The sequence below is a fragment of the Natrix helvetica genome (genome assembly GCF_964273705.1).
Source record: "Natrix helvetica genome assembly, chromosome: Z".
Classification (NCBI taxonomy): Eukaryota; Metazoa; Chordata; class Lepidosauria; order Squamata; family Natricidae; genus Natrix; species Natrix helvetica.
The window spans coordinates 117,257,800-117,379,695 of NC_138554.1; the positions used below are offsets into that span (position 1 = coordinate 117,257,800).

General features: G+C 39.5%; 2 protein-coding genes and 1 long non-coding RNA gene across 4 annotated transcripts; 2 read left to right on the forward strand and 1 right to left on the reverse strand.

Moving 5' to 3' along the window:
- The first annotated feature begins 4,264 nt into the window (after positions 1-4,264).
- Positions 4,265-49,902, forward strand: STEAP2 (STEAP2 metalloreductase). The gene is made up of 5 exons (XM_081932264.1): positions 4,265-4,925; positions 38,112-38,633; positions 39,497-40,024; positions 40,828-40,992; positions 43,006-49,902. Exons 2-5 carry the CDS (start codon positions 38,142-38,144, stop codon positions 43,288-43,290), a joined length of 1,470 nt encoding a protein of 489 aa, XP_081788390.1. The 5' UTR covers positions 4,265-4,925; positions 38,112-38,141; the 3' UTR covers positions 43,291-49,902.
- A 3,490-nt stretch (positions 49,903-53,392) lies between these two features.
- Positions 53,393-99,192, forward strand: CFAP69 (cilia and flagella associated protein 69). Of its 2 annotated transcripts, XM_081932262.1 has the most exons (23): positions 53,393-53,799; positions 56,652-56,714; positions 57,108-57,167; positions 61,175-61,287; positions 65,109-65,185; positions 65,916-66,014; positions 68,606-68,755; positions 68,873-69,050; positions 77,017-77,140; positions 78,488-78,536; positions 78,622-78,743; positions 79,784-80,000; positions 81,073-81,237; positions 85,463-85,575; positions 86,852-86,970; positions 88,906-88,987; positions 92,064-92,256; positions 93,454-93,591; positions 94,901-94,977; positions 95,675-95,872; positions 96,134-96,220; positions 96,650-96,754; positions 98,563-99,192. In XM_081932262.1, the coding sequence occupies exons 1-23, from the start codon at positions 53,677-53,679 to the stop codon at positions 98,737-98,739; spliced, it is 2,829 nt and encodes a 942-aa protein (XP_081788388.1). In that variant the 5' UTR covers positions 53,393-53,676; the 3' UTR covers positions 98,740-99,192. The 2 variants fall into 2 exon arrangements, with proteins under 2 accessions (XP_081788388.1, XP_081788389.1); XM_081932263.1 differs by lacking the exon at positions 95,675-95,872.
- A 6,831-nt stretch (positions 99,193-106,023) lies between these two features.
- On the reverse strand, positions 106,024-118,841 carry LOC309381352. Its single transcript, XR_014173543.1, has 3 exons — positions 118,756-118,841; positions 107,869-108,241; positions 106,024-106,478 (listed from the first exon to the last, which is right to left on the reverse strand). It is a non-coding gene; the product is annotated as an uncharacterized lncRNA (long non-coding RNA).
- Positions 118,842-121,896: the final 3,055 nt, after the last annotated feature.

The window sequence follows — 121,896 nt, forward strand, 5'->3', positions numbered from 1 at the left end:
TTAGGGCCCCACACACGAGGGTGGTCACACACTGGACCTTATCTTTGTCTCTGGCCAGTGGAGGAGTGATCTAGGAGTAGGGGATTTAGTCATTACACCCCTGTCATGGTCAGATCACTCACTTCTCCGGCTCGACTTCCCAGCCGCTACTCCCCATCGTGGGGAGGCGGAACCGGAATGTCCTAGATGGTTCCGTCCCAGACGCCTGATGGAACCTGATAGGTTCCAGACGGAGCTTGGGCCATTTCCTGTAGCCCTGACCCGCATCTGGATGGAGGACCTAGTGGCTGCATGGAACAGTGTGGCCGCCGGGGCCTTGGACCGGGTTGCGCCCTTGTAGCCTCTCTTGCGGCAGCGATCCACCCAGGCCCCTTGGTTCACCGAGGAGCTGAGGGTGATGAAGCGCCGCAAGAGACGCCTAGAGAGCAGATGGAGATCGTCACGCTCTGAATCTGACCGATCACAGGTGAGAGCCTATTTGCGGACTTACCTTGTGGATTTAAGAGTGGCCAAGCATCAGTATTGTGCCACTCTTATTGCATCTGCAGATAACCGCCCTGCCGCCCTGTTTAGGGTGACCCGCTCCCTCCTTCAACAGAGGCCGCGGGAAGCCCCTTTGCAGGGTAGAGCAGAGGAATTTGGGGAGTATCTGCAGGACAAAATCGCTCAGATTCGCAGCGAGTGGGTCCCCTCTAGTGGTCTAGGGGGGACGTCCGAGGTGGATCTTGAGGTTCCACTCTGGGAGGAGTTTGACTCTGTTACTTCCGACGATATGGACAGGTTGCGTGGGCGACTGCGAGCCACCACATGTTTATTGGACCCGTGTCCCTCCTGGCTTATACTGGCTTCCTGGGAGGTCACACGAGGCTGGCTCCAGGAGTTAGTCAATGCTTCTTTGAGAGAGGGGCTCTTGCCGACCATCCTGAAAGAGGCGGTGGTGAGGCCCCTACTCAAGAAGCCTTCCCTGGACCCAGCTATGTTAGCCAACTACTGTCCTGTCTCCAACCTTTGCTTCCTGGCGAAGGTTGTAGAGAGTGTGGTGGCACAATAGTTCCCACGCCACCTGGAGGAAATTGATTATCTGGACCCGCGCCAGTCCGGTTTCCAGCCGGGCCATAGCATGGAGACGGCTTTGGTCACGTTGGTAGATGATCTCTGGAGGGCCAGAGATGGGGGTTGCTCCTCCATCTTGGTCCTATTAGACCTCTCGGCGGCTTTTGATACCATCGACCATCCTATTGCACCGACTGGAGGGGCTGGGGGTGAAGGGCACCGTTCTGCGGTGGTTCTCCTCCTACCTCTCTGGCCAAGCGCAATTTGTGTTGGCAGGGGGACAGAGGTCGACCTTGAGGCCGCTCACTTGTGGGGTGCCGCAGGGGTCGGTCCTCTTGCCTCTCCTGTTCAACACATACATGAAGCCGCTGGGCGAGATCATCCGTGGGTTCGGGGTAGATTACCATCTGTACGCGGATGACACCCAGCTGTACATCTCTACCCCGAACCACCCCAACGATGCCGTCGAAGTGATGTCCCGGTGTCTGGAGGCCGTACGGATCTGGATGGGAAGTAACAGACTCAAGCTCAACCCGTCCAAGACGGAGTGGCTGTGGCTACCGGCACCCCGGTTCAACCAGTTGACTCCATCACTGGCCATTGGGGGCGAACATCTGGCCCCCGTGGATCGGGTACGCAATTTGGGCGTCCTCCTAGATGCCCGGCTGTCAATGGATGACCATGTGACAGCCGTGGCAAGGGGGGCGTTTCACCAGGTTCGCCTGGTGCGCCAATTGCGTCCCCTATTGGACCGGACTGCCCTCCGCACAGTCACCCATGGGCTTGTGACATCCCGGCTGGACTACTGTAATGCTCTCTACATGGGGCTCCCCTTGAGATGCACCCGAAGGCTGCAATTGGTTCAGAATGCGGCCGCGTGGGCAGTTTCGGGAGTCGCTAGGTACTCCCACGTAACACCTCTCCTGCGCGGGCTGCACTGGCTACCTGTGGCTTTTTGGGTGCGTTTCAAGGTGTTGATTATCATCTTTAAAGCGCTCCATGGCACAGGACCTAGGTATTTGCGGGATCGTATCCTGCCCCATACATCCCTTCGGCCGATCCGCTCACACAGAGAGGGACTTCTCCGGGTGCCGTCCACTAGGCTGTGCCAGCGGGCGACGCCCAGGGGAAGGGCCTTCTCTGTGATGGGCCCGACCCTCTGGAATGACCTTCCCCCTGATATCAGAACAACTACAGACCTCCGCTCCTTCTGTAAGAAGCTTAAAACCCACCTGTTCAATTCAGCCGGCCTGGCCTAATCCCAGTTTACCCACCTCAAGTCTGCATTTTTAAATTCTATGGGTTGGTTTTAGGCCGAGTTTTAATTTTTATCAATTTGTACAAGGTTCAAGGTTTAATTTGATTTTAAGGGTATTTATTATGTATATGGTTTTTTAATGTGGTTCCTGTACACCGCCCCGTGTCCCTTCGGGGAGAGGGGGCGGTCTAGAAATCAAATAAAATTGAAAATTGAAATTGCATACTAAAGTTATTTAACATGAGTTTGTAAGAAGCAACTAATTTGAAGAAAAGATAATCCTCATTTAGCAATCTCGATTGAGATTGGCAACTATGCCATTAAGAAAAGTGGTTGCTAAATGAAACCACAACTGTGCTTATAATCTTATTTTAGCTTTCCTTTGTTTACAGATTTCAAGGTCATAAATGTATTTATCCTAAAGTTACTTTTTCAAAACCCTTCTAAAAATGATCACTAAATGAGGACTACCTGTAATTATTATAATAGTAGAACTTGTAGCAGTAGCCTCAGTGCTAGTATGCGCTGAAAACCGTTCTCTCAGCTATTTAACAGTGGAACAAAAAGAGCTTTGACAACATTTCCACAAATGTCCTTTTGATCACTACACAACCTAGGGTCAAGGGTATTTACAAGACCAGTTACTACAGCTATATATGATCTCCTTTTATTAAACAAGCTCACCAAACATGAATTTTTACATATACAGGTGAAACTCAAAAAATTAGAATATCGTGCAAAAGTTCATTTATTTCAATAATGCAACTTAAAAGGTGAAACTAATATATGAGATAGACTCATTACATGCAAAGCAAGATAGTTCAAGCCGTGATTTGTCATAATTGTGATGATTATGGCTTACAGCTCAGGAAAACCCCAAATCCACAATCTCAGAAAATTAGAGTATTATATGCAATCAATAAAACAAGGATTGTACATAGAACAATATCGGACCTCTGAAAAGTATAAGCATGCATATGTACTCAGTACTTGGTTTGGGCCCCTTTTGCAGCAATTACTGCCTCAATGCGGCGTGGCATGGAAGCTATTAGCCTGTGGCATTGCTGAGGTGTTATGGAAGACCAGAGTGCTTCAATAGCAGCCTTCAGCTCTTCTGCATTGTTCGGTCTCATGTCTCTCATCTTTCTCTGGGGTTCAGGTCAGGCGAGTTTGCTGGCCAAACAAGCACAGTAATCCCACAGTCATTGAACCAGGTTTTGGTGCTTTTGGCAGTGTAGGCAGGTGCCATGTCCTGCTGGAAAATGAAGTCAGCATCCCCATAAAGCTTGTCTGCGGAAGGAAGCATGAAGTGCTCCAAAATCTCCTGGGAGACGGCTGCCTTGACCCTGGACTTAATGAAGCACAGTGGACCAACACCAGCAGATGACATGGCTCCCCAAATCAACACAAACTGTAGAAACTTCACACTGGACTTCAAGCATCTTGCAGTGTGTGCCTCTCCATTCTCTCTCCATACTTTGGATCCTTGGTTTCCAAATGAGATGCAGAAGTTGCTCTCATCAGAAAACACCTCAGCAGTGCCACAGGCTGAGAGCTTCCATTCCATGCCACTTTGAGGCAGTAATTGCTACAAAAGGGGCCCAAACCAAGTACTGAGTACATATGCATGCTTATACTTTTCAGAGGTCCGATATAGTCTATGTACAATCCTTGTTTTATTGATTGCATGTAATATTCTAATTTTCTGAGATTGTGGATTTGGGGTTTTCATGAGCTGTAAGCCATAATCATCACAATTATGACAAATCACGGCTTGAACTATCTTGCTTTGCATGTAATGAGTCTATCTCATATATTAATTTCACCTTTTAAGTTGCATCACTGAAATAAATGAACTTTTGCACAATATTCTAATTTTTCGAGTTTCATCTGTACATGCAAGCAATTTAATCTTTGGCATCACATTTGCAATGCCTGGGGGGAAGGCTGGTTAAAATGCTGAGTCATGATCATAGTCCAATAGCCCACAGGGGTACTTTGGGATTATTTTATACAGATAGGTAGGTAAATAGTCAGGGAGGTAAGATAGGATTACACAATATGTCTAAATGTTTGCTTTTATTCTGTAATTCGGCATCTAGGGACAGAAACACCCAGGACAGAAGAAAATAAAGCTCCTGGACTATTTGGGAGTTTTGTTTGTTTGTTTTTTCTGTTAACAGCAGCAAGCTAGAGTCTTCTCGGTCTTCCTGAGCGCGCAAGAGCAGAGCGCCTGTAGGGCCTGTTCAATGTCCCCCTCCGCACGCGCGCTTCCATCCTCGGGTTGAAGTCGCCCGCTGCAGTCCGCGCCGTCTTCCGTGGGTGAGACTGCACGGGCGTAAGCGGCGGCTGCTTTGCGCCCCCCTCCCCCAATTCTCCCCGGTTACCCATACTCCGCTGCCGTTTCCTCCCCCTCTCAGTGCCCTGCTCAAGGACGAAGCGGGCTGCCCACTCGGCCTCCGCTCGCCTGTGTCACCCGTCTCCCCTACGACAGAGTCGACGAAGCGACGAAAGAAGCGCGTCTTTTCCTCTTGGCTGGAAGCTGCCGCAGCAAGCTGAAGATTGGAGAGAGCAAAGAGAGAGCGGTGGGCAGCGGCGCGGGCGATGAAGTGAGGTGAGCAATAAAGAAAGAGCAACCAAAGATGAGATGTATTCATTAAGTAACATCACGCAGAGCCAAGAGGAAAAACAGCGGAGAAGCTGAGCCTCTCGCGGGTTTACCTACTCCCCCCGTGATTGTTCCCCCCCCCATAGTAGTCCCTTCTCAAAATAAGAGCAGAAGGCAGGGAAATCCTGGCCGTTGGAGGGGGGGAGCATAGGGAGCATAGAGAGAGCTAGCTTTGCTGGAGGTGAAGCATCGATTTCTATTTAACTTGGCCCAGTAGGGCTTTCAACTGGTGACAGGATGCAAAACGGCCCTGGAAAACAACATATAATGCCCCTCCCTCGCTCCCCCCACCCCCCAGAAATTCAGAAGGCTGAATGGTGCTATTTGACATGACATCTTCTTGCAAATAGTTCAGGGCAAAGCTGCAGAGCAAAAAGGGAAATTAATAAAGCAAGGTTTATATATGGCCTAATTATGTGGTTGCTGTGGGTTACAAGCTAATAAAATCGTGATTAGGTTTTATGTATTTATATTTCTTTTCAAGGCACAGTCAACAAAATGATAGCCCAAGGGTTAGTTGTTAAACTGCTGAGGTCAAAGAATGCACCACTGTGTCAAAAGTCTAAGTAGAAGAGAGAAAATCAATAGGACATGAGCTTTAGAGGCTCCCTGTTTGTTTCAGTCCTGAGTGCAGCACAGGAGCTCAGTATTGCAAAGATTATTGGAAGCTGAAACTGGAGAATTCTGATGGTCTACAGGCTTTTATGATCATTTAGAAATAAACTATGTACATTGGAAATTAAATATATTGGCATAGTCATCTTCCTTTGTTCACATCTTAATAACAAGTGATGGTCAGAGAGATATCTGCATAGATAGAATATAATGGATCTTCTCCCGCTCACCAATATTACAAATGAATTCTATAATTACTTCCTAATTAAAGCTTCTCGTTGAACTACCTGTTGTATCCACAATCCAAAATGCAGCTAAGCATCAACGTTCAACATGGGAACATAACTACAATGCACTTATAATATTTACACTGAGAGCAGAAATGTAAGTTTCCTTTGAGTTCAGCTTAATTCCTCGTAATGCATATAGCCATGCAGCATTCTTGGCAACAGTAGAGAATGCCGTTCCATTTTTCCAGGATAGTTTTTAAGTTCCCAACCATTTTTCCAGGATAGTTTTTAAGCTACAACCCTGATATTCCTTTGTGGTCTCTAATCCAAGTATTAACCTATTTCTGCTTGACTTTTGAGTTCTGATTAGATCACCCAATTTTACCATCTGCAGACTTAATAAATTAGCAACAAAAAAAGGTAAAACTTTTCCTGTCAGTCATGTCAGACTCTAAGGCAGGTGTCACCAACTTTTTGGACCTTCGGGATCATTAAATTCATAATTTTAAATCCCGTGGAACACTAATATGATTTTTTTTAAAAAAGATAAATAGTATTTAGTGCAATATAAAAAATGCAAATAATTTTCCTGCAAACCACCAAAATTTTCTCATGGTCCACCAGTGGTCCATGGACCTCTGGTTGGTGACTGCTGCTCTAAGCCACCTTGCTCATCTCCATTTCTTGCCAATGGAGCCGGTGTTTTCCAAAGACAATGTCCGTAGTCCAGTGGCCAGCATAGCTATATGCCAAAGGCACAAGGAACACTGTTATCTTCCCACTGAATTGGTATTTATCTACTCACATTTGTATGCTTTTGAATTGCTAGGTACTAATAAATTAGCACATTATCATAAAATGCACTTTATGTTAGGATGGTGGGATTAGTCAAAGTGAAAATGAAAACTTTACCCTGTGTGGTAATTAGTATAATTAAGTGGTCGTTTGTATGCAATCTATTAAAAATTGCCTTAATTTTGGTGCTTTAATTGTAATATGGTTTTTAGTTCTGCCAAAAAAATTACTTTTTCCTTTTTTTGATTTTCCTTGAGAACGTATCCTTCCTCCTTCCCTCCCTCCCTCCCTCCTTTTCAAGACTTGTTTCTTCGCCCATGTTATGTGCTATATATGTTATAACTCTGGTCAGCTAACAAAAATACCAATAACAAGCAAATAAAGACAAGAAAACCAACAATTGACATCCCCTAAACCTGGTACCCTTCATTGTGCATCAAGAAGGATTACAAACTGAACTCTATCCTCATCCTACCTTAATACTTGGGAAAAGAGCCAGTGGTGCCAGATACCAACAGGAGAAAAATGGGGAAATTTCCCACATTATATAAGAAACAGAAGTTTTAAGATCTTTAGAAACTAATACTTCATTGTTTAGATTTTTTAATACATCCTGCAGTGGAAAACCACTATCTCTTTGTCAGAAAGGGAGAAAGAAAAGATTTTGAATATGCAGTAATCAGTTACTGTTTGAGATTGTTAATTTGAAGGAAATGTATAGTAAACTCAAGGAGGGGTAGGTTTGCTTAAGAGATTTATTCTCCATGTATGTTAGAAACTGGGCTATTGTTATATAGACACATTCTTTTCTAATTTCTATTTTGCTTTTCTCTGCTCTTTTTTGTTTTTAGAAACTTTTGCCCAATAGCTGCTTTAGATAAGCACAGGTAGTCCTCAACTTAGGACCACCACTGAGACCAGAATTTATATTGCTAAGTGAGAAATTTGTTGTGTGGATTTTGTTCTATTTTACAACTTTCGTTGTCACATTTGTTACAACAGTCACTGCAGATGTTAAATTAGTAACACAGTTGTTAAGTGAATCTGGTTTCCCCATTGATTTTGCTTATCAGACGGTCCCAAAAGATGACTCCAGAACACTGCAACTGTCATAAATATGAATCAGTTGTCAAGTATCTGAATGTAAATCACGATGACCATGGCTGCAACAGTCATAAATGCGAGAAAATGGTCATAAGCAGAGGTGGTATTCTACTGGTATGGACCAGTTCACCTGAACTGGTAGCGGAAACCGTGGGTGGCTCCGCCCACCTGCTCCAGCTCTATGGCATCCCATTTAGGCCCCTTTTTTTCGCCAAAAGCGCATGTGCGCTCACATTTGAGAACTGGTAGGGAAGGTAAATGAATACCACCTCTGGTCATGTCATTTTTTCAGTGTCATTGTAACTTTGAATGGCCCCTAAGTGAACTATTGTAAATCAACGATTACCTGTATCAATACTTTAGGTGGATTAAAATAATATTTATATACTACACTTGACCTCTACATTGAGAACTAATCAATGGATGGATGTAATTGAAAGGGAAGAACAAACTGTAGGGAAGAAAGAAATTTCCAAATCAAATAAGCAGTGGCAGCATCTGGAAGACACCTCTTGAACTTTTAAATTGCAGTTGTCAGGAAAAGGATTCCCTTAGACTAGAAAATAGGGATATAATTGTAGGTAGTTCTTTTTAGCACCTACAATTTTGATTGGTAGTCCCATTGCTAAGCACTGTGGTTGCTAAGCAAAAAAAATCACATGGCTATGATGGACTTAAGATGTCACTTCCTATTCAGTCATTAAGCAAGTCACCACAGTAGTGAAGTGAAACATCATGTGACCACAACTTACTATTTTATTTCTGTGTTTTCTGTTAACTCTGCTTGTTGCAAGCTGGGGAAGGCACAAAAATGGCAATCACGTGAGCATGGGACATTACATGAGTATAGGGCAATAGTGTAAGAAAACCACGTTTTTACACTATTGTAACTTTGAAAATTTGCAAAACAAGGCCATTGGCCATTCCGACACTGCTTATCTTCAGTGGCTGCTTAAGGACGAACAGTCAGTAACAACAGCGTAGGTGGCTAGATTCTGCACAGCAGCAGCAGTGGGTTTTCGTCAGAAACCACCATAGCTATTTTATACAACAAATGTAACAAATCCATTGCACTGCTTATTCCTTTGCATTTTAGTATTAAACAGACTAAGGGCCTCACAGCTTAACCATGTATAATTACAGACTGGGTTTTATCTGTTATTTATTTTATTCTAGAATTTTTAATTGGATATTCACTGAGTGTTTTTATTTGTTCTAGTCTCTTTGTCTATAAACAAATAAAATCGTACATTGTTTAAAAAAAAATAGTCAATTGGTAAGAAAGGACTGTCTGTACGAAAATACATGATTCTTTTGCTTTGTTGACCTAGCTTATTTATATTTCATAGATGATCCAACAATTCAGACAACACATATTTTAATGGATTATAGCAAGCTACTTCATGTTCCTGGCATATATTCAAAAATTACAGGTGCTTATGCCAAACCGACTTCATTGTGAACTAAGGATTATCTTAAAACATTAATGATACAATCTTTTACACATCTGATTAAAAATGTATTGCAGTAGAAAAGATAATTGCCAGATTTGTAAACAAAAACTACATCTAGTGGTTTGATATTGGTATAGTAACGTACTGATGAAAGAGCTCAGTAAATTTCAGAATGAAAGTAGAAGGGTGTTTTGGGTAGTATGAGGGCAAGCAGTTAGCACCCATGCAACTCCGTAGATCAAATGTTATCTTTTCTCCAGAACTAAAATGCTTCTTCATTTTTTAGAATGATCCAAGCTCTGATCAATAGGCTCTAATTCATAAGTAGCAGTAGCTTATATTGTATGTGATTAAAAGAATTCTTGATAAATATGGACCTGCTGTTTTAAAAAATTTCAGAAATTCCAACTGGCGTTCAGTAATGCTGCTAGAACTTTAACAAGCAAACGGGTAGAGTGGCCCATTAATCATATGCCAGTTTATAAATAAAGTTAAAGGTGCTCATTTTAACATTTTAAAACTTTACATAGCTTAAAATGAAGAGCTGTTTTTTCCTCTTAGGGAAATAGTCATCCTTTAAAATGAACAGGTATTTCTTGTTATATATGCCATTGACCACAAAAGCATATTTGATACAAATATACAAAACAGGATTATGTTGTCATATATTCTATATATATAATTGATATATTATTGTTGATATATTTTGCTGTATTTTGTCATCCATTTTAACTTTTTTTGAAACTAAAAAGTGAAGTAAAATTTCACGATAATTATGCATTGTGTAGGACAATTTATCTGTTCACATAATCCAGCACTACAGTGCATGAAACTGTTAGATACTATAAAATGATTGTAAGCATATACATTTACAGAAGAATCCTATGGAGGAGTATGAATTCACCTCAAAATGTGTATATGCCTAAGATCTGGTTATATTTCTTTAATATTCCTGTGTTCTTTTATTCAGAAATAAATTATTTTCTAAGGACATTTGGATAGACTTCATGGGATCTTTGGATAGAAGTGATAACATTTGTTAGTCACATGTTCTCAGATACGTGGCAATGGATTTAGGAACACATTCACTGTCTTTTGTCTATCGTTGCTGAATGCCATCCCTGAGCTGGAATATGTTAGTCAGAACTGTTTTGAAGAGTATGTGTCTGTCTCCAGCAATGTTCTACTCATCTGAATTGCTGACCACAGAGTCTCTAAAGTTTACAAATCCAGCATTATACTCTGTTGAAATAGTTATTTTGTCACAAAGTTCAACTTGTCCAGCAGCATCTTCCATAGCCAGAACATTTTGAATAAACACCAAACATTCTAAACAGTTTGAGAATTTGTTTTGCTGTCTCATTTTTATCCTGTCATTTTTGAAGCGTTCTAAAGCCAGGCTCTTTTCTAATCTTTTATATGTTTATATATGGGCCCTGTCTTCATCTTCACTGTCTTATACCATTAGGTTAATTGATAATTTTCCTACAGTGTTACTTCACTGTTGAAAAGGCAATACTCATTTACCAACTATAACTGGTAAATTGCTTAACTCTGTTGTTAAACTCAACAGTTGCTAAACAAAATTCACATGATTGTGCCAGACTTAGGATGTCACTCTTGATTTTATCATTAAACAAACACAATAACAGAGTTGGAAAGGGCCTTGTAGGTCTTCTTGTCTAACCCCTGCTCAAGCAGGAAACCCAATACTATTTTAGACAAATGGTTGTCCAATATACAATAATACAATAGTAGAGTTGGAAGGGACCTTGGAGGCCTTCTAGTCCAACCCTCTGCCTAGGCAGGAAACCCTATACCGTTTCAGACAGATGGCTATCCAACATCTTCTTAAAGACTTCCAGTGTTGGGGCATTCACAACTTCTGGAGGCAAGCTGTTCCACTGATTAATTGTTCTAACTGTCAGGAAATTTCTCCTCAGTTCTAAGTTGCTTCTCTCCTTGATTAGTTTCCACCCATTGCTTCTTGTTCTACCCTCAGGTGCCTTGGAGAATAGTTTGACTCCCTCTTCTTTGTGGCAACCCCTGAGATATTGGAACACTGCTATCATGTCTCCCCTAGTTCTCTTAAGCTAGACATACCCAGTTCCTGCAACCGTTCTTCATATGTTTTAGTCTCCAGTCCCCTAATCATCTTTGTTGCTCTTCTCTGCATTCTTTCTAGAGTCTCCACATCTTTTTTACATCGTGGCGACCAGAACTGAATGCAGTATTCCAAGTGTGGCCTTACCAAGGCATTATAAAGTGGTATTAATGTCACCGTGAAAGACCGAAATTGGTGAATGTCGACATTCACCGGTGAATGTCGACACATACCAATTTCGGTCTTTCACGGTGACATATATATAACGAGTCAGCGTAACGCTTTACTTTTGCTTTTCAATTCGCAGTCCTGGAAACTACTCGTTCTAACCGCGCAGGATCGCAGGTTTTAATAAAAAAGAAGTCCGCGAATAGAAGACGCTTAAAAGGAAGCGAGGAGCCGAGGTATTAGGGTAAGGGGATTAGGGTAAGGGTGTCGAGAGGATAAGGGTATTTAGCAAATATTTCGGACATACACCAAGCGACTATGTGAATGTCGACATTCACCGGTGAATGTCGACATTCACCAGATTTCGGACTTTCACAGTAACATTAACACTTCACGTGATCTTGATTCTATATCTTCTTACAAACCTCCAGTGTTTGAGAATGTTCCAGTGTTCCAATGTTCGAGAATCCACAACTTTGGAGAATTGGTTGACTCTCTTTTCTTTGTGGCAGCCCCTTAGATATTGGAACACTGCTATCGTATTGCCCAAGGTGCTTCTTTTCTTTAAACTAGACACAACGAATTCCTGCAACTGTTCCTCATATGTTCTAGCCTTCAGTCCCTAATCATCTGTTGCTCTTAATACAATACAATACAATACAATACAATACAATAGTAGAGTTGGAAGGGACCTTGGAGGTCTTCTAGTCCAACCCCCTGCCTAGGCAGGAAACCCTATACCGTTTCAGACAAATAGCTATCCAACAACTTCTTAAAGACTTCCAGTGTTGGGGCATTCACAACTTCTGGAGGCAAGCTGTTCCACTGATTAATTGTTCTCACTGTCAGGAAATATCTCCTCAGTTCTAAGTTGCTTCTCTCCTTGATTAGTTTCCACCCATTGCTTCTTGTTCTACCCTCAGGTGCTTTGGAGAATAGTTTGACTCCCTCTTCTTTGTGGCAACCTCTGAGATATTGGAATAATGCTATCATGTCTCCCCTAGTCCTTCTTTCTCTTAAGCTAAACATACCCAGTTCCTGCAACCGTTCTTCATATGTTTTAGTCTCCAGTCCCCTAATCATCTTTGTTGCTCTTCTCTGCACTCTTTCTAGAGTCTCCACATCTTTTTTACATCGTGGCGACCAGAACTGAATGCAGTATTCCAAGTGTGGCCTTACCAAGGCATTATAAAGTGGTATTAACACTTCACGTGATCTTGATTCTATCCCTCTGTTGATGCAGCCTAGAACTGTGTTGGCTTTTTTGGCAGCTGCTGCACACTGCTGGCTCATATTTAAATGGTTGTCCACTAGGACTCCAAGATCCCTTTCACAGTTACTACTACTGAGTAAGGTATCACCTATACTGTACCTGTGCATTCCGTTTTTGTTGCCTAAATGTAGAACCTTACTCTTTTCACCATTGAATTTCATTTTATTAGATAGTGCCCAATGTTCAAGTTTGTCAAGATCCTTCTGTATCTTAAGCCTATCTTCTGGAGTGTTGGCTATTCCTGCCAGCTTGGTATCATCTGCAAATTTGATGAGTTCCCCATTTATTCCCTCATCCAAATCATTGATGAAGATGTTGAAGAGTACTGGGCCTAAAACAGAGCCTTGGGGTACTCCACTGCATACTTCCCTCCATGTAGATGCAGTTCCATTGAGAACTACACGTTGAGTGCGGTTGGTCAGCCAGTTACCAATCCATCTGGTGGTGATGCTGTCTAACCCACATTCTTCTACTTTATCTAGTAGTAGGTTATGGTCTACCTTATCAAAAGCCTTACTGAAGTCCAAGTAAACTATATCAACGGCATTCCTCTGGTCCACTAATTTTGTCACATTATCAAAGAATGCAATAAGATTAGTCTGGCATGATCTGTTTTTGACAAATCCATGTTGGCTTTTGGCTATTATTTTGTTTGCTTCTAGGTGTTCGCAAATTCGTTGCTTGATTATTTTTTCCAGAATCTTTCCTGGTATTGAGGTTAGGCTGATAGGTCTGTAGTTTCCTGGATCTAATTTTTTCCCGTTTTTGAAGATGGGAACCACATCAGCTCTTTTCCAGTCCTCTGGTAGTTCCCCGGTGTTCCAGGATCTCTGAAAGATATAATTCAGTGGTTCTGAGATCTCGTCTGCTAGTTCCTTCAGAACTCTGGGGTGTAATCCATCCGGTCCTGGTGATTTGAACTCGTCTAGGGTAGACAGGTGCTCACTTACCATTTTCTTCAGGATTAAATGAAGGATGCCATGTTTTTCTGGGGACTGCATCACATGTCCAAAATATTCTAACTTTCGCCTTTTAATGGCTTTGATGATTTCCCTTTGCTTTCTCAGGGGGCTTATCATCTCCTCATTTGTGATTTTGTCAACCCAGCTTATACGTAACAGCTATCTGTAAATCCACATTTCAAATGCTTCGAGTTTCTTCAAGTGGTTGTCTGTCAGAGACCAGCTCTCCACTCTGTAGAGCAGGATAGAAAAGATGTAACATCTGACAAGCCTGTTTTTCAGACTTCGGCTTATGCCGTGACTGCAGAAGACCTTTTTCATTTTGAAGAATGCTGTTCGAGCTTTCTCTATACTTCACTGATCATGTCCTAGCTTTCATGTAAATTAAAACCGAGGTATGTGATCCTTTCAACTTCTTCTAGTGGTATTCTTTCCAAATTTATCAGTAATAAGTTAATGGGTTGTTCTGACGACCATGATCTTGGTTTTTGAGGTGTTAAGCTTCAAGCCATATTTTTCAGATATTTCTGAGACTCTGTTGATGAGGAGCTGAAGGTCTTCATGCTTACTGGCAAGCAGAACTGTATCATCAGCATATCTTAAATAGTTGATCTGAACACCATTTACTTTGAGACCAGCATCAATGTTTTTCAGTGCTTCGTTGAAAATTGACTCAAAAATTGACTCAGAGTAGATATTAAACAATAGTGGAGACAGAATATAGCTTTGTCTGACCCCTCTTAGTATTTCTGCATCATTCTGAGTATTTTTGGCCTAGTCTCACATTTGCTACCTGATACCAATATAGGTTCTTTATGATTTGGATGTCTTTGTCATCTAGTCCCACTTGTTTCAAGGTTTGTAATAGTTTGCTGTGCCTTATTTTATCAAATGCTTTTTCAAAATCGATGAAGCACATGTAAACACTGTGATTGACATCTCTACAGCGCTGTACAAGAACTTGAATGTTGAATAGGGCATCTCGTGTACCAAGATTGTTTCTGAAACCAAATTGTGTGTTACTTAGACACTCCACAATTTTATTGTATATTTGTGTGAATTATTCTCAGGAATATTTTCAGGGCATGATTCATTAAGCTTATTGTTCTGTATTCGGTACACTTCTTTGCATTTATTTTTTGGAGTATTGTCACAAAGGTTGACTTCAGACATTTGGTATCTTTCCTGTTTCAGCAAGATTCTGCTTGCTGATCATTATTCTCCAGGAAGTAGTCAGACTTATTTGATCCAGGACTAACTAAAAGAATAAAGGCTTTCCTGTCAGTCATAACCGAGGGAACCAGCATTGCCAAAGACAATTTCCGTGGTCATATGGCCAGCATGGCTGTATGCCAAATCACTGTTATCTTTACACTGAAGTGATACCTATTAATTTATTTGCATTAATTTTGAATTGCTAGGTAGGCAGAAGCTGGGGCAAGTAATGGGAGCTCACACTGTTGCGCGGAGCGGGGGGGGTCTCAAATTTGGGTTGTCAGCTCTCCAGCTGACAAGCTCAGTGTCTTTAACTGCTGAGCCATCACACCTCTCCAAGACTATCATGTCTCCTTGAAATCCATTGGGTTCATAATAGCCACATTACAAATTCTTAGTTCAAAACTTTTGAATATGCAGTGTCCAGTTATCCAGTTACCACAACTCTATACAATTGAGAAGATCAAAAGTAAAAGCCTTTAAAAAGATAAGCTTTCTTTCAGAAGCCCGTCTTTCTGATGTGTTGAAGGCAACATTCTCCTTTATTGTCCCAGAGATATGGAATACAGATCCATAAGAATTGCCTTAGGCTCCTTCTTCTCACACTTTGTTGGAATCTGTGAAGATTTTTCCGTTTTGCCATGTTATTTTTTGTTAGACAATTTAAAATATTCTTGTCTAACTCTGTATTCCTTCTATAGAAGAGTTTCCATTATTTATGTCTTCTTAGACCCAAGGAAGCACATTGTTAGCTGTCATTTTTTTATTATCAGATTTATTGGACACAGTAGAATTCTGTTTGTTCTCAATAGAGTTGGAGATAGCATCCATACATGGGTTGACATTGTCCGCCTTCTGATTGGACTGAGTCTGATAAAAGTTAGTTAGGACATGCCCCTTGTTGCTAGCATTACCCAGCTTTTCGACTCAGTCCACTTCATGGACGGTCGTGTCATCGTGTATCTCCTGAGCACTTTGCTGATTTAATGAATTAGTTGAAGAATTAATTGACTTCTTTCCTTATACTGTGAGTGGGACTGGAATAGTATTCTGAGCTGTCAACTTGGGCTGGAGCGTGAGGGCTTAGGCTCATAGCTCGCCCTGTGGGCCCTCTGCCTCCCAGGCCCCTGACTAGGCGGGAGAGAGTGTAGCGCTCTTGAAAGGTCACTAACTGGACCTCGAATCCCTACTTATATCAGACAGCAAGGAAAGATTGCAGTGCTATTGTGGATCCCTTCAAAACCGAGAGGCAGAAAGTGAGGCCCTGAATCGGTCCAGGCCCTGAATTGAACCCTGCAGTGTTCTGTCCAGAGCCGCCATTTTCAAAATGGCGGATGCTGCAATTACTGTTCCAAATGCTGAGGGAATTGGGGCCCAAGAGCTTCTAATCACAGTGGAGGCTTCCACTTCGCAGGCTGCAGCAGATCCTAAGGAGCACAAAAAGTTTGAGAAAGACACTGCCCATGCCAAAGAAAAAAAATCCTCCAAGTCAGTCCCACCTGACAAGGGAGATGGTCTAACTCCTGAGGACAAATGTTCCAAGGCCTCAACTCGAAGGCATTCCTCATCTTCTTCAAAGGGGAATACCGTGCCCCAATCTAGCAGCAATATTTCTGTCCAGCCCTCTTCAGGTACATTGGAACAGACCCCTGGTCCTTTCAGCCCCCTGTTCCCAATAAATACCTCTGGGCTATGGGGTTATGGCTCTGATCTACAGGGGAATCTTTTGCAAAATGCCCAGTTTGGGATGGGGCAGCAAGTGTGCGGATGCTACATTCACTCCAACAGCTTCGGGCCTCCTCCCAGTACTACCCAGTTCTTCCCTGACCATGCCTGACATACAGGAAGCCATAGCTTCAGCCATTACCCAAGGCATAGCTGCAGAAGATTGGGTCTGCTACACCACCGGCTTCTGTGACTAACGTTGCCCAAGTACCTCCAGCAGCCTATTCTACATCATTGCCAGCCTCACCAGTGGCCCATTCTACATCACTGCCAGCCCCACCAGTGCCCCATTCTACATCACTGCCAGCCCCACCAGTGGCCTATTCGACGTCACTGCCAGCTCCACCAGTGGCCCATTCTACATCACTGCCAGCCCCACCAGTGGCCTATTCAACATCACTGCCAGCTCCACCAGTGGCCTATTTGACATCACTGCCAGCTCCACCAGTGGCCTATTCAACATCACTGCCAGCCCCACCAGTGGCCCATTTGACATCACTGCCAGCTCCACCGGTGATCTATTCTACATCACTGCCAGCTCCACCAGTGGTCCATTCTACATCACTGCCAGCTCCATCAATGCAGAGGCTCTTGTCATCAGCTAAATCCGAGCATAGCCAGTCCCCTGTCTCTGAAGATGGGGACATTAAGGATGCTGAGTTTTCTGGGGATGAGGAGGCAGCACCAGAAAAAGAAAAAGAAAACGATTTTTGGGTTTGTTCCAACCTGCCCACTTAAAGTCCTTGCTGACCAAGGCCAAAGAATCTGCTACCTTCACAGCCAAGAATTTTACAATGTGGCCACTGACCTGGGACAGCTCCTTCAAGTTCCGAAGTTCGACGCCCCAGTATCAGCCCTTCACTTAGCAACCAACATTCCGGGTTCCCAGGAGGAGGTCCTCAAGCCGGAGGACAAGAGGGCCGACCTCACGATGCAACATGTGCAACAAACGGCAGCTTGGGCGGTCCGAGCTTCCACGTCCGCATTGTTCTTCTCTCATTCCTGCCCTTTTTGGCTACAGCAGCTTCAACAATGTCTACCTGCGACCGACCTAAGGGCCCATCAAGACCTCAATAAAATAGTGGCTGCCGTCCAATTTACGGATGACCCCACACTTAATTCCACTTGCTTTGCCTCGAGAGCGATGATCGCTCAGTTGCCCCCCGTCATCTGCTTTGGCTCCGCCAGTGGCAGGCAGATATGAGGCATAAGTGGCAGCCAGCCTCCGTTCCTTATAAAGGGGGAGGTCCCTGTTTGGAGAGGCTCTACAGCCGCTTCTTATTGAGGACAAGGACAAGCGAAAAATCTTGCCATCCACTTCCAGAAAGGGGTCTTCACATCCTACTCCATATTCTAGGAGACAGCTCTTTCGGGCATAGGACTACGGTACCTCCTTTCGAGGCCATGATCATGGCTCCTATGGCTACAGGGCCCGGGGGATACCGCCAGAGGCAGCGCCAGCAGTCCTTTTGCTACCAGAGGGGCAGCCAGGCCAAGAAGACCTTTCAGAGGGCGGAGGTTGTAACTCCTGAAAACCATAGATCCCAAGGGGGCCCCATTCACATTGGGGGATGGTGGTTGCAGTACTTGCAAACCAATGGGATGCTACTACCCAGGACGAATGGGTACGAAGGACCATCAGATCTAGTCTAGCTCTAGAATTCCTCTCCGTTCCTCCGGGTTTCTTTATTCGTTGCCCGATGTCTATCAATCCGGACAGGCAATCTCTCATGAATTCGGCACTACAACATCTTCTGGACATCAGGGCAGTTCAACCAGTTCCGAATGATCAATTAACACAGGGCTTTTATTCTATTCTTTTCGTTATCCCTAATGCTTTGGGGGGCTGGAGAGCAATTCTTGACCTAAAACGCCTCAACCGGCATACAAAATACCGCCGATTTGAGAGGCACTCATTACAATCTATTCTGGCAGGGGTGAGGGAAGGGGACCTCTGGGCGTCAATTGATCTGATGGAGGCCTACCTTCATATCCGATTTTGCCCGATCACCAGAAATTCCTAAGATTCTGTTACAGGTGAACGACATTGCCAGTATACGGCCATGCCATTTGGCCTCTCTTCTGCCTCCCGGGCATTTACCAAAATATTGGCAGCATTGGCCACGCACCTCAGACTCTGGACAGTGTGTATCCAATGCTACCTTGATGATCTTCTATTATTATCCAGGTCCCTATCTGGAGCAAGGCGTGACCTTGCCCTCACGATAACTACCTTGGAGGCTCACGGTTTCTCTATCAATACGGCCAAGAGCCATCTAGACCAGTGGTTTCCAAAGTGGGCAGTACGCCCTTTGGGGGGGCGGTGGGATGACAGTGGGGCGCTAAGAGGCAAGGGGGGTGGCACGGGGTGCTAAGAGGCAAGGGAGGTGGCAGAGGAGTGCTGGAGGTGGCTCCCTCGCAGGGCGCAATTCTGCCTGGGGCTCTTTTGGCCACCAGTCAGCTGAGCATTTTCGGCAGGTAACGTCCCAAAGACTGGAAGGATTTTTCACTCGCTCAGGAGGCATACAAGCATGTCAGGCTGGGGGGAGGAGCAAAGGGGGTGGCCGAGAAAGAAGAGAAGAACCTTTTACCTGCATTTCTCCTCTGATACAACTCTGCGTGTGCTGTGCACGGAGAAGAGATGCGGGACTGAACGAGGCTGTCCTTGGGCCTGCATTTCAGAGATTGGGAATTGGCGCTGCATTACGCAGCGAGTCTGATGTCACTGCACAAGAGCGCTCACCTGCCTGCCTGGCTGCCTGTCTCGCGCTTTTATAAATGGCTTTACTTCTGACTCCCTTTCCGGGGCTCTGCTGCGAACTGCCTCCGTGAGGATTGCACCTGTGCAATGGAGCCAACCCCCCATCCCTCTTGCACCCGCTTCACACGGACGTGCCACTCTCGCCTGCCTCTACCCCTTCCACCTTAGAAATGCAACACAGTTAAACATGCAGCGGGGGGGGAGAGAGAGAGAGGCTACCCCCCCGCCTCCTCGCTCTATTCGTAGAGGTGGCCTTAAAAAACAAGGAGCTGGAGGAAGGGCACTTGGGGTAGTTTCTCAAACTTCCTATGTAGCTGGCATTTCTCTGCCATGAGCTGCAAAGTAATCTCATTGAAGGCTGAAATGTAGGGGAAATTGTGGAAAAGAGATAAGCATTTACAACATATACTGTTTAATCGTCATATATAGGAAAAAGCAAAGAAAAACAAAATTATGATAGAACAACGTCCCATATTAGAAGAAAATGCTGTTTAAATGTTCAAGTATGCCAAACAAGATGTTTTTATAACCAAATGGAGTCAAAACTAGTTTGTTTTAATAAAGTGCCCTTCCTATCTTGATATTTATGCACAGTGAGACCTTTGTCACAGGTAAACCTGGATAATAGCATCACTCTTATGTTGTGTGAGTATACATGAGCTGCATGGCTTATATTTTGCCATAGTATCATCTACAGCTCAATAAGTACTACTAGGCTAGGGTTTTGACCAGCTGCTGGGCACCAATATATTGAGGAATACGGAAAGACTGATCACGTGGAGCAGTCTAATGAGCATTTCTGAAATGGTCTTCTTCCTTATCTACCCCCACCCCACCCTGTTATTTTGAAAAAAACAAAAGGCAGCAGTGTGTGTGTGTGTGTGTGTGTGTGTGTGTGTGTGTGTGTGAATGATCAGGCATGTACTGTATTACACAGAATTTACGGAACAGTGAAGTAGTTACTAAATTTTACTGACTTTACTAAGTTACTACTTACTAAGGTTCTTGATAAATGACTATCAGACTTTGAAAACCTGGTATCACTGGATCACGTTCAACAATTTTGTTGAATTAACATTAACTAAAAAGGTTTTTAAATTGGATTTTGAATAAATGTGCAATTGTTACAGTTTTGAATTTTACTGTTACTCTCTTCCGTCCATCGTGCAAACCGCCCAGTCACATAACCCCAGCCACGCCCACAGAACTGGTAGTAAAAAAAATTGAATTCCACCACTGGATGGGGGGCACTGAGGATCAGTTTGTAGCACCAAGGAGGCGGTGGACTGAAAAAGTTTGAGAACCACTGTCGGCTATTAACATCGTGCCTTGGGCATGCCTCCACACTAGGGACCTTCAGTGGTTTTTCTTACCCTTCCAGAAGGCCCGCAGGAGTACGTCACTGCTGAAGGTCACTGTTCCGGTGGATGTCCTCCAATCTCTACGTTGGTGGAGATCAACAGCCATCACCAAGAGTTGCCACTTCAGGGAGGTCCACAAGATGATGGTCAACACGGACGCCAGGTTCTATGGTTGGAGGGCCATTTAGATATTGATGGCCCAGGGACAATGGGACCAGCTGGACACGACTCGCAACATAAACTGGTTAGAGCTCAGAGTCATTCCACCTGGCCCTCCAGAACTTCCTCTCAAGCATTGTGAGCCAGCATGTACTGGTCTTGACGGACAATGTAGCCACCACAGCCCACGTCAACTGTCAGGGGGGCACGAAATCCAAGGACCTCATGTCAGAAGCCATGGAACTGGGCCTCTCAGCAGAGAGGCACTTGGCTTCATTGACCGCGGAACACATCTCGGGGGTGGCGAATGTTCGAGCCGACTGGCTCAGCTGGGCCAAGGTGGACAATACAGAATGGTGCCTCCACCCTCGACTCTTCCGTCAAAACTCGGACTGCTTCGGACTGCTTGTTGCAGACCTTTTCGCCACCCCGGACAATGTGCATTTCCCACGCTTTTATGTGAGGTTCAGAACACAAGGGGCAGAGAGACGGATGCTTTCAGGTGTCGGCCCCTCAACTATTTTATGCATTCCTCCCGCTACCCTTGATTCTTTGGGTGTTGCGCAGGGTGATCACTGAACAGGCAGAGGTGATCCTGGTGGCCACACATTGGCCATGACGGCTGTGGTTCGTGGACCTACAGACCCTGTTGGTAGCCAGCCCCTGGAGGATTCCTCAGATTGCAGGTGCCCTCAGCCAGGGGTCACTGGAACATCCAGACCCTCAGTGGCTCCAGCTGACCGCCTGGCACTTGAGCAGCACTCTCTGGGGGAGAACAGTCTTTCCTCCAGGGTCATTGGCACTATCCAGGCTTCCAGAAGGCCATCCACAGTTCTCATATATGATGCCACTTAGCATATATTCTGCAAGTGGTACGACGACAAGACCATTTATGCCCCCACTGCATCTGTTCCCCAGGTGTTGGAGTTTCTCCAGATGGGCTGGAGAAAGGGCTATCACCCAACACTTTGAGAAGACAGGTAGCAGCTCTGGCTACAATTCTGACGTGGGGGGGGGAGGGACAACCCTTATCACACCACCCGGCCGAGAAAAGGTTTCTGAAAGGGACAGTCAGTCTGAGACAACTGGTGGTTCACCGCTACCCCACGTGGGATTGGCCATGGTTTTGTCTGCCTTTGAGCCCATTCGGTCAGTAGAACTACAGTTCCTCTCTTCGAAGGTGGCCTTCCTGGTGGCCATAACCTCTGCCAGGAGGATCTCAGAGATGCAGGGCCTGTTGGTAAGGGAGGATCTTTGCATCTTCCACATCGACAGGGTAGTGCTTTGATTAGATCTTTCCTTTACGCCAAAGATCTCATTGTGGTTCCATAGAGTGCAAGAGGTAGTTTTGCCCAACTCGCAGTAGTGGTGCATGCATACTCACTTAAATAGGCGGGGCGGTGTCGGACCCGTCCAGATCATCTCAGTTGAGGTGCAGCAACCGGCGAGGCAGGTCGTCCCTGTTGTAGCTCCTCCCCGGTGGGAGTGGAGCTCCAGGTGATGTCACCGGGGCCCACCCTTGCAGGCTGAATCAATATCCCAGGTAGGTCGAGAAGCGGCGGCATGGCGGATTGAGTTGGTGTGTGGTCAGGCTGCCGGAAGGCAGTTGCCGGGTAGGAAAAGCCTGATTGGAAGAAGGCCTGAGTTGGTAGGTGGTGCCTCAGTTGATCCACGTGGCACCATCATTCGCTGCCATCTGGCAATCCGACCCTATAAGAACAGGGGCCGGTTACTTTGGTGATGGTGGCAGGCACCCACCTTGGGTCTCCATGAAGCTCCTGGCATAAACCAGGTCCCCCTCCCCAAATTGGTGTGGCAGAACCTCCAGGTTGCAAGGCTGTGGGGTATTGTAATGCGAGTGCAACCTATCTAAACTGGTCTGCAGGCGCCGGCCCATAAGCAGCTCCGTGGGGCTCATATGAGATAGGGGTCATGGAGCGGAGTGCTGGCTGAGGAAGTAAGCCACCACCTTATCCGGCCAATGTCCTCGGTCCATTTATCCCAACGCCTCCTTGGCCGAGCGGACAGCACATTCTACCCAGCCATTGCAAGCATGGTGGTAGGGGGCAGTTGGGGCATGGCGGATTCCTAATCTGGTCAGAAATTCCTGGAAGGCTGTGGTGGTAAATTGGGGACCGTTGTTGGTCACAATGATGTCTGGCAAACCACGTGTGACGAACAGACACTGCAGCCCCTGGATGGTGGCCTTAGCGGTGGTGGACGCTATGTGGAGGAGTTCCACCCACCAACAATAGGCATCCACAACCATCAGGAAGGTCTGATTGTGGAAGGGGCCCAGGAAGTCCACGTAGACCCTCAACCAGGGTCCCCGAGGCAGCTCCCAGTTCCTAACAGGTGCTGCTGGAGGAGCCGGAAGAGGGACTCATGGCAGGGGGTGCATGTCAGGGGAAAAAACGCCCTGGGGAAATCTGAGATCAATGGATCGGGCTGATTCCCTTCCGCATATCTCTTTAGATATTAAGAAAATAAAAGTCTTTAAAAAGTATATTCTAATTAATAAACAAACTTTAATAATAAAATAATAAAAGTAAATAAAACAGAAAGTTAACTAAATTGTTACATTTTGATAATAAAAGCTCCGTCTGCCAAGTTCTGTTTGGCAGCCGAACAAAGAAGAAAGGAATGTGTGACGCATGCGCAATAAATCACTTTCAGATAAGAACTTTTATGACCTGCGCAATAACTCTTTCTTAGTTTAACTCTTGAGTGTCAGTTCAGGCCTAGCAAACTTTTTAACATCGTGACACCCCTTCTTTTGCTAGTCAGGGCTGACGTCATCAAATCATCAATTAAGGCACATCTTCTTTCGCAGATACTTGTGTTGATTTACGGCAAGTGGTTTGTTAAGCATGTCTGCGATCTGATCATGTGTAGAAACATATTGCAATTTAACAAAACCTTGCTTAACTAATTGCTTTGTGTTTTGATAACGAATGTCAATGTGTCTGGACCTAGAACCTGTAAAATGTGACTCAGAAATATAAACCACAGATACATTATCTTCCATCACGGTGATTGGTCGAATCGGACGTGTCCAGATATCTGTGATCAAAGCATCAAACCACGTTAGAGAATTACAAGCATCTGAAACACAAGCATATTCAGCTTCAGTAGATGAACATGAAACAAAACTCTGTTTTCTCACTTGCCAGTAAACAGGACAACCATTTAGGAACATCATGTAACCAGAAGTGCTTTTGCGTGACTTCTTGTCGCTCGCCCAGTCGGCGTCAGCAAAACAAATCAACTTTGGTTGATCAGTGTGTGTTGGTTCTAGCAATAACTTCATGTGCTTAGTGTGTTTCAGGTATTTCAACAACTTCTTAATGCATGACCAATGAAATTGTGTTGCTTTACCTACGTGTCGTGATAAAAGATTAACACTAAGTGCGATGTCAGGTCTGGTCCAGCTACTAATGTATAATAGTGAACCAATGACTGAACGATAAAGTGTTTGATCCTCGAACTCAGGACTTGGTTCATGTGTTAAGTTGTGAAAATCTGTTTGCATGGGTGTCTTTGTTGTGCTAGCATCTTTCATGTTGCAATGATGTAGAATGTGGTCAATTTTCTCTTCTTGTGAAAGACTAAACCCCTTCTGTGTCTTTTCAATTTGAACACCTAAATAAGTGCTAATGTCCTAAAGATTTTAGTGTGAAGTATCTCTGCAAACTTTTGGCAAAAATCTCACTCATTTTCTTATTTGGACCAATATAAACAATATCATCAACATAAACAAGAATTATCTCATATGCATTGTTAGATCTTTTTGTGAACACGCATTCATCAGTTTCGGACTTAATAAAGCCCATTGAATTTAGTTTGTCAGTAAGACATAAATACCACATTAAACCTGACTGTTTCAGACCATAAAGACTTTTGTTCAGGAACCAGGTATCCCCTTCTTGCTTTCGGAATCCTGGAGGGCTTCTCACGTAGATCTCTTCATCTAGGTCTGCATGTAGATAAGCTGTGTCCACATCAAATTGAAAAACTTCTAAACCAAGAATAGTTGCAGTGGTTAAGGCAATTTTTACACTTTCAGTTCTGACTGTTGGTGAGTAAGTGTTTGTGTAGTCCTCAGGATAACGTTGAGCGAAACCCTGAGCTACAAGTCTGGCTTTGTATAAAGACTCACCATTTGGTTTCTTCTTGATTCTGTAGACCCATCGAGTGCCAATGACTTTCTTGTTTGCTGGAGGTTTTGCAGGTGTGAATACATTAAGTTTCTTTAAACTGTCCATTTCATCCTGCATTGCATCATACCACTTGTCTTGTTCTGAATCAGGAAGCTGTTTGATTTGTGTGAATGTCTCAGGAGGAAGAGTAACGTTGCAAATCAAAGGTAATGGTGACTTTGTCAGTTGCCATGAATAACGTTGTGGAGGGATTCCTTTTGTGGCCCTCTTGGAGCGTCTAGGAACATCAGTCCAGTCTTCTTCTTCTTCTTCATCATCATCCTCGTCCTCACGTTCGTCGCTAGCATCAGCATCCGCGGCTTGCGAAGACGGAACATCAGGTTGTGAAGAACTGGTAGAAGGAATATCTGCCTGTGAATTGTCATCAGGCTGCGTGGCATCTGGAACACCATCTCTACGAAAATAAACTTCAGGATCATTGGAATGAATCCTGGACCAGTCAATATCTTCCTCAAAATTAGCAGATTGTGAAATGACAATCACATGTTTAGTATCAATGAATTTGAACCATTTTGAATTATCATCAATACCCGTAAATCTCAGTCTCTTTGCTACCGTACCTCCCTTTCTTCTTTGACTTAAGAGAGTGTTGACCATAGCATATGAACCAAAAATATGGAGGTTCTTGAGATCAGGCTTGTAGCCATACAGCATGTAGAAAGGTGTTTGATTGATTACACTGCTCCAAGTACGGTTGACAATGTAATTTGCATACTTGATTGCTTCACCCCAGTATGTGTTACTGAGATTGGCATCTTCTAGAAGACAACGCATCATGGTTTGTAGAACCCCTTGTCTCCTTTCTACGACTCCGTTATGAGCCGGTGTATATGGAGCAGATGTCTGATGAAGAATTCCATTCTTACGCATCCAGTCCTGGAAACGCTGAGACATGAATTCTGCACCACGGTCACTCTGGATTCTGGCGATGCGAACTTGGTATTGTGTAGAAACAAAAGCTGCAAAGTCTTTAAAGATCTGAAAGGTCTCAGATTTCTCTCTCATAGGATATACAAATCCATATCTAGAATGATTATCTACAATTGTTAAAAAATACTTTCTGCCACCAAGTGTTGGTGGGAAAGGATCCACTATGTCAGTGTGTACCAAATCAAAAATGCGTGTTGACCGGCGTGTAGCGTGTTTTGGAATTGCAGTCGCCTTGGATTTGGCCTTTTTGCAAACCGCACAATCCAAAAACACCTTACACCCCTTTAGATCCAAACCTTTTGCGAACTCCGGCATCTTTCTAAGAACACGGAAACTGGCATGCCCCAATCTTCTGTGCCACTTGTGAATACACCTGGAATGTAAAGGTTTACCAGTTAGTGAATTCTCAACATTAACAGTTTCATGAGGCCCCTCAGGCTTGCTTTGAGCAACCTGTTTTTGTTTTCTCTGTTTGTTGGCTTTAGGAGCCTTTGGCACAGTAACGTTTTCTCTCTCTGGGACAACTCTCTCTGGGTCTGCGTTGTGCCTTTTTGGAGTTTGCATACTTGCCTGTGCTTGCCCTTTAGGCTTTGGCTTTAAGTAATAAACACCACCAATCAGTATGGTTTCAGCAACAATATCACCATCTTTAACTAAGTAACTTGCTTTTTCGAGGTGGTGAACCTGGAACTTTAAATCTCTAGACAAGTGACTTTGACTAAGCAAATTACTGGTTGCTGAAAGTATGTAATAAACATCAGGGATGTGTGTATCGAGCTCTTCAATGTAAACAGTTCCTTTTCCCATGACCTTGCAAGTGTGGTTGGTGAAGGAATACAGTTCTCGATACTCGGGCTCTGGCTTGCCCATCTCTGTGAAAAGTTCCCTTCTGTGGGTAACGTGCACAGCTGCTCCACTATCTAAAGTCCACAAAAGACGTCTGTCGAACTTTGGATCAGGTTGTGGAACGTTGGTTATGGCCAGTGTCACAAGTGGAGCTTGTGGATCACGCCTTGGACCACGACGACCTTGTCTTCCGCCTCTACCTCTGCCTCTGGAGTCTGTTCCTCTGGGCTGGTACGTGGCGGGAGCTGGAACTCGTTGGGGACAATCCCGGGTGTCATGTCCCACACGGTTGCAGGTGTAGCATTTTGGCATCCTTGGAGCGTAGCCTCTTCCTCGGAAGGGACGTCTGGCTGGAGCCTTTGACGCTGGGGGTCGTTGCAGATGTGGTGTAGCTAACCTGATAGCTTCGTCTTCCACTAAAAGTCTGCAAACGTGGTTAACTGTGCGTTGAGCAATAGGCACGTAGTTAATCTTTGCAACAGCATCTTTCCATTCATAATTCAATGAGTTAATGATGATGCTAAACATTTGGATATCATCGATTACATGGCCATTTTGTCTCAATTCACTTCTCATTCTTTTCAGTTTGGTCAAATGTCCACCAATTCGTTCACCAGGTTTCAACTTCGAACCATGGAACTCAGACATGAGCAAACATGAAGATTCAATTGAAACGGGCCTGTAGCAATCTTCCAAAATAGCCCATATTTCTTGGGCAGTTGCATCAGGTGGAAAGATACCTTGGATCTCAATTTCCATTGACATGAGCAAAGTCGTGATAGCTCTGTTTTCCAGGTCTCTCATTGCAGGTGTCCAGGGCTGAGGAGGAGGATTAAAAATCATGGAATGTGTGCCTTCTCTTCGAAGCAAGAGTGCAATTTCACTGACCCAGGCTTTATAATTCTCTCCTGACTCCTTTAATTTGGACTCACCAGTCAAGGGGGTGACTGTGAATACCTGCTGAGGAATGTGCATTGGAACAATTTGTTGATCTGGTTGCAAAGCTGGTTGTTGAACCAGGGGATGCTGGGGTTGCATCATTGGCCTTTGCGCGGCAACATCAAATTGGCTTCCTCGAATTCGCCTTTGGCTTTGCCTTTTTCCATCTAGGGAGGATTCAGCACCACCAGGTGGTGTTGAAGACTTAACCTTTGGAGGCAAAGTTTTGGCTTCTAAAGGACTCATAGCTAATTCTTTAAAACTGTCACGAAGCTGCATCATCTTTTGCTGTAATAATTTTTCTCCGCCAGCAGATGGCAGCGCAGCCTCACTTTTTGGCTGCAGTCGTCTATACGTATGCGGAAGTTCAGTTGACTCAAAGGGACCACGTGACCTCGGTGACGTGTACATGTCTCTTTGTTCTAATTGACCAATGAACTCTGTGGGGTGTGTCTTAGGCTGTTGTTTTGAAGACAAGATGGCATCCTCAAATATTTTGGGAGTGGGGGAGCTTCTCCTACTCCTCTTCATCTCCTCAAAGCACTCTCTCGCGTCCCTAGCATATTTTTCAAACAGCTCTAAGCGATATAGATAGCTTTGCATTTCTTCCTCATCATCTGGGAAGCTTTCATAAACTTTGCTTTCTGCGTGGGAGGATTTTTTCTCTGCCGGCAGTTGCTGTTTAGACTTTTGCCGTTCATTAATTGTATCTTGATAATGAGGGAGATTTACTGACCTCAGTCCGTAGATCTTGCCTTCTGTAGCTCCTTCCCCCACATCTGGCTCGGCACCTGAAGAATCTTGCTCCTCTGTGTCTGAGGGAATGGATTCTTTCGAGCGCTTTCCATGTCCACGTTTTTTTCTTTCTCTTCTTCGACATTGCTAATTTGCTTTAGTCGGTTATCATAAGATAGCGCGAAGGGAAAATACAGCCATAAATTGTAGCCATCTCAGCTGGTATCATCAACCAAACTCTGCTACCAAGTTGTCAGGGGAAAAAACGCCCTGGGGAAATCTGAGATCAATGGATCGGGCTGATTCCCTTCCGCATATCTCTCTAGATATTAAGAAAATAAAAGTCTTTAAAAAGTATATTCTAATTAATAAACAAACTTTAATAATAAAATAATAAAAGTAAATAAAACAGAAAGTTAACTAAATTGTTACATTTTGATAATAAAAGCTCCGTCTGCCAAGTTCTGTTTGGCAGCCGAACAAAGAAGAAAGGAATGTGTGACGCATGCGCAATAAATCACTTTCAGATAAGAACTTTTATGACCTGCGCAATAACTCTTTCTTAGTTTAACTCTTGAGTGTCAGTTCAGGCCTAGCAAACTTTTTAACATCGTGACAGTGCAACAGCCAACTCAAGTTGTTATTTCCTCATCTATCCTGGGCCACCAGACATAGCTGTGGGCCAAAGCTTTCATGCGAGCTATGCGGGGATGGCCCAGAGGGAGACGGTCCAGGACTTGGGTGCGCAGGGAGGGAGGAATGATCACCTTGTCACCCCAGAGCAAGCACCCGCTGTGGAGGGAGAGTTCTTGTTGGTGGGTCTTAAACAGGTGGTATTCTTCCTGTACCTTGCCCAAGGGCCACCCCCTCTGTACTCAAGTGAAAACCTGGGATAGGATGGGGTCTGCCAGGAGTGGGCAGTCAGTTCGGATGACAAGAGGCAGGCCCAAAAAGGTGCTGGAGGGGACCGAAGAATAGGGAACAGGGTTATGGTCAGCGACAGGAAGAGGGCAGTGGCTGAGGGCATCAGCATGCCCCACATGCTTACCCGGATGGTACTGCAGCCTATACGAATACGCTGCAAGGAACTCTGTCCAGCGGGACATCCAAGGAGACAGGATAGGTGGGATAGGGCTGTCACTGGCCAGAAGTCCAAGGAGAGGCTTGTGGTCGGTGAACAAGGTAAAATGCCATCCATATAGATAATCATGGAACTTTTTAATCCCGGACACAGCAGCCAGAGCCTCCTTGTTGATCTGGCTGTAATTCCTCTCGACGGACGAGAGTGTCCGGGAGTAAAAAGCTGTGGGGGCTTCGGAGCCATTGGGGAGGACATGGTTCAGGACAGCCCCCACACCATCATATGCCAACGTCTGCGGTAGCTTGTCACTATACTGGACTAGGACAGCCGCTGACATAAGTATGGCTTTGATAGCCACTAATACATGTGCTTCGTGGTTGCCCCAGTGCCAGGCCGCTGATCGGTTGAGCAAACGATGAAGCGGCTCGGCTAGTGATGCCTTGTGAGGTAAAAATGGCGTGTAGAAATTCAAGAGGCTGAAGAACGCCTGCACCTCTGCTTTGTAGGCAGGAGTGGGGGCGTTCCTGACAGCTTCAAGTTTAGAGGGGGTGGGGTAGATGCCCTGGGAGTCTATAAGGAAGCACAGGAATTCCACCTGTGGCACAGCAAAGGAGCATTTGCTAAGCTTTAATTTTAAGCCTGCGCCCCTGAAACCGTCGAGGACCTTCCGAAGAACTTTGATGAGCCCTGATCGACTGTGGGCAGCGATCAGGACATCATCAAAGTAGGGAACCACGCCAGGAAACCCATGGAGCAATCGCTTCTTGAGGCTCTGGAAAATCCCCAGGGCAATGCAAATGTCAAACTGCAAATGGCGGCAGCGGAAAGCCCCTCGGTGGGTGACAATGATCAGGGCAGCAGTGGCCTCGTCATCCACTGGGAGCTGCTGATAGGCCTGGTCTATATTCAGTTTCGCAAAGATGCAGCCCCGCTCCAAAGAATGGAGCAGGTGCTGCACCACCGGAACTGGATATGGATTTGCCTGGAGACCCTTGATCTCGACTTATAGTCGGCACAGATCCTGATGGACCTGTTGCCCTTAATGGGGATCACTATGGGAGTCTCCCATTTGGAGTGGTTGACGGGCTCCAGGACTCCCTGCGCCAACAATTTGTCAAATTCCGCATCAACTTTGGGCCTCAAGGCAACAGCACTCTGCGGACCTTGAGACGAATAGGAGCAACCTGGGGGCCTAGGTTCAGGGAAATGGGGAGCCTTTGTATTTACTGAGCGTTCCGTCAAAAACATCAGCTAATTCGGCAATGATGTCATCGACAGAGGAACCCTTGGCTGACGTTTGGTGGCTCCTTTGGAGTGACAGCCCCAGATGAGGAAACTAGTCAAGGCCCCAAAGGGCCGGCAGAGGCTTCCCCATGATTAAAATGGGAAGCCTTCCATGGAAATGGCCATAGTCAGCCCAGACGGAAAGGCTACCCGGAGTAGGGATCTCAGTTCCCTAGTAGTCTTTGAGAGTGGTGTCTGCAGGGGCTAATTGATTGCAGGTCACAGCTGGGCACAGGCGGATCAGGGTGCTCCAGGAGAGCAGGAATCTGGACAATCCAGAGTCCACCTCCATTGAGTATGGAGCTCCTTGGATGCAGAGGGAGATCTTGACTTTCTTTCAGACAAAGCCTTACTGACCGATGCTTCAAGAAAATCTTGCTTCTGGGTGACCGCGAAGCACTTGTCTCTGGCAGGTTGAGTGTGTCATTATGGTTAGCAGCCACCGCTGAAATGGTGTTCTGAGGTGGTTGGTGATGATAAGGCGGCGCGGCAAACGTTGGCAAGATGCCTCCCCCCTTTTTAAAAAAAAAAACAAGTTTTATTGGTTTTTTTTCAAGTATTTTGGGGAAAAGGGTACATAAATGTGGGAGAAAAATTTTTGACGGAAGGTGGTATTTCTCCGGAATCTTACATCTCTTTCATGTTTTATATATATATCAAAATATCATTGTTACATTTATATTAGCAGTTATTTTACTCAATTCTTTAGCATCTTCAACCATATTTTATATCACTTCTACATTTCATTATATTAGCAATTGCAATATGTTTTTAATTCATTTCTGTGACCTAAGTTTCATTACTGTCTCCTCTCCCCTGTCTGTTGGCTGAGCCAAGGCTCTCCCCCCCCCCTTTCGTCTCTTGTGCGCCGTCTCTTGTTTCACCTAGGAGGTCCTTATGTTTTTCCATGAAGGCTTCTGCCTCCACCACTGTGTTAATTCTCACTCTGGCCCCCTCCCAAAAGATCAACAGGCCTTCTGGAATTAGCCACTTTTTAGTTATAAAGAGGAATTTCTTCCTCTTATCTCTTATTCTTTTTGGTATCTGTTTCAAAATGGTTATTTCTTTGTCCTTATATCTTAGAGGTTCCCCCCTTTGAACTCCTAGAATCTCATCTCTTGTAGTTTTTCTGAAAAATTTAACATGAACCTCCCTTGGGACATTGTGTATTCTGGCATATGCTGAATTAATTCTATATATCAGGTCAATATCCCCCCCCCCTGCTGTTGCCTATCCCTTTTGATATAGTCTGCTAACATTGTTATCATAGTCTCTCTTAGGTCCTCACCCTCTGTTTTAGGTATATTTTGAAACCTAAGGAAAAAAGACATCCTTTCAAATTCCATTTTTTCCAAATAGCTCTCAAACCCAATATTTTTTTTTGGTAAAGCCTTCATCTCTTCTCCCACCCCTACTGCATTCTCCTCCAAAGCATTTATTTTTTGACTATTTTGTACAGTCTGTTGTTGATTCTGTCTGAGTTCTTCCTTTAAGTCCGCCAGCTACTATTTTATTTCGTCCTGTCCCTTTAAGAGTGTCTGAAACATTTGGTGAAACGTGTCTTGAGACGGCTGTTGCTTTTGGTTGCAAAAAGGAAGTTAATTGCGTTTGCGGGAGAACCGGGCTTGAAACAGCAGAAGATGGAGCCGACGCTGGCTTGGGTGGAGGCTTTTTTGGAGGCATTTCAAAGTTCAGGAAAAGTTATAGTTCAAAGCAGGAAAAAATGGCGTCTGTAGGGATGCGCCGCCGGGCGGGACCAGGAGACAAGCAAAGTCCAGTGTGGGATATCGATCTTCAATACAACTCCCCTCTGATTATATTCAATTTTCCCCAAACCAAGGGATTGTATAAAGAGATTCCTCTAGGGTTCACCCAGGTTTTATAATTCCAGCCCAAAAGATTTTTCAGAGACGGCAGTTCATTTGTAACAACAACACGAACGTGGGATGAAACGCCATTTTGGCTCAGCCTTCCCCAGGGAACGGAGAGCAGTCATTTAGAAAGTTTCCATTCGTAGCTTTTAAGGTCGGCACACTTTCTTTCTTCCGTAATTGTTAAAGAAGGTCATTAGCCCATTGCTTGAAAGAAGTGAATATCAAAGGATTTTTTCCCCCCAATTCTCTCTTTGTAAGAGAGATAGTGTAAAGCCGCTTTTCTGAGAAGGGGGGGAGAAAAAAAACCCCTCTCCAATCTTAGCACTTCGTGGAGATCAAAGAGTCTTAAGGATACTGCTAATCCTCATTTACTTAGTTGTTCAAAGGGAGTAAAAAAAAGACCCCGGGGGGAGTTCCCTCCTCACCGCATTTCTGCTGTTGCCTTCAAGTGGAGCATTTTCTTCCGATCTCCTCCAGACGAAAGTGCGCTTGGCAAGCACCCCCCCCAAAGCCTCCCAGTGCCTAGGGCAAAGCTGGCAGCCCCCCTGCAACCGCCTCTGCTCCAGGGGGCTCCAGCAAGCCGCCCCCTCGGCAAGATGCCCCTACAAGGCATGCAAGATGCCCCTTTTTATTGCAACGGCGACATACTGCTTCTTTGAAGGGGCAAGCGGCGCGAGAGTGATTGTTGCCGCAGCTGAAGCATTGATTTGTTGGTTGTCTTGCCGGAGCGGGATTAGTCATCCTTCTCGGTTGCGCTCTTAGACGATTGACCTGGTCCTCCTCTGGGTCTTCCAGAGGGGCCAGTTCGTTGATGAGGCAAGTGCGTGGCTGTGTAATGACCAACTGCTAGCAACAGTGGACCGTTCAGAGAGTTCTGAAGCTTTGGCTTCCTCCACTGCCATCTGTAACATAATGTCAGAGCAGGCCAGCAACCTCCGCTTGAGGCGGACATCGCGGATTCCACAGACAAACTGTTTAACCAGCGGGTCATCCAGGTCGTGGAATTCGCATTGTATTGCCGCAGTGTGAAGTGATTGTAAACATTGGCTGATGGTATCTGTTTCTTTTTTATGTATTGCCTGAACGCATAACAACGGGCGATGCATGACGAAGTCAGAGCATAATGATTTTTAAGCTTCGCGATTAATGTGTCCCATGACAAGGCGTGGACTGCCAGTGGTGAAGCGAGGGCTCTAGCGGTGTTAAACAGCTCAGGCCCACAAGAACTGAGGAAAAATCCACATTTTCTGTCCTCAGGTAACTGGTGATAATTATTGGCTATCAGGAAGCATTCAAAATGTTCAAGAAATCCGGGCCATGACTCTGAAGTAGAGCTGAAGGGTGTGAAGTGTGGTAGAGAAGCCATAGCCAAACCAGCTGAGGAGAATCAACTTCAGAAGAAAAAAAATATTATTTAGAGATTTACCCTATTCTAGAGTATCCTGTTTACTAAATGAGTATCCTATTACTAAATGCTCACGCATTTAGAGGTGAAGCAATACTTTTCTCTTATATCCTATTGCTGCATTACTTACCCAAAAGTTTGAATCCAATGCTGGATTTTAGCAACTCTTCCACTGTTATTTGTTGAATTAAAAGTGACTAACTAAGTAAATAGTATTGCATTAACTAGTGTATCATTATCGGGAAATGTTTTTTTAAAAAGTTTAGAATATCAGTATTTTAAAGAAAATGTCTCAGCTGTTCCGATTATAGAGCTACAATATAAAAGTTAATATGTAATTTTAGAAGCCTCAAAATTAATAATTATTTAATATAAATGTATAAATCTTCTTGTAGACATTAGTTAGTTGTTCAAGAGAAAATAAAAGTAACTGATTTTCTAAACATTGGCAAATTGCAAAACTATTCAGAGTGTACCTTTGAAAATACCATACTCGTGGGATGCTGTAATTCATTATTTTTTATCATTAGTTTCACAAAATATTATTTCATCAGTTTGCTTTGGCAGAATGTTTGTTGACCAAAAGTTAATTGGATTTTCAAGTCACATTTAAGACTAATAATTTCCACATGCATAATACTTCCATTTTGAAAAAGGAAATATTTGAGTAATCAAATACTTGAACTACAAATTTTGAGAATAAATTGCTTTTGTTTGTTGTAGAACTCTCAATATATAGCAATTGCATTTAACAAATATTTCAGCATAATATTCTTACCTCTACAAGAACAAAGAAGACATTATTTATTGCTATATATTATACTTAAATACTAAAAGTATATTTTATTGGCATTGCTTAAATTGGATGATTATTCCTAGTTATATGCAGATGATTGTTAACAGAAATATTAAAAGTATATATTTTATTTCCATATATTACTCATAAATATTAAAAGTATATTTTATTGGCATTGCTTATTTCTAGTTATATATAGACCAGGGATGTCACTGGGTTGGATCAGCATTGTAGTTCTCCGCAGCTGGTTTGGGAGGGGGGAAATGGGACGGCTAGCCTCCTGCAGCACCCTGCTAGCCAGAGGCACCGCAGGCTGGTTCTTTGCTATTTCAGGCCAGCATTGTAGGTCAGGTTTAAGCACCCTGCAAGCTGTAATCAGCCCATGGGTCTTGAGTTTGACATCCCTGATACCTCTGATATAGACAATTGGTTAAGAGAATTTAGTAAACAAATAAGTTCATGTACAAAGCAGGTAGTCTTCAACTTACAACCATAATTGATCCTGCAATTATGGTTGTAAATTGTGATGGTCATGTGGCTGTTCATGATTTCACAAACTTTTTTCAAGGATTGTTAAGCAAACACAGCAGTTACTAAGCGAACCCATTGTTTGCTATGTGTGCTTGTTGCCAAAAAATAAATGCCAGTTTCTTGCAATGTCATAAATCATGGTCACATGACTGTAGACACTGCAAATGGCCATAAATAGAAGTTGGTTGCCAAGAACCTAAGATGTGATCATGTGACCAAGGAGACTGTCAGAACTTCAAATCTGGATCATAAATACAGTATCTTTCAGGGAGTCCAATGTAACTTTGAACAGTCATAAATCAAGGATTACTTGTATACCATTCCCCAGTATATTGTATTTATTTATATTTTACACAACACAAGTGCATAATTCCAGTCAGAGGTCACCTTTATCATTATATGTGATGCTGCAAGCTCCATTCAAAAAACAGGCAGGGATAGATCTTAAATATTACTTCAGGTTCTCCTATCTTATAAATACAGAAACTATATATCTCTTTAGCAAAATCAAAAGCAGAAAACAGATTGAATTTATTTGCTCACCAGTAGATGGTGGTACAATACTCAGTAAGCGTTTCAATACTCACAATTTAATTTTAATCTTAAATTGGACTAAGAAGCTTATACATACATTTTTGAGAAGATGGGACAGATGGAAGTTTTCTGTTTTCTCAGTAAGCTATCAGTATTGTATTCTCCACGTAATAACAAAATATAGTTTACTTTTTAAAAAAATAAATGAAAATTGGAAGAGAGAGGATGCACAGGAATTCGGGAAAAATAATGTAAAGTGAAATTAACTTTTTGCAACTTCTGTTCATCCACGCTCTTCCAGACTTCTCTCTCTCTTTTTTGTAAAATGATTGGATTTGGGGGTACATTCTACTTTCTTGTTAAACTGCATGTTGCTCTGATTATTCCGTTTGCATTGGTTTGCAAAGGTTAAAGCAATAGCAATAGTACTTTGGCTTATATACTGCCCACAGTGCTTTATAGCACTCTCGGAGCTTTTTACAGAGTCAGCATATTGCCAGTGGTGAAATTCTTTTTTTTTTTTACTACCGGTTCTGTGGGCGTGACTTCATGGGCGTGGAGAAGGATCTCCATTCCCATTAAAAAAAGATGTTTTATGGCTTTCTTTATAGGTAAGAGATGGGATATTAGATGAAGAGACAAATGTTTGCAACCTTAAAGAGAGTGAAGAGTTACTAAATTTGTCTATATTTGTGAGGAATGTTGTAATTTACTTCTTTATGTATTTCTATCTTTATTCTTCTTTCTTTTTCTTTATATTTGCCACAGGCTAAATAAATTTACTTGCACTTTTTACTCCTTTCTATTCTCTTTTCTTTCTTTCTTTCTTTCTTTAGTTTGCATATGTTTTACTAATATAATCAAAATTCTTGATAAATTTTTTTCACAAACACACTAGATGATCCATGTCCCATTGGATCATTGTTTCAGAAATATTTTTTATCAGATTCCTCAATGCCTCCAACACAGAACTTCTTATGTATTGTCTTCACTGGAAAAATTGGAATATATTCAGAGATGTATCTGCCTTAAAAATACCCCAACTTGAACAGTATATAGCACAAATATCAACACATAGCAAACATTTTTGAGATTTTCTATTATGGTATAAACAGATTTATGATTATGCTTATGTCTTCTTTTTTACCAAACTGACTAGATTTCAATCCATGGGAGACATTGGTTTATAAGTATTCCCCCTGTTTGTTCAAATGTTACTATATTGGTTGTTATAGAAATGGCTAAAATATATTATGTAAAAGTAAAAAATGGAGGCTGTATGTTATCATCTTATCCTACCATGCTAAAAAGTCAGAAGTTAACACTTTTCTTTTTTCCCTTTTATGCTACACTTTTTCCTTTTCCATTTTTCCTTCCCTATTTCCTCACTTTTTTACTTTGAATTTTGATAAATTAATTTTAAAAAATGGAACTAAAATGTTTACTGCTAGATAGTAAAGGTATCAATATAAAATATGAAATGTAATTATCTATGGGAAATCCTAGTTGGCTATTACAATAGCAGCAGGGACCATATATTGCAATACTGTTGTTTTTATCAGTTACCATTTTTATTTTTCTACTTAAAAATGAAATATATAGAGAACAACTAAATTTTTCTTCAAATATAGTGTATCTGTCAAAGTGAAGCCTACTTTGGCAGACAAATATATTCCTGAAAAACCCCAGATTTCTCATGGAGAGTTAATTTTAATTCTAAAATTGTGAGAGCACTAAGGCTCTCTGAAGTTATTTTTGTTTTCCATAAACTAGGTTTGATGTTTGTTGAATTATTTTTTCTTTCTATGTTTTTACTCTGCATATATGGAAAGGTAGAATCAAAGCCTATTTTTTCCTGCCTATTTTTACAAGGGTTAAAGGGATTTCCTTTCTAGCTTGGTGGAGAGAAATTAGGACTTTGATACTGCAGACATGTGTGTTACATCTCATTCTAAATCTTGTGTGTGTTGGCATAGGAAATTTGTTTCAATATATATCAGTGAAAATTTTATTGTTTCTGTTTTCTTTTAGAAAATATCCTTATTACATTTGTGCCAAAATATGGAATCAATTTCTATGATGGGAAGTCCTAAAGTCTTAAATGAATCTTTCTTACCAAATGGCAGAAATTACATCAAAGACACCAATAAGCTTACAGTTGGCATAATTGGAAGTGGGGACTTCGCTAAATCCTTGACAACTAGGCTTATCCGATGTGGGTTTCATGTGGTAATAGGAAGCAGAAACCCTAAATTTGTGGCGGAATTCTTTCCCCATGTGGTTGATGTCACTCATCATGAAGATGCTATCGCAAAAGCAAACATAATTTTTATCGCTATACGCAGAGAACACTATGCAGCTTTGTGGGATCTCAAGCATCTTCTTGTTAGTAAAATCCTTGTAGATGTCAGCAACAACATGAAAATTAACCAGTATCCAGAATCCAATGCGGAATACCTGGCATCCCTTTTTCCAGATTCCTTTGTTGTTAAAGGGTTCAATGTTATTTCAGCATGGGCATTTCAAGTAGGACCAAAAGATGCAAGCAGACAGGTAAGTTATGCATTTCAGCATTTAAAACTGAACATGATGATCAAGTATACATGAGAAATCCCTTGAAGCTTCTGCTGTAATTTTTCATATGAGACCTAAAAAATGAAGTGAGATTATTTCTCATCTTCATGGTATAGCAACTTCCGCATTCAATTTTATCGTGAGGGCAGATGAGTGTTTCAGATTGAGAGCCTCATTTGATATTTGATTGGCTCATCCATCCACAATCAAAAGTGGATAAGTCCAGAGCAAAAGACGGTTGAACAACATGCCTTCAATTTAAATAAAACTAAAGTAAGTATAAGTAATTGACTAGAATTGTTTGAAAATAATTTATAAGAAATACTTTAGATCATGCATGAATGCACATATACCATGTAAATCTTTTTTGTGTTTCTCTTGCAATCTGAAAAAAGATGTATCTGCTTTAAGAGCAAGATTAAAGAGGTTTGGTTGCAATGATTTCATTAAGGCAGCCTTTGTGGATTTTTCATACTTGTGTAGAAAAAAGACGTGTGTCTGAAAGATACTTTTTAAAAATTTGTTTTAAGTATTCACAGTAAACTGGTCACATCACATGTATTTAATAACTTGTCCTTAGTATCAATATTTGGTGGGACTCTATGGGATGTAACTAAGATTTGGGGGAATTGTGTATGGTCCTGGGCAATATGTTTTGCATCCTTGACTTGTATAATGTGAAATAAAAATAAAATGTAGATAATTACAAATGCCTTTTTAAGTTGAAATATGGATGCCTGTAAAGTTAAAAATAATTACAGGAAATCTCATAGTTGGAAATACATACTCTAGTTTGACTATTTAGTCCATGCAGTTATTGATAATTTGTTTGTTTGTTTTAGGTTTATATATGCAGTAACAACATTCAAGCTCGACATCAAGTTATTGAACTTGCTCGTCAGCTCAGTTTTATTCCTATTGATTTGGGCACTTTATCATCCGCAAGGGAGATTGAAAATTTACCTCTTCAGTTGTTCACACTCTGGAAAGGACCAGTTATAGTGGCTGTTGGCCTAGCTACCTTCTTTTTTATCTATTCTTTTATTAGAGACGTAATACATCCTTACATGAGAAATCATCAGGGTGATTTTTACAAGATTCCTATTGAGATTGTGAACAAGACATTGCCAGTTGTTGCAATTACTTTATTATCTCTAGTGTATTTATCAGGGCTCCTGGCAGCTGCTTATCAACTTTATTATGGTACTAAATACAAATTGTTTCCATCCTGGTTAGAGAACTGGCTGCAGTGTAGAAAACAGCTTGGGTTACTTAGTTTTTTCTTTGCAACAGTTCATGTTGTTTACAGCCTTTGCTTGCCTATGAGGAGGTCAGAACGATACCTATTTTTAAATGCAGCTTATCAACAGGTAAGGAAAATGTCCTTTTTGGATCAAGTAATTCAGAACACTCTGCATGTGTGATTAGTAATTTGAGTTGTGTTGATCGTTGCCTTAAATTCCTTCCTGCATGAAATAAACATTCAATCATGGTTTTTAAATATGTTAACATTTATACTATGTATAAAGTCACATAATTATGTAGTGTTAATAATAATATATGAAGTATTACTCATTTCTTTTTTAAAAAATTGATTTAGCTTCAATAATGTCCACCCTCTTGTTTCTTGAAACTGCTCATAACTCCCCAAATGATCAATTTAGTGCAGAGGTGGGTTGCTCCCAGTTTGGCCCAGTTCAGCCGAACCGGTAGTGGAATTGCGACCTGGGTCACAGAACCGGCAGCGACCCAGGCTCACCACACACCCCTAAACCAGTTCCCCAATCTCTTACGCCGTTTCCGACGTGTTTCTGCACATGCACAGAACAATATTTAGTCAACTGTGCATGCGCCAGCAACGTGCGGCCGGCACAAGCGCACAGCGAACTAGTACTGACTGGTATAGGAACCCACCCCTGATTTAGTGCTATTAGCAAAATATTCAAAATAAGAGGAATTAGAATTGATTACTTATTTTGCATAATTTCTTCTAAACATGGAAGGGCCAGATGTACCAAACTTTCTAAAGCCTTAAGAACTCTCTCCTCTTTGCTCCCCTACATGATAGTTCACCAGGCACACTTTAATACCCTTCAGATTTTCCACTTAGTTTTAAATAATTATCTATAAATGTGTTAATATTGTTAAAACATTCCATAATCTCTTTTTCCAGGTTCATGAAAATATTGAAAATTCCTGGAATGAGGAAGAAGTATGGCGAATAGAAATGTATGTCTCTTTTGGAATAATGAGCCTTGGGCTGCTTTCTTTGTTGGCTGTGACTTCCATTCCATCAGTAAACAGGTCATTAAACTGGAGGGAATTCAGTTTTATTCAGGTGTGTATTAAACTGAAATACTAAATGTAATTAATCTAACTAGTAAAAGACATAAGTAGCATTCAATGTTGAGAAGTTCAAGCTTGTGTGATCTGATCTTTATGTGCGTGGGAGGCCGGAAACTGGAAAAACAGATCCCCAGTGCGCATGCATGCGCAGAGAAGCTGAGCACCTGGTTTCCAGTGCATGAGTGCTGGCCAACTGGTCTTTGTGCGTGCATGCACAATGCACGCTAGAATCCGGAAACTCAGCTTCTCAGCGCACACATGCATGCCAGGGAGCTATTCTTCCGGTTTCTGGTTCTCCCTCACATGCACACACACTCCCATTTCAGCACTCGGTGCCGATAAGTTTCTCCAATACTGCCCTATGTCATTTATGTCATTTTAAAATATTCACAATTCCTGATACCACAGATTATAGCCCAATTAATAGCCCAATATACATTTTACAAATACATAAGAATTATACATGGAATATATCTACTAATTAATTTATTATTTATTGATGTGTTTGTTTTTGTGTGGTCTTTATGTAAAACTATGTTCATAACTATTTATTCAAATAAGTAACCTCTGTTTCTTGTTTTACTTTCTTAACAGTAGAGCATATCTCATGTTCTGTACTAATCCAGTAAAAATTGAAAGGCCTTTCCAATGAGCATTTGAATATATTTTTTACATATATAAAGTTTTTATTTTTTCATTTTCACAACATATAACCACATGTATACTACTACATAGCCAACATTGTATTGTATTATTAGATGTTTACATCAATTCGTCTTACCATCAATTCCCAAAAACAATTATTGGCTCTTCTGCTCTCCATTTACCATATTTGTACCTTATCCATCACTTTCTTCTCCCTCCCTCCTCCCCCTCCCTATTTCCTTTCTTCCCCCTTTTAACATATATCTTCCTCCTCCTTTTTTTTAAAGAGAAAAAAAAGTATACATATATAGTCATTGTGCTTTTAACCACTCCCCTCCCCAGCCTAATTTTGGCCAAGATATATTTATATAATTATGCATCCTTACATGCTCCCACTTTGTGATTCTGTCATTAAATCTCAATAGTTTCGCATTGTAAGTATATTTCATGTTCCCTCTCCATTTTTCCATAACTTGGTTTAGGTTACCCTTAAATGTCTATAAATAGCAATCCTTAGTGGTCAATGTTCATTACAATTCCCTTAATCTACTATATAGAACAACAAGCGGTACACATCTCACTTTGTTCATTTTCTTAGAAGTTCTATATATGTCCATGTTTCATATATTTTAACCCATGGTTAATTGTCCTTCTATTGTCATATTCAGTCAATTAGAACTATCATGTATAAAAGTGAATTACAAACCTCTTTTACAATCTCCCCATATCAGTTTCATATTTGTCCATATTCCATATATTTTAACTTTTATTTAATTATCTTTCCATTATGATATTCAATCAATTATCAACTCAATTTTATTGTCATATTTAGGAATAAACCCGTTATCTCAGCTTTATATTTTCCCATATAACAATTTCTAGTCTGATTTTTTTCCTAATGAGTATTTTGTCCCACTTCTCTATTCCTGTATTCTCCCTTTTCGTTGTTTTGACACATCCACCCTCTTCAATTTTCCCCAAGCCACCATCAAAGAAATCTTTTATATTTTCCTTTGTGAACATTTGAATATTTAAGAAGTTTCCATTCATTTTTTACTTTCTTTCTGTTAATTGCAAAAGTTAATTGGGGTCATCACACTAAAAATTACTAGACCAATTTTCAAAATACTGAACTATTTTTGTTGTATGTTCAGAAATCCTTTAGCCATGTTCAGAGTGAATGTTTATTCAGCATGTTTTGTATACTAAAATATGGAAGATACCTAATTTATTTATATCTACATTTATAAAACTTTAAGTTTTTGTAATATAGTTAGCTAAAGCTTATAGTTAGCTATCTGTGCAAATCATGATGTCAGGATTTTAATTTGTATTCGTTTCTCATCTTCAAATCTCAAAGTCTACCCTTGGATATGTCGCTCTTCTCATAAGTACTTTCCATGTATTAATTTATGGATGGAAGAGAGCCTTTGAAGAAGAATGCTACAGATTTTACACACCGCCAAATTTTGTTCTTGCACTTGTCTTGCCTTGCGTGGTAATTCTGGGTAAGATTATTTTGCTTCTACCGTGTATAAAAAGGAAACTGAGAAAGATCAGAAGAGGATTGGAAAAAAGACATTTTATACAAGATGGAAATGGATCTGATTCATATCCCTCACCAGAAAGAATTACAGTCATGTGATCATACAATGAAAATATTACCACAATGTTTGTCCCTTTAAATGTCTGTATTTAATACTGTATAGGTTTTATTTTAGGCTGAAATATCTCAGGCATTAAGTGATATTATCAGAATATAAGCAATACAGGTGAAAGCAGACATTGCATTTTCAGCATAATAGATAAGAACTAATATATTTTGAAGGATTTGATTTGTGGCAAATGTAAGCCACTTCTGCCATTCCAAGACTACAGATTTAAACAAATGTAGCAGATAACGACTTCCATTGAATTAAGTAAACTTTACTCAGAATAAATCTCTTTCCGATGAATTTGCTTGTAACCTATTAGATGTAGTTTCAGTTAGCATACAAGACCCAATAAAAGGGCCTCACAGCCACAACCACACCCATACAGTCCTCTAAACGTTATCAGCTAGTTGAAATTACTCTTCAGATTTTTAATACTACTAATGACAATTCATTTTAAATTAATCAAATGCAAAGCTTTTTATTTCTTAGCTTACAAGTGTGCCTCTGGGTGTGACTCACAACATTTGAAACAAACAGTAAAAAAAATAAACAAAACAGAATACGCTACCCTGCAATCATTATTATAAATTCAATAAAGCATAAATTGCAGTTGGTAAATATAAATTGAATACCCATTTAATAAAACCATTGCCAATGCTCATCACTAATGCAGACCTCTAAGAACAATGGCACAGCTACAGGCTAGAAGGTAGTTACAAGTTCTTTATTCTAATCCTGCCTATTCACTGGGGGTGAATGTCTCATAAAGGCCAAACTTCTTTCTTGCTTCAAACTACCTTTAAAGCTATTATAGATTTCAGCACTTCAAGACATAAATCTAGCAATTTATAGCAATTTTTACCTAATTGCTTTTCTACTTTCTGGCTTGCATTCTTAATGCTCCGATTATTAGGCTAAAGATGAGATACATTTGACATCATTCTCTAATATCATTGGGCATAGACCCCCCCTGAAGCATTTTTTTCCTTTGATACAGCACTCTCTGAAGTCAAAGATGTAGCTGCATCTAGCTATTATTTAAATTTCATATAGTACCCTAGCCAAAAATGCTAGAAAATTGTGGAAAATTAAAAAGTCAAGCAGTGCAACTGGACTGGAGCACTTCCACTGGATCCAGATAAGGCCATTCAAGGCCCTGTTTTTCACTTGAAGGAAAGGGAAAACAAAAGTGCAGTTATCTGGTAAAATGAGAAATATAAAAGTGTACAATAGGTGGTACTTCTACTTTGAATCTGGGAATTTCCTTGCTTCAGAACTGATATATAAAAGTTTTTATTTGAAATTTTTAAGAAAGCCATTATAGTTAGTATTTATAACTGTTATAATTAAAAGCTATTAATTTCTTTTAAATGTAAAAAAAAATCAAGCATAACTATTGGTCCATACAGCAAATGCTAGATGAACAATAGCTTTATTAAGATTCAACCAAAAAAGTAACAATTGTTGAAATCTCAAGACTGTTCAGCAAGCAACATATACCATATAGGGCCTTGATGGCAAACCTATGGCATGCATGCCACAGGTGACACGCAGAGCTGTTTGTTAAGGCATGCGAGGTGTTGCCCTGTCAGCTCCAGCACGCATGTGCTTGCTGACCAACTAACTTTAACCTACCTTTTTGGCTGTTTTTTGCCCTCCAGAGGCTTTCCTAAAACCTCCGGAAGGCAAAAAACAACCCAACGTGCAAACTGGGAATCTGTTCCTGAACTTCCGGGTTGTCCATAGGGCCGTTTTTCGCCTTCCAAAGATTTCAGGGAAGCCTTCTGAAGACCCCTGACGGCCTCTGGGGTGGGCAGGGGAGGCCATTTTCACCCTCCCCAGGCTTTTAGAAAGTCTCTGGAGCCTGGGGAGGGTGAACAACGGGTCTATCGTGCGCAAAAGTGGGGGGAGGGTGGGTGTCATATGCGTGGGGGTTGTGCGTGCATGCGCGCAGTGGGGTCACACACTTGGAATTATGAGTGTGGGCACGCCCACCCATGACCACCTTGAATTCCCCCTGCTTTTGGCACGGAATGAGAAAAAGGTTAGCCATCACTGATATAGGGGATGGAAGCATATACCTGTAGTGGATTCTGTGAGTAATAAGGTCTGAGGCGACTGGTGCAAGCAACTAACTTTATTAACAACCCTGAAAGAGAACAGGCAAAACGGAACAACACAAGCCTGTTTGACAGCTACTTATACCATAGCTGTCAAACAAGCAACCAATCAACAAATGCTGTTTTTCCCGCCGGGCTTGCTATATCTAGACCAATCAGGAATCTCTTGCTGCCAGCTGACATTCCGCGGCCGTAGCAGCCGTGGGATGTAACAGTACCTGTAATAGTACCTGAATCAGGTGCTTTTGTGTTAGGTTTCTCTCTTTCCCCTTCCCCCCCAATTAATAGGATAAATTGAGAGTCAATAATCTATGTTTTGCTGGAATCTTGGGAGTAGATGAGGTAAGAAATGAAGCATCTGCAAGCAAAATGCAAGCTCAGACAACCTGACCTACACTGTGTTTTATGCAAAGAATAGCAGCCATTAATTTGATTCTGAGTGCTAAGTTTAACCTAACATGCTTCATCCACAGCTTCCATTTTATATTGATATAATTAGACATCTGGTCTTGTTTTTTGATTTTTTCAGTTTCCCTTCATTGTATTATTGTAGGATTTTGTTATATAATATTTTGAATGATACTTAGCTATGGTATCGAACTGCAATTAACAGGCAGAATGGAAGAGAACTATGTGTGAAGCATGTAAACTAAACAATAACAATTGTTTAAACAATAACTATTTCAATTACAAATATAGCAGGAAAAATATGTAAGTATAGAATCAATCATCCAGACCAAAAGCGTGTAAAAAGGTGAAATTATGGCAACTGTACCAAAGTTTATTAAATTTAATAAACTTTATAATTTATTCAGTTAATAAAGTTTTGACTAGTTGCCATGATTTAACCTTCTAACATAGCAGGACTTTTGAGGGCACCCAGCAATATATCCTATACTATGAGGACCTTAATAATTTATCAGATTACCAAATGTAATCCATATTCTTCATACATACACAGACATCAAATTTCACTCAGAACAACTGAAATATAACAATTTTACTTTATGGAAGGATTTCACAACTGTTATAAACAGTTAACAATTAATAGTAAGGGTATTTGAATATGGAACATCTGATTGAAAGTACAAGCTCCAACAAATTAATCAAATAGGACAGATCTAAAACTTCCATTTACATCAATATATCATTAGATAGTCCCATGTAGAGATGCACAAGTCTAATACTTATTCTCTTGATGTATAGATGCAAATCACTAGAATTCTTCAGTTATCATATTTACATAATATACATCTTGATTCTGATATAGTGATATATATAGTAGATGGAAAAGTACCAATGTAAATTATCTTGTCTTAACTCTCAATAGTCATAGGCAATACCTCCTGGCATTCATTTATCTCCATACTGAGTAAAACTTTTGAGTAAAACAAAGATTCAAGTATAGCATGTGATTATCTTAACATAATTTTTAAAACTATATTTGGTTGGAACACACCAGGGTACCGTTGGCTACTTGTAATATTTCCTGTGATATTAATAGTATATTTTAAATATGCTTTATTATGCTTTATTAAATGTGCTATTTATGGTGTTTTCATAAAAACATAATCAGTTTCTAGAATGAATCTGCTAAAACCAAGTTAACATAAATTGATTAATATTCATTCCATTTTTGAAGCTTCAGTTGGAGGTTTTTTAAACTTTCAGTATCAGAATCTCAATCATTATTCTGTTCTTTGCTAATATGTTCCTTACTTCACTAGTTAGGTGTGTTCTACTATTGCCATTTAAAGTCAGTGAAGATTCTCAAAACATACAGCCAAAATAAATGTTATTTGTTAAGTCCTTTAAAAAAATCTGAAGCAGCCTTCTGCAGTTTTACGGTACATCATCTGTGCAAATATTTTTCTAAGGAGAGAACTAAGTAATCAACATTCAGTTGAACCATGAAAATAGGCCCTGCACTTATGGAAAAACGCTAGGAAGGGGGAAAATGTAATACAGATTGTTGGGAATTTTTTATCAGAATTGCAGTACTGCTGGGGAAACGAAGATTAATCTTATTATGCTCATGAATTATCATTACAATAAAATAATGTACATGTAGTTTTTTCTCATCATTTCTTAAATGATGCCAGAATACCAGGTGTATGTGAAAAATGTATTCACTACTCACCATCACTTTGTATATTATGTTAGAGTCCTCAAGACAGTGGAATATATATTATTATTTTGAATCATTTTCATATTTTACATTAGATTTGCAGTATTTAAATGCTTTTTGTAACAATTATTGCATAGTAGATAATAAAATGTTTTTAAAAAAATTATCTTCAAAAACCAGTACTTTTTGCTAGTATTGATATGGCTGGCGAGAATAAAAAACACCATTTGTTGCTATTATATCTATATAGTGGAAGTTCATACAGATTAGAGATAGGATTGCTTAGTTTGATTTCTTCTATTTTTAATAAAGCAGGACTGAATTCCTTAAAGCAGCAACATCTCTTTTGAGGTTTGAGCAATTGCTGTGCTCACATGATACTTAAGCACTTTTGAATCATTGTTGATCGGTGCACAGCCATAACTACTGGACTGGTACAGTTACTATGTTGTAAATAAGAAACACTGATTAACATAATTTTATAACAGAAAGGGTTAAATTATAAACCAATTTGGTTTAAATTTTTAAACTAATTTTTGACTGTATTAACAGTCAAAACTCTAAAAAATTGAAGTGGAAAAAAATGATCCCAAAAAATTAAGTCAATTTAAAAGCAATCTTTTAAATTCTTGTATTTATTAGCCATTTCTTTCATGATTTTTTTTTCCTTTCCTTAGCCATGACTGACTTCTTGTATATGCTCTATACTAAATTTCAGGTGCTGTTTCAACGCTTCTTAAATTTCATCATATTTAGAATATTAGATGTTAAAATATTTTACTCTTACAGTTGTGCCATAACTGGCTGGGATCTAGACAACCTATTAATATCAGCAGGTCAGTTCTTAGAGTTTTGACTAAGTCTAGGATAAGCTCAAACATTCTTATTTGTTCACAACTTCCCTGCATTTTCCTTAAATATATTTTAAAAATTAATTAGAAATATGAAATAGTTGCAGAAAGGATTGTAAACTATCACCAAAAAATGCAAAATTATCTTTTTAGTTATTAAATGATGTAAAATTATCCTCATAAATGTAGATTGTTTTCTAATATGATTTATCAAATACTTTTTATTTTGTTTCTTTCTGTTCTAACTGTGAGTGGAGCAGCTAAACCTGAGTAAATCCTCAACATAATACAAAGTACATGTAACAGCTACCAGTGTTGCCTCATCTTTGACCACTATGTAATGTTATATATCTATAGTTATTATCAGACATAACAGGAACATTTCAGGGTGCATCAGATTGAAATGAAGATAAACATTTCTACAGTCCAGAGTCCATTAGGCATGGATAGCTATTTTTGTTGTTGTTAGTTGCGAAGTCGTGTCCGACCCATCATGACCCCATGGACAACGCAGCTATTGCAAATTTAAATAAATCAATAAAATTCACAATGAAGGAAATTCCATCCATGTAATTTCCAGTAACATTAGCACATTGTTGTTCTCCAGTAACTACTGTATGTTCCATTGAATAAGTAAGGCAGTCTTCTAAATAAATATATTTGGATTCAGATTGACTAGATTCGGTGAGCTGTTTTTCTATCATCAGATTCTCACAAGGGAATTTATCATTAAATGCCCCAAGAAATATAAATACTTATGCTACAAATGCTACTACAAATCCAGGATATTTTATTTGTACTTGGTTGCAAATGCTCTGAAAATATTTTAACACTATATCACAAAACTTTTTAAGGAAAGTGTTCTTACAGAATTAAAAGTAGTTATTTTTCATATTAAAGAGAGATTAATTTATTTTAAATATAATACCAAATAATCAACTTGTATTTTTAGATAAAATAACCACATTGAAATACAAATATGCTACATAAAATATTATTACATATTGACTGCAGTCTTCAACCCACAAATGTACATTGCTTTTCATATGTACATGCCTTAAAAGCATGCAAAGTAACAGAAGGAAACCCAATTTATACAAAGTATATTTGACTTTAGTTCAAAGTCAAATATAGTTCAAAGCGAGTCAGTAGTATGAATCTAAGTTAGCCAAAGTGTTCCTAGAATTAATATTTTTGTTAGATACTCAAATGTAATTGCCAGAATGTAGATGTTACTGTATGCTAATTATTAGAAACTGCTCCTGCTCCAAGGTTATTTACCACAATGAATTTTGCTTAACAAAATAACAGAGTTGGAAGATACCTTAGAGGTTTTCTAGTCCAACTCCCTTCTCAAGCAGGAAATGCTATACCAGTGATGGCGAACCTTTTTTGGCTCGCGTACCACAAGTGGGGGGAGTACAGGGGGGGTCAAGTGCGGGCATGCCGCACCCATAATGCAATGCGCGACCCCCCCAGTGCGCATGCGCGCACAACGTGCAACCCCCCCATTTTTGCATGCTTTTTTCGCCCTTCCCAGGCTCCAGGGGCTTTATAGGAGCCTGGGGAGCGCGAAAAGAGCCTCCCCCGAGGCCCTCTGGAGGCTTCAGGGACCGTCCGGAGGCTTCCCTGAAGCCTTCGGAGCGCTTAAAACCACCCTCCGAGCAAACCGGAAGTGACTTCCGGTTTGCTCGGAGGGTGGTTTTAAGCGCTCCAAAGGCATCAGGGAAGCCTTGGACTGTCCCTGAAGCCTTCGGAACGCTTAAAACGACCCTCCGAGCAACCCAGGAGTCACTTCCGGTTTGCTCGGAGGGTGGTTTTAAGCGTTCTGAAGGCTTCAGGGACGGTCCCTGAAGCCTCCGGGGAGTGGGGGAGGCTCTTTTCGCCCTTCCCAGGCTCCTATAAAGCCTCTGGAGCCTGGGGAAGGCGAAAAATAGCTTTTAAAAAGGTGAACTCAGATGGCCAGCGCGCGCATGCGCGCTGGCCAGCTGACAGGGCAGGGCCTCGCGTGCCCTGACAAATGGCTCCGCGTGCCACTCGTGGCACGCGTGCCATAGGTTCGTCATCACTGCGCTATACTGTTTCAGACAAATGGTTGTCCAGTCTCTTCTTAATATCTTAATTTCTTTTTACACATTCCTTACTTTCTCTATACTCATTTTTCTTATGGGGTTTAATAACAATTCCCAGGGCTTGTTAAGGTAATTTTGATTATATCTGACATAACCATTACCTTATATTGTCAAGCCATGATTTGTACCTAAAGGACAATTTATTATAGCTTGTAAATTAATCTATTTTTCCCTTTGGATCTAACAGAAATCTGTGGAAAATTCCCACTATGCTATGTGAAATGCAAGGAAGTACATAAGCAATTTAATATTCATACATTGTAATATATTGGTCCAAGATCATTGTTAAGCCAGGCATCTCTCTCTCTCTCTCTCTCTCTCACACACACACACACACACACACGTCATCACCCAATATTTTCAATGAAACTAATATTATTGCCATATATTTTGAATTGAGTAAAAGCCATATAATAAATATAAATTGTTTATAGACTTTTAGAAAACTTCAAATATTTTCGATTTCTAAAAATATAACTTTATTTCTCATTACAATGCATTATAATATTCTAAAAGCGCTTAATGTATGTGTGATATTCAAAATAAAAGTTCTATGCATAATATAATCTGTATAACTAACTTTGAATTTTAATTTTTCATAGCTGTAAATGATTGGTTTGTTTCATTCTGTGTTTAAACTGTGTGTCTTGATTAGTGTTATTCAGTTCTTTTAATTTTGACTGTTTGTTTACTGCATCTAGAGAGTACATTAGAGTTGAATTTATGTCAGATAAATTGTTTTGTGATTCTACTGCATTTTATTTAATAGTGTCTATTTGATTGTACCAATATAAATTCTGAAATGTGTGCCCATTCTTGAACAAATGTGTGATGTTACAATCATAATAAACTTCCTTTGTGAAACGGATTTTACATGTTCAATGTGCATTTGTAATTATTTACTATGGATTATATTATATTCAATCCAATAATGTTGGAAGTAGTTTAATGCAACAAAAAATAAACATGAAATAAAATATCATATCAATAAAACACAGCAACATCATCCTAAGTAGCTACGCATCTAATTTATAGTAGAAAGGTTCCTATCATTATTTCTCTGTTCTAAATCTCTCCATTATGCAGAATACCAATACCTTCTGAGTTTGGCAATTTTTACAGAATTAGCTAAAGATTATGAAGTGGAAGTGTTAAATTTGTTGAATGAAATACAGCTGTGGATATAAAACACAAATGTTCAGAGACATTCTAGGATGTACAAGATCATAAAAGGAATTCTTGAATCCATTCTTCTAACAAGTTTCTTGTATTCTCTAAAGTTACGATATGATCAAGGTAGACACATAAATAGGAAGATCCTAATGCTCACAAAGGTGAATGACCTATGTAGGTTAATGAATAATCATTAATTACAACTCAGGCTACAATGCTGAGATAATCTGACATCTTTTCTGCTCCATTGAAGATTGTTTCAGAGAGTTCTCACAGACAGTCCATCTCTCTTTTGTCCGTCAGTCTATCAGAGATTCCATAGTGCATAAGATTTGCATGATTGAATGAACATGAGATAAATATGCTAACGTTATGCTTTTAAAATCCACCAATAGTCTCCTGGTATTGTTGAGTGATGTTCATTTTGTTCTAGTTTTGCATTTTAAAAATTCCTAACTATTGCAATGGGCAAACCTCGTGTAACATAAATTTGTAGCAAGATTTTTTGGAAGATTCGTTTTTATGGCACGTCTTCTAGGTCACATAAATTCTTAGATTTAAAAGAAGGAAGTTGGAGGGTGATCTTTATTCCTAAATTATGGTTAGGAATGAATATCTATTCTGATTATTTGTGATCTGATGGAAGGTGTTTCATCAGGATTATCTATCCATAAGTGAATGAGGCTCCCCCGTGTTCGATTTGTTGTGTCTTCAATCATTTTTGTCTGCTTATTTTTATATGATTATCCTTTTTCCCTTTTTGATTTATTGTGTATATATTGTGTATTGTACAGAGTCACACTTTGAGTTAGGTGAAAATAAAACCAAAATGACAAAGTACGGATTTACATTGCATTCCCACCATTTCATACCTGCATTGCAATGCTCCACAGAAGTAGGGATAGAAGCTATAGCCCCTTACACACATTTATAGCCAGAGGCAGCGGAATACCTAAAGAATAGCTACAGAAAGGAAATAACAGATGCAGCATTTCTGAATAGGCCTGGTGGTATTGCTGACATGCCATAAACCTATTCTGGGAAATGACTTAATTAGCATTTAGGACAAAGTAAACACTGACATGGGAAACGACACTCTTGAAGCAGAGGGATTCTCTTTAGGATTGAGAATCTTTACACTGTCTTAAGTCACTTTGCTGAATGAGAATCGGATATTTTGAAACTGCAAAAGAAACTTTTCCTGATTAAAGACTTTCGGCGGGGAAGAAAAAAACGGATGCACGAATGCTTTTAAAAATTACGATGACGATTTCTCACGTTTGTACCCATTTCTGGCCGCCAGGATCGAGGGCATCTGGTTTGCTGGGGCGAGATTTTCTTTCCCTTTTAAAGCTGTCGACGACACCGCTATAATGTAGCTAAGGTTACGGCCGGGTATTATTAATGCAGTAATGTCGTTTTGGCGGCATTCCCTTGGGGTGCTTTTCTTACGGCAATGAGCATGCTTTGGCTCGAAGGAAGGCTTACTTTCTCAGAGCTTTGATCCTTAGGGCCTTTCCCTTCCCTTTATAAACACCTTAACCCAGAGGTCTCCAACCTCGGCAACTTCCACAGCAGATGGACTTCAGCTCCCAGAATTCCTCAGCCAACAAAGCTGGCTGAGGAATTCTGAGAGTTGAAGTCCACATGTCTTACGGCGTCTTTGTAGGACATATGATAAATAACAAAGCAACTGAGGTGGCAGGAAGGAGCAATAATTTCGGGATTGCAGCAGCCCGGGGCCTCTTCCCTGACTTTCTTGCCCCGGGTAAGGGGACTCATCGCCCTAGCGGAGGACTTTGGTCTAGGCCGTGTTCGTTTGTTTTCTCTTCGATTTTTTTCCTTTGCCTGACGCCCGCTCCACCCATGGGACCGATGGAGCTTCTCTCGCTCCCATGGCAACGGCGCCCGCTTTGTTTTCCTCCGTGGAAGCGGCAGCACTGAAGCCTGAGTTGCCGATCCTTTCGGAGCCATGGCTTCCCCGGCCCTGCCGGAAGTTTCGCCGATTCTCACGGTTCCCTCGTTCGGCGAAAAACAAAGGCATCTCTCCTCTTCCTCCAGGCTGGACAGCAAACTCAGCAACGGGCTCGACCAGGTGAAAGAATGGCGCGGCCATAGAGAGTCAATTCCCTCTGTTTCTTCCTCCTCTTCTTCTTCCTCCTTCTCCTCCTCCTCTTCTTCTTCCTCCTCCTCCTCTTCTTCCTTCTTCTTCCTCCTCCTCCTCCTCTTCCTTCTTCCTCCTCCTCTTCTTCTCCCACCCCCCCCCGTCCTCCTGCTCCTTCTTCATCCTCCTTCTCCTCTCCCATCCCCTCTGATTATTATTATTATTATTATTATTATTATTATTATTATTATTATTATTATTATTATTATTATTATTATTATTATTATTATTATTATTATTATTATTATTATTATTGTTATTATTATAAACTTTATTCATTAAACATGAAACTCAGCCAACTGAACGTTCAAAAATGCATTACAAGTACCAGTGACTGGTGCTAATGTTTGATACGGGTTGCTGCCAGTGTCCTTAGGTATCAACCAAGTACTTCTTAAGATATACGATGCTCTGAGTAGCGCAACTTTTTGCAGTTCCGCTGGTGTTATTGCAGGAAGCTGCAATTTCTTGATGTGCTTTATAAAATTCTTGGACATGGTACCAAGTGCCCTGATGACAATGAGTATCACTGTTACACGTTTCATCCATAGCGGGGTAATTTCGATTGTTGTTGTTGTTGTTTGGGCCATTTAGCTGGAACTGCAGATCTCGCGAAACGGATCCTTCTGTTTCTACGGCATTTATCAAATAAGGGTTTGTTGCATTGGAATCTGCCTGAGGGCTATTAAAATTTAGAACAATTAATCTGTGGAATGACTTGCCTTCTGAAGTTGTGGGTGATCCCAACAATTGGAGATTTTAAAGAAGAGATTGAACAACCATTTCTCTAAAATGGTACCGGCTTTCCTGCCTGAGCAAGAAAGTAGGGGGTTGGACTAGAGGACCTCCAAGGTCCCTTCTAGCTCTGTTATGCTGTTATTAACAATGGCTACCACCACCACCCCTTTCTCTCCTGGGAATGGTTCTGGTGAAAACACAATCCATGTTCTTCTCTGAGAGGACCCAAAATAGACAACCGACGGTGGAAGACAATTTAGGCAAGTGTAAACAAAATTGTACTTTTATTTTGTTGTATACGATTGCACTTATGCAGGGTATAGGAACATAAAGGAGACCTTAAAAACGTAAACTAAAAGTAACAAGTCAGAATGGGCAGGATGTTGATGCACAAGCAAACTGAGGATCAATACTCATTTTTTTGTGATACAAAAACAACTACAGGTAGTCCTTGATTTACGACCACAATTGAGCCCAAAATGTTGCTAAGTAAAACATCTGTTAAGTGAGTTATGCCCCATTTTATGATTCTTCTTGCCACTGTTGTTAAGTGAATCATTGCAATTGTTATGTTAGTAACCTGGTTGTTAAATGAATCTGGCTTCTCCATTGATTTTACTTGATAGAAGGTTGCAAAAGCTGATCATGTAACCCCAGGACACTGCAATCATCATAAATATGAACCATATACAAGAATCTGAATTTTGATCTTATAACTACAGGGATGCTGCAATGGTCATAGGTGTGAAAAATGGTCACAAGTCATTTTTTCAATGTCTTTGTAACTTTGAATGGTCACTAAATGAACTTCGAGGACTACCTGAATTTAATTTAAATGTGAGCATACATATATTACCGAACAATGCTTGTGTTATGCTTACAAATAAATTTTTCACAAGACTTCATTCTAAGCACAGAAGCCTTTTATTTTTTAAACACCGACCGAGACCATATCTTAAGGCACTATAGCTCTAAGTCAAAGCCTTTTTCTAATCTGAAGATTCTAGTTCCAAGCAAATGCAGTATGAAATATAATAATAATATATAATCAATCTTGCTCAAGTACAGGTAGTCTTTGAGTTATGGCTGAAATTGGGATCAGGATTGCTGTTGCTAATAAGTGCATTCATAAAGTGCAATGTCTTGTGACCACCTCACTTTGCAGCAACAGTCTAGGCGTGTGAGCATTCTGGATATATGCAAGCATGGGAAGGACCAAGAAAGGTACATGTTAGTGCAGCAGGGCTGGGGAAAGAGGATGGAGGGTGGCATGCTTTGGTACAATCATAAAAACACTGTATAAATTTGTAGCTATATCACAGGCTTTTTATTGTTTTATCTCAAATAAGATTCTGATATATCTTTTGATAAATGAACAAATACAGTTGGGATGAATTTATGAAAAATTAAAAAATCCCGCTCTATGGTTGTGGGCCACCTGCTGGAAGACTCTCTGCCCCAGCTGCTGTGTTGCGCTGCTACAACAGCGCAACACAGCCATTCACCTGTGAGGCTATGCCCGCATCCTCTCGTCCCTGTGCTCACAAGAGAGTAGCCGCCCGGCAACCCCCCTCTCCAGCTAGGCAGAGTGCTACTCACTGACCCAGCAGTATCCCAAAGGTGTCAAGCCATGTGAGCGCCTGTTCCTCCCTGGTTCCCGTGGCTTGGTGCCTTCAAGATACCGCTAGGTCGGTGTTCACGTTCTACTTGGCTACAGGGGGAGTTGTCCAGGGGGCTTATTTTGGGGGGAGGGCTTATATTTTTGCACACCCCAAAAATCTGGCATGGCCTTATTTCAGGACATGTCATATTTTCGGGGAAACATGGTACTTAGAGTTGCTTCATAATTATCTCTGAAATAAAAAACCATTCTCTGTTTAAATTTTATACTGAGACAATATTTAAAATTTACAAATACCATTTATTAAAAGTAAAAGAAACAAGTTTCTTTTCAGATTTTATAGGCAAACAAGTTAGAAATGGAAAAGTTGTTACATTCATAGAAGTTACTAACCATTACAATCTTATTTAAATGAATATTTTAGGCAAATCACTTCATATATGTGGACCTTAATCAGGTGATCAAATTGCTTGAAGAAAGCGACTCAGTAAGTATATTATAGCAAATAATAAGCATAAATCTTATTTCTATTTATTCCAGTAGAATTTAAAGCTAGTAATATATTCTGTATATATTGTACAGAGTGCTTAAAGAAATCCAGAAGATTCTTATTAGCTCTAGCATGATTACAAATGCATACATGCTGTTGCTGTTATGCGATTATGCTTGCATGGCAAGCAAAACAATAACTTTGTCTTGCTTACTACATAAAACTGATTGACATATTTTCCTCAATACTATGAGGAAAGCCACAAGACATGCAAAGCAATGCTGGTGACACTTTGAATCTTCTGTCTCTTTGAAGACCAAATTGTTGCAAATATTAAATACTGTACATGTTCTCCTTTTGCTACTGTCATGTACTCTACTTTTTTTTAAGAATATAGAAGAACAAATCCAAGCATGTCAGAAGGTTGCAAAGCACTATGAATATGGAATTGTATCCTTTTCTCTTGTTTTGTTACATGCAAAATTAGAAGCCAAAAATACTTCTATTCCATGAACAGAAAAAAACAAAATAATATTTATCTATTTTAAACTGATAAGTTTGTTTACTTACTAAATTACATTGTAATATAATTATAATAATTATAATAATTAATAATTATATTATAATTATTATATAAAATAAAAACATATGAATAAATATTGGATTACTGCTCCATTTTTTTAATCTATACCACACCAATCTGGCAGTTCTGGGACTGGTCCAAGTCAGTAGAGTCTGTTAAACCTTCAAACCAAAGCTGATCCATACAGTTCATAATCTTTGTTACCGTATTTTTCGTAGTATAGACACACTTTTTTACCTCAAAAAAGAGGCTGAAAATCAGGCTACGTCTTATTCACTTAATACAGCATTTTTTGCCTCCCGAAGCCCCGCTCCTTCGCCAAAATGGCTGTGCATAGCCTTATGGGGGCTGGGGAGGGCAGAAATGAGCAAAAAACGACCCGTTTTTTGCCCACCCAGCTCTCAGCAGCATTCTATAAGCTACCTAAAGACTATGCATGTAATTTTTTTGACAAAAAATGGGGCCATTTTTGCTTGTTCCCCCCCTCCCAGAGCACTGTACATGCCCCCTAAAGGCTATTTATGCCTTTTGGGGGGGGGAATAGGCCCATTTTCGTGAAAAACGGACCAGTTTGGGGGGGTTTGCAGAGTGCAAAAACTTTTTTTTTCCTTTTGGAAAGTTCTTTAACTGATTGATGAGAAATAGATTGATCAGGTGCTGTGCCAGCAGAAACAAAGTCTTAGTGATTTCCTTCTCCAGCACATGGGTAAATACACCTGGAAACATCTACCTACCTACCTACTCTCTCCCTACCTACCTACTGTATTTCTCTCTCTCTCTCTCTCTCTCTCTCTCTCTCTCTCTCTCTCTCTCTCTCTCTCTCTCTCTCTCTCTCTCTCTCCTTTATCTACCTAATTACTTAACAACTCAATCTCCCTACCTACTATATTTCTCTCTCTTTCTCTCTCTCTCTCTAGCCCTCTATCTACCTACCTACTTTTTTAAAAAAAATGCCTCTTCAAAACCTTGGTGCATCTTATACTCCAAAAAATACGGTAATACTCTTTGATATTAACACAAAAATAACCATCAACTTTATACGCCATAAAGAACTTTATGTTTTTTATGAATATTTCAATGGACTATGTTAACCATGCTCCCAGTTTCTTGTACAGTGTACAAATCTTCCTCTGAGATCTATTTCAGGAATAAATGTGCAGGATCTCATTTAAAGTCTTCCTGGTCAAGCTCACATTCTTTGGCTAAATGGCCAGCATTCAGTACAAAGTCACAGAAATTAAATTTCTTCCACTGACAATATTGTCATTGTATAAATTCATTTGCAATATTGTATTGTGTATTCTCTTTTGCTTGAGTACATTTCTGTGAAGTGGAAAGATTGATGATAATGCCAAGTCTTTTAACTTCCTTGCTAGATCTTCAGAATCTATTGTGATATGACTATAATGTCATTTGCCATTTTACTTGTCCTGATGTATATTAGCAATAAAGGATTGTGGATTGGATACATCTTGACAGCTGCTATGTCACATTTCTAACCTATATTGCCAAGCAGCAAATTTCACAGGCTGATAGGTCCAGTCAGCACAGGTTTATTTCAGTTCTTCATTCTAATGAATTTGCCAAGTACTGCAAATCTTTTTATATGTTGAAGGGCACAGCTGCGTCCCCTCTGTCCTTCAGGGCTCCTTTTTCCTGTCTTCTGTTCTGCAATGTGTGTGTTTGTGAATATATGTAAGTATGTTTTCTACTGTAGGCTGTTTCTTGTAAGCCCAGAGGTATCGAATATTTTATGTCTCTTATGTTTGGTAGCCTTTATCGACTGGACTTTTTTCTTTGTATGATTCTTTTTTTTTCATGGACAATTGTTTTCTTAATCAGTTCCTATCATGCACTGCCAAATTCCTTTAGCATGCTCCCATTGTTTATTTATATTCCCCTTACAATCTTTATGTAGGCTGTAAATCACTCTAATCCACAATTGGCATTTTCTGACACACCATTGCAATTAGCATTACTCTGGAGATTACCTTTTCAGCTCCCATTGTGAAGCTTCACACAGAACATGATAGTCTTAGCTCCTCAGACATTTAACTTTTCTAATTGGCCCAATTTGGCAGAAGATTGCCAGATATGAACATTTAAAATCTTTATTGCTGACAAGAATGAAAACTTATATACAAGAAATGATCTGCCCTGCATAGTGTAGTCAATGCTTTATGGTTCAGAGTTCTTATCCAAATTAACAGTTCTCTGGTTATAACCTGAATTATTTTACAAAACACTTCTTACGAGTCTGAGTAATGTTGCTTAGTGACTCACCAAATTTATCCTATATATTCAGCTGAACACACAGTTGCATAAAACATCCCGTTCTATGCTCATTTCCCTCTTTTTGTTGTGTCTTATTCCTGTTTATTGACAAAATCCTACTTGCTTTCTCTGTTCAGTTGCTTACATTATTTGATATAAGTATAATCTTTATTGTCATTGTACTTAAATATAATGAAATTGGTTGAATATTATATATAATATAGAATCTAATAATAGAATCTACTTGTATATATTGTGTGTGTGAAATGGCAGAAAGTGAAGAGGAACTAAAGAGCCCCTTGATGTGGGTGAAAAAGGAGAGTGCAAAAGTTAGCTTCAAACTCAACATTAACAAACTAAGATCATAGCATCCGGCCCTCTCAATTCCTGGCAAATAGATGGGGAAGAAATGGAAATAGTGACAGATTTTATTTTCCTGGGCTCCAGGATCACTGCAGATGGGGACTGCAGCAAACAAATTAAAATATGCTTGCTCCTGGGGAGGAAATCTATGTCAAATGTAGACAGCATACTAAAAAAACAGGGATATCACCTTGCCAACAAAAGTGTGTTTAGTCAAGGCCATGGTTTTCTCAGTTGCAATGTATGGCTGTGAAAGTTGGACTATAAGGAAGGCTGAGCACCAAAGAATTGAGGCCTTTGAACTATGGTGCTGGACAAAACTCCTGAGAGTCCTTTGGAATGCAAGGCGATCAAACCGGTCAGTCCAAGAGGAGATCAACCCTGACTGCTCTTTAAAAGGCCAGATCCTAAAAATGAAACTCAAATACTTTGGCCACCTAATGAGAAGGAAAGACTCACTGGAGAAGAGCCTAATGCTGGAAAAGATTGAGGGCAAAAGAAGAATGAGACAACAGAGAACGAGGTGGCTGGATGGAGTCACTGAAGCAGTAGGTGTAAGCCTAAATGGACTCCAGAGAAAGGTAGAGGAAGGTAGAGGACAGGAAGGCCTGGAGGAATGTTGTCCATGGGGTCACGATGGGTGGAACACGACTTTGCAATTAACAACAACATGTTGTGTGTAGTGCAGAATAGAATAGGATCTACTTCTGCATATTTTATGTAGGACAAAATCTCATATATGTAGTTATTTTATGATTGGTAATGGGTAAACATCATGCAATCTAGGATTATTTTACTATTATATGACCAATATGGCTAGTTTGGATGGCTGATATGTCCATTAGAGCTGTCTCTTCCGATCTGGCACACCCCAAATATATTAGATTATGGTTTGCATTACCAGTAAGTGTATTTAATGGACTGCTGCCAGAGAGCAATGAAAATTGTTTCTCGCTAATTTGGAAGGCACTAAATATATTTTAGAGTTGAGATTCTACTCAGCTATTTTTATTAATTACTAAAATATTATTTGTAGAAAAGGTGACTTGAGATTGAGTAACTCTGAAATATTTATTTATCCTCTTTACTATTAGAATTCTGACACAGATACCAACATGAAAATTAATACCAATTTTACAACTAAAGTTTGGGATTTTGGTTTGTTTTTTTGTTTTTAATTTGTTATGCAAAATTATGTTTTCTGTAACCATTTTCCTTGATTGTTAATCATTATAAGCCTCTGAATGATTTAGCACACATCTCTAAAATTTTAAACTTATGTGTGGAGAAAATTCAGACAATGGACAATGTTTTTATAGAAATTACATGTGTAATTCTTAAATTGTATGGGTAAGTACTTAATTAACGCTTCTGTTTTATTCTGATATTAACGAGCCTTCTAGTTTTAGTGGCCAGAAATAATATGCATTTATTTTCATTTTAACAACAGCATATGACTTCAACATTTAGAATGTTATAAATATAACTTAGATATTGGGGAAAGTATTCTCCACAAACTATGATTGCAGTAAATAAACTGAGCAAATATTATAATGTTACATTTCATTCACAATTAATTTGAAAATGATAACACTCAGTTTATATATCATTCAGATATATAAAACCTTTATCTAAATTTGTGGATTCAACTTTCATATAAAATTAATGAAAATCTAAGTAACAAATAAATCAATAGAAAGACTCCATACTTTTATTAACTGTTGCAGGTATTTTAATAGCTTAAATGAATTCAATTAGACCAACATCAAATATTTAGGAACTCAGTCAAGTATTTCTGCTGCTTGTCCTACATAGCATACTTAAACAGCAATTGTGTGCTAGTTTTCCTGGAACACAACCAATCATTCTTAGTAAACATTATGGATATTTGTATAACTACTTATTAAAAGTGCTAAAGGTATTCTAAGTCTTGAATTTTTCTAATGTACTGAGATTATCCTTAAATACCTTTAAGATTACCAATATGTCTTCTCCTCTGCTTATATTGTTTAACTTTGCTGCCACATTCTGGGCATATACATATTCACTAGTTATAATAATGCAGTTGCAAAATCTAAATATTTCATTGCTCTTTCCTGAAGAGAGGAATGAACCAAAGCTTATTACTGTATGTTTTAAACATCTTAATAGCATTAAAATATCTTTCAATGTTTTTCTGCAGTGCTTTTCATTCAGATTGTCCTCAGTAGAATTGCTACACAACTAGAGGATTGCACTATTTTCAAGTATTAGATTAAGATTGGAAAAGATCACAGTCAGATTCATGCTCATCTAAATCTCAAGATACTCAGTGATGTTGGGTCAGTTGAAATTGGTCAGCCTAGCCTATTTCATAAGATGGTTGCAAAATATTGACAGAAATTGGATAGTGAGATTTTTTTATGCTGCCTCGCCTTTGGGAGGAGAAGCAAGATATACATGAACTAAGGAAATAAATAGGCAAGTCTAATGACATTACATTCCAGAGGGACAAAGTGATTACTGATAATCAGATTATCCCATAGGCTTGTCCCTTGGCAGATTTATTTCATATTAGGATCTTTCTGCAGGATCTGGTAGGCAGGGTCACTGCTGGCATATAGGGCCATCTTGTGCAGAATTGTGCTTAGTATTCCACAAAAACATCTTTTTAATATTAAAATTTATTAAATGTAGTTATAATTACGTGAAGGTCCTTGATCATCGATTTTGGTGGACAAAATGTGTATATAGTTGGTGAGCCTGTTGTTGATACTTTATTTCCTGTTTTTTAACTTGCCATTGACCTTCCCTTTTATGTTGTGGTCTTCTGTGGCATACATTTTGTACATCAGATTACAGTGGCTTTGTTGGTAGACTTAATTTCCATTTGCTTCAGTGGAATAAAGTGGAATAACTAATGTTCATTATTAGCAAAATTAATTATTCAAAGTTCATTTGAGAAGATATTTATTTTGTAAGGAAAAATCAAACCTTAATTTTTCTTGATCTAGTGTTTTTGAAAATTAGTATTCTGCAGTTCTATAGATAATCCTCAATTTACAATCATTTAGCATTTGACAACCATTTGAAATTGCAGTAGGGCTGAAAAAAATATTTACATCTAGTTCTTACAACCATTGTATTACCAATATGGGCTTGTGACCATATTGCATTTGTAATAGTTGCAGTGTTGTGAGATCACACAACCATCAGTTACAGCTGTCCCAGTAGGATTGAAAAGCAAAATCAGTGGGGGAGTGTGATTTATTTAATGACCATATGATTCATTTAACAACTGTGGAAAAAACAGTTGTAAAAGCAAGTATGACTCACTTAATAACCATATCACTTAGCAGTGTAAATTCTTGTCCTAATTGTAGTCACAAAGTGAAGACTATCTTTATGATCATTCCAGACATGTGGTCCTTCTGATGTTATAAAATTTCAACCTGCAGAAGTCAACCAGTGTGACTAACATTTGAAAATGCTGAAAATTTTCTTTAGTAAAATTTTGATGGACACTGTTTTGCCCATCTCCTTCCCAATTCCCTTCAATGGGATCATTTATGTTAGAGAAAAATAACTGTTGCATTTCAGTTGATTTTGATGGCATTATTTATTGTCAGTAATAGTTAAACTTTACTGGCATCATTGTTGTTTTCTAATATTGAAACAAAAAAAGAAACAGTAGCAAAAAGGGACTGAAAGAACATTAAAACAATAGACTGGAAAATATATATTTTTAAAAGACCAAATATTTTTTTCCACTTCCATCTTATCAAATAGCACCACTTTCAAATAACAAATCAAAATACTTATTTCAAAATACAAATCAAATAACATAGTCATCAGTAATTATAAGCTCAGTAAAGAATAAATATATTCATGGTTTGGTTTTCTGGTGTGTGTGTGTTTGCGAGTGTATAAACAGTTTTGAAATACAGTCTTTTTATTATATTTAAAATTACAAAAATGAAAGTTGAGTATATAATGTGAAATAATTTGCTTGTTTTTTGAAAAGTATATTACTTTCACTGGGGCTTACTATATAGCATAGACAGTTTAAGCCAGGCCTGTACAATGTATTGAGGAGAGAGGGCCACATTAATAAATTAAAAAGCAGATATAACTTTGCCCCATCTTTTGGAACAGTTGTGATAGTGAATTTACTTTTTGAAAAATGCCTACAGCTGCACAAGGGTGCTTAACAGACTGTATGTATCCATATGCTGTATGCTATATATCAGGGGTCCCCCAACCTCTGGGGCACTCAATACTAGGACACAGTCCATTGGCCAAAAAGCTACTTGAGTATGTGCACAGCCCTGCTCATGCAAGCATCGTGGGCATTTATGGCTCCACACGCACGAGCCTGCCCCACCCACCAAACCATCCTCTCTTTCCCCACTCACCCCATTCCAGGCTACCAACCAGAAAGGTTGGGGAACTTGGCAGTATATGATCTAGATTCTGTTGAGAGTACTTATAGAATCAGATTCATTTTCTCTTTACATTAATTATTGAATATTGTAAACATCACTCTTTTTAATAGTAAACAAAGTGGCAAATAATCACTATTTTGTTGGGATATACCTAGCCAGGCAATAGAGACACTGCAAGTACAGAATTAGCTAAAAGTTTTTGCGCCATTGCAAGAGTTCCAGAACTCACACACACAAACAAACAAACACACACACACACACACACACCTACCTTAAGCTCTTTAGAACCTTATGTATATGTTCCCAGGCTGGCTAAGGTTGGCAATCTGAGAAGATTTCTGTGAAATAGGCAAAATATAATGTAGTAGTGAGCTTGAACCTTACACATATAGGCCTGGTTACATGACCCTTAACCTATTTAAACAATAATACATTTGTTTCATCTCAGATATTAATATCAGTGCACAATCTTGATTGGTGTATTATTTAAGTTTATTTGTTTAGGCAAAATAATTTATTTCTATTTTACTTTTCTATTTAATACAGCATTGATATGATATTCAAGTTTATAATCCATATATAGTTGACAGATCTGCAAAATATTAAAGTGAAATCAGTAGTTAGAAATAACATACATTTTTTATTTTTTTCATGAAAATTGTAGTCATTATTATTCAAGTATTTATCATTATTTCTCTCATGCTTTTTAAATTGCAACTGTAATAATTGATATATTTAATTCTGCAGGTTACCATTTTACAAAAAGAAGTTATCTGATGAAGAAAAGTATGCTAAAGAAGTTCAAGAATCAATTGCACAATTGGGTAATATTAGATGTAGACATATCTTCCTTATATAACTTCACCTCAACTTAGGACCACCATTTGAAATGGTTGTAACTCATTACATTGGTAACTTCATTCACCGGGGTGATTGGACCCAATTATTTGAGTTTTTTGCAGTGTTCATGAGTGAATAATTGCAAAGTTAAGAAAATCCATAATGCAAACCCATTCTTCTGAATGATGCCTTTTGCCAGAAATTCACAAAAAATGCTGCAACATGGCAGAGTCATATTGGCTGGCACGCACAGCATTTCCCGTTCCTCTTCTGGTGTGCATACGCACATGACAATCAGCTGTTTTTTGCATATGTGGCAATGCTGGAAACCAGTTTCTGTTGTGCGCATGTGCACCAGCCAGCTGATCGTCATGCGCACATGCACGCGAGTAACCAGAACAACAAGATGGCTGGTGCACATGCACATGCCGGAAACTGGAAGTTCATTTTCCACGCGCATGCCCACTTGGCAGCTTCTCTTCTGGGACACATCCCCAATGAGTGCACGCACACTCTCTTTTTGGCACTTGGTGATGAAAAGGTTCACCCTCACTGATATAGTGGGATAGTTTATTCCTCCTTAGCTCTTGAAACAAAGAGCATTGTAATTAAATACAAAGAAGAAATGGATATAATGTTCATATATAAATAAATGAATAAAACTCATGCAACAGAATGTCATAAAAGTGTATTATAGTTTGCCTGTTGTTTCAGGTCACTTGATCAGAGTTCCGTGTTCTCAAATAAGAATACAAATATGTAAATGCATTATTAGCTTTTACCATGCTGAGCCATCAGTAAAAGAATTTGAAGGTAAGAGTTATTTTATATTTTGATATATTTTAATAAAATTAGTTTACCACAATGTTAAAAATATGAACAGTCTATCTATATAGTAAATGAGAGAGCAACAAGTTGATTGAGGAAAACTGTAACATCATGTAGAATACAAATATTTCACATGAAATCTTACATGGTTGACCATCCTGCAAATGCAAGTAGATAAATAGATACCATTTTGGTGGGAAGATAATAGCATTCTGTGCATCTCGGCATAAAGTCATGCTGATCAATGACCACGAAATTGTCTTCGGACAACACTGGCTCCCTCAGCTAAAAAGCAAAGATGAGCACTGCCCCCTAGAGTCACATACGACTGGACAGAGGAAATATTTATCTTTACAAATATATTTCAACCATTATGCCTTAGATGTCTGAATGAAATGTCACACAATATACTATACTAGAAGTGCGATGAAGAAAAAGAAAGGAACCATTGTTTCTTTGCTATGGAGAACTGCTTATTTTGAGTAAAAGTGTGAATTAAATCACAAACACATTTGTTACTTTTGTTTATTAAAGTAATACATTTAGTTTTACTTTACTAGACTACTTATTTTTATCATATCTTGTTAAATTTAATTATTTCTAAAGTTATTGTGTGTATTTTAAATATAATAGATTGGTCCCATTGAAAATCCATGTATTTCCAAAATTGATGCAGTGAATAGACATAAATATTCATAATTTTATCTTTATGCAAATATGCAGGTCATCTACAAGATGGCAGTCCCTGATATCTAGAATCACTAATGTTTTGGATTATTAGTTATAATATGAAATAATTACCGGTGATTATCTTGCTGCTTAACCTTAATTATCAGGTTGGTCCTATGGTTACCATTTCTGCATAGAAAACAATTATATGCACATTATTTGCACATAGGACTACATTGCAGTAGTGCTGTGTGCTCTTTTTGGGTTTAAATACAGAGATATGTAGAAAAGTACTACTAGTGAGCAATTTTTCGTAGATTGGATTCCATATAATTTAATCATTTTGGGTGTAGGTATCTGGAATAATCTGAAATTCCACCCCAAATTCATATTTAGTTGTCCTCTCTTAGTATAAAAAGTTCTGAGTAGCATAGAAGCATAATTCCATATTTAGTGCTAATCTAACAGATCATGGAATATGGTATCTATGAAGAAATTGAATAACTGTTCCGTAAATGTCAGCTTAGCCCTTAAAGGGAGGAAGGAATAAGACATAATAAGATTGCTTTGCCTTGACTTGCTTTTGTGTAAGAGGAATGAGAGAGATTTTCAAGATTCTGTTATACCTTTTAACAATAAAATAGAATTCTAACAGTTCATGTAGTGCCAATTTCCTCTATCTTAAAGGCCTAACAGATCTATTAATGAATCAAATGTGTATAGGACTGTGTGTTAACCATAGTTTACTTTCAGCATTGTGTTTGCATGTATCCCTCTGTCCATTATTAACCTTTATTCTGTTAGGAATAAATAAGCTTAATATATTATTTTATGTTTAATCAAAACTAGTAATACAATAGGAATAATAGCCTGACTTTAATTGATGCACATTTGTTTATTCTGATATATTTATCAATTTTAGAATCTTATAATAATAAATTAATTATTATTGTCAGTGATCTTGATGCTTGGGAGTGCAGTGTGGTAGTTAAGGCGTTAAACTATAAGTAGTCCACCACTTACAACAATCCATTTACCATATTTTTTGGACTATAAGACACACTAGAGTATAAGACGCACCATGATTTTGAAGAGGTAATTTTTTTAAAAAAATGTTTTTGCATTCTACAGGCTCCCAAACTTTCTGCACACCTTATTTTTTGCAAAAAAAAGAGGGGGGGCATGCAGAGGTTTTGGGAGAGTACTCCTGGGGGCTGGGGGGGCACAAATGGCCTGGTTTTTGCTCTTTTTTGCCCTTCCAAGCCCTCAGGAGCACTTTGCAAGCTTCCCAAAACCCTCTGCACGTCCATTTTTGCAAAGGGGGGTTCAGTAGTCCAAAAATGCTGTATTCAGTGTATAAGAAGCACCCAGATTTTCACCCTCTTTTTTGAGGGGGAAAAGTACATCTTATACTCCGAAAAATACGGTAGTAATCGTTCAAGGTTATAACAGCACTTTAAAAAGTGACTTAGCACTGTTTTCCACACTTACAACCTTTGCAGCATCCCCATGTCACATGATCAAAATTCAGATATTTAGCAATTGGTTCATAATAGTTACATTCTGGAGTCATTTGATCAGCTTTTGTGACCTTCTGACAAGCAAAGTCAATGGGAAATTAATTGTAACAACAATGTTACCAACTTAACAACTGCAATAATTCACTTAACTGCTGTGGCAAGAAAAATTGTAAAGTGGGGCAAAACTCACTTACAAATGTTTCACTTAGCAACATAGATTTTGGGCTCAATTGTGGTTGTAACTTGGGGACTAGCTGTAGTTAATTCCATTCTCAGACATGCAAATTCATTTACCATGAATTCTTGGAGGACAACACGCTATAAATCTAACGAATAAATACAAGTATTTTGTTTGCCTTTGACTTGTTCCAATTTTTCTTAATACAGGTCATCAACCTACAAGTGCAAATTATAAAAAGCAGATTGTAGAATTAGGAAGTTTAGCAGAGACTTTGGTTTTATCACTAACACTTGTTGAAAATCAACTTTCTGAAAAATTATGGTTTATTAAAACTTTGCAACATCTTTCTATTTCTGGTTAGTATGATTTATATTTTAAAAATATTGTAGCTAATCCTTATCTATTTTAGTTTCTTTTTCAGTAAAATGCTGGCAATACAAAGGGAGCTAATTATCAATCATTTTCTTTTTCAGAAGCAAATTGTAAACTTATGATGAAAGCTGAAGCACCAAGAATATTATGTTCTTATCTGAATGATGTTGATCCCTCTGGGCAATTATTATTCCGTTCCTCGGAAATCCTTTGGAATTTATTAGAAAAAACTTCCAAGGAACAAATTATTGAACAGCTCAGTAACTTGGAATGTGTACAGTTAAGCCTATTTAAAATACTTTATATAAACCTAGTTTTTACATGCTAGTTTATATATTAGAAGCTGGCATTTTTATCTTCTATTTCTCATATACATTAAAAAGAAAAGTAGAACAAGCATTTTTTTTACTAATGTTTCAATATAATAATTGGAAGGGACCTTGGAGATCTTCTACTCCAACCCCCTGCCTAGGCAGGAAACCCTATACCTTCTCCCAAGTTGGTGGAGACAGCGGTCATGCATGGGTTAACTCAGTCAGTAACCAATAGAACCAAGTCTCCCAAAGAGATGTCATCTTCTCTGTGAAGCATGCTTCTGCTTTCTAGACTCAGTTCGATTAGTACTGGCTGTGCTAATCGCTTCTCCTCTACAAAACTTGAATATTTGATCCTTTTAATGCGAATTTGAACTTATTTGGACTTCTCTACTAAATTCTGCCAAATTCTTCTCTCCATTGGGCTCCTGCTGAGGTTTCAGCACTCTCTCAACAGTCCCTGGGGCTGGAGAGGATTGCCTCGCCTTGGCGAGGCCTGCCTTGCTTCTGCCTTCGGGGTTCTGAGGCTCCTAAGAGCAGCAGCGCCTTCAAAGGGAGCCAGAAGAGGCTCTCCGATGAGGGATTCTCTGCCTATGAGCCCTCCTGCTGTGCTGCCTGCTGCTGCCACCGCCGGAAGCCTCCAATCACTACAGGGAGCCCGAAAAAAGCCTTGTGGAGCCGTTTTGACGCTCCGTTTCTGCCGCTGCTTCTCCCGATCGGCTTTCTGGCCCCAGCTGTCCTCCACGGCTTCGCCCTTGGCCCCACAACCTTGCCGCAGGCCTAACCCGCCCACGCCATCAGCGCGGCCTTGGCTACCTCATGGCGCCGGCCCATAGGCTCTTCAGCCTCAGTGGCCATTTTGTTTGGGCATGAAAAACAGTGGCAGCCATTTTGGACACTAACTGTGAGTACTGGCTATGGCCCCCTCTCCCAATCCTGGCTCTCAGCTACCTCCAGTCCCTGTGACTACTGCCCCTGCCACCGAGCCTTCTGCTTCTAAGGGCCGCAAGTGAAGGCCTGCTCCAGGGGATGCCATCCAGTCCCCTCCCAGGGATCCAAGGCCTGACCAGGGGGGTGCTGAGGAACCACCACCCGGGGAGAATGATAGGGCCCCTCAGGTCCCTGCCAAGAAGGCCAGAGCCAAGACCAAGCACACCGAGCTTCGCCTGTTCCAGGCCCAAAGGCCTGCCCACTCGAGCCCAGCTCCTGATCTTTCTTCTGATTCGGAGGAGGACTATTCTCCAGTTGCCTCAATCTTGCAGCCTGAAGAGGCTAAGGGTACAGAGGCCTTGGTTGAAAGTGGGGATGATTCTGATTGTGGCAGGAGCATTACCCCTGATGAGGATCCCCTCTACCAGGGACATATCTCTCCCCATCCCCGCAGGCACTGCTCCTATTCGCCAGGCATGGCTGATATGATCTCTGAGGCGGCTGGGCTCAATCACAGGTCTGCTAACCGCTCTGCTTCTCGCAGGTCTGCTTCTTCCTCCAGCTCCAGGCGCAGGGATGGTCATGTCTCGGCTTCTTCTTCAAATGACCTGCCTGGCACGTCCAACCAGAAATCTGTCTTCAGGGAGAGGATCGCCCGGCAAGAGACTCAGATCTGTCTGAGGATGAGGGTCTTCCTCCCGATCCACCTCCCTTTGTTGGTTTGTTTAAACCTGCTGTCTTTCGCTCTCTCCTTTTCAAGGCCAGGAAGATCGCAGGCATTCCTTCTCCTAAGATGGCTCAGACTGCGGAAGCAGACAAGGCTGACACCACTGATCCGCTCTTCACCCAGCCTACGATGGAAAAGGAGGTTATCCCATCACCACGTTTCTTTTGGGATGTTGTCCAAAATCAGGTGGCATCCCCAGGTACCGCTCCCCTCCCCAATGCCTTGGATAAACACCTGTACAATGTCTCTCCCGACCTTGCCAAGGCTTTGGAGGTACCTTCTATCAATCTACCTATCATTGCCCTGTCCTCTCCCAACGCAGCCTCGGCAGCTCCTGAGGAAACACTGCAGCCAGAGGACAAGAGGATTGAACAGACTCTGTTCAAAGGCCACCAAGCCTCAGCTTGGTCTGTTAGGGCTGGCACCTCAGCTTCATTCTTCAGCCGCTTGGCCCTCCTGTGGCTGAGACAACTCCAAACTCGTCTTCCAGCCAGGGATTCCAGGGCTCACAGAGACATCAATAAAATTAAGGCGGCCCTGGAATACACTGCGGATGCCTCATTAGATGCAGCCCGGTTTGCATCCAAGGCCATTGCGTCTTCCATCTCCACCGCCGGCTTATCTGGCTAAAACAATGGCAGGCAGAAGCACGTGCCAAGTGGAGGCTTGCTTCCTCCCCTTACTCTTCTTCCCTTCTCTTTGGCCCTCCTTTAGAGCCCCTTCTGGTAGAATCCAAAGATAAGAGGAAGGTCCTCCGCTTCATGTACACGGGCCACCACTTCCAATATCGGGCCCTTCCCTTTTGTCTGTCCTCAGCCCCGAAGGTTTTCACGAAGGTGCTGTCAGTGGTGGCCGCCCATCTGTGGGCTATGCCCATCCAGATATTCTGCTACCTGGATGACATTCTTCTGTTGTCCAGGTCTCGCCCTCAGGGACCTCAAGGACACCCTTCAGGTTCTGCAGAACGTGGGATTCTCCATAAATCGGGAGAAAAGTCACTTCTCTCCCACGTCTCGCTTAGTCCACCTGGGAGCCCTCATACACTCCTCTCAGGGGAAGGTCTTCCTCTCCCAAGACCACCAGAGCAGTCTCAGGGAGTTAGCCAGGGAGGTACGAGGGAGCCAAAGGGTCCCTCTTCTTCAGCTGTCTCAACTGCTGGGGAAGATGGTCTCCTGCTTTTCCTTCGTCCCTTGGGCACGGCTTCACAGCCGCTGCCTCCAGTGGTTTCTTCTGCCATTCCAGAAAACCAACAGCAGCTGTTCCCTAGCGAAGGTCACTCTGACTCCAGAGATTCTGCGCTCTCTGGAGTGGTGGATCTCCCCGGCCATAGCTCAGGGAACCCCTGCGTCTCGTGGTCACGACAGACACGAGTGTAACAGGTTGGGGAGCTCACCTGGACCATCAGGTGGCCTAGGGACTGTGGACCAATTCCGACCTGTCCCACAGTATGAATTGGCTCGAGTTAAAAGCCATCCATCTGGCCCTCCTCCATTTCTAGAACTCCCTTCACAACTCCCACGTGCTGATCCGGATGGGCAACACGACGGCCAAGGCTCATGTCAATCACCGGGGGGGACAAGAGCTGCATCTCTCATGGAGTGTGCATTCCACCTAAGGACTTTCCCTTCCCCCTGATCCAGAGGGTGATTTGGAAGGCGATAGAGGAGGAGGCCAAGCTCGTCCTGATTGCTCCCAATTGGCCTCGCCGCCCTTGGTATGCAGACCTAATCAATCTGTCTGTGGAACCTCAGTGGCCTCTGCCAATGATTCCATCCCTCCTCCATCAAGGCTCCCTCCACCACCCCGACCTGCACTGGCTGCGCCTAACCGCTTAGAGGCTGAGCGGGCGGTCCTGAGGGCGGACAATCTTTTCGAGACTGTTAATCAGTACTATTCAGGCCTCACGCCGCCCGGCTACAAACAGAATTTACGAATTTACCTGGCAGACCTTTGTGGCTTGGTGCCATTCCTGAAGGATAGACCCCCTAAAGGCTTCAGTGGCCCCACTTCTCGACTTTTTACAACAAGGTCTTAATAAGGGCCTCTCTCCAAACACTTTGCAGCGACAAGTGTCAGCTGTCTCTTCTGTTCTGTCACTTCACCGGGATGAACCCATCTCTCTGCACCCTCACATCCGCAGATTCATTAAAGGGGCGTCCAATCTCTGCCCCCCAGTGGTTCATCGCTTTCCCTCCTGGGATCTGACCAAAGTCCTTGACTTTCTTACTGACCCTCCCTTCGATCCTCTCAGGTCGGCAACCTTGCACCACCTCACACTTAAGACTGTCTTTTTGGTGGCCATAACCTTGGCACGGAGGGTCTCAGAACTCGCGGCCCTTTCCACCCGCTCTGACTTATGTATATTCCACATGGACCGAGTGGTTCTCCACATCGATCCCACATTTGTCCTGAAGGTCAATTCTGCATTCCATCACTCCCTAGATATCACTCTCCCAAACGTCTGCCCTGCCCCAGCGCACAGGCTGGAGCACAAATGGCTCAAGCTGGATGTCAGGTGGGCACTTAAGATCTATATAGCCATGATGGCCCCCTTCAGACGTACCGAGGCCCTCTTTGTATCCTTCCATCCTACCAACAAAGGGTTGAAAGCTTCCCCTTCCATGATTGGCTGATGGATTAGGTCGGCCATTGCTCAGGCCTACATCTCGCATGACCTCATTCCGCCTAACATTACGGCTCATTCCACACGAAGCGCAGCCACGTTGGCGGTGTGGGCACGGCAGGCCTCAGTGGAAGAAATCTGCAGGGCAGCTACTTGGTCCACCCCTAATTCCTTCATTAGACATTACAAAGTGGATCAATATGCATTGGCAGATGCTACCTTTGGACGGTGCGTCCTTCAACACGTTCTCCCTTCTTCCAGCTCCTAGGCCAGTCTCATGCCCTCCCGGGGACACGCCAGCTTTGGTACATCCCATGCATGACCGCTGTCTCCACCAACTTGGGAGAATGCGGCGTTGGTTCTTCCCTGATACGCCCCTTTTCCAGGTGGTGGAGACAGCGGTCATCCCCACCCTTGGGGATCTGGCCTACCTTGCAGGGAGCGTCTGGGAGCATGATGCGTAGTCGCCTCACGGAGAGCAATTGTTCACAGCACACCAGTCTACTGATCTCCTTCGTCACGAAAGCCTGAGCATGCTCCACAGAATCAATGACATCATCGTCAGTTCTATTGGTTACTGACTGACAGTTCTATAGGTTACTGACTGAGTTAACCCATGCATGACCGCTGTCTCCACCGCCCGGAGAAGGGGCGTATCAGGTAAGAACCAACGCCTCAATTTCAGACAAATGGCTATCCAACATCTTCTTAAAGACTTCCAGTATTGGGGCATTCACAACTTCTGGGGGCAAGCTATTCCACTGATTAATTGTCTGGAAACTGTCAGGAAATTTCTCCTCAGTTCTAAGTTGCCCTTTTCCTTGATTAGTTTCCACCCATTGCTTCTTGTTCTAACCTCAGGTGCCTTGGAGAATAGTTTGACTCCCTCTTCTTAGTGTCAACCCCTGATATTGGAAAACTGCTATCATGTCTCCCCTAGTCCTTCTTTCTATTAACTAGACATACCCAGTTCCTGCAACTGTTCTTCATATGTTTTAGTCTCCAGTCCCCTAATCACCTTTGTTGCTCTTCTCTGCACTCTTTCTAGAATCTCCACATATTTTCTACATCGTGGCGACCAAAACTGAATCCACATTCCTAGTGTGGCCATACCAAGGCATTATAAAGTGGTATTAACACTTCATATGATCTTGATTCTATCCTCTGTTTATGCTGCCTAGAACTGTGTTGGCTTTTTTGGCAGCTGCTGCACACTGCTGGCTTATATTTAAATGGTTGTCCACTAGGACTCCAAGATCCCTTTCACAGTTACTACTGTTGAGCAAGGTATCATCTATACTGTACCTGTGCATTTCATTTTTGTTGCCTAAATGTAGAACCTTACTCTTTTCACCATTGAATTTCATTTTATTAGATAGTGCCCAATGTTCAAGTTTGTCAAGATCCTTCTGTATCTTTAGCCTATCTTCTGGAGCGTTGGCTATTCCTGCCAGCTTGGTGTCATCTGCAAATTTGATGAGTTCCCCATTTATTCCCTCTTCCAAATCTTTGATGAAGATGTTGAAGAGTACTGGGCCCAAAACAGAGCCTTGGGGTACTCCACTGCATGCTTCCCTCCATGTAGATGCAGTTCCATTGAGAACTACACGTTGAGTGCGGTTGGTCAGCCAGTTACGAATCCATCTGGTGGTGATGCTGTCCAACCCACATTCTTCTACTTTATCTAGTAGTAGGTTATGGTCTACCTTATCAAATGCCTTACTGAAGTCCAAGTAACTATATCGACGGCGTTCCTCTGGTCCACTAATTTTGTCATTTTGTCAAAGAATGCAATAAGATTACTTTGGCATAATCTGTTTTTGACAAACCCATGTTGGCTTTGGCTATTACTTTGTTTACTTCTAGGTGTTTGCTAATTCTTTGCTTGATTATCTTTTCCAGAATCTTTCCTGTTATTGATCTCAGGCTGATAGGTCTGTAGTTTCCTGGATCTGTTTTTTCCCTTTTTTGAAGATGGGAACTACATCAGCTCTTTTCAAGAAGTCCTGTAGTTCCCCGGTGCTCCAGGATCTCTGAAAGATATAGTTCAGTGGTTCTGAGATCTCATATGCCAGTTCCTTCAGGACCCTGGGGTGTAATCCATCTGGTCCTGGTGATTTGAACTCGTCTAGGGTAGACAGGTGCTCACTTACCATTTTTTCCCCTATTTTAACTTGTGTTCCAAATCTGATTTTTGTGGTGCTGTTTTTGATAGGTTGTACTGTTTTATCCCTTTGTGTAAAGACAAATGCAAAACATGAGTTAAATAGTTCTGCTTTCTCCCTGTTGCTTGTCACCTTCTTGCCACTTTCTCCTAGCAATGGACCAATTGTTTCCTTAACTTTTTTCTTGTTTTTAACATGTTGGAAGAAGCTTTTTTGTTATTTTTTACTTTTGTGACAAGCCTTTCTTAATTGTGAGCCTTAGCTTTCCTCACTTCATCTTTACATGCTCGGGCTATTTGCTGATATTCTGCCTTAGTTATGTGTCCCCCCCCCTTTTCCACTTTTTATACTTATCTTTTTTGTCTTTCAATTTGTCAGAGAGTTCTTTATGCAGCCATGCTGGTTTCTTTTGGGAGCTGTTATTTTTCTTCTTCATTGTTATTGTGCTAGACTGGGCTTTTGTAATCTCATTTTTCAAAATTTCCCAAGCTTCTTGAGTTGTTTTCCCCTTGAGGATTCTCATCCATGGAATTTTTCCCAACCTCTCTCTAAGTTTATTAAAATTAACTCTCTTAAAGTCCAAGACTCTAGTTTCACTTTGTTCTACTACTTGTGTTTGCATAATGTTGAATTCCAATATTGCATGGTCACTTGCCCCCAAGGTTCCTGTGCCTTCAACATTCTATCATTTCCTCTCTGTTAGTGAGAATTAAATCCAATATGGCTGATCCCCTTGTTCCCTTCTCTACTTTTTGGGAAACAAAGTTGTCTGCTAGGTTTGTTAGGAACCTGTTGATCTTTCACTTGGTGCAGAGTTTGTTTCCCAGTTGATATCAGGGTAGTTAAAATCCCCCACTACTATTGTGGTGTGCTTCCTACATACCTTAGTTGGCTGACTAGCAAAAAGTTGCTTGGTTGGGTGGCCTGTAGTATAGACCTATGGCAATGTCATTCCCCCCCAACCTTTAATATTGACCCAAATGCATTCAAGATAGTTCTCATCACTGTTGTGCTCTATTTCTGTAGAGAGGTAATTATTTCTTATTCAATTAGAAAAAGCATAGGTATTAAAATAGGTATTAAAGCATAGGTATTAAAATATAGAATGTGTTGTTTCATTCTATTTGAATTATTTATTGATATAAAATAAATTAAAATCAATAGATTATGGACTAACTACTTTCTTCCTTCTAAACCATTTCTATCTAACATTTGTTGGTTTGGTGTATTTTAAATCAACGAGCAAAAATACAAAAACCATGACATGGAGATGCTGCAGTGATTGTAATTTAGAGGAACAGTGACTGTAAGTTGGAGAATCTACCATTCATTTAACGCTGTCTAAAACATGAACAGTCACTGAATAAATGTCTTTAAGTGAGGACTGCGAAATACTGTTTAGAATTTTAGTATCTAGGAATGATACTATATTTTCAATTAGAAAAACCATAGGTATTAAAATATAGAATTGTGTTGTTTTACTTAGGGCTCTGAAGGAAGCATTTACAAATTTACTTACACACGGTTTCCGCCATTATGATCGTCAGTTAAGAAATGACATTTTGGTAATAGCTACCCTTGTTGCTCAGAACCCAGGAGCTCCAATGATTGTATGTATACTTGATTTCAAATTTTGGCAAATTAAAAGTGAAAATTGAAAATTAGTTACATATTCTGTTAACATCATAGTGCCAGCTTTTTTAGTATAGCCACAGCCCTTTCTTCCTTAAAACACATTTATCTTGGAATTTTATACTATAGGGAAAAACATATAATTATGTTTTCAGTGATGGCAGTTAAATATGGCAGGCATTATATGGTCTTGCTTTATAAAAAAATATTTATTGAATGATAATAAATTCTAAAATGAGGTTTCAGAAGTTGTGACACAGAAGATAAGAAATTAACTCATATCAAAATATAATTAACACTGAAAAACTTGTAGAAGAGATGATAATCTTATAATCTTGACTTTTTCTCTTATCTTAAAATGAGATTTAAAATTTACACCTAATAACTTTGTAAAATATCATTGGATCGAATATCATGTTTTTCTTTTTTCCTTTTGTGTGCATTTATGTGTGTATGTGTGTGTGTGTTTTTATGTTTGTACTTTTATCCTATTAAAAATATTGTTTCCTGTATCATCAAAGTGCCCATATTTCTGCTACTGTTCATTAGTTTGCATATTAATATAATGGATACTATTGTGGAGTACCTGTTATCCATCTGACAAAGAAGAGGTGAATTTGGTGTAAAAAAAATGCTAAGAAGATATAAATAATAAAAGCCTGAACCTGCATCGTTTTTACTTTTCAGTTACTTATGAACTAGAGATTACTACTTCTATATTTTTTTCATTCATTTCTTTGTTATTCAGCTATCATTTTATATTGTCATATTTTGCCTTGGACAACTCTGGCTGCAAGATTATATCTTCTGGCCTAATATAAGTCTTTTGATCAGGATCTAACTTTTTAATAGGTGGTCCATTCCTCATTGATTATAAGAAGGCTATATTGTAACTCTACCTTTCCAACTAAGAGCAATAAAATTCCTGGTTTTGATTTTTTTCTAATTAGTTCTGTATATAAAATTATCTTTATTGAGACATTATCCATTTATAAAGAATTTTGGAAATTATATTTCATCTTCAGAATTGGACCTACTCCTTTTCTTATCCCAGAGCTCTGCCTTTTGCCATATCACTAAAATTTATAATTCTGTTACTTTTTAAGACCTGAACAAAAAATAATCCTAAATTCATCCATTTCAAATGTTTGTGAAGAGCTACATTGATTTACAAATGCCTTTTTATATTTTCTAAAAAGTAATTTCCATCCATCCACTGTTTAAAAAATTTCCACGTGCTTTAGTCTATTATAAATTTAAAAATAGCACAAATATAAATACAACAGCTTTGTACATATCTTAACTTTATGTGTATGTGTGTTTAGGAAACTGGATTTTCCAAGCAATTAATACTATATGCTACTTTTGATGAAAGTAAGTATTTTAACCATTAATACTTTATCATGTAAATGTGAACCATGGATTTTTGTTGATAAAATGTGTTTAATTTCATTCACAGTGAAAACTCATAGTCCTTTGGTAAAAGGTCTTAAACTTACTTCCTGTTATGAAGACTTTGAGCTGAAAAAGCTGCTGCTTAACATGCTTACTGTACTAGCAAAAGATTTATGTTCTGTTCAGGTAGGTCATAAAATAATTGAAATCAATCATAATTACTCAAGAGTTTTAATACTACATGTTTTAAGAGAATTCTATTAATACATCTGTAAATGTACAATTACTCAGGAGTTTTAATACTACATGTTTTAAGAGAGTTCTATTAATACATCTGTAAATTTACATTTATGTTGAAATTGACAATACTGCTATACGTTCAGCTACTAGCACCAAAAAGCTTCATGTCACTTCTAGATGTCAAAATAAATAGGCAAATATTTCCCCTCCCTCAGAAGAATGTTATTCTAAAATAACTTTAGTATATTCAGAGAGAAATTAACAGCCCAATAATTGTATAAATTCATAGAGTCAAGTAGGAACCTTTTATTGTCAAGTACAAAATATAAAACAACAGTTTTAAATAGATTGTATCTTGCATATCCACTTCCCAAAGAAAATAATCAGAGTAGTACAATAAAAGTACTTATTGTGTGTATTTGGAGGAAGGGGATAGAATGAGAATGACGTGGTTGTGGTTGCGAATGACTGGTATCAGCAGATATAAATTTTACTCCTTTTCTACATTCGTTGTAACATTTATCAAAAGTGGCAAATCAATAGTATGCAGAGAGATGGCTTGCTACTTGTTCGCACCAGTTCGGGCAAACCTGTAGTGGACATTGGGACTGGGTTGCTGAACCGGTCGGGGTGGCCAGCTGGCCACACCCCTGAACTGATTCCCCAGTCACCCATGCCATTGCCGGCATGTTTTTTACTCATTTTATAATGTTCTGCGCAAGCACAGAACAATTAATGGACAACTGCGCATGCGCAAACAAAGCGTGGCAGGTGCACAAGCGAAGTGAACCCACAATAACATCGGCAGCAACCTACCCTTGTATGCAGGGATCATCACGTTTCAAATTTTACGCAAAACATAACTTTAAAAATGCTTTCTGCATGTACTAACATGAGAAGGTCAAAAGTATATTGTTATTGTTATCCGTTTACTATTAAAATGATTTCTCTTTTCAAATTATATTTTATCTCCTTTCCTTGTTTAGCTGCTGCATGAGGGTAAGGTTATATTGGCTTTGTTTAATTATTTAAAACCACATGAAAAGGGAGGAGCACTTGATATGTCTGCAGCACAGTATGAAGAGTTACAGCTTCTTGCTATTGCTACATTAGCAACAATGGCTCCCTTATTGATAGAAGACTATATGCTGTACCAGGGAAATACTCGGCTGCTGCTGTTTCTGGAATGGTGTGTGAGCAATGGTGAGTCAATATGGCAAGATAACTTCTAGCCATGGTGAATAGAATGCAGTAGTGCAGACTAGCATACTGCTCACTCTGGGGAATTCAATTCTCACCGGCTCAAGGTTAAATCATTTTTCCATCCTTCCAAGGTCAGTAAAATGAGGACCTAGATTGTTGGGGACCATATGCTGATTCTTTAAACTGTTTAGAGAGGGCTGTTAACCATTATGAAATGGTATGTAAGTCTAGGTGCTTTTGCTAATGAAATGCTGTGATTTTTGATATAGAGCTAAATTTACTTTTAGGTTAAGAACTATATGTACCAGTTTTATCCTGCTTGATTTTCTACATAATCTCTATCCTTGTAGTAAGAGATATCATATGACCGTTGCAGCATGCCCATGATCAGAATTTGGGCACTTGGCAACTAGCATGTATTTATGACAGCTGAAGTGTCCTGGGACATGTGCTGAGCTTTTGTGCCTTTTGAAAAGCAAGCCAATGGAGAAGCAATATTCACTTAACAGTCATGAACTACCTTAGCAACTGCCATGATTCACTGAATAACCGTGGCAAGAAAGGACATAAAAGGGGGCAAAATCTCATTTAACAGCTGTCCACTTAGCAATGGAAATTTTGGGTTCAATTGTGATTGCAAAATAGAGGATTACTGTATGAGAAATTTTGAAATGAAAAACTTTTACTATATTAATTTACTACTGTTAAGTGAAATACATAGCAACATTCACTGGGAACAAACTCAGCCAAAATATTTTTTAAAATTCTTATATAAGTAACAAGAAATTTCTGCATGTTCTCTGCCACCATGTAGCTTTGGAGATTGAAGCCCAAATGTACAGTCATGAATGTGCAGCCAGAATATTAAAGAGCCATGATGTTGTCTTCCTTTTTCCTATGAAGATTATATGTTCAATTAAACTTTAAAATTATATAATTAGATGTTTGGGAAATATCTATGTTACAGTAATACAGTAGAGTGCTGACATTTACAATAATGTTTCAAACATGATAATATGAAAAGCTTTTGGTCTAATTTGAAATAAAATGAATATTTTTTGTTTCTTTGCAGATCCCTTCTTTACTCAAGGTAATAGTTTCCATGGCGTAGGTGGTCGTGGCACCAAACTTGCACAGATGCGCTTCTGTTTGAGAGTCCTGAATCCAGTTGTATCTCTCGCTGATGATGCTGTGAATGTTGATCTTTGTGATCAAGGAGCAATTAGTCAACTGTTGGGTAACATATCTGAAATTAGTTTTGTTTCATTAACTTTAAAGTTGTCTGAATAAAAATAAAGGTCAGTTTTAGTCTTATTATGCTTTAAAGCAATATAGTTTTTCCTCATTTTTTTCAAACCGACTGCATTTTCTTTGTAAGTACTTTCTAATATACAAGACATTTAATAGCAGGGCTATCTTAAATAAGGCATCTCTGGCATCTTCTAGGGGTTTTGTTTATTTGTTTATTTTATCTGTAAAACTGAATGCAGCCAGTTTGTTCACTAGTAGCATGAATTTACCGTATAACGAGAGAGAGGTATAATATTAATTCTGCAATGATAGCATATTCTATATATTTTATCTAAAACCATGAATGCTATTTTTCATATGTGGAGAGCATGATTATGACTTTATATTGCTTCTCTGGTATGTTTCATAGTGTTCCATTCAAAGGAATATTTACAGTTGAATTATATTACTTTTTCTAGCCTCATAGCTTTGAGAATGAGAATTTGTATTCTTCATTATGAAGAATCTTGACTGAAATGCCCCTCATTCATGATCTAATTTTGGAGGGGGAGCCGGACCTCGCGGGAATAACGGAAACCTGGTTGGGCCACGAGGGAGGTTTACCCCTCGTGGAAATGTGCCCACCAGGTTACCAAGCATTTCACCAGCCCCGGGCCCGGGGAAGGGGCGGTGGGGTAGCAGTGATTATCCGGGAGGACTTAGAGCCGAGGGAGTCCACTGTGCCACAGACGTCCGGATGTGAATCCCTTGTTGTGAAATGGGGCCCTGGGAGGCAGTTGGGCCTGCTGATAGTATACCTGGCTCCCCGCCATACATCAGCGACCCTGCCTGAGCTCCTTGAGCTGATCGCATCGGTGGCGGTTGAGACCCCCAAACTTCTAGTGATGGGGGATTTTAACCTGCCATCAGTGGGAGAAGCATCAGAGGGGGTTCGGGAGTTCATGGCTTCCATGATAGCCATGGACCTGACTCAAATGATTCAGGGCCCGACACACGAGGGAGGTCACACCTTGGACCTTGTTTTTGTCTCTAGCCAGTGGTTGAGTGATCTGGGAGGAGTGAATTTAACCATCACTCCTCTGTCATGGTCAGATCACTCATTCCTCCAACTTGACTTCCCCGGTGCTACCCCTCGCTGCGGGGAGGCGGAACCGGAAAACACTAGATGGTTCCGCCCCAGGCGCCTGATGGAACCAGATAGGTTCCAGACGGAGCTTGGGCCACCTCCTGCAGCCCTGACCCGCCCTCGGGTAGAGGACCTGGTGGCCACGTGGAATAATGCGACTACCGGGGCCTTGAACCGGGTGGCGCCTTTGCGGCCTCTCCGGCGGCAACGATCCACCCTGGCTCCTTGGTTTACCGAGGAGCTAAGGGTGATGAAGCGCCGCAAGAGATGCCTAGAGAGTCGTTGGAGATCCTCCCGATCCGAATTTGACCGAGCACAGGTACGAGCCCATTTAAGGACGTACCTAGTGGCATTGAGAACGGCCAAACACCAATATTGTGCCGCTCTCATTGCATCCGCAGAGAACCGCCCTGCCGCCCTGTTTCGGGTGTCCCGCTCCCTTCTGTTTCAGAGGCCGCGGGAGGCCCCTTTACAGGGTAGGGCAGAGGAATTTGGGAAATATCTGCAGGATAAAGTCGCTCAAATCCGGAAGGATTGGGTCCCCTTCAGTGGCCCAGTCGAGACGCCAATGGCGAGTCTTGAGAAACCTTTTTGGGAGGAGTTTGACTTGGTTGTCATCGAGGATTTGGACAGATTGCGTGGACGACTGCGACCTACCACATGTTTACTGGACCCGTGTCCCTCCTGGCTTGTACTGGCATCCTGGGAGGTTACACGCGACTGGCTCCTGGGCCTAGTGAACGCTTCGTTGGGTGAGGGGTCTCTTCCGGCCGCCTTGAAAGAGGCGGTGGTGAGACCCTTGCTCAAGAGGCCTTCCCTGGAGCCTACGGAGCTGGCCAATTATCGTCCTGTCTCCAACCTTCCCTTTTTGGCGAAGGTTGTAGAGAGTGTGGTGGCTTCTCAGTTCCCACGACATCTGGAGGAGAATGATTATCTAGACCCGCGCCAGTCCGGCTTTCGCCCCGGGCACAGTACAGAGACGGCCTTGGTCGCGTTGGTGGATGATCTCTGGAGGGCCAGAGATAGGGGTTGTTCCTCTATCCTGGTCCTATTAGACCTCTCGGCGGCTTTTGATACCATCGACCATGGTATCCTGTTGCACCGACTGGAGGGGTTGGGGGTCCGGGGCACCGTTTTGCGGTGGTTCGGCTCCTACCTCTCTGGCCGGACGCAACGTGTGTTGGCAGGGGAGCAGAGGTCGACCCTAAGCCCCCTTATTTGTGGGGTGCCACAGGGGTCGGTCCTCTCGCCACTCCTGTTCAACACATACATGAAGCCGCTGGGTGAGATCATCCGTGGTTTCGGGGTGGGATATCATCTGTACGCTGATGATACTCAGCTGTACATTTCCACCCCGAACCACCCCAACGAGGCCGTCGAAGTGATGTCCCGGTGTGTGGAAGCCGTACGGGTCTGGATGGATGATAACCGACTCAAGCTCAACCCTTCCAAGACGGAGTGGCTGTGGGTTCTGGCCCCCCGGTTCAACCAGTTAATTCCATCTCTGGCCATTGGGGGCATTCATCTCGCCCCCGTGGAGCGGGCGCGCAATTTGGGTGTCCTCCTTGATGCCAGGCTGTCCATGGATGACCATGTGACAGCCATGGCCAGGGGGGCGTTCCACCAGGTTCGCCTGGTGCGCCAATTGCGCCCCCTATTGGACCGGGACGCCCTACGCACAGTCACCCATGCGCTGGTGACGTCTCGCCTGGACTACTGTAACGCTCTCTACATGGGGCTTCCCTTGAAATGCACTCGGAGACTGCAGTTGGTCCAGAATGCGGCCGCGCGGGTGATTATGGGGAGTACTAAGTACTCCCATGTGACACCTCTCCTGAGCGAGCTGCACTGGCTTCCTGTGGTCTATCGGGTGCGTTTCAAGGTCTTGATTACGATCTTTAAAGCGCTCCATGGCTCAGGACCTAGTTACCTGCGGGATCGTATTCTGCCCCATACATCCCTACGACCCATCCGCTCGCACAGAGAGGGACTTCTCCAGGTGCCGTCCACCAGACAGTGCCATGGGGCGGCGCCTAGGAGCAGAGCCTTCTCTGTGGCAGGCCCAGCCCTGTGGAATGACCTCCCCCCGGATATTAGGACCACTACTGACCTCCGCTCCTTCCGTATAAAGCTCAAGACCCACCTATTCCAAATAGCCGGCCTGGCTCAATCATAACTTCATAACGCTCCTGATGGGTTTTTTAATTCAGTAATTTTATTTAATGGGATTTTAAATTGTGTTTTTTAATTGTCTTTCACTTATGAGTCTACCTCCTCCATGCACATGTATATGTCTTTGTTCTTTATGTATATATGTTTGTCTTTATCTGTATTTTATCTGTTTTGATTGTACGCCGCCCCGAGTCCTTCGGGAGAGGGTTGCGGCTAATCAAATAAAAATTATTATTATTACCTCTGCCAAGGATTTTTCTCCCCCCAACAATGGAATAGTTTTTTGATTTGTAACTTTAAGCTTCATTATTTTCTTCATTTCTTTTACTGAAAAATAAGAATCCTCAGACAAATGATATTTATATTGGGGAATCTGTCTTAGAGGGTGGACAGTAGGAGCTTCTGGCTTGTAATAAGCTATACTCCTGTTTTGTTTAAGGTTTAGAACATTGCAAAAGATAAAAATGTATATTGCAAAAAGTAAGATGTATGGTTTTCTGAGAGTCAGAGTATGTAATTAGGTGGCCTAGTTCTTATTATCAAAAAACATATTGAAGGAAGGGCATCAGACTGACATCAGTCTCTTAAGTGACATGACTGATTTCTCCAATAAATTGGACAACAAATGATAATCACCATTTAGTCTTTTGTTTTTCCTAATAAAAGTGCTGCACCTTAATAAGAACCCCAACTTCCACTAGCTTTCCTTTTTGCATCTGAGTGTAAAGATGGCTAGTATTTAAATACGTTGAAAGTCAATATGAATTTTAAAAAAATGCGGGGGAAAAGTCAATATGAATAAGGTTGAGATGTATTAAATTTGCAAAATAATATATTATTATGTAATGTATTCTACTGGTATAATAATTTCTAGTGTAGCAGCCATAACATCTTTATTGCTCTTTTCCACTAGGTATCTTAAAATTCACCACAACTAATTATAAAGATTCTGCCCTTGTGATGGAAATTCAAAGTGATATCTTACTTATTCTGTCAACACTTTGTGAACATAATATCCATAGAAAGGTTTGTATTTCCTCATGGATTTCAAAAGTTCATTGTGGGAATTTCCAATGAATAAGAAAGTGAAAAATGAGCCTATGTTCAAAGTTTATTTTACTTTATTTATTTATTTATTTATTTTTATTCTATAGTGTCACCGTCTATTAACATTCTAAACTGGCATTCCTGAGTTGCTTTTGATGTGATTAGATTTTCAGATAACTTGGCTTTGGGATTGCATTATAACATGAAGTAATAAAGATCAGGAGCAACCACATATAAATTGCAAGATATAGTACAGCTATTTTTATTTATGTAATTACTGTATATAAGTGTTCAACGGAAAGTTTTAAAAGAATCTTGGAAATCCTTTAGTGCAATCTTATATCCATGCATAAATACATTTTTATAACATCACTGATAGATGCAAATTAGCCTTTGTTTATAAACAATGTCAGCAAATCTACCATTTCCCAAGGCAGAATGTTCTGTTCCTTATTCAGATTTTGGCCATTTGATAACTGAAATGTATTTATGACAATTGCAGTGACCCAGGGTCATGTGATCAGCTTTTTGTGACCTTTTCACAAGCAAAATCAATGAGGAAGCCACATTTACTTAACAATCCTGTTACTAAGTTAATAGTGATTCACTTAACAACTATTGTTAACAAGCAAGATCATAAAATGGGGCAAAATTCAATTAACAATTGTCTTGCTTAGCAACATAAAATTTGGGTTCAATTGTCGTTAAGTTGAGGTCTATCTTTATTATATTGCAGGTATATCTCCTTTCAGTCTTCCCAGGTTAAATATATGTCAAAGTTCTAATCTTTCTCTCCTGAGTTTTATCTTCCAGGTCCCTTATCATTTTGGTTTCTCTTTTCTGAAAATGCTTCAGCATAGGTTACAGTTTTTAAATCAGAAGCAGATAAAAATATTTTAGATCCAATTATGTAATCTTTCTAAACCTATTGGCAGCTCTTTAAAGGAGTCCTCTCTCTGCCTGGCCTCAGGAAGATACATTCTTAAGTTAAGGGAATGTCACATGGCCACATCCTGTTGCCATCTCTGTAAAGTCTCTTAAAGTCCCAAATCAATATTTTCCAGAACTTGCGTAGCTATTGGGCAAGCCCAATAAAAGGCAAAGCTCTTATAATAAACTGCTAATGGGTATGGAAAAGGTGGTTATTATGTTCCAAATGGACACAATATTTTAGACCCATTCTGACCAAAGTAGAACAGACAGGAACAATTATTTATAATTCTTACAAAATAATGTAAGTTTGACTATTAAACAGGAGCTCTTTGGATGGGAAGGAGTGGATACACTTATTTCATTTATGAAGATAGATGCCAAAAATTTCTATAGTGGATTGGGTCATAATCGTCTTCTTTTCTGTGCCCTGGACTGCTTATGGTAAATATAACAATTTCAAAAATTTTAATCTTTGAAAGAAAGGTGACAGGGTTAGGGTTAGGATTAATTCAATGGATCACAATGAATCAAAAGCATTTCCTTAGTTTAGTCTTTAAGTGTTTAATTTTAAATGGTTGTGATATTTAATTACTGATTTTTTTCTTTTAGTGTTGTTAAGTTTAGGAATGATATTTGTTTTGTTTTAAAAGTCTCCCCAATTTTAATCTCCCTGTTTACTGCCATACTGCAAATATTAAATTCACACAATGACTTTGTACAAGTAGGGCCAATATTTCGAAGATTCTGTATTTATTTATTTTATCAAGCATGTACAAGATAACAGATTTAAGTATAAACATGATTATGAATACAGGAAATGGATATGAATAAGTGGGGACAGTAGGACAGGGACAGAAGGCACATTGGTGCGCATATGCAAGCCTCTTAATGAATTATTCTTAATTAATATTCTTAATGAATAATTATTTTGTAATATAATATATTCTTAATGAATATAATATAATCTTAATGAAGATTATTCTTAATGAATAATCCTTCAACATACAGTTTATAACAATCATACTAATAATTTGACTTTTTGGAAGTTTGGCCATAAATCAAGTGGAGCATCTACATTGCATCCAGGAAGTCTCAAATGCTGGGCAAAAATTTCATGTATTAAACTGGAGTGCTTTTAAGAGTTGTGTGAGAATATAGATGAAAGTATAGACAGGGCCAAAATCTGAGGAGAAACACATTAAAGAGCATATGTTGATATTAGACATTTCTTCACATTTATATTCATACATGTACAGAACATACATACACATGCATAAGCTTAAAACAATACAGAAAGCTTCGGGGAGCATTGCAGAAAAATAAGGAAGTAAAAGAATTGGGTAGTGAAAACACAGAGGAGCACATAAGGATGACATGAGACATAGTCAAGGGGGAAAGTTGGAATAAGCATTTAGGAAAAACTTGAAATGATGGAACTCATTGAGAAGGGATGAGGAAGGAAATGCAGAAGAGAGCAAAGGGGGAGGTGGGAGCATTGTAGGTTAGTAGACTCCACCAGGAAGCAAAGGGACAGATTAGAAAATACAAGTAGTCCTTCCTTAATTATTCTAATTGGGACTGGAATTTCCATTTTTAAGCAATGCAGTCATTAGGCCAGGACCTGCTTCTGCCCTGCTGTATTCACCTGAATTTCAACAACTCCCATTTCTTTATTTCTGCCCTTTTACTACTGTATATATGTGGGATTGATTTGGGTAGATTGTAGGGGTGATACAGAAATATAATTTTATCATATTTTATTTATCTATATATAAAACTATTGTATTTTACTCCAATTCCATTTTAAATTGTATTTGATCTAATTCCATTTTAAATTGTATTTGATCCAATTCCATTTTAAATTGTTTTTATCAGATTTTAGTAATAATTGGTCTGCACTTTTATATGGTCCAAGAACTAATCTATAAAGTAACTAGCTAACTGTTCTACATATGAAAATAGGTGGGGGATGGGAGTATAGCATGCAGAGCAAAAAATCTACTGTTCCACATACTTTTTGCATCCTTGCCTTAAATTCTAGATTGTTATTATAGTGATACTCAGTGTCAATAGGACTGAATTAGCTAAATCAGTGGTGTTACATAACAGAATGCAGGTTTTTAAAAATAATTTAAATTTTTGAGATTAAATATTTGTCAAATCAGGCTGTAGTTGTTTAATGTCAGTCACAACAATTCCTAATAATACATTATTACACAACAATGTGAAAATGCTTTTTGTATATTTTGGACTTTGCATATGGATAATTATATAGAAATATTCTCCATTTGCAGCTTGATAATGAAAATAATACATTGACAGTATAAAGTTTAAATTGAAAGTATATCCTACACACTGAAAATATTTTTATTTAAGGTGCTGTATCATGGGTTGCACTATTTTAGAAGACTATTTTCTGGAAAAAGAAGGCCTCTTTACTCTATTAGATTTGCTTTCGGTAAGTACTATTACTTACATAAAACTGGATAAAAATAATAAGTATATTGTTACTGAATTTTCTTAAAGTATTATAAAGCATCATTAAAATATTTGAATAAATACATTATTTTTCTTAATATTAAATTAACACTTTTTAACATGCATATATATGACACCTACATTAATATAGTACAAAAGAATATTTTTTAAAAATAGTTGACTATATGAAAAAATACATGAAGGACTCTATAGCAAACTATGTAAGAAAAAGGGAAATAAAGCAAAATGAACATAAAATCCTTTGCAAAAGAGCAAACTGAACTAAACAGTCAGAAAATGCATGCATGTAATTTATACCTAATTCTAAATATAAAAGGAAAAAACTCAAAGAAAAAAAAAATTGTTATGCTGTTCAGTCTGATCACTGCATCACAAATCTAAGGCTGAAGGATGACAAATTTCAATACGTCAGCTTCATAGTTAGATAACAAGGTTCCTTCCATAAGTGCATAATCATGTTTTGCAACTATTCTTGCTCAAGATGATCAAGCAATGATATATAAAGATAATCAAGCAATGAATCTGCAAACACCTAGAGGCAAACAAAATCATAACCAAAACCCAACATAGATTTGTCAAAAATAGACCATGCCATACAAATCTTACTGCATTCTTTGACACAGTGACAAAATTAGCAGACCAGAGAAATGCTACGGATATAATTTACTTGGCTTTCAGTAAGGCGTTTGATAAAGTAGACCACAACCTACTACTTGAAAAGATAGAAAAATGTGGATTAGACAATCACCACAGATGGATTCATAACTAACTGCACTCATCATGTAATCTTCAAGGGAATTGCATTTACATGGAGGGAAGTATGCAGTGGTAGACCAAGGTTCTATCTTAGGCCCAGTATTCTTCAATATCTTCATAAATGATGTAGATGAGGCGATAAATGGGTAACTCATCAAATTTGCAGATGACACTAAACTGACAGGAATAGCCAATATTCCAGAAGATAGACTTAAGAAACAGAAGGATCTTGACAGACTTGAACATTGGGTGTTATCTAACAAAATGAAAATCCATGGTGAAGAAAGTAAGGTTCTACATTTAGGCAAGAAAAACAAAATGAACAGGTACAGTATATGTGGTACCTTGCTCAATAGTAGTAACTGTGAGGGGGATCTTGGAGTCCTAGCGGACAATCACTTAAATATAAGCCAACAGTGTGCTGAAGCGGCCAAATAAAGCCAACACAGTCCTAAGCAGTAACGGATAGATAGAATCAAGATCATGTGAAGTGTTAATCCCACTCTATAATGTCTTGGTAAGACCATACTTGGAATACTACATCCAGTTTTGATCGCTTTTAAGAAGACCATTTGTCTGAAATGATGTAGGGTTTCCTACCTGAGCAAGGGGTTGGATTAGAAGATCTCCAAGGTCCCTTTCAACACTGTTATTCTGTTAAATTCTTTACATATTAAAATATGCTAGAGTTTGTAGATTTAGTTTAACAAAATATTAAGATTTTTAACCCTCAGGCTTTTTTTCTAAAAACACAATCATAGTTATCTAAATAATAAGGTATTACAAGAAATACTGTATAGAAGCAACGTAAAATAAATAATTAAGTCAGCACACTCATAGTGTTTACCAAAATTAAAACTGACTCCGTCTGTAGCATATTAAACTAACCTTCAGAAAGATCTAACCTTTTAAAAATGTCTTAGGTTTCCTTTGCTGAACATATTTGAATTTTTAGTCATAAGAAATATATCTAACATTGCTTAAAGGCTAAAGCCATTTAGGATACTCTTGTATATTGTCTAAATTGAAGATTGTTTTTGTTTTAAATCAGTAATAAATTGTCAATTGTCTTAGTAAAGGCCTCCTCAAATATTTTCAATGCCTCTCATATTTCAGAGAATACAAGATAATTGAGTTCAAACAATGTATTTTATATTGTTTGAAACCAAAACTTTACAAAATTTTAACTTTATTCTCAGTTAAGAAAATTTTTCATTAAGAGACTGTGAGCATTTTATATTAATCAATAAAACCAATAATAGTTTTTACAGTTCTTCAATCCTTCAATTGTGTTTCACACTCCTACTTCAGGACAGTAAAAAGGGATGAAAATTATAGTCAGATATATTCCTATTCTGTGCCAAAGTAATGCTGTGTTATAGAAATTATACATTTAAAAGCGCCAGTGTGGTGTAATGTTTGAGGTTTCGGATGATTAGGGATATTTAAGTTCCAGTCCATTCTCAACCACTGAAGTTGCCTGGATAACTTTGGGCTGGATTTTTGCTGTCTTGAGCTCCTGTGCAAAAAGTGGGATATAAATCAACCAGATATATTTCCTTCAAGAAAAAATGTCTTGAAACCATGCAAGCATATTGAACTTATTACGATAATACTTTGCAGATACAATTGTACATTATATGCTTTATTGAAAACCATATAATTGGGTTTCAGAAAGCTTAGCATTCTTTAAAAAAATATTCCCTAAAATGAAGTAAAGAATAGAAGTAAAAGTTTTGCTAGGATTTAAAATATGTATCATCTATTGTTGTCAGAGAAAAGAAGATTTCATACAAGATTGGGGGGGGGCATAAATGCAAAATACATCATTAGCACCTGAACTAATTTTTCATGGAATTACTTCAGGACATATTTGTAAAACAATGAAAGTTAGAAATGTTTAACTTATCTAAAATGGGCACAAATATTCTTTGGAGTTAAAATTTTCTAGATATTATATCTAATGCCATGCCCTTAAAATTAATAATATTTGTTTCATATATTTCCAAAATATTGTTCATACTTCCCAAAATAAACAGTTATACATTTCAACATGAATTTAAATTTCTGTGGTCTCTAATGTTCATAATTTCAAGTTACAAAGAGCTTCTCATACACTTGATTGTTATGGAGAACTCTTATGTTAAAATCTGTCTATATATTTGAATTCCTGTAGTTAATATAGGAATTGGATGAAGGATAATTATTTTTAAAAATATCTTAGGTCTTTGGTTATTTCATTCTTAACTTCTCTTCTTCTCTGTTTTATTTTTGTGAAGTTAAATCAAAAGAATGTCTGTAACCTAATTCTTGGAATATTAGTTGAATTTTGTGATAATCCTAAAACTGTATCCCATATCAATATATGGAGAGGGAAAAAAGACCAAACAGCAGCTAATTTATTAATAAAGCTATGGAGACAAGAAGAAGAAGAGATGGGAGTGAAACATGATAAATCTGGAAGAATTGTTGGTAAGTACTCCTTTTATTTTATCTCATGAACAACCATAGTCTGAAGATAATCCTAATTTTTCAGGTTTTTAAAATCCAACATAGATACTATGTTACTTTAGTCACACATAGATGTGACTAAAATTGTTTTTTAATGCTTTGAGAAATTATGGGTAAATTGGTCATTTAAAAAGTTGGATAGGAAAAGGCTTGATTTGAATATGCAGGTAGTTGTGGTTAACCACTGGCAAAAATAACTTGATCGCATCAATTTATAACAGCAGTTCCAATAGCAGTTGTTAAGCAAATTGCACACCAACATTAAGAGCAATACCACATGACTGATTTCCTGCTGGGTTCCCCATTGCATTTGTGGGAAGCTGACAGTAAAGATTGCAAATAATGATCACATGACTGTGGATACTGCAGCTGCAATAATTGTCCACCAGGTTACAAAGTCCCCAAATTATAATTGTAATTGCAGGAACATGCAACAGCCGCAATTTTGAGGACCCGTCATAAGGTCTCCTCATTCAGTTTGGTCATAACTTCAAACAGTTGCTTCAGTGAGCGATAGCTAAACAAGGACTATTTGTACCAGAATCATTAATTCATTTATATTTATTTGGGCACATATCTCATTAAAAAATCACTGGGTGGCATATGATAAAAACATAAAACGGTAATATACAAAAGCAATCAGCAAATCCATAAAATTTTAAAATTCAGATTAAAAAGCAAAGGGGGGGCAGCAGGCATGAACAGAATGGAGGTATCTCAACAACTCACTTATGTTTTTCACTATAAACCTTTATAGACATATGGACTATTATTAAAAAGTCATAGTTCATCTCTGAGGAAGATGGACAGCTACAAAATATAAATAAATAAATATCCATGTATATATATTTTATCTATGACTGAACTTAAGAATCGTGCTTGGTTTTCACTATAATTAGTTAAATCAGAAACAAGCTGTACTTTCTGAAAATGTACCAATATATTATTTTAAAAAGTAAGAACATCATCAGTTTCCTAGAAAATAATGATTTATACCAATGAAGATACCAGAATGTGATACAATAAATATGATTTCCTAACAAATGTTCTGTTCTTTCTAAAACCTTTATTTTTAAAAAAAAAAATATAGCAGACAATTAACATTTCACTATTATAGTTGCTGTAGGCTTTTTAATGAGTTTTCTTTTAATGCCATAGATACAAAGAAACCACTAATTGGCCAGTTCCAAAAAACACAAGAAGTAATTCCAATGCCTGCTAGCTGTCCCACTATTGCTGTCATGGATGTTGCTGAAAATATGAGAGCAAAGATTTATTGTCTAATATGTAAATTAGGTAAGGCTCATGAGCTTTCACCCCAAAATTGCTTTTCAATGTATTATTGATAGTGAACAAAAATAATAGAATTTTTTTGACACAAGACAACTTTAATAAAAACCAACCAAAAATTGTAAGGATTATAGTTGAATTGCTATTACAAAACATTAGTAATAAAATTGTCAGATGCCCACTGAAGATGCTTACTGTATGTACTGTATATTTATTATGTAAAAAAACATTCTGCAAGTACAGATAATTCTCAGTTAACAATAGTAATTGGAACTGGAGTATCCATTGCTAAATGATATACGGTGTGTCAAGTACGGATGTACAAGCATGGTGTCATGGGACTGCATTACTTAGTGACAGCAATCCCTATTCCAATATTACCTGAATCCCACCAGTCATTGCACAAAGTTCCATCCCAACCTAGGCCATTCCCAGCTTGGTCCATCTCAATCACGAATCTCAGTAAGGTAACGGATTGCCATCTCTTCAGCTTCCTCACCCACCTATATGTCTTATTTTTTGCTTACCCTAGAGAGTGGCATGCAGCCCTGACAGTGCTGATAGGGCTGAGGCTGAAGTAGCTACCCAGGGCTTCAGCAATCTCAGCTGCACGCTGTTGTCTGCATGCTGTTGTATACTTCAGCTGACAGCAATGTACTACCACTGCTAGCTGCCTGAGCAGAAAACTAAGTCTGGAAATTTGGAAGACCTCAGAAGTATTGCAGAAAGATGGCACTCAATTTGGATAAGAAGCTACTCATACAGGGCAAGGCTGGATGTATGTAGTTAGTAATGGGAGAAAGAAACTGGAAAAGGTAGGATAGGAGTAACATGGCCTGCAGAGCATACAGCATTGGGGGCAGCTGTTTATGTTTTGCTATAGTATTGGACTGAGTGCCTGAGGCGGCACTCTTTGGTAGTAGCACTCTTTCATATTGGCTTGTGCTGGCAGTACTGAGGCTGACGTAGCGAGATTGCTGAATGCCCTGGACCTCTATGTCAGCCCTAGTGCCCCTGTCACAGCCAAGAAGTCTACTTGCAGTGTAGTCAAAAGAGCAGAGGTATAGAGATATGGGGTGGGGAGAGTTAAAACGCCTGTATTGTAAGAACAGGTGGACTGCTCAGCATCTGAGTTCTGATCACATGACTGTGCAGCCTTAATTTTGGGGGTCAGACATTAAGTATCAATCATCCAGTATTGCTTGGTGGGAAAAACTTCATTTCGTTATTGTGTGCATTCTACATAGGTATTAGACAATGTTAATATTTTAAAAATAATGTTGCTTTTAAAATAACAATTGATACATTACTTCAGGTTTTGAGAACTTGCCTGGACTCAGTGCGCGAGATTTTGTTACACTTGCTATTATACGCAGGTACCTAGACTTCAAGGTAAGTACCATAACTAGTCATTTATTGTTTCATTGGTGCAGTTAGTAGATGTGGAGAACTATGTTTATTTCCTAATTTTAATATTTCCAAATATTTTAACGTTAAAAAATTAACTTAATATTTGCTTCCAACATATATCAATATGCAAAAGTTTTCTTAGTGAATTAATACCTGACCTATATTGTTTGAAAGTAGGATGATAATATCATTGGTAAAAACTAGAAGATATTTTAATCAGTTTTGTTACAAAGATTTCTAATTCTTGATGTTAGACAACTGAGTCTGTTAGTTTTATATTATAGTTTTTCAGGTGACCTGTAACAAAAATTTTAAAAAAGCAAATGTAGGTTAAGAGTGAATAGTTGATGCAAAGTAAAAATCCAATGCTCTAATTAACCTGCAGAGATTTGATCAGTTAAAGGAACTGCCTACTTCATTGCATCTGTCAGTGTAGAGCAAGAAACAACATTGTTTTATTCAACTTTCATACCATAGTTTTAACAGCTCCTTGAGTTGCAGTGGCACACAGGTTGTTAAAGAATTGTTGAGTTTTGCTTTCCAAAATTTCTTGGAAATTATTTCTTGACAAATTTCTCCAATGCTACTTGGATAGTGAATAGTTTATTGAGCTAGGGAGAGAGATTAATACGATATTGATAGTCCTTTAAAATATCTTATTTGTTTATAATACATAAAGGTTGGTGAGATCTGGGATGAAGTATGTGCAGAACTTAAAAAAGAAAAATTTAGACCAGTGACACCTGACCAGGAAGCATTACAGCTTATTACTGAAGCCCTTGAAAATGTTGGAAAGGTTGTAGTCTCTATCCAAACTGAGATGCTAGAAACCCAGCAGTTTCAAGAACTTCAGGAGGAGGAAAAATGTTATGGGAGGGTAAGTTTGTGCCACGATAATTTATTTAGAAATAACTACTATGGCTAATTAGAATGTTACCTCTTTAATGCTGTGACACTTTTGTGGAACATATGTATAATATGCTATATGAACTTTAGGATAGAAAGCATTTGCAGGTATATAATGACTTGAACTTTATCCTTTGCTAAACTATAAGCTAAGATTTTCTTTAAATACTTTTTCCATTAGAAAGACTTCTAAAGTAATAAAAATGTTTTCTTCTCTTGTTTTTCATTCTAGATTCATTCTCTTCATAAACAAAGGGAAATAGTCAATAAATCTTGGGAAAATTTCTTAGCTCGGACATCAAACTACGAGGCTTTGAAGGTAAGAAAGTATTCAGTAAACTTCACCATGGATGAGTATATTTCAAATTCATATTTCTCTAAATAACTAAATTAATAGTTTACTAGTGAAGCCATTACACTATTAATTGGTATTTATACTTTAAAAATAGATTGAATATTAAGAATATGGAAAAGCATGTTGAGAATAAGCAATGAATAAATAATTTCTAGAATCTGGGCATAAGAATTCTTTTGAGTTTTATTATAGTTGTTGACAAGGTGTGGCTATTTTATATAGCATGCTTTATTTGTAGCATAACTATTTACATAGTCACATCACTTTGGTTCAGAATTGATTCTTAGAAAAGTATGGTTTGAAATATTCTCCCATGTATCATTCTGACATTAAATTTCTCATTAACAAAAGCTAATTTACCTATGAACTTATATTTTTCAAATTTTTTGTTAGAAAGCAAAAAGACTTCGAGAAAAATCTATAGAAAACTCTAGACCAAAGATAAAACACTACAATGCAACTTTCCATCCAACTGACATTAAAGGCCTAAATACAACTGTAAGTAAAATTCTTAATTGTTCATTTCTAATCCAAATTAAAGCAATTAATTTTTTATTTTATTATTTAATTACATCCTACTTTTATTATTTTTATAAATAACTCAAGATAGAGAACATATTTAAGACACCTCCTCCTATTTTCCCTATCAAAATTACCCTGTGAGGTTAGTTGGGCTAAGATAGAGTGATTGGCCCATCCATCTGGCTTTCATGGCTAAGGCAAAACTTTGAATTCATGGTCTCCCACTTTCTATCTTGGTGCATTAATCACTAGACCAGTGGTTCTCAACCTTCCCAATGCCGCGACCCTTTAATACAGTTCCTCATGTTACCATAAAATTGGTGTCTCAGTTCTTAAGACCATCGAAAATATGTATTTTCCGATGGTTTTAGGCGACCCCTGTGAAAGGGTCGTTCGACTTCCAAAGGGGTCGCAACCCACAGGTTGAGAACTGCTGCACTAGACCAAACTGTTTAAATCAAATATTTAAGCATAAATCACTGGGGTGAAAAGCTACCAGTTCAGACTGGTTCACCCGAACCATTAGTAAAAAAACACTACAGTTTCGGTGTGAACCAGTATTTTCGATCACCTGTCATGCACAATTTATTTTAGCTAGAATCATTGGATATCCTGCTTTCTAGCTAATCTAAATTGCATGGCACAGCAGATTCCCCTCCCACTTCCCTCGCTCGCTGTTTTCTTAGTTTTGCAGGCTTGGAAGACTTCAAAATGTTCCTTTTTTAGCACTGCGCAGTCACACTTCAGACGTGCATGCATGCAAAATAGCAGACTTCAGAGGATTTCAACGCTGTCCAAAGGTGCTTTTTTCAAAAAGCAACTGGACTTTCTTTGAAGAACATAGCTGAAGAAGCTTCTTGGATGAGAAGCAAAATGTCTTCAAAGAAAAACCAGAAAGTCCAGTTACCTTTGGGGAAAAAAAGTACCTTTGGGACAGTAGTATGTAGCTTTCTTTTAGGAAGGCATTTCCAATATACTACTTTAGTTTGTTAAAATAATTATATTAAAGTTTATTTTTATTCACTTTATAAATTGGATGGTTGGTTTAAAAATATTAAATAATTGACTTTTGTGCAAAAAACCTCTAATATTTTCCTCCTGTCTATAACTGTTGTAAAATATTTTGATTTGAACATTAAATATAAATTAGAATATAGATGTGATTGTATGCATATGTAATGCTTTTGAATCTTTTTAACATATACAAACACACACATGAATATAAAAATACAATCTATTAGATTATATACTATTAAAAGTAGAATATTTAATACCTTTCTTTATTGGAGTGAGGAAATAATGCTGATCGGTGACTGGAATAAAGATCCTACTATAGTGAGAAGAAGCAGTTCTTAGAAGTCCACAAAAGACATAGGGAGAAATACATGTAACAACAATAGTTTATTGATCTTAGCAAGTGCAATATACAAATGAAGAATTGGCTATCCTATCTCCTACCTATTTGTCTATCTATTGAAAATGACAATTTACTTTTTAGTCAGTATTGACTTTTTAAATTATGTTAATATAAATAATACACTTTTAATAAATAATTCAAACCTAAGCTATAAAATAAGCATATATTTTTGAAACAAAAGTGTGATTTTGATAAAATAGAGTGATTAATAAGAAACAAACATTTTAAAAGTCAATTTAATCAAACTTGGCCTTTCAGAATATTTTTTTAAAGCTTCCAATCTCTTAGTTTCTCTGGAAAACAGAAGAGAAACCGAACTCTTGTTTTTGTTTTTTCAGATTATTGAGCAACATTTTTATTTTTGCAGGTTGCATCTGGTCGCTTAGTAACAGTGGAAAGTACACCTTCTGAATTAATTGGAGGGCCACTAGCTGATACAGATCTTGCACTGAAAAAGCTTCCAATTCGTGGAGGAGCCTTAAAAAAATTTGATGGAGTTAAAGTAGTAGATTCATTCAAGAAAAGTTCACTAACTGTGAAATAAATGTTGCGCAATGCTGATATTGACAGTTCTGCATAGTTCTGAACTTAGAGTTTGATTAATATATAAGTGCATCGTAATGGCCTTGATAAAATGTTATCGTTAAATAGCATATACTTGAATCTATGGATGCATATATACATATTCATGTATAATAATCTGAAATAATGTGGACAGCATTAATATTCTAACTAATAAATCTAATACATTATGAAGATCAGTTATGTCTAATCTTTGCCGAATTAACTCAATTTGAATTCTGTGACTGAGTACTAACTAAGATGCATTTAACTCTGTGTATTATGCTGTTTATGCTAATAAACATCTGAAACATAAAAAGAAGGAATAATGACGTTTAAGGAATAAAATGAAAGTACCATTGGTAATCACTGTTATAATTCAGCAACTGCTTCCTAATAAGATGAATGAGAGAAATGCTGGAACGTGATGTGTGTTGCAGAGTTATTAAAGGTTTTTCTAAACTTTCATTAACAAAGTGGATGATTCATTGATTACCCTTATATGCATCTTAGTTCACTTTCAAATGTAGATATTGGGATCAAAGACATCAAGAGTAATATCTTTTCAGGGAAAATCATGATCAAAATAACCTCAAATACTGAGAACTATATTGCCTTTCCATGGAACTTGTTTCATGTAGAAACTCTGAGTCATAATTCACTCACAAACATTTCATTATTTTTTACTCTTGGACAACATCATAGAATAAAGTATTTATAAACTACCATGTTTATTGATGAATTAGATCATAAGAACATGGTGAACATTTTAAAATGTAGATAATGCGGTGTCTGCTAGCAAGGGATTTAATTTGTTAGCAGACATCTTTTCATAGATACAGACATGAATTTTTACAAGTAGCGGTGTATCTTATGAACTTTGAGATATAAAAGTATGGTGATATATAAGAATTTTGACATTGAACTTAGAAAATTAAACTGAATATTCACAATTGAAACATAAATATTATCACAAATATTTATACAAAGAAAATAATTAATTAACTCACATATTCCACCATGGAACTATCAGAATATTCATAATGACAATTGATCAGGGAAAGGTGAACATAAAAAGTGATATCTTTCTCATCAGGAATGGAAGAATGTAGCCTGGGGAATATGAACCACAAGGGATTCTTTTGAGTTTCATTTGAGAGTTATTGTCTGGAAAGGGGGAAATTTTAGAAGTTTTAAAAGCCTTTCAGAAGTCTTTCAGAAAAAAATAATAATTCAGAATGCATATATATATATATATATATATATATATATATATATATATATATATATATATATATATATATATATATATATATATATATATATATATATATATATATATATATATATATATATATTATAGGGATGTGGGGGCTCAGTGGCTAAGACATTGAGCTTGTCAATCAGAAGGTCAGCAGTTCAGCCCTTCAAATCCCTAGTGCCACGTAAGAGAGTGAGCTCCCGTTACTTGTCCCAGCTTTTGACAGCCAGTTTGAAAACACATTAAAATACAAGTAGAAACATAGGGACCACCTTTGGTGGGAAGTTAACAGTGTTCCTTGCACCTTCGGCATTTACGTCATGCCAGCCACGTGACCACGGAGACGTCTTCGGACAGCACTGGCTCTTCAGCTTTGAAACAGAAATGAGCACCACCCCCTAGAGTGGGAAACAACTGCCACATATGTGTGAGGGGAACCTTTACCGTTACCTATATATATATATACCTTTCAAAAGAAAGGAAACAGAAATCTGTATTTCATTCCAGCTGGTTACAGCAATTTCAAATTGCTGAGTTTATTATGCTGGAGAAATGGGCAGAGACCTGACAGAGTCTTGTGTTTAAAAAAGACTATAGTCTGAATGAGTCACCAGGCTAAAAACTGGAAGACACTGAGTTATAGTTCCCTGACTTTGGGCAAGTTCCTCTCTTAGGATGGAGGCAGTGGCAAATGAAACCTTGCCAAGAAAACTGCAGGGACTTGATCAGACCGTCACCAGGATTTAACACTGGCTCTAAAGCATTAAAAGAAAAAAATAACTCTTTAGATGTTGGGACATGTATTTTCTTCTGATCTTGGGAATTTTATTTTCAGATACCACCTCCCCAGGATATTTTATACAATACAATACAATAGCAGAGTTAGAAGGGATCTTGGCGGACTTCTAGCCCAACCCCCTGCCTAGGCAGGAAACCCTATACGGTTCCAGACAAATGGCTATCCAATATCTTCTTAAAAACTTCCAGTGTTGGGGCGTTCACAATTTCTGGAGGCAAGCTGTTCCACTGATAAATTTTTCTAACTGTCAGGAAATTTCTCCTCACTTCTAAGTTGCTTCTCTCCTTGATTAGTTTCCACCCATTGCTTCTTGTTCTATCCTCAGGTGCCTTGGAGAATAATTTGACTCCTTCTTCTTTGTGGCAACCCCTGAGATATTGGAACACTGCTATCATGTCTCCCCTAGTCCTTCTTTTCATTAAACTAGACACACCCAGTTCCTGCAACCGTTCTTCATATGTTTTAGCGTCCAGTCCCCTAATCACCTTTGTTGCTCTTGTCTGCACTCTTTCTAGAGTCTCCACATCTTTTCTACATCGTGGCGACCAAAACTGAATGCAATATTCCAAGTGTGACCTTACCAAAGCATTATAAAGTGGTTTTAACACGTGATCTTGATTCTATCCCTCTGTTGATGCTGCCTAGAACTGTGTTGGCTTGTTTGGCAGCTGCTGCACACTGCTGGCTCATATTTAAATGGTTGTCCACTAGGACTCCAAGATCCCTCTCACAGTTACTACTACTGAGCAAGGTACTACCTATACTGTACCTATGCATTTTGTTTTTCTTGCCTAAATGTAGAACTTTACTCTTTCACCATTGAATTTCATTTTATTAGATAGTGCCTAATGTTCAGGTTTGTCAAGATCCTTCTGTATCTTAAGCCAGTCTTCTGGAGTGTTGGCTATTCCTGCCAGCTTGGTGTCATCTGCAAATCTGATGAGTTCCCCATTTATTCCCTCTTCCAAATCATTAATGAAGATGTTGAAGAGTACTGGGCCCAAAACAGAGCCTTGGGGTATCCACTGCATGCGTCCCTCCATGTAGATGCAGTTCCATTGAGAACTACACGTTGAGTGCGGTTGGTCAGCCAGTTACAAATCCATGTGGTGATGATGCTGTCTAACCCACATTCTTCTACTTTATCTAGTAGTAGGTTATGGTCTACCTTATCAAAAGCCTTACTGAAGTCCAAGTAAACTATATCAACGGCATTCTTCTAGTCCACTAATTTTGTCACTTTTTCAAAGAATGCAATGAGATTAGTCTGGCATCATCTGTTTTTGACAAACCCATGTTGGCTTTTGGCTATTACTTCGTTTGCTTCTGGGTGTTTGCTAATTCTTTGCTTGATTATCTTTTCCATAATCTTTCCTGGTATTGAAGTCAGACTACTTTCATTCATTTGTTGGCTACTTATTTATGTCTCTAGCTGTTCTACACTCATATTTGATACAATGATCTTAATCTGGAATAGAGTATATTCCTGATCATTCTGGCATGACTTCTTTCAGTGGTCATATATGCAAATTGATGATTATGGTGTGAGTTTTCATTAATCTGTTCACTAGCCATGTAGTGAATATGTTCACACCATTTATCTTTTGATCACACACGAATCCTTTTAAATATAGATAAACTCTATATGTCCTTCCTTTGTTTTTGTTTTTTGCCTTTGCCGAACAAATTACTATGTCACCTTCAGATGATCCCTAAGGATCCCCAAACAGTGAGGCTGAAGTGGGATTAATAGGATTTATCCTTCCCTCCGTCCCTCCCTCTCTCTCTCTCCCTTCGTCCCTCCCTCCCTCTCCCTCTTTCTTTCTCCTGTCCCTCCCTCCCCCCTCTCTTTCTCCCTTCCTGTGAAGAACCCCAGAAGGTCTTTGGTAGGATGAAGAAAAGCCAGGCATTTTTTCAGTGGAGAACATATCCATTGATCATCTGGCATTCTTAGAGCTGCACTATTGATTAGCTTAGCCTGGGCAGGGATAGCTAGCAGCACTTTCAATAAACTCTCAATTCAAACTCAGTGCATTTGAGGATCTCCAAACAGTGAGGATGTACTGGGAGTAAAAGGGTTCACCCTTCCCTCCCTCCCTCCCTCTCTTTCTTTCTCCTTCCCTTTCTCCTTCCTCCCTTCCTGTGAAGAACCCTAGAAGGTCTTTGGTAGGAGGAAGAAAAGACAGACATTTTGAAACAGAGAACATGCCCATTGAACATCTGGCATTCTTAGAGCTCCTCTATTGATTAGCTTAGGCTGAACAAGGATAGCTAGCAGAGGTCCATGCCAGAGGTCTTCAAACTTGGCAACTTTAAGACTTGTGGACTTCAACTCCCAGAATTCCCCAGCCAGCTGAGCTGGGTTCTGGGAATTGAAGTCCACAAGTCTTACATTTTCCAAGTTTGAAGACTTCTGCTCCATCCACAGTGGATCCTCAAATGGTGAGGATTTATTTATTTCTCCCTTGAAGCCACCACCACCCCCGTCAGCACATTTTTGCTCCCAGGGGGCTACAGGGAGGCTAGCTAGGCTTGCTAAAATAGGCCCCCATGCCCTATTTGGACCTAGCAGGCCTCCCTAAAGCCCCCTGGGAGCCAGAATGGGGCTCGTGGGGGTCCTGGAAGGGGTGGGGAGAGGTAAGGTTGCGAGCCCGGTGGGGATGGTGGGGGATGCAGCACGGATGGTGGAGGGGGGCCTAGCAAGACTTACCTGTAGGCAGGAGGAGGAGGCACTCCGTTGGGGCACAGGGAAGGCACGACATGGCAGCTTAGGCAGGAAAGCTGTCTGGGAGGTGAGGTGTGATGGGTGGTGTGGGTGGTGTGGTGTGGTGTGAGCAACCAGGGAACTGGTTCAGGGGCATGGCAGGCCTGGGTCACTGCTGGTTCCAGCACCGAGGCCGCCAAGTTATTACCTATTTCGCCAAACCGATCCAAACCGGTAGGAACCCACCCCTATGCTGGAGCCTAGCTTGTAAGATTTTGAGCATAACTTTGCCAGCATGTGAAATGAGTGTAATGGTGTGGTAGTTTGAACATTCTTTGGCATTGCTTTTCTTTGGAATTGGAATGTAAACTGACCTTTTCCAATCCTGTGGCCACTGTTGAGTTTTTCAAATTTCCTGGCAAATTGAGTGTAGCACTTTTACTGCATCGTCTTTTAAGATTTTGAATAGCTCAGCTGAAATGCTGTTACCTTCTCTAGCTTTGTTGTTGCTCAGACATCCTAAGACCCTTTTGACTTCACATTCCAGGATGTCTGGCTCAACGTCAGTGACCACCCCATCGTGGTTATCAGGGACATTAAGCTGGTTCTTGTACAGTTCTTCTGTGCAATTATGCCACTTCTTCTTTATCTCTTCTCCCTCTGTTAAATCCCTGCCATTTTGGTCCTTTATCATGCCCATCTTTGCATGAAACAAATCTCCAATTTTCTTGAAGAGATCTCCCTATTCTATTGTTTTCTTCTATTTCTTTGCACTGTTCATTTAAGAAGGCATTCTTATCTCTTCTACCTATTCTCCGGAATTTTGTATGGGTGTATCTTTCTCTTTCTCCCTTGCCTTTCCTTGCCTTTTATGCTCACATGAATTGGTGACAATTGCCACTAATGGAAGAAAATGTTGCATTTCACCCTCCTCAAATCTTGGTCAGAAATTATTGGCTCCTATTTGACCCAAGACGTTCCTTAAGAATTTTTATGATCCTATTATTCTGCTCCAGGCTCCACATAAGTCTCCATTATAGAGTATACAATGCAAGGAGCATCTCCTTTGTCATTCACAAACTTTGAATGGATTTCCCCCCCACCATGATCATCAATTGACTTGGAAGGATAATTTTCTTGTTAATATGCATTCCAATCTTGCTGACAATTTGAAGCTGAAAGATTCTTAGGTAGGCACTAAAATGCCAATGGAGGGTGTTCCTTTATTAGGAGCCCCTTTAACATTTAATGACATTGCTTTTCTTGTTGAATATTATTTTTCAGGCCTTAGACTAGAGTAACTCATAAAAATATAAATGTATGGATGTTTACATCTTTTCTTGATAAAGGTTATACTTATTGGATGTATCACAAGTTTCCCCACATAAAATAATTTATGTTGGAAAATTGAGACCAAAATTTCACAGTCCAAGTCAAGTCAAGTCAAACATCTGTTGGAACTTTCACAGACTGTGAAGCCTTGGGAACTGTTAATGGCCATAATTTTCAGATATATAAATAAAAGAGGGACTAAGATTGTGATTTATGCTTTCTCCAGAAGCCTAGGTCAGAACAAAACCTTTGTCAGACCAATTCTCGATATACACTGTATATCGGACATTAATACAATTGAGCGGATCCAGAGGTATTTCACGAGCAGAGTGAAATACTCCACTCCTCTGCTCACAGTAGAATCCCTTATGCCACCAGATCAAAATTTTGGCCTTGGACAATCTGGAACTACACCATCTACAGTCTGTCCTAATCTGCTACAGCGTCCTACCTGTCAATGACGATTTCAGCTTCAACCTCAATAATATACGGGCAAACAATAGATACAAACTCAAGGTTAACCGCTCTAAACTGGATTGCAGAAAATACGACTTCAGCAGTAGAGTGACCCGACTCCATTATTACATCCTCAAATACCCACAGCTTCAACCTTAAACAGTCTATCGTGGACCTCACCCCATTCCTAAGAGATCTGTAAAAGGGGCATGCATAAAGGCACCAATGTGCCTACCATCCCTTTCTTACTGTCCCCATTTATTTGTACTCCTTTCCTTTGTTCATGTCCATGTTTATATTTATAGCTGTTATCTTGTACATGTTTGACAAACTAAATAATAAAATAAAATAATAATAAAATAAAATCAAAAAATAAAATCAAAAAATAAAATAATAAAATAAAATAAAATAAAAGGGACTTGTTGCCAAATGCCTGAATTGCAATCAGGAGACATAAGTGTGAGTACTGGACATTTTTCAGCACCATAATTTCAAATGGTGATGATTACCTGTACTGTTGTATGTACACTGAAAAGTACTGGACACTACAGAAGAGACTTGATCATGTTAAATCAATAAAAGTATACTACTACAAGTTAATAGAATTACATTTGAAAGAATAACACTATTTCAATCTTTACTGCAGAAAATCATATTTTAATTTGTGATAATCAACATGAATCATACAATTAATAATTTTAGACTGCACAGAAAATCAAATCAATAATGATTGCTTTCCTTGGCTTTACATAGACACTGCCTTCTCATATGTCTTATAATGAAATGTAACACATTTGTAAGATACGTTACAAAATATATTTCTTGATGTTGCACCATTTATTAATTATAAAAATATATTGGATTTCCACTGAATTTAGCACTTTTCCCCAAAGGAAATGAGTAAGAATTTTATAAACATGCTAATTCTAAAGATACATTTTTTCCTAAGAGAATGTGAATACTCAACATTTATAAAGCACTGGAACGGGCAAATGGAAGTTTTGAAACCCTAATAACAAAAGATCATATTTGTAATTATTATATGTGATATGTTTTTCAAATCAGAAAAAGCTAAGAAATAGTATTCAGAATCATCTGTGGCAAAGCAAGCTTTTTTCTTTTTCTTTTTGGCTTTAGTTTGCCACATTTTATCCTTAAGGTTCAAGGAATCTGCATAGGAAAAAGAGGGAAAATGTTAAGACATATTAAACTTATATAAATTGTTCATAATTGAAAAAGAGAACAGCTTTGTTTTTTAAAATAGTAATAATCGTACAAATACAAATTAAACATTCCTATTTTTGGATTTACTATATAATCTGCTTTAATGATTAATACTTCATTTATAAAATATTTCATAAAATTAAAATTAAAATCCCTTGTCAAAGTTTTTCAAATTTATTAATGTTTATGAATGAATATAAATTCAATCCCCAAGAAAGCAATTATTATAAGTAAAAATACCATCATTATTACTATTTATTAAACTTGTATGCTGCCTGATTCCCAGCAAACATATTGTTTAAAACATTCGGGAGGGGGGAATCAGAAACAAAATAAGGATAAAAATGACAAAACCAGGTGGTAACAAAGAAAAACAGCCTAGGTTTAGTGAAGGCTTCAGTCATTGCCACCAAAAGCCAGTCAGATCTCCAGAATAACCTTATTCCAAGGGAAGGGGCTGTAGCAGAGAAAGTGTGCTTTCAGGATTACAATAGATGGCATTATTTAATTGAAGTGTCAACCCTGCCAGATTGAGTCAGTCAGCCAGGTATCAAGGGAGATGGCTGATCCTTCAAGTAACCAAGCCCTTTACTATATTGGACTTTATAGGTATAACCAGCAGTTTTAATCACACACAGAAGCAATCTGGCAACCAGTGCTGTGTGTGGAACAGAGTGTTACATGGGCACTTCGAAGCATACCCATCAGTGCTTGGGATACTGCATTCTGGATAAGTTAAAGTTCCTTTAATCTTCAAGGGCAGTTCCATATAGAACACACTGTAATAATCAAGCTGTGAGGTGATTAGAGTGGACCTCAAGAGTTCCCCAATCTATAATAGAGTGGAACACCAGATGAAGCTGTAGTAAGGACCTTTCTAGCCACAGCTGCCATCTGTTGATTAAGTAGTGTTCTGAATCCAGGAAGACTCCACACACAAAGTTCATTTAAAACATTAAACAATGTTTAATTCCCAAACTCTGTAGGACACTAGTGTAACGAAAGACTGTAAAGCATTAAGTGCTCAGCAGTAATATATGAAAGAAATACAGAAAAGAAATCAACAATATTTCAATTTGGCTGTAATCCTATGGCCCCCTGAGGCTTAAGACTGCAATCCTCATTCAATAGAATTTGTTTTTTCTATCAAAAATTGAAAAGGAGGGAAGATTCCCTCCATTATGTCTCTCATCTGGAGATACATAAAGGAGGTCCTTTGTATTGCTTGCAATGTGACAATAATTGTAAGGTTAAAAATTGACTAAAATAATCCAGGAAAAGAGAAAACCATTAATATAAAACCAAATAGAAAGGAGGAAAATTCAGGTTATTTTACCTTGTAAAGTTTTTGATCTCTTGGATGCTACTTATCTCTTGCCCACTCCGTGCTCCTTTCCGATAAGGCAATCAACATACATTTTCTGAAAATCATAAAGGAGACTAAAGTAGGCATTTTCATACCACGGGTCACGGTTTCGCTTTACATATAGACTCTCCATGAAGTCCCAGAGTGCCGCAGTTGTCTGCACTCTCATTTTCCTGAACTCCCTCAGATGCGAAGAAGCTCTTTCAAAGCAATGTCGATCAGTATGTCCGAAACTGTCAAGGATTTCTTTTTCAAATTCTGGAGTGCCGTAAACTAAATTCACCATCAAGAGGAAGCCCAACAGAAGATATAAACTTCTGGATTCCATGTTGCTTAATGGTCTCTGGAAGCATAAAGAGAAAAGAAAGAAAAACTATGAAGTTGATTAGAAAGAGCCTTTTATTTGGGATAGCTGTTACATATCAATTATAAATCAAAACCTTGAAGTTAGATTGCCAGAACACAAGATGTCTACTTTAAAGAAAACATTTGATTTATGAGCCTGTAAAGTACTTGAACTTTTCAACTTTTTACTGGAAACAAAACTTACCACTGAAGACAAACAAAATCCCTCTGGAGACAACTGAGACAGATTAAAAAATGCAATTGAATGATTATTCAAAAATTGAAAAAGATATTGTTGATTACCCTTTCAAATTGAAATATAAGATATTTGTTGGACTTACTTCATTAAAATCGCAACTGGACCTAAAAGGTGATAAGAAGTTCAAGAGGAGAAGAACAATGCTAGAAGAAAATCAGAATTTTATTTATGAGACTTAGGTATGGTTAGGAGGAGGAAGACAAGAATATAAAATTGACTTATCTGATTATGATTAAATAATGAATTTTTATTTCTGGTAATGTTTAATGGTTATATGGACTGGATATTTTGGACCCCATTAGTTTTTGATATCTAAATAAGAGATGATTATTTTTAGTAATGTTTAATAGTTTTTCATTCTTTTTGCAATGTTTAATTGTAGAGAAAGGTACAAGGGGAATGTAAACTAAATACAAAGGGTAAATATATACTTGTGTTATTAGGTATTTTTGTTCATTTGTTCTAGATCTTTGCTGACTAGGAAAGAAAGTTGAAGATTTGGAGATGGGTTTAAAGAGAATGGACTAAAACATGGAATGATCTGCTTGTATTTTAAGAGATAGTAATGAACCGTTAATGTTCAATATATTTGTTGGGAATAGAATAGAATAGAATAGAATAGAATAGAATAGAATAGAATAGAATAACAGAGTTATTCTGGTCCAATCCCCTGCCTGGAGAGGAAACCCTATACCATTTCAGACAAATGGTTATTCAACATCTTAAAAACTTCCAATGTTGGAGCATTCACAACTTCTGGGGGCACGTGAAGGGGGAAGTTTCTTATATCTCCCCCCTTTTAGGCAGTTTCACAATTTCTAAATATTTTTTCTTCACACACACACACACACACACATACACACACACATTTATATATACATACACACACACGCACACACACACACCTATCGATCTACCATGTTTCTCCAAAAATACGACATGCACTGATAATAAGGCCATGCCACATTTTTCTGGTGGGCAAAAATATAAGCCCTCCCCTGCAAATAAATCCCTTGGACAACCCCCCACCTCCGGCCAGGCAGAGCGCCACTCACTAACTTGGCGGTATCCGAAGGTGCCAAGCCATGGCAACCGGGGGGGAGGCAAAAATGATCACGTTGCTTGACGCCCTCAGGATACTGCTAGGTTGGTGAGCAGCGCTGTGCCCAGCTGAAGAGGGGGGTTGCCGGGCAGCTGCTCTCTTCCGAGCAGGCTCCCAAAGAGCCGGGCACAGCCTCAGGGGCGAATGGCTGTGTTGCATTGCTGCAGCAGTTCAACGCAACAGCCATGAAGTGACCACGCTCACGAGCAGCCACCCAGCAAATCCCCATTCCAGCCGGGCACAGCGTCATTCACTGACCTAGGGGTATCACCAAGCCGCATGAGTGCCTGTTCGCTGCTACCCAGCTCCCACAGTTTGGCACCTTCGAAATGCCAGTGAGTGGCGCTCTGCACAGCTGGAGAGGGAGTTACGTGAGCGGCTGTTCCACTCTCGCTCACACGCCTCCCAGCCTCATAATGCTCTGTTCCAGTTCTCCCTGCAGAGCCAGGGCACCTCCGTTAGCGCTGCCACCACCGCCATCCCAGCATGGCTTTTTCGGCAGCTTCCAAACCGAGTCTTCCGGCAGTTGCCGCTCTAGGCATATGCTCTATAGTTGTGGGTCAGCTGCCAGCAGAGCATACAACCATAGAGCATACGCCCAGAGCGGCCACTGCTGGAAAACTCAGTTTGGAAGCCGCCAAAAAAGCCATGCTGGGATGGCGGTGGTGGTGGTGGTGGTGATGGCAGCGGAGGTGCCCTGGCTCTGCAGTGAGAGCTGGGCCAGGGCATCGTGAGGCTGGGAGGCGCATGAGCAAGAGCAGAACAGCCGCTCGCACAATCCCCCTTTCCAGCCGTGCAGAGCGCCACTCACTGGCATTTCAAAGGCGCCAAGCCGTGGGAGCCAGGCGGTGGTGAACAGGCGCTCCCGCGGCTTGGCGATACCTCTAGGTCAGTGAATGGCGCTGTGCCCGGCTGGAAAGGGGGTTTGCTGGATGGCTGCTTGTGAGCGTGGTCACTTCATGGCTGTTCTGTTGCGCTGCTGCAACAGTGCAACATAGCCATTCTTCCATGAGGCTATGCTTGGCTCTTTGGGAGCCCGCTCGGAAGAGAGCAGCCACCCGGAAACCCCAACACAATAAACTCTCTCCTGATAATAAGGCCCAAGCCATATTTTGTAGGTAAAAAGAAAATAAGACCCTGTCTTATTTTCAGGGAAACACGGTATCTATCTATCTATCTATCTATCTATCTATCTATCTATCTATCTATCTATCTATCTATCTATCTATCATCTATCTATCTATCTATCTATCTATCTATCTATCTATCTAAATATCCGTGAGTCTTCGGCCAGCCACATGACCACGGAGACGTCTTCGGACAGCGTTGGTACCGGCTTTGAAACTGAGATGAACACCATCCCCTAGAGTTGGGAACAACTAGCACATATGTGCGAGGGGAATCTTTACACACACACATGCACACAAACACACACTTTTTGTATTTTTTAAATCTGTTTGATATACTGTAATCCTTAATAAAATTATATTTAAAAAGGGGAGGGAAAGGCTTGTTTTTCCCCTCTAGATGTCTTCTTTGTAATTAAACATATTTTACATAATTTTAAAAATCAGTGTGTTAATTATAAAATATCATCAATGCAATTGTATCAATTAGCTATCAGAAATGAAGCAGAAAGAGTTGTTTAATATTATTAGTGCATAATAACATTAGCACTTTTAGTTTTTACAATATTGATCCTTTAGTTTGGGAGTGACAAACTGGATTTCTTTGAGGGCCTGATCAGCATTGTACTTCTCTTCTGTGGGCAAGCTGCAGTGGGGGAGATGGGACGGATGCCTCCTGCAGCACCCTGCAACCAAAATGGGGCATAGGGGGATATATGTGGCCCCACTTGCACTCCATTTTGGCCAGCAGGGTGCTGCAGGAGGCATCCAGGCCAAAAATGGAGTGCAGGGGGTGTATGCAGCCCCCGATGTCCCGTTTTGGCTGCCAGAAGCACCACAGACCAGTCCTTTGCTTTTTCCAGACCAGCTCCGCAGGCCAGATTTAAGTGCAGGGTCTTGTGTTTGACACCCTTGCTTTAGTTGTTTCAGACCAAATATTAAATTTATTATTCATTCCTCATTAACAGGATATTGTAAGCTTTAGTAAAGACTGCATAATTTTTTTTTAGTGAGCCAGAAAGTTACTGGATGAATTTAGGGAATGGTATGAAATGAGATATAGCTATCAAATGCTATGGAAACAATAGGTTCATCATAATACCTTACTGTGACCGAAGGCCAGACAACAGAATATTTTAAATTCTGCTACATATAAATTAACATACTACTTTTTAAAAATCTGCTTATTCTAATTGTCTAAGAGTTAGGCTCAAAGATCAGCTTTTAGTTTTTTCTACAACAGGACTGTCAAACTTACGGCCTGTGGGCCAGATGCATCACGCACTGGCCACGCACACATCTGGTTTAGCAAACGGGAAAAGTTACGATACATCATGTGACGCTGCTGTGATGACATGCATTTGATACCCCCGCTCTAGAGGATTGTTAAATTTAGATATTAAAAATAGATCTTCCAAAACATCTGCTTCTTTTTCTTGTGATATTGCATGCTAAGAATACATTTTCAACAGTCTAGAAATCAAACCAAGATACATGGAAAGTAATATTAATCCTTTCATTACAGCATTTCTATATCAGTGATTCTATAAGACATCTTGATGGATTACAAAACTGAATATAAAATCTCTAAAAAAAATAAAAACATGCCATATCTCTGGCGTAAAGTTATCTACTTCCTTCATTCTTCAGGAATTAAAATCTCTGGAAAACTTTCAGAACTCTTTTCATAATATCAAGGGTAAGATGTTCAGGAGCATATCCACTGAAATATAATCATCAGTCACTCACTTGGGTCAGTTCTATCTAAAATAAATGATCCTGCAGATACCAGCCTTCAAACATTTTAGAGGTAAAGCAACCCATGAGGATGGTCTTCAAGAAGAAGGGGAAGATTTAGTACCAAGGCAACATTCGGATAAACCAAGCTTGAACATAGGCCAGAAAAATCCTTCAGAAAGCCTTCCCCTTAGAGGTGGTATACAGTAGGTTCTGACCAGTTCTGGAGAACCGGTAGCGGAAATTTTGAGTAGTTCGGAGAACCGATAAATACCACCTCTGATTGCCCCTGCCCCCATCTATTCTCTGCCCCTTGAGTCCCAGCTGATTGGAAGGGAATAGGGATTTTGCAGTAACCTTCCCTTGGAGTGGAGAGGGAATGGCGATTTTACAGTATCCTTCCCCTGCCATGTCCACCAAGGCACACCCACAGAACCGGTAGTAAAAAAAAATTGAATCCCATTACTGCTTCCCCTCCATCAATGTTCACTGCAATAGATTAAAGCCTGGAAAATGGAAACACAACTAAATAATTTAAATATTGTAAGGTTACATTAATAGAACTTTGCAAATGTGGAGGTACAAACTTCTTAATGCTGCCTGTAACTAACTGATCAACAAGGTCCTTATTAAGTTTCTTTCTTTGACCGTAAAATAATTGAGGAATCCTTTGTCGCTTGTCTAATTCTTCCCTAGGTAATATCTTTTTCCCTCAATGTCTATGGAAATTCTCAGTCATCCTGGTCATGGTTGTGTCAAATGTGCTTTTTCAAGAGGCAACTGGACTCAGAGCTGAAGAAGCTTTTTGGATGAAAAGCGAAAGATCTTCAAAGAAAAACCAGGCAGTCCAGTTGCCTCTTGAAAAAGCATCTTTAGGACATCTATTTCCCTCATCGCCAAGATCATCCACACATTCTGTTACATAAATAAAATATTGAAGCCTAAAATACTGGGTTAAATTGCTATTTCCGGTTACAAATTAACCTTCCCAGTCATTCAGGACAATTTTATATCTTCATGGAAAACTGGCACCTTCATCAATTTATAGTATCATTATCCGCATCAAGGACATTAACTGGCCTTCATTCTGAGAGAAACTGGTCAAAACTGAAACAAGGTGATATTGAAACAATATCACTATCAAGAACGACTGGTGTAAAATCCCTGCCGTAGGTGAAGCAGGATTTCTTGGAAGGATATTTTTCTAATTCTGAACATATAGGAAATAATTTGTGCCCAATAGCATAATAGCATTTATCCACTACAATGTTTTGCTACTTTTCTTGTTAGAAAATAGATTTAACATTTCTGCACTTGTTTTTTTTAAATAAAAATAATCTCTAGTACCCTTTATCCTGCTCCTTCTGACCAAACCCAATTAATTCGCAGTTTAGAAAAGAAAGCTCATTCTTCATATCTTCATATTTCATTCTTGTCTAGATATTTACTGAAGCGTACAAGTTAATAACATTTTATAATGTTGATAGTATGATAACAAGTACTAAATTAAGGCATTAAATATAGATTAAATACTTATAGTGCTTTTTTAAAAAAAAATGCAAGAAATGCATTACATTTTAGAAAGGACTTTCCAAAACTGAAATGCCAAGAAAATGTATTTCAGGCTTTCAAAGTTATATAATACTTTTTTGAAATTGAGAAATTACTTACTGAAGAAAGATAATTAGTCAAATTAACTAATTTGCCACTATGGCAGATATTAGGTCAGAGCCAGAATCTTAAAAAAAGAATGATTTGCCATTCTCTGGAAAGAGTACTAGAAATCACCATGGCCTTAAATTAGAAAATCTATTAGATATGCCCAAATTGGACTAGACCAGGGGTTTCAAACTAATGTCGTCACGACAGCATCACCCGACGTATCGGGACTTTCCCCCCCTTCACTAAACCGTGAATGGGCATGGCCAGTGTGTAATGAATCCAGCCTGTGGACGGGGGTTTGACAGCCCTGGACTAGACTATAAGAACATTCTTCCTGGATGAGAACCAGGGGAGGCTGAAAAATGTTCTTCCTCTGGAGTGAAAGAATTGTGGGCTGGAGAAACCTTACTAATTAAACATTAATGCAGGGTTTTATGTTCCTTGGGAAATATGAGCATCTGTAGAATCTAGGATTCGAAAGTTGAGGGACATGTTGGAGATTTATAGTATGGCTTTTAGGTGGTGGGATGATGTAAGATTTTTGGGTGGATAGTGTTGTGTACATGTAATCCTTGATTTATGATCACAATTGAGCCCAAAATTTATGTTGCTAAATGAGACAGTCATTACATGAGTTTTGCCCCATTTTAGGTTAGTAACGCGGTTATTAAGTAAATCTGGGTTCCCTGTTGACTTTGCTTGTCAGAAAGTTGCAAAAGATGGTCACACGACGATACCAGAATATTGCAACCATCATAAATATGAGTTGGTTGACAAGAGTCTGAATTTTGATAGCACGCCCATGGGGATGCTGCAACAGTTGTAAGTGTGAAAAAATGATCATAAATTACTTTTTACAGTGCCATTGTAATTTTGAATGGTCACGAAACAAACTTTTTAAAAGTTTGTTTTAAAACGAGGATTATCTAGCAGGAAAGGCCTGCAAAAATGTCCTGCATGGATCAGTTAATGTTGGGGAAGTATCTGATTGCCTGGGGTAAATGAGACTAGTAAAATAAATGAGGCCATTGTGGGCCTCTGAAGATGAAAAGGTAGGGGTTCAAATAGAAATCTAATAATCACAGAGAGCAATATCTCTCTTATCTATGGCTTTGCAGACCAAGTACCTGTTCTAAGTGACTTGTCCCTCTTCTGGGCTCAAGGACAACTTGTCAGATGCCCTGGTCTCTAGCTGATGCCCATTAATGCTACACCTGTCTTTAATAGGTTTGCATGTATCCATGGAATGATGACAGATGCACAGCTGGATCTGTTCTGTATTACTTTCCATCCAGCCCTACTACTGTAGTTTTGGGGTAGTGTCTCAGTCCACCCTACCTTGGAACATTTTTTTGTGGGTGATAGTAAAGGAGAAGGTGCCATATATATCACCTGAGCTTCTAGATGAAAGGCAGAACATAATTCTAACTAATAAGACATCAGTCCATTAAGAGAACAGTCTAGCAATACATAATGACTTTAGATATACTAGAGACCCAACATTGAATTAGGACCAGGGGGAAAAGAAGAATAAAAAAAGGATATAAGCAAAGGTTCCTTTATTATCTGGGTTTATGAATTGAGGTTATAAAAATCTCAACTGACATAATTGATTATATCAAGAACTGCCATGTGGTCAGAATCCACTCTCCATTCCTTTTGCTTACTCGAAAGAAGTAAAATCTTTACTTTAAAATCTCCTTTCGACTTGGTTTTTGAGAAGCGCAGCTGGAGGGAGGGGGATTCCCCCCCCTCGGACAGGCGGCTGTTAACTATTGTTGCTCTCAGCCCTAGGGGGAGGAGGCAGGGAGAGTGCCAACTAATGACGCCACGCTCATAGCAAAGGTGAATTTCGGATTTAAACCTATAATGGAATGATGATCTGGAAACTTTGGAAACTTTGAAACTTTTGTTATGCCTCCTAAGCCCGAAGCTAGCAGGGCAAGATGGCACACTTCCGTTGTCTTCATAAACAGTGAAAACTGACTCCACCTATAAAACTTCAGGCTTCCGGTCTTTGTCTCCGTGCTACTCAGATAAATCTCTTGCTGTTTGTGACTTTTTGGACTCCCTGGACTGAAAAACTTTACTCTATCGCCAGTGTGATTAGAAAAACCTTCTTCTGCCTGGACCTTTTGTCTCCTGAACTCTCTTGGCGGTTCTACCTCTCTGACTGATCATTCTCTGCTTTGATTGAACTCTTTACTGTATACATAATGTCACGCAAAAAACCACCTCCTGGGAAGCCTGGCTTTGCTGCCTCTGCCCCGGCATCTGCAACATCCAGTCCCAGTACACAATCAACGATAACATCTCTGATGCAGCCTAAAACCACTGAGACTGAATTCCAACAAATGTTTCAACAAATTTTACAGGGACAAGAGGAGATAAAAAGACAATTAAAGGAGATGAAAGAAGAAATTAAAGAGAACCAGGACCAGATCAGCAAAAACTCACAGAGACTGGATCTTTTGGAGGGTGGGACGGCTGAGATGAGGGAGGGGATGGAAGGAGTGCAGAAGGGGAACAAAGAACTTGACACCCAACAGATGAAAATAGAATTTGAGAGAATGTCCTTTTATCTTAGATTTCAAAATGTGGTAGAGACAGATGATGAAGACATAAGGGACATCATGACAAGTATTTTGGCTGAATACATTCAGAAAGAGAAACAACAGATGGGGTGGGAACTAGATTTGGTTTATAGAGTGAACTCAGCATATGCTAGAACACACAATGTACCCAGGGAGGTACACATTAAATTTCTCAGAAAAATCACAAGAGATGAAATTCTGAGTGCACAAAGGGGGCAAGCTTTGAAATACCAAGATAGGGAAATAACCATTCTGAAACAGATCCCCAAGAAAGTGAGGGAGAAAAGAAAAAACTATTCACAATTAGCGAAGAAACTATACCAGAAGGGGGTGTGGTTCAGATGGTTGATGCCTGAAGGTATGCTAATATTCTGGGAGGACACAAGAGTTAGAATTAATACACCCATAGAGGCGCAGGCCTTTATGGAAAAAAATTAAGCACTCCTAGATAAACCAGATGATCCTACAACTGACATGCAGGGCACGGGAGGGGCCGGAGCTCTGCTGGCGGGGGGAGAAGGGGCAATACCAAGAAAACTCAGATCACAAAAATGAGTAAGAAAATCTACTTGAGATAAATTGATCGAAATTAACATGCTGACTATATACTGTTATTTAGTATTGAATTTTTTGTAATTGTATACTATGAGTATGGAGGGAGGGGACGCCTGCCGCACACTGCAACTGCCAAAATTTGTAACCTTTCCTTTACCCCTTTCCTTTTTATTTCTTAAAAAAACCAATAAAACTTTGTTTTTAAAAAAAGAACTGCCATGTGGGATATGATACAACAGTCTTCATCAGTTGTCAGACTTATCATGGGAAACAAAATATAATGAATCTGCACATAAGATAAAGAAAGGTCCTGCATAAAGATTTGCTTTTTGTCTTTAATCCTGATTATTTATTTTTTTCAACAAATTTGCAATAAGGATTTTCTGTTTTATATGTTCTGTATACTGCATTCCTATCTCATTGAACTGTGAAAACATATTTTGTCAGAAAGATAGGATATACATCTGATAAAATTTAAAGGGCTAAAAAGCAGCCAGAAATAGTTAGAAATTCTATTATTCTCTTTTTTGCTTTTCTAATTCAAAATAGTTTTGCTACTGTTCAAGTTGGATATCTAGCATGTACACACACACACACACACACACACACACACACAGAGAGAGAGAGAGAGAGAGAGAGAGAGAGAGAGAGACTGACTGTGAAGGGTTTAGAACGTTTTTCATACATCATAGTAAAATTTCCCAAAATTCTGAAAAACTACTTCATCTTAACTCCATACCAATAATACTGAAAAATATCTATATTAAATAACTGAGGTCTTGGATGAAATGAAGATGAGAATGGGAATGAGCTCTCTGTACTTTTTAATTTTTACTAGTTGATTCCTCTGAAAAACAAAAGGTTAAAAAGAAACTAGTTTTAAAAAGTTACAATGCAATGCTTTTTTAATGGAATTGTTGACCCACTAATATAGCAGCCCACACTTGGCAGCACAACAACCTCACCACATTTTATTTTTTCCATTTATATATAATTTTCTACTTAACTTCAGTGTCATTGTTAATGCTTTTTTCTCCCGAGTTCCTTTGCTGAGAAATCCATTCATAATATTTGGACCTATGTGGATACCTTGCAAGCCCTGATTACATGATTTCTTTTTGTGCATCTACACTTGTAAATATACACAGTTTCTTCCTTCTTCTTCTTTTGGAAATCAGATGTCATCTAGATCAAAAAGGCTGTCAGAGGGCTAAGCAATACATCAAGAAAGTTTGATTGATATGATCAGGGGTTGTTTTAGTTCGTGCAATGAGAATCCAGCAAAATTACTACTTAAAAAAAAGATTACTGAAAAGAATTATAGCCTAGGTCCTCAATATATTTTATTAAGGCATATTTTTAACTCTCTCAAACACGGCAGTACATAGAAAGTTCTGAAATCTAAGTCTCTCTCTCTTTTTAAAACACCTGTTTCATGCAGCCAAGTGATAGAAGTAATGAAGAAATCATACTTACTGAGAAATACACTCCTGAGTGCAGCTATACAGTCTCTGGTAAGAGCTTCTGTTAACTGGAGTAGTAGAAGGAAGTCTTCAATTGGCTGTCCCAGAGCAGAAGGTTGAAGCTGCTACTAGTGATCTCTCTCTCTATATATACATATCAGCAGCTACACTAATCACTAATGGAAAGGGGCTATAAAAAATAACCCCGCCTCTCTCCACCTTATCTTTCAAAAATCAATATGCTGTGTTCCTTTCCATCCTATTGACCATGTAGGCACTGTAGATTTTTTAAATGATAACAAATTTCATAAAAGTAGATCTGTAGGCAATTAACTCAGAAAGTCTCACTTAATCCAATTAGTTTGTTAGCTAGACTGACATAACAAATCTGTGGATCATATTAAAAATGTGTAAGAACATTGTTTTATCATATCCTAAAATAAAGATTATTTAAAAGATGTATATGTCATCTTTCTGCCAAATAACATTTAAGCCTGAATATGTTATAAGTATATGCATAGAATCATTGAAAAACTTTAAAAACTACAGATGACAAGAAAATGTTTATTAGAGTTGTAAGGTTAATTTCCTGCAGTGATTAAAGAAAAGAAAAATGCTTACTTCTAATCAAACAGACATTAAAACCTCTTTCTAAAAAAAATATTAAAATATTTTAATAATTTAAAGTGGCAAAGAAATATTGTCTGTAACCTGTAAGATCTGTTTAAAAATTGTTTTATCCTTTTTGCTAGGTTATTAATGCTTTCTTTATCCTCTGGATTCCTGCTTTTGGTCTGAGAGGTTTCCTGCCAGGCAGCAGTAAAAATTATTAAGAAAAAGATCTCTCTCTCTCCCTTCCTTCCTTCCTTCCTTCCTTCCTTCCTTCCTTCCTTCCTTCCTTCCTTCCTTCCTTCCTTCTGCCTCACTAGGGCATCAGAGAAAGTTTTCAGATAAAGAGCAAGAGATACTTAAATCAACCAGTTCAAATCATTACAGATGCTTAGAGTGAAAAAAAATATTATTTTGAATTTTATCCCAACAAGAATGGCACTTAATATCACTATTCCAGCATTTCTCAATTTCTATCTTTCGAAGCTAATAGTTTCCAGGGCCCTTTAAAGACACCTCATGTGCAATCAATAATGGTTTAAAGTAGAAATAAGGAACTGAAATCCTGTAAGAATGGACAGTGAAGAAATGGGAGAGGAGCAGAAGTGGACTTCAAAAATTTCAGTAATGGGTTCTCTGCCCAGTTGCTGGGTGGGGGCAGCCATCCTCCTGCACAACGGCAGGGGGAGCATTTTCACCTTCCCCAGGCTCCAGAGGCTTTCCTCAAGCCTCTGGGAGGGTGAAAACTGCTTTCCCTGGGTTCTGGAGGCCTTCCAAAAGACCTGTCCCCCCCCCACCTCTGAGCCTCCATACAGGCCCTGCACTTACCTCGCATCCAAAATGGGCCACGTAGAGAGTCCTGGGCTGGGTGGGCAGGGCCAGCCAGAGGTGGGATTTGGAGGTTCTCCAAACTGGCCATAACGTTAGCTACGGGTTCTCCTGAACACGGGCGTACTTTTAGCAGCCCATCCCTGGAGAGGAGAGACTGGGATTACAAACTGTATTAATTTATGTTTTACTTAATGGTGGGGTTTTGAATATGCTAGATTTGGTGGGTTCAGGAAAAACATCAAGATTAGATCATGATTTGGAAACTACAAATTATACATTATAGTGAGCTAAAACCAAACTGTGTTTAGCTCAGTTTTTAAATCTAGCCTGAAAGTGAAAGAGGAAAGAGGAAGGGTGACCAAAAAAAGAGCCATTGCTGATTTCATTAATTAATCATTTCATCACATTCATCACATCCTATAAGATAATCCCTTCAGGATGAAATTTGGGACAATAGTAATGCAGACTACTTTTCTGAAATAAGACAAACACCACTTCTCTAGACAGGAAACTGACAGCCAACTGAGCTATCATCATATCTAGATCAAGGTTCACTTTTTTGGTCTACATACTGTCTTTACTGGCATGTTTAAAACACAGGTGGAAGCCTTCACCAAACACATCAACTCCATGGACAGATATATTATGTTCACACAGGAAGATGTTAAGGAAAATAATCTGATTTTCCTGGACTGTGCAGCACACATTAAGGAAGACATTAACATTGAATTTTACAGAAAATCATCACATACAAATCAATATTTTGATTCTCACCACTCACCTACCAGCAAGGTAAAAAAAAGAGTCCTTATAGATGTTATTCCACTAGTTGTTGCCAATTATAGGGAGCAGTACTCATCTCCATTTCAAGTCAGCACTGTCTGGAGCCATTTCTGTTGCCATGTGGCCAGCATGATATCATGGAGTGTTGTTACTTTCCCACTGAAATGGTACTTATTTATCTATTTGCATTTGCATGCTTTCAAACTGTTAGATTGTCAGGAGATGGAGTGAGGGCAGGAAGTCACACCATCATATGGCACTCAGGACTCAAACATGGCTTCTGGCTTTCTAGCTGACAAGCCCAGCATCTTAACCACTGAGCCACCATGCCACCCACTGTACCATCAGCAAAGAGGAAAAAGAAAAAGAACTAAAACATGTCAAGGAAGCCCTCCAAATTTGGGGCTATCCCAACTAGGCCTTCATCAAATCCCAAAAAGATCCAGCAGGAGATCTTCCATAACAGACAAAGAAGAGAACAACAAATGATGCAACATTGTTATTCCATACATTCAATGGTGGGATTCAGCCAGTTTGCACCGTTTCACCCAAACCATGCTTCACCTGTCCCCTCCCAAGCCTCTTGCCTATGGCTTCTAGGCACATCTTCCCCTTGTAGCACTGAGCTCCTTGGCTTTTTAAATCCAGCGCTCTTCAGAAAAAGCACCTATGTGATACCTCTTTTTGTTTTTTTTTGTTTTTTCATGTTGATAGTAAAGAACATGTAGAATATGAGATAGAAATCAAATAAAACCAATCAGGAATATCCTACTAAAATGGGCTATTCAAATTAATATGTCCTAGAATGAATCAGTTTTAAACTCGATAACTATCCAATATTCTCTTAAGGACAAAATTAAAGTAGAAAACTTCCCATGGCCATCTGCAAATATTAAAAACAAAAGGCATCATGTGGATGTAAAAAGGAGTT

What these genes read in the sequence shown, in the direction of transcription:
- STEAP2 (XM_081932264.1), top strand. Translation starts at nt 38,142, where the DNA reads ATGGAATCAATTTCTATGATGGGAAGTCCTAAAGTCTTAAATGAATCT. An exon ending in CAAAAGATGCAAGCAGACAG is followed by an intron (nt 38,634 to 39,496) that starts GTAAGTTATGCA and finishes TGTTTGTTTTAG; the next exon opens with GTTTATATATGCAGTAACAA. An exon ending in GGGAATTCAGTTTTATTCAG is followed by an intron (nt 40,993 to 43,005) that starts GTGTGTATTAAA and finishes CAAATCTCAAAG; the next exon opens with TCTACCCTTGGATATGTCGC.
- CFAP69 (XM_081932262.1), top strand. Translation starts at nt 53,677, where the DNA reads ATGGCTTCCCCGGCCCTGCCGGAAGTTTCGCCGATTCTCACGGTTCCC. An exon ending in TGCTTGAAGAAAGCGACTCA is followed by an intron (nt 56,715 to 57,107) that starts GTAAGTATATTA and finishes CTTTTTTTTAAG; the next exon opens with AATATAGAAGAACAAATCCA. An exon ending in ATATGCTACTTTTGATGAAA is followed by an intron (nt 78,537 to 78,621) that starts GTAAGTATTTTA and finishes TTTCATTCACAG; the next exon opens with TGAAAACTCATAGTCCTTTG.